This window comes from Oncorhynchus masou, chromosome 19, assembly GCF_036934945.1.
Source record: "Oncorhynchus masou masou isolate Uvic2021 chromosome 19, UVic_Omas_1.1, whole genome shotgun sequence".
NCBI classification, from domain to species: Eukaryota; Metazoa; Chordata; class Actinopteri; order Salmoniformes; family Salmonidae; genus Oncorhynchus; species Oncorhynchus masou.
In genome coordinates this window covers 7875136-8019314 of record NC_088230.1, presented here as the reverse complement: position 1 = coordinate 8019314, position 144179 = coordinate 7875136, and the positions used below count along the sequence as shown (strand labels likewise).

The window sequence follows — 144179 nt, the reverse complement described above, 5'->3', positions numbered from 1 at the left end:
GCGTTGCTTGTTTAATAACAAGTGGATTCAGGGATCAAGTGTAGCTGGAGCTGGGCCTGGCTTAAACTGGATGCCACTATGGTGAAAGGAACACCACACACTTTCCCTCTTTCTCACTTCTTCAATACAGTGGATTAAAAGGGGTATGCCAGGTGTACTCTGCCTGAAAGAGATCAAATATGCCAATTAAAGGGTATCATGCTCTGCTGGCACATTGTAGAGCAGATGTTCACAGGCAGAAAGTGTACAATGTAATAATGTGCAGTGTAGCCCAAAGATATTGCTTTTGTTGTGTTCAACTTGACAGTAACACGTGTGTGTGAGTGAGGGGGGATTATTACATTTTTTACTCAGTGAACGTTATTTTTGCACACATGTAGTCTTGTGCACATAATCGATGTCTACTATAGTGGCCACTATAAGAAGTTTAACTTCTACTTTAAGAAGTTTTTTTCCCAAGTGCAATATTTAGATGTGTGTGCTTACAAGTCAAGGCAACAAATAACATTGGATTGCTTTCCTTAAATTGTTTAGCTGTGAGTTAGGTTCATATTAACCACTTTTCATTTTACACACAGAGACTGATCACGTAGATCATATTCTTTGATGTTTAATTAGTTAAAACCTGCATTTCCCCCTATCAGGGATTTTTTTGCAGGTTTCCTTTTTGGGCCCTCACCAGTTTTCATCCCTGCGTCTATTGGTGTCCTTTAGTAGTGATTTCTTTGCAGCAATTCCACCATAAAGGCCTGATACACATAGTTTCCTCTGAACAGTTGATGTTGAGATGTGTCTGCTACTTGAACTCTCTGAAGCATTTATTTGGGCTGCAATTTATGAGGCTGGTAACTCTAATTCACTTATCCTCTGCAGCAGATGGGGGGGATCAACTGGGCCTGGCTTAAGCTGGATGCCACTATGGTGAAAGGAACACCACACACTTTCCCTCTTTCTCACTTTTTCAATACAGTGGATTAAAAGGAGTATGCCAGGTGTACTCTGCCTGAAAGAGATCAAATATGCCAATAAAGGGTATCATGCTCTGCTGGCACATTGGGTATCATGCTCTGCTGGGTCTTCCTTTCCTGTAGCGGTTCTCATGAGAGCCAGTTTCATCATAGCACTTGATGGTTTTTTAGACTGCATTTGAAGAAACTTTCCAAAGTTTTTGAAATTTTCCAGATTGACTGACTTTCAAGTCTTATTAAAAGTTGCTTCATACTGCAGCAAACCTTGCATGCTGCCGTAGCATTCTGTGGCACGTCATTTAATTCTCAGCCATTTTTGCTATTTTGACCACCAGAGGGCATCTTTGAGGAGCATTTGATAGTATTCCCTCTTGGCATTACCTGAGAATTTAAAAAAAAGATTTTTTTGTAATAACATAGTTTATGGGAATGATTTTAAGAAATCTGGCTTAATTAATTTGATTAATAATATGGTGTTTCTAGCCAGAGAAAAACAAAAAAATTAAACCCTCAGGGTTTCTATGGCGCTGTACAATGTGATGTTGGGAGTACGCTACAGGACCAGATTCATAATTGCTTGCCTTCAAGGGACAACTTTGTTCCAATATTTCTGTAAATCAGTGATATTTAATCCCATACTAATTCATTATGGATTCATAACTAAATCAACATCTGCATTTTGAAAGAGTATTTTTTATCGTTATGTATTAAGGAAATGTATTTATTTGTTTATTAGGCTACTGTGCAGTCTACAATACATACTGTGGTAAAGATGGGAAAGTGCCTAATTCCTTACATAAGGGAGAGCAGGCCATGTCTGTACTACAGAATGCGGGGCAAGTGGGAGACCAGGGTTCAAATGGGGGAAGGAGTAAGCTGTCCTTGTAAATACGAATTTGTTCTTAACTGATTCCATATGTGTTATTTCATATTTGTGATGTGTTCACTATTATTCTACAATGTAGCCAGTACAACCAAACTCGAAAGTCCAGGAAAATGAACAGGTACTGTAGGCCTAATAATGCTTAAATATATCAACTGCTGGTCTTTACTGTATGCTGCATATTTTCACATTTTAAAAAAATGACCAGAACATTAACCATGTATGTTCGCTTTTTTGTACTGTTCTATAGTTTTGACCCAATGATTCATCTGGCATGGATCAAAGCTGGCGAGACATTCAATAATGTCATCTTTACAGACAAATCAACCGTGGCCCTTGAGCAATTTGTTCACAGATGAACTGATCAAGGCCATCAAGATGTTTTGGCTAGAGAAATTGACGATTCAACAATGCAACAAATACATTGATCATCTCATCAAGGTTTTACCTGTGGTCGTGGAGATGGGTGGAATTTAGCTTATTTAAACATCTGCATTTGAATGTCTTTTTTCTCGTTATTTAATTTTATTAACAAAAGCATAAATGTGTTGCTGAATAAATACTGTTCTGCTGTTTTGAGTTGGAAATGTAACACTTTAGAGGTTGGAAATGTAACACTTTAGAGTACTTAAGTATCAAATACATTGCAAGTTGGGGTATTTTTCCCAACAGTAGCCAGGTTATAAAAAGTATATTGTCCTGCTAATAGGAAACATTTGCATGATGGGATACACCTGCTACAGTTGTGAAAACAAGTGTTTGAAAACCTGTGTTCAAAATGCCTCCAGTTGTCCATCACTACTGTAAATAAAAACGCAGCATTGTTGTTTACATCTTGTTAACATTCTTTACTGTGTCACACATAATTTGTATCTACCTTTCCAATTACTTTTAGAGTTTGGGATTTACGAATGTGTGCTTTTAATTATTAGTTACATTGGTTAGATCGAATGTGCAGACTTTTTTTTCTTTAAATTATTGTGGTATGTAGGATGCTACATTTTTGAACAGTTGCAATTGCAAGAGGCCTAATAAAGCCTACCGAAGAAATAGACTCCAATTAAGCACACTTGTTGTTTGTAAAGTCAAAATAAAATGAAGATTATTGTTGAAATGAATTTCTCCATCTGTTGATGTGCAACACTTGCATAACAAGCTAGCTATATTTTCAGCACCAGCCTACCCCAGCACCAGCCTACCCTGGCCAATAAAGGCCTACCCGGCCAAACCCGCTGGGCTAATTGAGCGCCGCACCTATGGCACTCCCAATCACAGTCGGATGTGATACAGCTTGAATTCGAACCATAGATATATATATATTTTTTGCAGAACATTAACCGTGTGTAGGTAGATGTGGAGCGATATATACAAATTATTTGTTGCAAGTTGGGGGGGGTTCACACCTAGCTCAAGTTGGGGAGGGTGGGTTCGCACCTACCTCGGCAATAAGACAATTCTTTAGTAAAGGTTGAATAGTCTATTGTTCAGCAAATTGCCCAACCTGCTAGCTTGTGAATAACGAATGATAATACTTTTTCCTCTTTCCACATGTTAAAGATTTCAATTGATAAAGTGTTTTTAGCCACAATCGGCCCCAACCCCAATTAATACATTTGGGCACAGTCGATACCGTGCTGGACTTCGGGCTAGAATGTTGAGTGTTCGAACCCTGCTCCCTGCTTGTTTCATTACATTATTATGCCGGTCTCAGAACAAATAGTCTGAATTGTTACTCCCTTCTCATCCCTCGCTCTCTTCCACCGTCATTCAGCACGCTTGTGGGCATGCTGACAGGATGTACTGTTTTTTATTCTGTATATATGAATTACAAAATCATGTTTCTAGCCTATTGCATAGTTACAATGTGTAATCATTGATGTCCCAGGAGCAGTAGTGGTAAACACTGTTGAAGCGTATAATTGTAATACATACATGCAGACACAGCATCATTCACGAAATGGAGTTTGATACACCTGGTATTGGATATGACAGAAAAAAACTTGCAAAATAGCGATTTTGGTAAATTAACTTTATGCCAAAAAAATATGCAGTCATTTGTCTCTACATTAACTAACATATTCCTCTCAATTGTACATTTTTTGCTTGACTCATTTTGATGTTATAACTACTTACATTTGTTTCCCCGTAATGTTTTGTCAGCCATCTTTGCTGAAGAAAGTCACCAGGGAGGAGTGGCTCGCGTCAAATTCGTCATTGGTACCACTCAATGTGATTGGTCAAAAAAACCTTGGGACCCAAATGCATAATGAGTGCTCTTACTCCCCCTTGTTGTGGTCTGGAGCAATGAAGCCGTGACTCTAGGTACCTCTAAGTCCCACGGTGTAAGCTCATAACTTTTAAAGGAGGAACCACTGTACATGATACCATATGTGTTATTTCATAGATTTGATGTCTTCACAATGTAGAAAACAATACAAATAAAGAAAAACCCTTAAATGAGTAGGTGTTCTAAAACTTTTGACCGGTAGTGTGTGTATATATATATATATATATATATATATATATATATATATATATATATATATATATATATATATATATATATATATATATAACTTTTTCTAAATGACAAAATATGACATCAATGTACCTCAAAATCAGTTGAGACCGATGACATTTTTTGACTAGTAGCATCAAGGGAAAGTGTTGAAAAATGTGTTTGTGAGAATTACAGGAGGAGGGCGTTTAACCCCAAGCTACAATATTAGTGATAATAATTACTTATTTAAGAGTTATAAATAAATAGCTAGACCTACATTGCAACCTTCCGGTTACTAGTCCAACGCTCTAACCACTAGGCTACCCTGCCGCCCCTTATGACAATAAGATAGTTATTTTAAAAGTGCTTAGTTAGGCTAAGCAACATTGTTCTGATGAAAAGTTTTTGAAAAATGAATAAACATTTAGCCTAAGTAAGATTTTTGTGTAAACCAATATAATTTGTTGCAAGGAAATCTAGGAAAGTGGATACAATAATGAACTTAAACAGTTTTAGCAGTAAACTTGGACAAGGTGAGAATATAGGGTTATGCAGAAGTTATTCTTCTTCCTTCGGGCTGTCCCTAATCCGCCAAACCCTCATTCTTTCATTGAAGAACTGTGCCTCTTTTCTTGTTTTTTTGTTCTCTATACAACATAAAGTCAGTGTGCATCAAATGCACAGGAGGTTGGTGGCACCTAAAATTGGGAAGGATGGGCTTGTGGTAATGACTGGAGCTTAAGTGGAATGTTATCAAATACATCAAACACATGGTTTTCTGTGTGTGATGCAATTCCATTTGCGCCATTACAGACATGTTTATGATCTATCCTCCGCTCAGAAGCCTGCACTGATTAATGGTTATGTCAGGATTTGAGAGGGATTTTGCAAATGTGAGGGCCCATTTCATCGAAATATTGCCATCTTCATCGTGTGAGTTTACCAACCCGTCTGAATCGAATCACAAACTAGCCTGATTTACACTACATCGCTGTGAAAAGCAAGGAGTTGATAGAGATTTAGTTTTCATTTTTTACATTTGACTTGGTTATTGTTGCTTTTCTCTTCCCCTGTGATACTCTTAGCAGGGATTAGCCCACTGGCGGCCAAAGTGGCCCAAAACCCGGGATGACAATATATTGCCATTTACTGACTATTTCCAAAATTAGAATAGATAATTTTTTTATTTTTTTACCTTTATTTAAAAAGGCAAGTCAGTTAAGAACAAATTCTTAGACACGATCAATTTGATAAAGAGTGAAGTAGCCAGTATCCAGGGCCATTAGGATGTCCTCAGTAACCATGAGGATGTCCTTCTCAGTAACCATGAGGATGTCCTCCTCAGTAACCATATCAGTATCCAGGGCCATTAGGATGTCCTTCTCAGTAACCATGTCAGTATCCAGGGCCATTAGGATGTCCTCCTCAGTAACCATGAGGATGTCCTCCTCAGTAACCATGTCAGTATCCAGGGCCATTAGGATGTCCTCCTCAGTAACCATGAGGATGTCCTCCTCAGTAACCATGAGGATGTCCTCCTCAGTAACCATGTCAGTATCCAGGGCCATTAGGATGTCCTCCTCAGTAACCATGAGGATGTCCTCCTCAGTAACCATGTCAGAATCCAGGGCCATTAGGATGTCCTCCTCAGTAACCATGTCAGTATCCAGGGCCATTAGGATGTCCTCCTCAGTAACCATGTCAGTATCCAGGGCCATTAGGATGTCCTTCTCAGTAACCATGTCAGTATCCAGGGCCATTAGGATGTCCTCCTCAGTAACCATGAGGATGTCCTCCTCAGTAACCATGTCAGTATCCAGGGCCATTAGGATGTCCTTCTCAGTAACCATGTCAGTATCCAGGGCCATTAGGATGTCCTCCTCAGTAACCATGAGGATGTCCTCCTCAGTAACCATGTCAGTATCCAGGGCCATTAGGATGTCCTCCTCAGTAACCATGTCAGTATCCAGGGCCATTAGGATGTCCTCCTCAGTAACCATGTCAGTATCCAGGGCCATTAGGATGTCCTCCTCAGTAACCATGTCAGTATCCAGGGCCATTAGGATGTCCTTCTCAGTAACCATGTCAGTATCCAGGGTCATTAGGATGTCCTTCTCAGTAACCATGTCAGTATCCAGGGCCATTAGGATGTCCTCCTCAGTAACCATGTCAGTATCCAGGGCAATTAGGATGTCCTTCTCAGTAACCATATCAGTATCCAGGGCCATTAGGATGTCATTCTCAGTAACCATGACGATGTCCTTCTCAGTAACCATGTCAGTATCCAGGGCCATTAGGATGTCCTTCTCAGTAACCATGTCAGTATCCAGGGTCATTAGGATGTCCTTCTCAGTAACCATGTCAGTATTCCTGGCCATTAGGATGTCCTCCTCAGTAACCATGTCAGTATCCAGGGCCATTAGGATGTCCTTCTCAGTAACCATGTCAGTATCCAGGGCCATTAGGATGTCATTCTCAGTAACCATGAGGATGTCCTCCTCAGTAACCATGTCAGTATCCAGGGCCATTAGGATGTCCTCCTCAGTAACCATGTCAGTATCCAGGGCAATTAGGATGTCCTTCTCAGTAACCATGTCAGTATCCAGGGTCATTAGGATGTCCTTCTCAGTAACCATGTCAGTATCCAGGGCCATTAGGATGTCCTCCTCAGTAACCATGTCAGTATCCAGGGCAATTAGGATGTCCTTCTCAGTAACCATGTCAGTATCCAGGGCCATTAGGATGTCCTTCTCAGTAACCATGTCAGTATCCAGGGCAATTAGGATGTCCTTCTCAGTAACCATGTCAGTATCCAGGGCCATTAGGATGTCCTCCTCAGTAACCATGTCAGTATCCAGGGCAATTAGGATGTCCTTCTCAGTAACCATGTCAGTATCCAGGGCCATTAGGATGTCCTTCTCAGTAACCATATCAGTATCCAGGGCCATTAGGATGTCATTCTCAGTAACCATGACGATGTCCTCCTCAGTAACCATGTCAGTATCCAGGGTCATTAGGATGTCCTTCTCAGTAACCATGACAGTATCCAGGGCCATTAGGATATCCTTCTCAGTAACCATGACAGTATCCATGGTTATTAGGATGTCCTACTCAGTAACCATGACAGTATCCAGGGCCATTAGGATGTTCTTCTCAGTAACTATGTCAGTACCCAGGGCCATTAAGATGTCCTTCTCGGTGGCCATCAGCATGAAGGCCTCTAGGTGTTGTTCTGAGAGAGTGCTCCTGAGTCTGCTCTTAATATACTTTAAGGTACAGAAACATCGGTCACAAGCGACTTGGGTAACTGAGAGGGTGAGTAGGAACTTGTATCCAAGGCCAAGGATATGGTATGCATCAGTCAGCAGGTTGTACAGTCTCAGCATCTGGTAACAACACAGTGGACATTCTTTGCAGGGTGAGCAGCATTCATTCTTCATTTCCACCTCATCTTCATTTCCATCAGGGCCATCCTCCACTGTCCGATCATGTATTCCTCCAATCCTGAACTTTTCAGTCTTTTCCACTCTACAGTGAGGCTCCTCAGCTCACGCTGCAAATTGTCAACAGTTGCTTGGCTATCAAATCGAAGCAAACATTTGCTGAGCTCTTGAAAGGCTGTCTCTGGAAGACCATTGGATGTTTTTTGGGAGAAGTTTCTAGGATCCAGAAGGGCTCGGTCAGCATATAGAGTGCCATGAGACAGAAATCGCCCGTGGATACTATCTGTGACTATCCATAATTTGATTGTGGACTTGAACTTTTTAGGTACTCTGTCTCTGTCAAAGCTTCAACTTGAGCCATCTCTCCAGACATGCTTTTATTATTTCTTGACCTTTTCTGTGAGTGCCTTCCACCTCCTTCAGCTATGTGTCCTCATCCTGTTCTTTTATCTTCTTATTTGCAAACTGACCAAATGTGTCTGTAGCTGCCTTAATGCTGTCAAAGTCTCTTGATATGCCTTTTAGGGTTTCCTGTGTAGCCACAACCATTCGATGAGCAGAAAGGATGTCCATCCCACTTCTCTGCAGGTATTTGGACAGTGGTGACGTGTTCTAAAATATCCAAAGAAGTATTTGAGCTGTCAGTATCGTCTCATACCAGAGAAGAGCCTCAGTAAATCCTCTTGCCTTCACCCAAACAGTTGTCTTCATATTGGCCTGTCCTTGTATGACTGATCCTGTGAGGAGTACTTCAACATAGAGACCATGGTTTGGTTTTCCAAAGGATCCAGACCTTCTTCAAAGCACTATCCTTAGCCCACCAGCGTCTTTCTCCGATTGGAGATAGTCATCTGTGTCGCGTGTCCTGGCTTTTCTTCTCCCACACATCCATCCTTTGGTAGAATTCACAGAGTAACAAAGTAATGTCGTTAAGGAAAGCAAACAGTGACCCACTTGCTAAGAACATTTCAGTCGTGTCAGACAAAACCAGATTAAAATTAAGGACATGTGGAACCTAATCAAATGGCTACCCAGGCTATTTTCATTGTGTGCCACCCCCCAAACACTTTTTTTTACGCTGCTGCTACTCACTGTGGATCATATATGCATAGTCACTTTAACTTTACATTCATGTACATACAGTGGGGCAAAAAAGTATTTAGTCAGCCACCAATTGTGCAAGTTCTCCCACTTAAAAAGATGAGAGAGGCCTGTAATTTTCATCATGGGTACACTTCAACTATGACAGAAGATATGAGGAAAATGAAAAAATGAGGAAAAGAGAAAATGAGGGAAAAAAATCCAGAAAATCACATTGTAGGATTTTTAATGAATTTATTTGCAAATTATGGTGGAAAATAAGTATTTGGTCAATAACAAAAGTTTATCTCAATACTTTGTTTTATACCCTTTGTTGGCAATGACAGAGGTCAAACGTTTTCTGTAAGTCTTCACAAGATTTTCACACACTGTTGCTGGTATTTTGGCCCATTCCTCCATGCAGATATCCTTTAGAGCAGTGATGTTTTGGGGCTGTTGCTGAGCAACACGGACTTTCAACTCCCTTCAAAGATTTTCTATGGGGTTGAGATCTGGAGACTGGCTAGGCCACTCCAGGACCTTGAAATGCTTCTTACGAAGCCACTCCTTCGTTGCCCGGACAGTGTGTTTGGGATCATTGTCATGCTGAAAGACCCAGCCACATTTCATCTTCAATGCCCTTGCTGATGGAAGGAGGTTTTCACTCAAAATCTCACGATACATGGCCCCATTCATTCTTTCCTTTACACAGATCAGTCGTTCTGGTCACTTTGCAGAAAAACAGCCCCAAAGCATGATGTTTCCACCCCCATGCTTCACAGTAGGTATGGTGTTCTTTGGATGCAACTCAGCATTCTTTGTCCTCCAAACACGACGAGTTGAGTTTTTACCAAAATGTTATATTTTGGTTTCATCTGACCATATGACATTCTCCCAATCTTCTTCTGGATCATTCAAATGCTCTCTAGCAAACTTCAGACGGGCCTGGACATGTACTGGCTTAAGCAGGGGGACACGTCTGGCACTGCAGGATTTGAGTCCCTGGCGGCGTAGTGTGTTACTGATGGTAGGCTTTGTTACTTTGGTCCCAGCTCTCTGCAGGTCATTCACTTGGTCCCCCCGTGTGGTTCTGGGATTTTTGCTCACCGCTCGTGATCATTTTGACCCAACGGGGTGAGATCTTGCGTGGAGCACCAGATCGAGGGAGATTATCAGTGGTCTTGTATGTCTTATATTTCCTAATAATTGCTCCCACAGTTGATTTCTTCAAACCAAACTGCTTACCTATTGCAGATTCAGTCTTCCAAGCTTGGTGCAGGTCTACAATTTTGTTTCTGGTGTCCTTTGACAGCTCTTTGGTCTTGGCCATAGTGGAGTTTGGAGTGTGACTGTTTGAGGTTGTGGACAGGTGTCTTTTATACTGATAACAAGTTCAAACAGGTGCCATTAATACAGGTAACGAGTGGAGGACAGAGGGGCCTCTTAAAGAAGAAGTTACAGGTCTGTGAGAGCCAGAAATCTGGCTTGTTTGTAGGTGACCAAATACTTATTTTCCACCATAATTTGCAAATAAATTCATTAAAAATCCTACAATGTGATTTTCTGGATTTTTTTTCTCTCATTTTGTCTGTCATAGGTGAAGTGTACCTATGATGAAAATTACAGGCCTCTCTCATCTTTTTAAGTGGGAGAACTTTCACAATTGGCTGATTAAATACTTTTTTGCCCCACTGTACTATCACAACTGGCCCGACCAACCAGTGCTCCCGCACATTGGCTAACCGGGTTATCTGCATTGTGTCCCACCCACCACCCACCCGCCTCTTTTACACTACTGCTACTCTCTGTTCATCATTTATGCATAGTCACTTTAAACATATCTATCTACATCTACATCTACAGTGCCTTGCGAAAGTATTCGGCCCCCTTGAACTTTGCGACCTTTTGCCACATTTCAGGCTTCAAACATAAAGATATAAAACTGTATTGTTTTATGAAGAATCAACAACAAGTGGGACACAATCATGAAGTGGAACAACATTTATTGGATATTTCAAACTTTTTTAACAAATCAAAAGCTGAAAAATTGGGCGTGCAAAATTATTCAGCCCCCTTAAGTTAATACTTTGTAGCGCCACCTTTTGCTGCGATTACAGCTGTAAGTTGCTTGGGGTATGTCTCTATCAGTTTTGCACATCGAGAGACTGACATTTTTTTCCCATTCCTCCTTGCAAAACAGCTCGAGCTCAGTGAGGTTGGATGGAGAGCATTTGTGAACAGCAGTTTTCAGTTCTTTCCACAGATTCTCGATTGGATTCAGGTCTGGACTTTGACTTGGCCATTCTAACACCTGGATATGTTTATTTTTGAACCATTCCATTGTAGATTTTGCTTTATGTTTTGGATCATTGTCTTGTTGGAAGACAAATCTCCGTCCCAGTCTCAGGTCTTTTGCAGACTCCATCAGGTTTTCTTCCAGAATGGTCCTGTATTTGGCTCCATCCATCTTCCCATCAATTTTAACCATCTTCCCTGTCCCTGCTGAAGAAAAGCAGGCCCAAACCATGATGCTGCCACCACCATGTTTGACAGTGGGGATGGTGTGGTCAGGTGATGAGCTGTGTTGCTTTTACGCCAAACATAACGTTTTGCATTCTTGCCAAAAAGTTCAATTTTGGTTTCATCTGACCAGAGCACCTTCTTCCACATGTTTGGTGTGTCTCCCAGGTGGCTTGTGGCAAACTTTAAATGGCACTTTTTATGGATATCTTTAAGAAATGGCTTTCTTCTTGCCACTCTTCCATAAAGGCCAGATTTGTGCAATATACGACTGATTGTTGTCCTATGGACAGAGTCTCCCACCTCAGCTGTAGATCTCTGCAGTTCATCCAGAGTGATCATGGGCCTCTTGGCTGCATCTCTGATCAGTCTTCTCCTTGTATGAGCTGAAAGTTTAGAGGGACGGCCAGGTCTTGGTAGATTTGCAGTGGTCTGATACTCCTTCCATTTCAATATTATCGCTTGCAGTGCTCCTTGGGATGTTTAAAGCTTGGGAAATCTTTTTGTATCCAAATCCGGCTTTAAACTTCTTCACAACAGTATCTCGGACCTGCCTGGTGTGTTCCTTGTTCTTCATGATGCTCTCTGCGCTTTTAACGGACCTCTGAGACTATCACAGTGCAGGTGCATTTATACGGAGACTTGATTACACACAGGTGGATTGTATTTATCATCATTAGTCATTTAGGTCAACATTGGATCATTCAGAGATCCTCACTGAACTTCTGGAGAGAGTTTGCTGCACTGAAAGTAAAGGGGCTGAACAATTTTGCACGCCCAATTTTTCAGTTTTTGATTTGTTAAAAAAGTTTGAAATATCCAATAAATGTCATTCCACTTCATGATTGTGTCCCACTTGTTGTTGATTCTTCACAAAAAACTACAGTTTTATATCTTTATGTTTGAAGCCTGAGATGTGGCATGTTGTATTTGGCGCACATGACAAATAAACGTTGATTTGATTTGCACAGCACCATACATGCACCTGATTGGGGGACTTTGAGGACAACAGAGTAGAGAAGGCCTTATACTTGCCCTATATATTGGATGCTCCATCTGTAACATTGCCACAGCGCTTGATCATGTCTATTTTTTGTTTATCCACAACATCTGTCAACAACTGGACAAAGTACTGTCTAGTGGATGCCTCACACTTCACAACAGCCACAAGCCTCTCTTGTACTACGTCTGTCACATAACTTCTAACCCGTTCTCTGTCATTGTAAGTTTTGTCCTGGGTTGTATCGATCTGGACAGAACATTCAGAACATTCAATTTCACTTGAAATGGTCTCTTGGATAATGCTCTGAATTGTGTGAATGACGGTGATGACAGTATTTTTTTGAGAGGCGTGTAATTAGAGAAACCAAAACAGTTCTGTCTGGTACAGAATACAAAAACAGAAAACAACTACCCACAAACACAGGTGGGAACAGGCTATCTAAGTATGGTTCTCAATCAGAGACAACGATTGACAGCTGCCTCTGATTGGGAACCATACCAGACCAAACACATAGAAATACAACACACAGAACAAAACAGAATGAAAAACATAGAATGCCTACCCCAACTCACACCCTGACCAAACCAAAATAGAGACATAAAAAAGGAACTATGGTCAGGACGTGACAAGAATGTTATGAAGAGTGATCAGATGAATTGCAAATTAATTGCAAAGTCCCTCTTTGCCATGCAAATGAACTGAATCCCCCTAAAATATGTCCACTGCGTTTCAGCCCTGCCACAAAAGGACCAGTTGACATCATGTCAGTGATTCTCTTGTTAACACAGGTGTGAGTGTTGATGAGGACAAGGCTGTTGATGAGGACAAGTGTTGATAACAGACTAAAAGCTTTAAAAGGAGGGTGGTGCTTGGAATCATTGTTCTTCCTCTGTCAATCATGGTTACCTGTAAGGAAACACGTGCTGTCATCATTGCTTTGCACAAAAAGGGCTTCACAGGCAAGGATATTGCTGATATTGCTCCTAAAGTTGATTCAGCTGCGGGTTCGGGGCACCAGCAGTACAGAGCTTGCTCAGGAAAGGCATCAGGCAGGTGTGAGTGCATCTACACGCACAGTGAGGCGAAGACCTTTAAATTAACTGGTGTCAAGAAGGGCAGCAAAGACGCCACTTCTCTCCAGGAAAAACATCAGGGACAGACTGATATTCTGCAAAAGTTACAGGGATTGGACAGCTAAGGACTGAGGTAAATCTGCTTTCCGATTGTTTGGGGCATCCGGAAAAAAGCTTGTGAGCGCTACCTTCAGTCCTGTGTCATGCCAACAGTAAAGAATCCTGAGACCATTCATGTGTGGGTTTGCTTCTCAGCCAAGGGAGTGGGCTCATTCACAATTTTGCCTTAGAACACAACAATGAATAAATAATGGTACCAACACATCCTTCAAAAGCAACTTCTCCCAACCATCGAGGAACAGTTTGGTGATGAACAATGCCTTGCCATAAGGCAAAAGTGATAACTAGGTGGCTAGGGGAACAAAGCATCGATATTTTGGGTCCATGGCCAGGAAACTCCCCAGACCTTAATCCCATTGAGAACTTGTGGTCAATCCTCAAGAGGCGGGTGGACAATCAAAATCCCACAAATTCTGACAAACTCCAAGCATTGATTATGCAAGAATGGGCTGCCATCAGTCAGGATGTGGCACAGAAGTTAATTGACACCCGACTGCCACTGAGCAGATGTTGAATGTCTGCTTTGGAGGACCTTAAAAAGTATGCCTCGGCACTACTTATGTGCATGTTGCTCTTCTCATGCTCTTCTACCCTTTGGTGAACATGTTTCCAATTTGTCATTCGACTCATAAAAATACAGCTGTCCTCTCTTCCACTGAAACTGGACTGGTCCTGTCATCAAACTCAATGCTCTCCTCTGCTAAAACTGGACTGGGCCTGTTATCAACCTCAATGCTGTTATCTACTGAAACTGGACTGGGCCTGTCATCAACCTCAATGCTCTCCTCCACTGAAACTGGACTGGTCCTGTCATCAAACCAAAAGACCCTCTCTTTTACTGAAACTGGACTGGGCCTGTCATCATCCTCAATGCTCTCCTCCACTGAAACTGGGCTGGGCCTGTCATCAACCTCAATGTTCTCCACCGCTGAAATTGGACTGGGCCTGTCATCAAACCAAAAGACCCTCTCTTCTACTGAAACTGAACTGGGCCTGTCATCAACATCAATGCTCTCTTCCACTGAAACTGGACTTGACCTATCATCAACCTGGAAATAATATATAAATTAACTAATAAAAGGCCCAATTTTATAAATTGTCCCACTATTTCATATCACGTGAATGAAGGACAACACAACACATTTTTTGCATGGCTTTTACTTGCCATTCACACCAGATGGTTGAAATGATGATGATTTTCAATGCATTGTCAAGTAAGTGAAGTGGTAGGAATCAAATGAAAATGCTTATTTTAGCTAAGTAAAATTATACGACAGTAAATCCCTGCTACTCGAGTGATTGCCATTTCCCACAAAATCCCTACAGGAAGGCAAAATCTAGGTATTCAGAGCTTTGCTAGGTGTCAGATTTGAGTTTTTCCTCTTGCCGGTTTGAACATCCAGTTACTGTATGTCTTCACCTCAATTATTTATTTCTGGTACATTGACGCAGCAGTAGCTGACCAATTGTACTTGCATTTCACTCATAAATTCTGATATAACATGTTGAATTTGTAATACATGTAGGCACTTTCTATCCAAGATGGCGTAGCAGTCGGACATGCGTCTTTGTCTTGTCCCTTCCTGTCCATTGTATATATAGTTTTCGTATATATTTAGGGACTATATTCTCCTGCAACCTGCCTCACACAATGTGCTACGGATCTGCTATTTTTAAATTGTAATTATTTCACCTTGATGGCCTATTTATTGCCTTATACCTCCCTACTCTTCTACATTTGCACAAACTGTACATAGATATTTTCTATTGTGTTATTGACTGTACGCTTATTTATGTGTTGTTTTTGTCGCATTTTTATTTCGATTTTTTATTTCACCTTTATTTAACCAGGTAGGCTAGTTGAGAACAAGTTCTCATTTGCAACTGCGACCTGGCCAAGACAAAGCATAGCAGTGTGAACAGACAACACAGAGTTACACATGGAGTAAACAATTAACAAGTCAATAACACAGTAGAAAAAAAATGTCTATATACATTGTGTGCAAAAGGCATGAGGAGGTAGGCGAATAATTACAATTTTGCAGATTAACACTGGAGTGATAAATGATCACATGGTCATGTACAGGTAGAGATATTGGTGTGCAAAAAAGCAGAAAAGTAAATAAATATAAACAGAATGGGAATGAGGTAGGTAAAATTGGGTGGGCTATTTACCAATAGACGGCAGGGTAGCCTAGTGGTTAGAGCATTGGACTAGAAACTGGAAGGTTTCAAGTTCAAACCCCGAGCTGTCAAAGTACAATTCTGTCGTTCTGCACCTGAAAGGCAGTTAACCCACTTTTCCTAGGCCGTCATTGAAAATAAGAATTTGTTCTTAACTGACTTGCCTAGTCAAATAAAGGTAAAATAAAAATAAAATAAATGTACAGCTGCAGCGATCAGCTGATCAGATGGCAGATGTTTGAAGTTGGTGAGGGAGATAAAAGTCTCCAACTTCAGTGATTTTTGCAATTCCTTCCAGTCACAGGCAGCAGAGAACTGAAACGAAAGGCGGCCAAATGAGGTGTTGGCTTTAGGGATGATCAGTGACATACACCTGCTGGAGCGCGTGCTACGGATGGGTGTTGCCATCGTGACCAGTGAACTGAGATAAGGCGGAGCTTTACCTAGCATGGACTTGTAGATGACCTGGAGCCAGTGGGTCTGGCGACGAATATGTAGCGGGGGCCAGCCGACTAGAGCATACAGGTCGCAGTGGTGGGTGGTATAAGGTGCTTTAGTAACAAAATGGATGGCACTGTGATAAACTGCATCCAGTTTGCTGAGTAGAGTGTTGGAAGCTATTTTGTAGATGACATCGACGAAGTCGAGGATCGGTAGGATAGTCAGTTTTACTAGGGTAAGTTTGGCGGCGTGAGTGAAGGATGCTTTGTTGCGGAATAGAAAGCTGACTCTAGATTTGATTTTAGATTAGAGATGTTTGATATGAGTCTGGAAGAAGAGTATACAGTCTAGCCAGACACCTAGGTACTTATAGATGTCCACATATTCTAGGTCGGAACCATCCAGGGTGGTGATGAGTCGTGCGTGCGGGTGCAGGCAGCAAACGGTTGAAAAGCATGCATTTGGTTTTACTAGCGTTTAAGAGCAGTTGGAGGCCACGGAAGGAGTGCTGTATGGCATTGACGCTCGTTTGGAGGTTAGATAGCGCAGTGTCCAAGGACGGGCCGGAAGTATACAGAATGGTGTCGTCTGCGTAGAGGTGGATCAGGGAATCGCCCGCAGCAAGAGCAACATCATTGATACAGTGCCTTGCGAAAGTAGAGGTGGATCAGGGAATCGCCCGCAGCAAGAGCAACATCATTGATACAGTGCCTGAAAACTGCTGTTCCCTCTTGAACTTTGCGACCTTTTGCCACATTTGCCACATTTCAGGCTTCAAACATAAAGATATAAAACTGTATTTTTTTGTGAATAATCAACAACAAGTGGGACACAATCATGAAGTGGAATGACATTTATTGGATATTTCAAACTTTTTTAACAAATCAAAAACTGAAAAATTGGGCGTGCAAAATTATTCAGCCCCTTTACTTTCAGTGCAGCAAACTCTCTCCAGAAGTTCAGTGAGGATCTCTGAATGATCCAATGTTGACCTAAATGACTAATGATGATAAATACAATCCACCTGTGTGTAATCAAGTCTCCGTATAAATGCACCTGCACTGTGATAGTCTCAGAGGTCCGTTAAAAGCGCAGAGAGCATCATGAAGAACAAGGAACACACCAGGCAGGTCCGAGATACTGTTGTGAAGAAGTTTAAAGCCGGATTTGGATACAAAAAGATTTCCCAAGCTTTAAACATCCCAAGGAGCACTGTGCAAGCGATAATATTGAAATGGAAGGAGTATCAGACCACTGCAAATCTACCAAGACCTGGCCGTCCCTCTAAACTTTCAGCTCATACAAGGAGAAGACTGATCAGAGATGCAGCCAAGAGGCCCATGATCACTCTGGATGATCTGCAGAGATCTACAGCTGAGGTGGGAGACTCTGTCCATAGGACAACAATCAGTCGTATATTGCACAAATCTGGCCTTTATGGAAGAGTGGCAAGAAGAAAGCCATTTCTTAAAGATATCCATAAAAAGTGCCGTTTAAAGTTTGCCACAAGCCACCTGGGAGACACACCAAACATGTGGAAGAAGGTGCTCTGGTCAGATGAAACCAAAATTGAACTTTTTGGCAAGAATGCAAAACGTTATGTTTGGCGTAAAAGCAACACAGCTCATCACCCTGACCACACCATCCCCACTGTCAAACATGGTGGTGGCAGCATCATGGTTTGGGCCTGCTTTTCTTCAGCAGGGACAGGGAAGATGGTTAAAATTGATGGGAAGATGGATGGAGCCAAATACAGGACCATTCTGGAAGAAAACCTGATGGAGTCTGCAAAAGACCTGAGACTGGGACGGAGATTTGTCTTCCAACAAGACAATGATCCAAAACATAAAGCAAAATCTACAATGGAATGGTTCAAAAATAAACATATTCAGGTGTTAGAATGGCCAAGTCAAAGTCCAGACCTGAATCCAATCGAGAATCTGTGGAAAGAACTGAAAACTGCTGTTCACAAATGCTCTCCATCCAACCTCACTGAGCTCGAGCTGTTTTGCAAGGAGGAATGGGAAAGAATTCAGTCTCTCGATGTGCAAAACTGATAGAGACATACCCTAAGCAACTTACAGCTGCAATCGCAGCAAAAGGTGGCGCTACAAAGTATTAACTTAAGGGGGCTGAATAATTTTGCACGCCCAATTTTTCAGTTTTTGATTTGTTAAAAAAGTTTGAAATATCCAATAAATGTCGTTCCACTTCATGATTGTGTCCCACTTGTTGTTGATTCTTCACAAAAAAATACAGTTTTACATCTTTATGTTTGAAGCCTGAAATGTGGCAAAAGGTCAAGGGGGCCGTATATACAGAGAAAAGAGTCGGCCCGAGAATTGAACCCTGTGGCACCCCCACAGAGACTGCCAGAGGACCGGACAGCACGCCCTCCGATTTGAAACACTGAACTCTATCTGCAAAGTAGTTGGTGAACCAGGCAAGGCAGTCATCAGAAAAACCGAGGCTACTGAGTCTGCCGATAAGAATATGGTGATTGACAGAGTCGAAAGCCTTGGCAAGGTTGATGAAGACGGCTGCACAGTACTGTCTTTTATCGATGGCGGTTATGATATCGTTTAGTAGCTTCAGCGTGGATGAGTTGCACCGTGACCGGCTCGGAAACCAGATTGCACAGCGGAGAAGGTACGGTGGGATTCGAGATGGTCAGTGACCTGTTTGTTGACTTGGCTTTCGAAGACCTTAGATAGGCAGGGCAGGATGGATATAGGTCTGTAACAGTTTGGGTCCAGGGTGTCTCCCCCTTTGAAGAGTTTGATGACTGCGGCAGCTTTCCAAACCTTGGGGATCTCAGACGATATGACAGAGAGGTTGAACTGGCTGGTAATAGGGGTTGCGACAATGGCGGCGGAAAGTTTCAGAAATAGAGGGTCCAGATTGTCAAGCCCAGCTGATTTGTACGGGTCCAGGTTATGCAGCTCTTTCAGAACATCTGCTATCTGGATTTGGGTAAGGGAGAACCTGGAGAGGCTTGGGCGAGTAGCTGCGGGGGGGCGGAGCTGTTGGCCGAGGTTGGAGTAGTCAGGAGGAAGGCATGGACAGCCTTTGAGAAATGCTTGTTGAAGTTTTCGATAATCATGGATTTATCGGTGGTGACCGTGTTACCTAGCCTCAGTGCAGTGGGCAGCTGGGAGGAGGTGCTCTTGTTCTCCATGGACTTCAGAACTTTTTGGAGTTAGAGCTACAGGATGCAAATTTCTGCCTGAAGAAGCTGGCCTTTGCTTTTCTGACTGACTGTGTGTATTGGTTCCTGACTTCCCTGAACAGTTGCATATCGCGGGGACTATTCGATGCTATTGCAGTCCGCCACAGGATGTTTTTGTGCTGGTCGAGGGCAGTCAGATCTGGAGTGAACCAAGGGCTATATCTGTTCTTAGTTCTGCATTTTTTGAACGGAGCATGCTTATCTAAAATGGTGAGGAAGTTACTTTTAAAGAATGACCAGGCATCCTCAACTGATGGGATGAGGTCAATGTCCTTCCAGGATACCCGGGCCAGGTTGATTAGAAAGGCCTGCTCACAGACGTGTTTTAGGGAGCGTTTGACAGTGATGAGGGTTGGTCATTTGACTGCGGGTCCGTAGCGGATACAGGCAATGAGTCAGTGATCGCTGAGATCCTGGTTGAAGACAGCGGAGGTGTATTTAGAGGGCCAGTTGGTCAGGATGACATCTATGAGGGTGCCCTTGTTTACAGATGTAGGGTTGTACCTGGTGGGTTCCTTGATGATTTGTGTGAGATTGAGGGCATCTAGCTTAGATTATAGGACTGCCGGGGTGTTAAGCATATCGCAGTTTAGGTCACCTAACAGAACAAACTCTGAAGCTAGATGGGGGGCAATCAATTCACAAATGGTGTCCAGGGCACAGCTGGGAGCTGAGGGGGGTCGGTAGCAGGCGGCAACAGTGAGAGACTTATTTCTGGAGAGAGTAATTTTTAAAATTAGTAGTTCAAACTGTTTGGGTATGGACCTGGAAAGTATGACATTACTTTGCAGGCTATCTCTGCAGTAGACTGCAATTCCTCCCCCTTTGGCAGTTCTATCTTGAAGGAAAATGTTATAGTTGGGTATGGAAATCTCAGAATTTTTGGTGGCCTTCCTGAGCCAGGATTCAGACACGACAAGGACATCAGGGTTAGCAGAGTGTGCTAAAGCAGTGAGTAAAACAAACTTAGGGAGGAGGCTTCTGATGTTGACATGCATGAAACCAAGGCTTTTTTGATCACAGAAGTCAACAAATGAGGGTGCCTGGGGACATGCAGGGCCTGGGTTTACCTCCACATTACCCGCGGAACAGAGGAGGAGTAGTATAAGGGTGCGGCTAAAGGCTATCAAAACTGGTCGCCTAGAGCGTTGGGGACAAAGAATAAAAGGAGCAGATTTCTGGGCATGGTAGAATATATTCAGGGCATAATACGCAGACAGGGGCATGGTGTGGTGCGGGTACAGCGGAGGTAAGCCCAGGCCCTGGGTGATGATAAGAGAGGTTGTATCTTCTAGACATGCTGGTTGTAATGGGTGAGGTCAAAAAGTTCCGTTTGCGGTGGGAATCCGGAGATAAAAATAATAGGTCCTTTATGCTCTGGTTAGAGTCGCGTTGCTCGAACTGGCGAGAGCTTTCCGAGCTAAAGGTTAGCTGATGACCGCTAGCAATGGTTTGCTGACTGTTAGCTGGCTCGCTTCAGTTGAGGGGTTCCGGATCCGAAGTAAATATAAATACTTTCGAAAAAAACAGATTCACGCTACATTGGGTGAGGCGGGTTGCAGGAGAGTGTTTAGATGTTGAGGTTTAGAAAAATGTTTTAAAAGATATGCGAAGAAAAATGTAAAAAAAATAACGAATATATACAAGGGACAAGGGACACGACACGACGTCTGACTGCTACTGTTACGCCATCTTGGCCAGCTTTATCTTGGCCAGTTCGCAGTTGTAAATGAGAACTTGTTCTCAACTGGCCTACCTGGTTAAATAAAGGTGAAATAAACCATTTTTAAAAACATATCTACAGCTTCGGCTGCACTATCTTTGGCTTCGCTGTCCTCTCCATCTACTCTTTTACCTGCGAACCAGGTTGTGGCATCTTCCTCTTGCCGGTCTAGCACTTCGATGTTAGCTTCTGTGGCACTGTTACTAGTACTACTACTACCGAATAAGTCGGTTAGTTTTTTACATTTACTTGCATTTGAGGGAAGACTCTTTTGTCTCTTAAACATTTCAGCCCCAACCTTACGTTTTTTTACTCTGCTTTTCATTTTCTATTGTAGCTAGTTTTCGTACTGTCACTGTGAGTGTCAATGTGTGAGTGAGTGTGAGCGAGACAAAGGGTGTGGGGCTAAGGGTTGCATAGACATTCATTTGGAATAGACTGGGGGGAGGGGGGGGGGTCGTGGGGGTGGCCCATGTCGCTCAACCTTCTGCCAACTTTTTTATTAGTAGTAAAAAAAAACATTAACCTGTTGAAACTCTAGGGGGCGCTATTTCATTTTTGGATAAAAAGACGTGCCCGTTTTCACAAAAAGATGCTCGACTATGCATATAATTGATAGCTTTGGAAAGAAAACACTCTGACATTTCCTGAACTGCAAAGATATTCTCTGTGCGTGCCCTAGAACGTGAGCTACAGGCAAAACCAAGATGAAACGGCATCCAGGAAATCAGCAGGATTTTTGAGGCTCCGTTTTCCATTGTCTCCTTATATGGCTGTGAATGCGAGAGGAATGAGCCTGCCCTTTCTGTCGTTTCCCCAAGGTGTCTGCAGCATTGTGACGTATTTGTAGGCATATCATTGGAAGTGCTTATGGAAGACCATAAGAGACCACATTTACCAGGTGTCCGCCCGGTGTCCTGCGCCGAAATTGGTGCGCAAACCTCAGCTGCAAGTATTTTTCCATGGAATTCAGAGAAGAAAGCAGGCTTCCACGAACGATATATCAATGAAGAGATATGTCAAAAAACACCTTGAGGATTGATTCAAAACAACGTTTGCCATGTTTCGGTCGATATTATGGAGTTAATTCGGAAAAAGTTTGACGTTGTTGGTGACTGAATTTTCGGTTCGTTTCGGTAGCCAAATGTGATGTACAAAACGGAGCAATTTCTCCTACACAAAGATTCTTTCAGGAAAAACTGAACATTTGCTATGTAACTGAGAGTCTCCTCATTGAAAACATCCGAAGCTCTTCAAAGGTAAATGATTTTATTTATTTGGTTATCTGGTTTTTGTGTAAATGTTGCGTGCTAAATGCTACTCAAAATGCTAAGCTAGCTTAGCATACTCTTACACAAATTAGTGAATTGCTATGGTTCAAAAGCATATTTTGAAAATCTGAGATGACAGTGTTGTTAAGAAAAGGCTAAGCTTGAGATCAGGCGCATTATTTTCATTTTATTTGCGATTTTCAGAAATCGTTAACGTTGCGTTATGCTAATGAGCCTGAGGCTTTATTCACGATCCCGGATACGGGATGGGGAGTATCAACAGGTTAAGGCAGGTGGCAGGTTGACCAGCGCACCAGTACTCCCGGTGGCCAGTTTGCTACTGCCTCTAAGGATGGGTCTGGTGCTGAGAGCGAGAACAATTCTCATCGCTCCCGCAAGCTGGGAGGCAGAGACCAGTGTTGCCAACTTAGCAACTTTGTCGCTATATTTAGCGAGTATTCAGACCCCTCTAGCGATTCAGTTTAAAAAATCGACTAGCGACAAATCTAGCGAATTTTTCTGCTGTTATTAGAAACTTTTGGAGACTCTGATATGAAAGCATGTATCGTTCTTACTCTTCTCAACGAGCAGCGGGTGCTGCCTGTGGGCTCCACCAACGTCCCAAAGCACTCACGTGTGGCTCAGTCCTCACGCAGCAGTCCCTCCCAGCTGCAGTCAGAGCAGGAGATGTTCACCCCTCCGCATCCTGACTGCAAATTAATCGTGCATGCGGGAAGCCGCCGCTGGCTGATCCCGCCCTGGCTTACATTCAAAATGTTCTTTGTCTAAAATAAATAACTGCACAAAAATAAATCACCGCATTTGACTCACACAGCCTTAGTCACTTACTCACCTTGTTCATTGTGTGTGTGCCTCTCTGTTACATAAGCTAAACATCTAGCTGTAAACATCTAGCTGGGTAGCTCATCATGTCTCAGTCTAACCTGTACACTTAAAAATACAGAAAGGAGTGGGAATCAAACCCTGAATTCAAAGGCTGGTTGATGAGATGATACACGGGCATACTGCCTGTATTTTAAAGTTGATCTACGCCAAACTTAGTGATGTAAAAAAAACACATGACAACTCAAAAACATACTCAAAAGGCAAAGCCTTATAACAGTTATTCCCAAAACAAGCTGCCATTTATGGTTAAAAAATAATTACTGCAAAAAAGGCTGAGGCCACCATGGCATTAGCTATCGCTGAACACTGTTCCATGCTGGCATGTGATCACATTGGAGAAGCATGTAGAGCTGCTTTCTCAGACTCCATAGAGCTGCTACCCACTTCGAAATGCACAGGACAAAGTGTACGGAAATGATTAATGGTGTTCTATCACCATACTTTCTGAAAACGTTGGTCGCAGATGTGGGTGACCAGCGTTTCAGCCTCCTCCTCGATGAGTCCACGGATGTAAGTGTTTTTAAGTACCTGGGGGTTGTGATAAGGTACTTTAGTGATAACAAGCAGACAATTGCATCAACATTTCTGGGGCTTGTTGAGTTGGAGGGAGGAGATGCCAAATGTATAGCCCGTGCTGTTGTGGCTTTCCTCGAGAAGTGTTGTCTTAAAAAAGAGATACTCCTGGGGATAGGGACTGACAATGCCTCTTTTATGAGTGGGATTAACAATGGGGTCCATAAAGTGCTGAAGGAGAAGTATTGCCTCAAATATCTGGTTCTTATTCGCTGTGTGTGCCACTCTCTGCAGCTTGCTGTAAGTCATGCTTCCAATGACACCATCCCCCGTAGTGTGGAGTACTTGGTACGAGAGACTTATAACTGGTTCTCAGTGTCTCCAAAGCGCAGGGAGGCCATATATGAGACCATCAACTGTGGGGAGAAACCTTTACAGATGACCAAGGTGTGTGCCACACGTTGGCTCTCCATTGAACCTGCGGTTTCACACATTTTGGACCAGTGAGAGGAGCTTAGGCTGCATTTCGCAGTCACCAAGTCCAGTGAACACTGCTACATGGCTGAGGTTTTATACTCCATGTACAGTGATCCTCAAAACATATGGTATCTGGCATTCTAGAAGTCAGTGCTGGGTGAGGTACAGTTGGCCATCAAGGCTTTTGAGGGAGAGCAAGTAGATCCTCTTAATCTACTTGATAATTACCTATTTGAGTCAAAGGCAGCTGAGCTCCACCTTGCGCCTGAGGATGAAAACAATGTCCAAAAGCGGTGTGTAGCCTCTTCACCATCTCCCTCACGAATGAGTTGAAGGTGAGACTGCAGGACAACATTGAAGCATTGCAGTACATATCAGTTTTCAATGTGGAGGAAACTCTAAAGCACAATAAGAGCACTGGAGAAATAGAAAAAATAGCCAAGCTCCTTGGCTACTCCCCTGCAGAGATAGACAAGATTGTCCAGCAATGGCGTGCCATCCATCTTAGTAAATGGGAATGAGACATAAAATACACTGGGTTTCTGGAGTGAGATTTGGAAGTTCAGGGATGCAGCTTATATCAACCCGTTTCAAGAACTTGCCATGGCTTCTGTGTCTGTGTTGTCCTTGCCACACTCGAATGCTGAAGTCGAGAGAGTATTCAGCCAGATGAGTGTGGTAAAAAGCAAACTTAGAAAATAATGTCCTTGCAGACCCTTAACTCCATCATGCACATTCGATATGGACTGAAGCTGTCTGATGAGGCTTGCTATGAGCACCAGCTGCCTGATAACGTTTTGCAGCTTTTTGGGACATCAGCTGCTTTACTCATTTAAGTCAGCTCCCTCAGTTGCTGAACCTGCCATAGAGAGCCTTGACCAAAATGACGATGACCCACTCTTTCTGTGAGCCAGCACAGCCTGTGTGTGTGTGGAGGGGGGTCTGGGAAAAACACCATTAACCATTAACCTGAATTAGGGCCAGACTAGTTACCATAATTTTCTCACATTGCCATTGACAGTTTTTTCTATTGTATCTTTTTGGTCCATTTAGATTGCTAATGTAGATTGTATACAAAAATAAATAAAAAATGTCATGTTTTACTGTGACTTGTTGTAGGTTCCTAAGTGGACATAAGGTTAAAAACCAAACCAAATTAAGAAAACTAAACTAAAAAACTTTTTTTTTAAATAAAAAAAATAAGTAACTCCACCAGAGTGTCTCTTTTAGGTCACGTTTGCCGGTCCCGAGCCCGGATAAAGGAGGAGGGTTGGAATTGTGACATAAAAAAATAAAAAAATAAAAATAAAAAAATTGACAGAAGAAAGTTAATTTGTATTTCTAAACACATTTAGGGTGTGTTTTACTCACTTTTTGTCTCTCCCATGACGTTATTTCTCTCTCCTACAGAGTCCATCACGATTACATGCACATGGCCAATTATGCAAATTAGGTGATGACGTCATTTAGCGACTTCTAGCGACTTTTAGGACAGCCAATAGCTGCTTTCATTACTGAGGAGTTGGCAACACTGGCAGAGACGTCTTGTTTCATAACAAGACACAAAGCAGACTTCTTTCAACTCCAGTGAACTGGACATAAACCCCAGCTGACAACCTCCAGTGCCGAAACAGAACGAGGGGGCGGGCAAGTAAGAGAGAGGGAGAGAGAGTTGTTGGAGGGTGGAGAAGAGGAATAAAGTTGTTATGCACTGGAACGATTCCTCCTTGGCACAGACGTCAATTCAACATCTATTCCACGTTAGTTCAACATCATATCATTGAAATTACGTGCTCAGTGACGTGTCATTTTATACTAGGCTACAGGTGGACATTTCGTTCCATTATAAAGAAACAATTATGCCACAACGAACCATTAAAACTAGTGATAGAAAGTTCATTGTAAATTCCCCCATTGTGTTTAAAGGCCACAGCTTATTTTCTCATAGGTTGTTAACACACGACCTGTTGAATGACAACATTTAGGGCCAAACACTGCAGTTAAGGGTTCTTGCTGTTGGCCGGAGTAGTGTAACTTGGTATCCCTTAAAGAGAGGCCCTCTATACTGTTTTGTATGGTGTTTATTCTATACAAGAGCAAGGTAATATTGATTAGAAAGTATTTACTTCAGCATCACTGTGTAGCATGCATACAGCTCCATTTAGTGCATAGTAAGTAATGCCTAACTTGGCCCACTCGTACTGGTCTTTGTGGACCGCCTGCCCCGCCTCTCAGCGCCCAGTGCGTAACACCAATTAAAGCACAACGTGCTGTAAATGTAATGGCCTGAGGAGTGATTGTTTTTGACAAGCAACAAAACACAAAGATCCTCCCCTCCGATTAGTCCAGGGCAGGGGGTGGGGTGGGAGTCAGGGGTGTGTGGGAGTGAGGAGGAACTATCCTCATCATGATTAAATGGCATCCCTGGCCACGTCCTCAGAGCATGCGCAGAGCAGCTGGCTGGTGTGTTTATGGGCATACAGTGCCTTGCAAAAGTATTCACCCCCTTGGCCGTTTTTCTATTTTGTTGTATTACAACCTTTAATTTAAATTGATTTTGATGTTGATTTCATGTAATGGACATTCACAAAATAGTCCAAATTGGTGAAGTTAAATGAAAAAAAAATAATTACAATGGAAAAGTGGCACTTGTATTCACCCCCTTTGCTATGAAGCCCCTTGTAACGCGGTTCTTCCTGGGAAGGAGAGGCGGACCAAAATGCAGCATGGTTATTTTTATACATCTTTAATAAAGATGATAACTTGGACAATGTATAATACAAAATAAGAAATGTGAAAAACCAAAACAGCCCTATTTAAAAAAAACATTTTTTATAAAAAACTACGGCAAAGGCACAGTCCCAAAAGACATGACGCACAGTCTCCTCCCTGCCACAAGAGGATCTTGGACAGGTGGGGGATTGCACCAAACTATACCGGTACATGATGGAACGTACCGCCAAGCACTTATGGAGGCTCAACCAATTCAGGTCCTTGAGCCTGTTGTCCAGACCCCACGCCTGCACCCCCTCCCAGACCACTTCCGAGATGCCCACTACAGGCGCCGGACTCCCTGCCTTTCTGACCTGCTCGTACAGGTGCCTGTGATCTAAACCTACTCGGGCAACTTCAACCTCAGGGTGCGCACGCAGCCACTTGGCCGCATGACCAAAGTGCCACGGCAGCTGTTCCGCCCGAGGACCCGTGTTAGACCACACCATTACGCTTCTCGCCTGATACGAGAAGAACACCCGCAGGAGGTAACCGGACGGGTGTATCACTGGATGAGCAAGCTCCGTTAACAAGAAAGAAACAAAAATTGCGTCCAGCTTGAGGGGGAAATGTGGTACCCCCCTACCTCCCTCCCCGATGGGACAGAGCATGCGTGCCCTGGCGACCCACTCGCACCTGCCACTCCACATGAACTGAAACACAAGCCTCACTAGAGGCCTCCTCAGACAAGCCGGCAATGGGTAGATGTACGCCAAAAACAAAAGAGACGGCAACACATCCACCTTTAGGACCAGGACTTTGTCCATAAATGACAAATACCTAGCCTTCCACATTGCTAGCTTCCTCTCTACCACTGCAATACGCATGTTCCAGTTTAGCGTCGCTGAGCCGGAGGTCTCAAAATGGACCCCGAGAATCCTCAGGGCCCCCTCACAGAGAGCTAACCCCCCAGGCACATCCATTCTACCGCGCCATCTTCCGAAAAACTTGACGGAAGACTTTGCATGGTTCAGAACCGCTCCCGACGCTCGGGTGAAATCCCCAAAGATGGCAAGGGACCTTGTCAGGCACGAGTCCTTACACAGCAGCAAGGAAGTGTCGTCGGCGTACTGCGTCATCTTAACACGCAGCCCACCACTTCCAGGGATCAACAAGCCTTCCACCCCTGTGTCTGCCCTAATGGCAGCCCCCAGAGGCTCCATGTACAGAACGAAGAGGAGAGCCGAGAGTGGGCACCCCTGCCTGACCCCAGACGAGAGGTCAAAAAAGTCACCCAAGTGACTATTTACACTAACTCGGCACCCCGCTCCGACATATAATGTATGAATCCATCCTATGAACTTCTCCCCAAATCCTAATCGACCTAACACTCTGAATAAAAAGGATCTATTCACGCAATCAAAGGCTTTCGCTTGATCTAGCGCTGCTACCATTAAAGGCAGTCCTCTATCTTCAACCCAAGCGATGGAGTCCCTGATTAACTGTAGGTTCCATCTAATAGAGCGGCCTCTACCCCGCACGTCTGATCCTCATGGACGATGTAGGGAAGGGCTGTGCGCAACCGGTCTGCTAAAACCTTTGCAAGTAGCTTGTAATCTACACACAGCATGGTCAAAGGCCGCCAGTTGCCAAGGTCTGTTACTTCCCCCTTCTTATATAAAAGTGACAGCACACCAACAGCCATTGATCCCCCGGGACCCCCGTCTCAAGGATGGCCTTCAAGACTTCGAGGACCACTGGTCCAAGTATACCCCAAAACTTGAGATAAAACTCAGCCGGCAGCCCATCCATCCCAGGCACCTTCCCTTTTCCCATCCTCCTGAGAGCGCTCTCAACCTCTTCTAGTGAAATCTGGGCCTCCATCACTTCTCTAATGTCCTCCGGCAACCGCCTGGACAAGTGTTCTAAAAATACATTTCCCTGCTCTACATCTATTTCCCTTTCCTTAAATAAACCTTGGAAATGATCAGTTGTCACCCTGACCATATCCTCTGGTTCTCTAACTATACTACCATTTTCTTCCCTAACGCCATGCATTACCTTCCTACTCTGTTTGGCCCTAACCGACTTAAAGAACATAGCAGAACAAGTCTCATTATGTTCTAGAAAGCCACTCTGCGCACGCTCCAGGAAAGCTCGAGCCATCCGCTCCTGCAACTCCCTGAGCTGCGCCTTTAGGGTTGCAGATCTCTCCCAGTCAAACGACCCGCCGAGGTTGCCTGCCTCGTATTCGAGTTCAATTAACCTTTGGATACGATCCACCTCCCTCCTCTCCTCCCTTTTTTCCTCTTGCAATACCCTATTATAAAAGCCCTAATCCTCACCTTAACTAATTCCCACCACTCTAACACCCCCTCGCACATGGACCGGAGGCCTTCAAGCCTCCAAAAGAAACCATAAAACCCGTCAACAAAAGCCTGCTCCTCCAGCACATCCCGATCTAACTTCCAGTACCCCCTACCAAAGAGGCAGGCTGGCGACCCCACCTGCAGGAGCACCCCGTCGTGATCCGAAAAGAAAACAGGCAACAGCCGCCCAGACAACTTACCCAAAGACCTGGGTACAAAAATATAGTCGAGCCTCCGCTCAACCCCCCTGGAGTTGCGCGATGTAGGACCGGCCATTTTTGGAGTAGTGTGCAGACCACCATCTACCAGACCATGGCAAGCCATTAGCCCGGCAATGGCGCCTGCACTGCTATCCCCCCTATTCCTAAATCTGTATTAAAATCCCCCCTATCACTAATTTCCTATTTGTGACACACAGGGGCGTCAGACAGTCCACCATCTCCCTCCTGTCTGCCACCACCTGTGGCCCATACACCACCACTAATCTAAATTTACAATCCCTTATCGTGACATCCACCCCTATAACCCTCCCCTGCATTACCACAAAAGAATCCTCCACTTTTACCTCCCTGTGCCCACACAAAATCCCTACCCCCGATGAGTGCAACCCCCCAATACCCCAAACCGACTCCCCCTTGTCCCACTCCCTCTTAAACCTACTTACATCCCCTCCATCCCTCAGGTGAACCTCCTGTAAAAAAACAAAAATCAAACCACACCCTCCAAATAACTAAAAACCGCCCTCCTCTTAACAAAATCCCTTAAACCTCTTACATTTAAACTAACAAAAGTAAAACTAGACCCCATGAAAGAATAAAATAAAAACATGTAATACACTCAAATTCTAAACCCAGACAGAAAAAAACAAAAACAGGAGAATCACCCGATGCTCCCCTGCTCCATCTCTACCGGTGAGAACACCATCCGTCCTCCCGACATCCCCCCCTCTTCCTCCATCTCACCAACCCAGGATGCAGGAATAGTGTTTGGCTCCGGGGTGCCCTGCACCCTGGGTCTACCCCCACAAGCCTCCCCCTCCCCAGTACTGCAGCTGGATTGGAAAAAAATCCCCAAACAAAGTCCCCAAACAAAAAACTCCCCACCTCCTCCTGTACCCAGTCCTGAGACTTGTTAGGTGTGTCCCCACCCAACAGAAGTTGAGGGCCTGGGGAAACCAACAGCAACCCAGAGGTTTCTCCCACCCCCATCACTCTCTTGGCCATCCCCTCCCTCTCACTGTCGGCCAATCGCACCCTCCTCTTCATTCTCTTCTTTGGTGATGGCGGCAGTGGAGAGATACCACCCTCCCCCCCGCCCGCTCCTCCACCATACCCCTCATCTCTTCCACCAATGCACTTTCCCCCCAGTCCACTTGCTCTTCCACAGTCTCCTTCTCCAACACTCCTCCCTCGCTTTCTTCTCTCTCATGCTCCTCCACTCGGTTGCCTTCTTCCGCCACTTTTCCTGTTTCTCCTACTCCCGTGCCTTCCGTTTCCTTCTCTCTTCCAGCCGCCGCTTCTTGCTCCTCCTCCTTCCTTGCGGCCTTCTCCTCTGGACCTGTACTCTGGTCATGAGGCGTGCTTCCTTTCCCTCCTCTTCTTCCCCCATCCCCCGCTCCTGCTCCCCCCCCAGCCGCAGACGCATATGACCACTGACGAGCCGGGCACCCCCGCCACAGGTGTGCTGACGAGCCACACCCGTGGCACGCCTTAGGCTTGTCACAATCCCTCGCCTCGTGTTCCTCAGATCCACAAAATCTGCATTTTCTTGTGCTGCACGAAGCGAATATGTGGCCGTAGGCCATACAGCGCCTGCAAAATGGGGGCTGGAGTGCATAAAACAACGTCCCCCTGTCAGCCCCTACGGAGAACATAGCAGGAGGATGGAGGTAGCCACCATGTCCCTTTGGGTCCTCCCTGAGGAGTGCCTGGAAGCCTCTCCTCCCATTCCAAAACCCAAGGGAGTCTTTGAGGTGCCTTGCTGAGGAGACGTTATCCATGTATCTCCCCAGAAAGGCCCTCACCTCTTCGTCCTTAATGTATGGGTTGTAAATGTTGACAGTTACAATCCTAAAGTTGTTCTTCGCCAGGCTTGTTATTTCATAGTGGCTCATCGGCCTCTCACCTCCCACTGCTCTTGCCCTTCTCAGGATATTGCCCTTCTCAGGATATCATCGTGTTTCTCCTCTGTATATAGTGCCACGTCGTATGCTCCCTCCAACGAGTTGCCTTGGAAACAAAACACGTCCTTCACCGTCAGCTTTAGAATCCCCATCAATATTATCCTTCCAAAAGTTTCCCGTCCTAAAGGCTCCAACTCCTTTTCCTTCCAAGCAAACCGAATCGTGTTGGCCAGCCCAATCCCAGGGACCGACCGTGTTGATGTATTTTGCACCATCTCCGCAAGGAGAATGGCGCTCGTTCTCTTCTCTTCCAAAACAAGGAAAAAAAGAAAAAACCAAAGTGACCGAGCCTATTCTGGTGCAACAAACACAGAGACAGGAACAATCACCCACAAAACCCAACACCAAACAGGCTACCTAAATATGGTTCCCAATCAGAGACAATGACTAACACCTGCCTCTGATTGAGAACCATATCAGGCCAAACACAGAAACAGACAAACTAGACACACAACATAGAATGCCCACTCATATCACACCCTGACCAACCAAAACATAGAAACATACATAGCAAACTATGGTCAGGGTGTGACACCCCTAAATAAGATCTGTTGTATGGGGCACCACCAAGCACCATCCATCATTCCTGACCAGTTTCCCAGTCCCCAAAGTATGGGGCACCACCAAGCCAGCGGCACTATGAAGACCAAGGAGCTCGCCAAACAGGTCAGCGACAAAGTTGTGGAGAAGTACTGATCAGGGTTGAGTTATAAAAAAATATCCAAAACTTTGAACATCCAACAGAGCACCATTAAATCCATTATTAAAAAATGGAAAGTATATGGCACCACAACAAACCTGCCACGGGAAGGCTGCCCACCAAAACTCACAGACCAGGCAAGGAGGGCATTAATCAGAGAGACAACAAGAGACCAAAGATAACCCTGAAGGAGCTGCAAAGCTCCATAGCGGAGATTGGAGTATCTGTCCATAGGACCACTTTAAGCCATACACTCCTCAGAGCTGGGCTTTATGGAAGAGAGGCCAGAAAAATCCATTGCTTAAAACCTCATCCTGTCTGACGTGCCCAAAGTAAACTACCTGTTACTCAGGCCCAGAAGCTAGGATATGCATATAATTGGTAGAATTAGATAGAAAACACTCTGAAGTCTCTAAAACTGTTTTTTAAAATTCTGAGTATTAGAGAACTGATATAGCAGAAGAAAACCAGAGGAAAATCCATCCGGAAATTGTGTTTTTTGGAGCTCCGAATGACTTCCAATGCAATGCTACAGAAAGATCTAATTTCCGCCTCCCAGATTGCAGTTCCTATGGCTTCCACTAGATGTCAACAGTCTTTATACAGGTTATAGGATAGTTTTTTTCAAATGTTAAGAATTTGTAGTTTTTTCAAGGTGAGCGCCAGGGCAAATGTAGTCTCTTTGCGGGCGTGAACGTGGGCGCGCTCTTCGTTCGTTTCCTTTCCTAATGAACATTGTAATCTCCGTCTGTAATATTATCGTTTATTTAGATATTAGACAACCTTAGGATTAATAAAAAACATTGTTTGACTCGTTTGGACGAACTTTGCTGGTAACTTTTTGGAATCCTTTGTATTCATGTTGAAGGAGTGGATTATTGAATTCAATGGTGCCAACTAAATGGTATTTTTGGGATGTAAAGAACTTTATCAAACAAAATGAGCATTGTGTAGCTGGGACCCTTGTGATTGCAAACAGAGGAAGATCTTAAAGTAAGTGATTCATTTTATCGCTATTTGTTATTTTGTGACGCCTGTGCTGGTTTGGAAAATATGCTAATGTGAGGCTATGTCCTCAGACAATCGAATGCTATGCTTTTGCCGTAAAGCCTTTTTGAAAACTGACAATGCAGTTCGATTACCAAGATTCTAAGTTTTTGGACCATCTAAGACACTTGTATAGTCATGAATGTTTAATATTACAAAAGGCATGTGGGAGACTCCTAAAACATATGCAAGAACGTACTCTGGTCAGATGAGACTAAAAGTTAGCTTTTTGGCCTTCAAGGAAACACTATGCCTGGCGCAAACCCAACACCTCTCATCACCTGAGAACACCATCATGTTTTTCATAGACAGGTACTGGGAAACTGGTCAGGAATGATGGATGGTGCTAAATACAGGGAAATTCTTGAGGGAAGCCTGTTTCAGTTTTCTAGAGATTTCAGACTGGGACGGAGGTTCACCTTCCAGCAGGACAATGACCCAAAATATACTGCGAAAGCAACACTCGAGCGAGTGGTTTAAGGGGAAACATTTAAATGTTTTGGAATGGCCTAGTCAAAGCCCAGACCTCAATCCAATTGAAAATCTGTGGTATGACTTAAATTGCTGTACACCAGCGGAACCCATCCAACTTCAAGGAGCTGGAGCAGTTTTGCCTGGAAGAATGGGCAAAAATCCCAGTGGCTAGATGTGCCAAGCTTATAGCGACATACCCCAAGAGACTTGCATCTGCAACTGCTGCAAAATATGGTTCTACAAAGTATTGACTTTGGAGGGGTATAACGACTCTCCTCTTCGTCTGATGAGGAATAGGAATTGTCGGACCAACAAGCAGCGTGATAAGTGTTAATCGTAAATTTAATGAAATTAACTGAACACTGAATGACAAAAACAACAAGAGATTGAACGAGACCGAAACATTTCTGTCTGGTACAGAATACAAAGACCGAAAACAACTACCCACAAACCCAGGTGGGAACAGGCTACCTAAGTATGGTTCTCAATCAGAGACAACGATTGACAGCTGCCTCTGATTGGGAACCATACCAGGCCAAACACATAGAAATACAACACACAGAGCAAAACATAGAATGCCCACCCCAACTCATGCCCTGACCAAACCAAAATAGAGACATAAAAAAGGAACTACGGTCAGGACGAGACAGGGGATGAATAGTTATGCACTTAAGCTTTCTGTTTTTTTCTTGTTTGTTTCACAATAAAAAAAAATTCATCTTCAAAGTGGTAAGCATGTTGGGTAAATCAAATGATATAAATCCCCCCCCCCAAAAAAAAAAAAATCTATTTTAATTCCAGGTTGTAAGGCAACAGAATAGGAAAAATGCCAAGGGGGTGAATACTTTCACAAGCCACTGTATTCAATCTCACAGCAGAGGGTGCACCCTCCTATCTACATCGACGGGAACGCAGTGGAGAAGGTGGAAATCTTCATGTTCCTTGACGTACACGTCACTAAGAAACTGAAATGGACCACCCTCACAGACAGTGTGGTGAAGGCACAACACAGCCTCTTCAACCTCAGGAGGTGGAAGAAATTTGGCTTGTCACCTAAAGCCCTCACAAACTTTTACAGATGCACAATTGAAAGTTTCCTGTCGGACTGTACCACCGCCCGCAACGGAAGGCTCTCCAGAGGGTGGTGCTGTCTGCCCAACGCATTACCAGGGGCAAACTACCTGCCCTCCAGGACACCTACAGCACTTGATGTCACAGGAAGGCCAAAAAAGATAATCAAAGACATCAACCACCCGAGCCACTGCCTGTTCACCCCGCTATCATCCAGAAGGTGAGGCCAGTACAGGTGCATCAAAGCTAGGATCTAGAGACTGAAAAACATCTTCTATCTCAAGGCCATGAGACTGTTAAACAGCCATCACTAGCACATTAGAGGCTGCTGCCTGTAAGCATAGACTAGAAATCACTAGACCACTTTAAGGAATGGAACACTAGTCACTTTAATCATGTTTACATGTCTGGCATTACTCATCTCATATGTATATACTGTATTCTGTGGTATATTAGTCACAGAGTGACGGGGTGGCAGGGTAGCCTAGTGGTTAGAGTGTTGGACTAGTAACCAGAAGGTTGCAAGTTCAAATCCCCGAACTGACAAGGTACAAATCTGTCATTCTGCCCCTGAACAGGCAGTTAACCCACTGTTCCTAGGCCATCATTGAAAATAAGAATTTGTTCTTAACTGACTTGCCTAGTTAAATAAAGGTAAAATAAATAAAAACTTAATCTTTACATATCTTACTTACTCATCTCATATGTATACTCACCTCATTTGTATATACTGTACTTTATACTATTCTACTGTATCTTAGTCCGTTGCGCTCTGACATAGTTTGTCCATATGAATATAGTCTTAATTCATTCCTACTTAGGTGTGTGTGTGTGTGTGTATTGGGTATATGTTGTGTAATTTGTTGGATATTACTTGATAGAGATTACTGCACTGTCGGAGCTAGAAGCACAAGCATTTCGCTACACCCGCAAAAACATCTGCTAATCACGTGTATGTGACCAATAAAATGGGATTTGAATTGATTACGTTGTGGTATAAAACAGTTGCTGAGGTTGCTAAGGTTCATGAGCTGATAAAACCATATCATAAATATCATCCTCCTCTTCCTTCTACTAATGATCATCATCATTGCATGAGTCAGACTAATCCTGTCTGTCCTGAATGTCTGTATGTAAATTTCACTTGTTGCTCCAGATAAGATGCAAAACTGCAATGTAACCCAACTAGTTCAAATTTCATGGAATACGCAATTTTGCAATCCGATCTGGTCACTTCTTATGGTATTGGTGGACGGTTGCGTCCCACTTGGGCAAAAAACAGGGAAGATGCAGCACGGCAAATTTTTTTTAAATTATATAAAAATCAAACTTTCAATAAATCGCACATGTAAGATACTCAATTAAAGCTACACTCGTTGTGAATCCAGCCAACATGGCAGATTTTAAAAAGACTTTTTGGCGAAAGCATAAGAAGGTATTATCTGATGATAGCACAACAGTCAACAAAGAGGGTAGCATATTTCAACCCTGCAGGAGCTACACAAAACGCAGAAATAAAATATAAAACATGCCTTACCTTTGACGAGCTTCTTTTTTTGGCACTCCAATATGTCCCATAAACATCACAATTGGTCATTTTGTTCGATTAATTCCGTCCATATACAGTGCCTTGCGAAAGTATTCGGCCCCCTTGAACTTTGCGACCTTTTGCCACATTTCAGGCTTCAAACATAAAGATATAAAACTGTATTTGTTTTGTGAAGAATCAACAAGTGGGACACAATCATGAAGTGGGACGACATTTATTGGATATTTCAAAAAGATTTAACAAATCCAAAACTGAAAAATTGGGTGTGCAAAATTATTCAGCCCCTTTACTTTCAGTGCAGCAAACTCTCTCCAGAAGTTCAGTGAGGATCTCTGAATGATCCAATGTTGACCTAAATGACTAATGATGATAAATACAATCCACCTGTGTGTAATCAAGTCTCCGTATAAATGCACCTGCACTGTGATAGTTTCAGAGGTCCGTTAAAAGCGCAGAGAGCATCATGAAGAACAAGGAACACACCAGGCAGGTCCGAGATACTGTTGTGAAGAAGTTTAAAGCCGGATTTGGATACAAAAAGATTTCCCAAGCTTTAAACAACCCAAGGAGCACTGTGCAAGCGATAATATTGAAATGGAAGGAGTATCAGACCACTGCAAATCTACCAAGACCTGGCCGTCCCTCTAAACTTTCAGCTCATACAATGAGAAGACTGATCAGAGATGCAGCCAAGAGGCCCATGATCACTCTGGATGAACTGCAGAGATCTACAGCTGAGGTGGGAGACTCTGTCCATAGGACAACAATCAGTCGTATATTGCACAAATCTGGCCTTTATGGAAGAGTGGCAAGAAGAAAGCCATTTCTTAAAGATATCCATAAAAAGTGTCGTTTAAAGTTTGCCACAAGCCACCTGGGAGACACACCAAACATGTGGAAGAAGGTGCTCTGGTCAGATGAAAACAAATTTGAACTTTTAGGCAAAAATGCAAAACGTTACGTTTGGCGTAAAAGCAACACAGCTCATCACCCTGAACACACTATCCCCACTGTCAAACATGGTGGTGGCAGCATCATTGTTTGGGCCTGCTTTTCTTCAGCAGGGACAGGGAAGATGGTTAAAATTGATGGGAAGATGGATGGAGCCAAATACAGGACCATTCTGGAAGAAAACCTGATGGAGTCTGCAAAAGACCTGAGACTGGGACGGAGATTTGTCTTCCAACAAGACAATGATCCAAAACATAAAGCAAAATCTACAATGGAATGGTTCAAAAATAAACATATCCAGGTGTTAGAATGGCCAAGTCAAAGTCCAGACCTGAATCCAATCAAGAATCTGTGGAAAGAATTGAAAACTGCTGTTCAACAATGCTCTCCATCCAACCTCACTGAGCTCGAGCTGTTTTTGCAAGGAGGAATGGGAAAAAAATGTCAGTCTCTCGATGTGCAAAACTGATAGAGACATACCCCAAGCGACTTACAGCTGTAATCGCAGCAAAAGGTGGCGCTACAAAGTATTAACTTAAGGGGGCTGAATAATTTTGCACGCCCAATTTTTCAGTTTTTGATTTGTTAAAAAAGTTTGAAATGTCCAATAAATGTCGTTCCACTTTATGATTGTGTCCCACTTGTTGTTGATTCTTCACAAAAAAATACAGTTTTATATCGTTATGTTTGAAGCCTGAAATGTTGCAAAAGGTCGCAAAGTTCAAGAGGGCCGACTACTTTCGCAAGGTACTGTATATCCAAATGTCAAATTATTTGGCGCGTTTGATTCAGAAAAAAAACAGCTTCCAAAAATCGCAACGTCACCACAAAATATTTCAGAAGTTGCCTATGAACTTTGCCAAAATATTTCAAACAAATTTTTTAATACAACTTTAGGTATTTTTAAACGTTAATAATCAATCAAATTGAAGACGGGTCTATCTGTATTCAATACAGGAAGACAACAAACCATGCTAATTTTCATGTCTTGCGCACTCTCAACAGTGTTACCTAGTTCCTAGATTGCCGTACTTCTTCATTGCACAAATGAATAACCTCAACCAAATTCCAAAGACTGGTGACATCCAGTGGAAGCGGTAGGAACTGAAAACCAGTTCCTAAAAAATATTGTTTGCCTACGAGAAACACTGAACATACAGAGACCTAAAAGAAAATCTGAGTGGTTTGTCCTCGTGGTTTTGCCTGCTACATAAGTTCTGTTATACTCACAGACAAGATTCAAACAGTTTTAGAAATGTCAGTGTTTTCCATCCAAATCTACTACTAATATGCATATCTTATATTCTTGGCATGAGTAGCAGGAAGTTGAAATTGGGCACGCTATTTATCCAAAAGTGAAAATGCTGCCCCTTATCCCAAAAAGGTTAAATGGTCAAATTATGTGGAAATGTTCCACATTCAGGTTGCTCTGAATAACAGAAAAGCTAAAAAAAAAATTGATAGCATTCAATAAACAGGATAGTGCTCTTGCACAATAACTGTAACAGGTGCAGGGGGTGTGAAATAGTATCACAAGAGAACTATTCATGTTCTATTTCAAATACTGATTTAGATATCTCACTATGGGATATGACTGAGCGTGTCCACAAGCTCAAAGTAATCAATCACACAGCATCTTTTGTAGACAGCCAGGTCGAGGGGCGAATGAGGTGAGCCCCTCTCCTCCATAAAGGGAGCTACTCACCCACCAATTTTCACCTCTCTTCCTTGCGGAATTGATTGCATTCACAATAGGTTCTCCTCAGCTTGACTGTTCTGTTCTCAGGTGAACTGTGAGGTTAACACTGCCGAACTTCAGCTCCTGTCGATAGTTGAGTACCAATCGAAAGGTTTTTGCTTTGAGAAACCTTAATTTCTACTTGTCAGTCCGCCTCTGTCTAGCTAATGCCATATGGCTAGCTATCCTGTCTATTGAATGCTATCAAAATATTTGAGCTTTTCTGTTATTTAGAGCAACCTAAATGTGGAACATTTCCACACAATTTGACCATTTAACAGATCAGTTAGCCCTCGCCGCAAGGTTTTGGGTGACTAGGGTAGCACCTGCCGTAAGGTTTTAGCTAACTTGGCTAACTATCTGCAAAGCAAGCTAACCACCCTAACAAAAGGCTAGCTCTCGCTGCAAGGATTAATCTAAAATAGCTAGCTAGCTACAAGCATGCTAACCACACCAGCATTTTTGCCTGCAACAAGGTACTATTGCTTGATCTCTTCTCTCATCTAGTTCAAACCTTCATTTACTTGTTCGTATAAACTAGATCTAGTGTTGGCCTCACGGCTCTACAGTCGTGGGAAGACATTTAATCAAAGTCAAACTGCCACACACGGTCCCCTTCGGCCAACACGGTGCTAGCTACAAAATGACATAGCAGGGGTAGCTGCTATTTAGGTAATGCATCACTAGCCTTGCAGCTGTAGCTTTCCCAAACATTCCAGCTAGCTTGAACTGCAAGGCTTCTACTAGTTATCCTATGCCTAACTGAAGCCCAGAGCTTACACATTGTTTTCGCAACAAGTGTTTTCAGCATATCTCTGTTCTACGCAATGGCTACTGCTGCCTCATCCCTAGACAAGTCTAGCACAGCACTCGAACCATCACGTTCTTGTGTTTGTGGCTCCATGATTGCTGGGAAGGCTTTCACCTTCTGTGCATCAATTGTCTGGGAAGAGAACATGCTCGATAACCCTGAGTCCTGTAAGCATCGTAAATTGCTCTCTAGAGCCGGTTTGAAATGGAGGCTAAAACACTCCACTGTTTCTATACTGTCCCTTCCCTTTCAGCCACCGGTTGAGACAGGCTCAACCCCCCACAACCGAGCTCAGCTGGGGCGTGTCTGGGAAGAGAACATGCTCGATAACCCTGAGTCCTGTAAGCATCGTAAATTGCTCTCTAGAGCCGGTTTGAAATGGAGGCTAAAACACTCCACTGTTTCTATACTGTCCCTTCCCTTTCAGCCACCGGTTGAGACAGGCTCAACCCCCCACAACCGAGCTCAGCTGGGGCGTGTCTGGGAAGAGAACATGCTCGATAACCCTGAGTCCTGTAAGCATCGTAAATTGCTCTCTAGAGCCGGTTTGAAATGGAGGCTAAAACGCTCCACTGTTTCTATACTGTCCCTTCCCTTTCAGCCACCGGTTGAGACAGGCTCAACCCCCCACAACCGAGCTTAGCTGGGGCGAGGTTATGGATAGCCTCGATTCCCTCTCCTCATTGTCTGAGGTAGCTATGGGATGACAAGGACAGGATTCATCTTGTGGGTCTCCTAGACTTTGGACCCCAAAAGGGACCTGGGAAAAGACTCCCATCCTGCATAGTCCCTGCTAAGCAACTGCTCTGCTTACTGTAGTCCCAGCCTGCCTCAGAGAGGCTAGGAGCTCATAGGATAAGCCCCTTACGAGCAATATTCTGATAGGGGCTTCCCGAGCATAAACATGCACAATATGGAACCCTCCCATGGTGGAGCCATCACTGGCGGACCACCTCCACCCCACACGCTAAACATAAGCTAACAAAATGGCGCCGGAAGCAATGGCGGCAATTTTTCGGGCACCCAACCAATTTTGCTATTATGTGTTTGTTTTTTGCGTTGTTAGTAACTTATTTTGTACATAATGTTTCTGCAACTATCTTACGAAGAAAAAAAGAGCTTCTAAATGTCAGGACAGCGATTATTTGCAAGAGGAAGTGACGCAGGTACAGAGGACAAAGAGCCAGATGCCTGGTCAGGACCCGGAAAAGGCAAGTGGGAAAGCTGCCTTTACCATCAATACTACCAGCCATCGTGCAATAATTGGACAATAAACTAGATGAGGTACACCATGAAGGTACACCATGAATATCATACCAACAGGACAGGGGGGAGGGATAAATTGCAGGCCACACTACTTGCCAAGAGTTTTCAGCTATACTTTTCGTGGCTGTTTATTTACCACCACAGACAGATGCTGGCACTAAGACCGCACTCAGCTGTATAAGGAAATTCGGAAACAAGTAACCACTTACCCAGAGGCGGTGCTCCTAGTGGCCGGAGACTTTAATGCAGGGTTCTACCAAATTTCCATCAACATGTTAAATGTGCAACTAGAGGGAAAGAAATTCTAGATCACCTGTACTCCACACACAGCGATGGGTAGAAAGCTCTCCCTCGCCCTCATTTGGTAAATCTGACCACAACTCTATCCTCCTGATTCCTGCTTACAAGCGAAAATTAAAGCAGGAAGCACCAGTGACTTGATCTATAAAAAAGTGGTCAGATGAAGCAGATGCTAAACTACAGGACTGTTTTGCTATCACAGACTGGAGTATGTTCCGGGATTCTTCCGATGGCATTGAGGAGGACACCACTGGCTTTATCAATAAGTGCATTGAAGACGTCGTCCCCACAGTGACTGTACGTACATACCCGAACCAGAAGCCATGGATTACAGGCAACATTCGCAATGAGCTAAAGGGTAGAGCTGCCACCTTCAAGGTGCGGGACTCTAACCCGGAAGCTTACAAGAAATCCTGCTATGCCCTGCGATGAACCATCAAACAGGCAAAGCGTCAATACAGGGCTAAGACTGAATCATACTACACCGGCTCCAACGGCAGCAAAAAGCTGGCTTTGGGGGCTCAAGACCCCCGGCTACTCAGCAGACTTCCAATACCCAGGCCAAGCCCCTGAACCAAGGCAGACCTGGAGTTAAACAGTCCTTTGCTGCGGCCGCAGCAAAGTTCTGCCCTACTTATCCCCCGAAAGGAAGCAGGTAGTGTCGGCCAACCTAAGGCTTAGCCCTATGCGGCAGAGGAGGATAGTGGGCAAAGCCTCCAGCTTCCTTGCCCGATCCTCTCTCTCTCGCGCCCTCTCTCGCTCTCTTTCTCAGGTTTAAAATAAGCCGTCCCTCCCCCTTTACGCCTCACGTGACCGTGTGGAGGCATGTCTACATTGGGAGAAGAACCCTATTCCCTGTGTAGCTGTCACGAATATCACCGAAGGTGGCGCCCCTTCCTGTTCGGGTGGCGCTCGGCGGTCGTCGTCGCCGGTCTACTAGCTGCCACCGATCTCTTTTTCCTTTTCGTTTTTTTTGTCTAATTGTTTTCACCGGTTCCTTGTTGGGGTTTTGGGGTGGGTATTATTTAAGTTAGTTTAGCCCGCTTGTGTTTGTGCGGGCTTGTTGTCGTTGTACGTAAGTGGTGTATTGTTTATTTGGGTTTTTGCTGTCCGGTTTATTTACCAGTGGTCCTTGGGTTGTGTTTGCGCCTGTTTTGGCTTCACCCCTTTTTGTACCTATTCCTGGTTACTTTGGACATTAAAGCATTTTTCCCTTGAATCTTCTCTTCTCTGCGCCTGACTCCACACCCATCACTCTTCAGACGTTACAGTAGCAGTGTTCTTTCACATGGGAAAATGGGGGATGTGCACTCTTACCCCCAGGAGCCAGGATCAGGTATATTATACCCACATGCCTCAGACGCATTATGAGGATATCCCAGCAATGGGACACACTCTATGCCCTCCCCGGTGATGTTATAACGCCCTGGGGTGTGCATGAGGCACTCGCAAGCATTTCAACCAGTTTCTGAGAGCCCGCCCTACACATCTATCCAGACTGACTCGAAAGACAGACTGGTAGTAGCAACAACCCTATTAGGGTTTTGGAGACCCTGTCCCTATTTTGTGTTACGCACCACTAGGGGTGGAAGCACCGGCACACCCTCTCAAGGGGAATTCCCTAGGTATTTTCTCTCTCTTAGGCCTGACACCCTCCACTATAACTGAGCGAGGTTACAGGCTTATCCTCATCTTCAAGCTCCTCGATGACAAGGGTCCTGAAAATACATTTCATTTGCAGTAAATGTTTTAGCTGGCTAGATTCTTTTCATCCACAGTTTCACAAAACGATAGCTTGTGTGAAAAACAGTGAACAGCACAAATTACAAATTCATTCCCATGTCATAACACTAACTGGCTAATGTTAGCTAGTCATAACTTGCTAAAGAGCAATTTTTGTAAATTAAAAATATGCACAAACATTTAACTAACATTCCTCTCAATTGTACATTTTTTGCTTGACTCGTTATGATGTTATAACTACTTACATGTGGTTCCACTGTAATGTTTCGTCAGCCATCTTCACCCAGGGACAGGTGGCTCACGTCAAATTCGTAATTGGATCCATTCAATATGACTGGTCATGTAAAAACATTGGGACACAAATGCATAATGAGTGCTCTATCTCCCCCTTGTGGTGGTCAGGAGCAATGAAGCCATGTCGCTGGGTACCTCCTAAGTCCTGCAGTGTAAGCTCACAACTTTTAAAGGAGGAACCATTGTACTCATTAAAGGGTTTTTCTTTATTTGTACTATTTTCTACATTGTAGAAAAAAATAGTGACAACATCAAATCTATGAATTTCACATATGGAATCATGTAGTAACCAAAAAAGTGTTAAACAAATCCAAATATATTTGAGATTCTTAAAATAGCCAAGCTTTGCTTTGATGACAGCTTTGCAAACTCTTGGCACTAAATGAATAGATGTTCTAAAACTTTTGAGCGGTAGTGTATGTTATCCAAAAGTGTCTGGTATGGTAATTCCTCATCAAGAATTCCATATTTGAAATGTATAACTATGTCAAATCAATCGGGGGATTGAGTTATTTGTGCCAGAAGGTCTTGCGCCAGAATTGAACCCAAGCCCATACGGTTGTTCTATTTGTTTGGGCTGAGTTCATTCATAACCTTAGGATACACTAGACACTTGTATATCATAGCCTAGTGGAGACCAATATCTATTTTGTGTTATTAAGCTATTTAAAACGATGACTGTTGATGTGTACAGCTGCATATCAGAAGACAAAAATGTACATTTGAATGTTGCAGTAATAGGGCCTATCGTTTGAGCGAGCGAGCAAGAAATAACATAATTTTGATAGCAAGCCCTGATCCCATTTTCGGCCACTCACGAGTCTCATTTGAAATTCTCTGCAATCAAAAGAGTGATCAAGTTAAGATCCGACATCTGTACAGTAGGGTTGTCATTTTGACGGTGCGTGTTGCTTACACAAATCCAGTCTCAAAGAATCTAACCTGAAGCTTACAAGAAATCCCGCTATGCCCTGCAACGAACCATCAAACAGGCAATGCGTCAATACAGGGCTAAGATTGAATCATACTACACCGGCTCCGACGATCGTCAGCTGTGGCAGGGCTTGCAAACTATTACAGATTACAAAGGGAAGCACAGCCGCGAGCTGCCCAGTGACACAAGCCTACCAGACGAACTAAATCACTTCTATGCTCGCTTCAAGGCAAGCAACACTGAGGCATGCATGAGAGCATCAGCTGTTCCGGATGACTGTGTGATCACGCTCTCCTGTGGGGCCAGACGTATTACCATGAAGTGTGCTCCGGGCATGTGCTGACCAACTGGCAGGTGTCTTCACTGACATTTTCAACATGTCCCTGATTGAGTCTGTAATACCAACATGTTTCAAGCAGACCACCATAGTCCCTATGCCCAAGAACACAAAGGCAACCTGCCTAAATGACTACAGACCTGAAGCACTCACGTCCGTAGCCATCAAGTTCTTGAAAGGCTGGTAATGGCTCTAATCAACACCATTATCCCAGAAACCCTAGACCCACTACAATTTGCATACCGCCCAAACAGATTCACAGATGATGCAAACTCTATTGCACTCCACACTTCCCTTTCCCACCTGGACAAAAGGAACACCTATGTGAGAATGCTATTCATTGACTACAGCTCAGCGTTCAACACCATAGTACCCTCAAAGCTCATCACTAAGCTAAGGAACCTGGGACTAAACACCTCCCTCTGCAACTGGATCCTGGACTTCCTGACGGGCCGCCCCCAGGTGGTGAGGGTAGGTAGCAACACATCTGCCACGCTGATCCTCAACACTGGAGATCCCCAGGGGTGCGTGCTCAGTCCCCTCCTGTACTCCCTGTTCACCCACGACTGCATGGCCAGGCACAACTCCAACACCATCAATACGTTTGCATACAACACAACAGTGGTAGGCCTGATCACCAACAATGATGAGACAGCCTAAAGGGACAGCCTATAGGCCAAGTGGTGTCAGAATAACAACCTATTCCTCAACGTAACCAGGACTAAGGAAATGATTGTGGACTACAGGAAAAGGAGCACCGAGCATGCCCCCATTCTCATCGACAGGGCTGTAGTGGAGCAGGTTGAGAGCTTCAAGTTCTTTGGTGTCCACATCACCAACAAACTAGAATGGTCCAAACACGTGAAGAGGGCACGACAAAGCCTATTCCCCCTCAGGAAACTAAAAAGATTGGGCATGGTTCCTGAGATCCTCAAAAGGTTCTACAGCTGCAACATTGAGAGCATCCTGACCGGTTGCATCACTGCCTGGTACAGCAATTGCTCGGCTTCCGACCGCAAGGCACTTCAGAGGGTAGTGCGTACGGCCCAGTACATCACTGGGGAAAAGCTGCCTGCCATCCAGAACCTCTACACCAGGCGGTGTCAGAGGAAGGCCCTAAAAATTGTCAAGACCCCAGCCACTCCAGTCATAGACTGTTCTCTCTACTACTACATGGAAAGCGGTACCGGAGTGCCAAGTCTAGGACAACAAGGCTTCTCAACAGTTTTTACCCCCAAGCCATAAGACTCTTGAACATAGTTTTCATTGTGTACCCCTCCCGTTTCCCAACCCCTCTTTTACGCTGCTGCTGCTTTCTGTTTATCATATATACATACTACATCAATTGGCCCAACTAACGAGTGCTCCCGCACATTGGCTAACCGGGTTATCTGCATTGTGTCCCACCCCTGCCAACCCCTCTTTTTACGCTACTGCTACTCTCTGTTCATTGTATATGCATAGTCACTTTAAAACCATACCTACAAGTACATACTACCTTGATCAGTCTGACTAACTGGTGTCTGTATATAGCCTTGCTATGTTTATTTTAAAATGTCTTTTTACTGTTGTTTTTTTTCTTTACTTTCCTACACACACACACACACACACACACCTTTTATTGTTTTTATTTTTATTTTTTGCACTATTGGTTAGAGCCTGTAAGTAAGCATTTCACCGTAAGGTGCACTGTTGTATTCGGCGCCCGTGACAAATACACTTTGATTTGATTTAGCCCGTCACAGACACCAAGTCAATTTTCACGTAATAATTAAGAATTCTGTCACGCCTTGGTCTTAGTATTTTGTGTTTTAGTTAATTAGTTGGTCAGGCCAGGGTGTGACATGGGTTTATGTTATTGTGTTGTGGTATTGGGTTTTTGTAGGCATTGGGATTGTGGTTGATTAGGGGTGTGTTTAGTTTAGGTTTGGCTGCTTGAGGCGGTTCTCAATCAGAGTCAGGTGATTCTTGTTGTCTCTGATAGGGAACCGTATTTAGGTATCCTGGTTTCACTGTGTTTTCGTGGGTGATTGTTCCTGTCTCTGTGGAGTTTCACCAGATAGGCTGTAATTAGGTTTCACGTTCCGTTTTGTTGTTTTGTATTTGTCTCAGTTATTTTCATGTATTCGTCATTTGTTTCATAAAAAAACATGAGTAACCAACACGCTGCATTTCGGTCCGACTCTCTTTCGACAAACAAAGAACGTTGTTACAGAATCACCCACCACACACGGACCGAGCAGCGTGTTAACAGGCAGGAGCCACAGAAGAGGCAACAGAAGCAGCTTCAGTGGGAGAGGCTGCACCACTTGGAGAATTGGACATGGGAGGAAGAACTGGACGGAAAAGGACCCTGTGCTCAGCCTGGTGAATATCGCCGCCCCAAGGAGGACCTAGAGGCGGATAAAGCGGAGAGGCGCTGGTATGAGGAGGCAGCACGGCGACGTGGATGGAAGCCTGGGAATCAGCACCAAAAATTTCTTGGGGGGGCTTTCAGGGAGTATGGCTACGCCAGGTAGGAGACCTGCGCAAACTCCCTGCGCTTACCGGGGGGCTAGAGAGATCGGGCAGGCACCGTGTTATGCAGTGGTGCGCACGGTGTCCACAGTGCGGGTGCATAGCCCGGTGCGGTATATTTCAGCTCCGCGTATCGGCCGGGCTAGATTGAGCGTCGAGCCAAATGCCATGAAGCCGGCTCTACGCATCTGGTCCCCAGTGCGTCTCCTTGGGCCGGTTTACATGGCACCAGCCTTGCGCTCGGTGTCTCCGGTTCGCCTAAATAGCCCAGTGCGGGCTATTCCACCTCGCAGCACTGGCAGGGTGACCGAGAGTATTCAACCGGGTAAGGTTGGGCAGGCTCGGTGCTCAAGAGCTCCAGTGCGCCTGCACGGTCCGGTCTATCCAGTACCACCTCCACACCCCAGCCCTCCGGTAGCAGCTCCCCACACCAGGCTTCCTGTGCGTGTCTTCGGCCCAACACCACCAGTGCCAGCACCACGCATCAGGCCTACAGTGCGCCTCGCCTCTCCTGCGCTGTCGGAGCCTTTCTCCTCTCCTGCGCTACCGGAGTCTCCCGCCTGTTCAGCACTTCTAGAGCCTTCCTCCTCTACAGCGCTGCCGGAGCCTCCTGCCTGTTCGGAGCAGCCAGAGCTGCCAGTCTGCATGGAGCTGCCAGTCTGCATGGAGCTGCCAGTCTGCAAGGAGCTGCCAGTCTGCAAGGAGCTGCCAGTCTGCAAGGAGCTGCCAGTCTGCATGGAGCAGCTAGAGCTGCCAGTCTGCATGGAGCAGCTAGAGCTGCCAGTCTCCATGGAGCAGCTAGAGCTGTCAATCTGCATGGAGCAGCCAGAGCTGCCAGTCTGCATGGAGCTGCCAGTCTGCATGGAGCTGCCAATCTGCAAGGAGCTGCCAGTCTGCAAGGAGCTGCCAGTCTGCATGGAGCAGCTAGAGATGCCAGTCTGCATGGAGCAGCTAGAGCTGTCAGTCTGCATGTAGCAGCCAGAGCTGTCAGTCTGCATGGAGCTGCCAGTCTGCATGGAGCTGCCAGTCTGCAAGGAGCTGCCAGTCTGCAAGGAGCTGCCAAAGCTGTTAGTCTGCATTGAACAGTCAGAGCCGTCAGTCAGCATGAAGTAGCCAGAGCTGTCAGTCTGCCAGGATCCGCCAGTCAGCCAGACTCTTCCAGATCCGCCAGTCAGCCAGACTCTTCCAGATCCGCCAGTCAGCCAGACTCTTCCAGATCTGCCAGTCAGCCAGACTCTTCCAGATCTGCCAGACTCTTCCAGATGTGCCAGTCAGCCAGACTCTTCCAGATCCGCCAATCAGCCAGGATCTTCCAGGTCTGCTAGTCAACCAGACTCTTCCAGATCTGCTAGTCAACCAGACTCTTCCAGATCTGCTAGTCAGCCAGACTCTTCCAGATCCGCCAGTCAGCCAGGATCTGCCAGAACTGCCAGCCAGCCAGGATCTGCCGGATTCAACTGCCTGGCTGGGCTTCCTCTCAGTGCTGGGCTTCCCCTCAGTCCCGAGCTGCCCCTCAGTCCCGAGCTTCCCCTCAGTCCCGAGCTTCCCCTCAGTCCCGAGCTGCTTCAGTCCCGAGCTGCCCCTCAGTCCCGAGCTGCCCCTCAGTCACGAGCTACTCCTCAGTTCAGTGGGGTTCTGTGTGAGGACTATTAGGCCATGGTCGGCGGCGAGGGTGGATTATCCCAGGACGCGAAGGGGAGGAACTATGACATTTATGGAGTGGGGTCCACGTCCCGAGCCAGAACCGCCACCATGGACAGACGCCCACCCGGACCCTCCCTATGGTTTTGAGGTGCGTCCGGGAGTCCGCACCTTAGGGGGGGGATTCTGTCACGCCTTGGTCTTAGTATTTTGTGTTTTAGTTAATTAGTTGGTCAGGCCAGGGTGTGACATGGGTTTATGTTATTGTGTTGTGGTATTGGGGTTTTTGTAGGCATTGGGATTGTGGTTGATTAGGGGTGTGTTTGGTTTAGGTTTGGCTGCCTGAGGCGGTTCTCAATCAGAGTCAAGTGATTCTTGTTGTCTCTGATAGGGAACCGTATTTAGGTAGCCTGGGTTTCACTGTGTATTTCGTGGGTGATTGTTCCTGTCTCTGTGTAGTTTCACCAGATAGGCTGTAAGTAGGTTTCACGTTCCGTTTTGTTGTTTTGTATTTGTCTCAGTTATTTTCATGTATTCATTAAAAATCATGAGTAACCAAACGCTGCTTTTCGGCCCGACTCACTTTCAACAAACGAAGAACGTCATTACAAATTCCCCTCAACCACGCCCACAAATTGGGGAAACATTCTTTCCTATTGACCCCCATTGTAAAAGAGCCAGCTTCTTTGTCGATTTAATATTTTTTTAAAGTATTTATTAAAAACAAAAAAATTGTTATACAGAAAAAACAACATGTCGAAAAGCTGCTGTGTAAATGTTATCAGATCAAATATAGTATAGAAATAGAGCCTGCAAGAAGAGCAGGCTAATCGGCATGGTAGAGTGGGAAATGTGGGGACCCGGTGTCCAAGTAGGCTACACCCAGCTATGTGTGTAGAAAACATTTAATCAAAGGTAAGCTTGTTTAGTATAGTCTATTTGTAACTTCACTCATTACTTGTAGCTGTATTGTCCATTTTGTTTGTGTTGTTTGCCTTAGCTAGTTTAGTGTTCTGGGCGGTAGCTAGCGAGCACTCACTCATGTGTCTGCTAGCACTGCCATGAAAAGAGGCATAAGGGAAACCCTACAATATTATGTTTTTCTAAGTAGTGAGAACACTTGGGAGCAGGCAATGTTGAAACATAATCTTTGGAAATATTGTACTTTTCTTAAATATGAAACAAGTAGACAACAAGAAAATAGCGTTTGAAAAAGATTATGTTTTTGCTGTGAGACAATGGGGTTACGTAGGTAACCACAGGTTGTTTTCCCCACAGGTGAGGAGGGTCACGACCTTCTATCTAATACCAGCTGGGACTATGGGACCTTGTATAGAGGGCTTGCAGTTGACGTACGACGCCTCCTGGCGGCCATGTTGGAAGACCACCGCATTCGTTCTTCTGACCACAACACCCGAGTGGCTACCCCAAACTGCATGATAACAGTACCTAAAACTAGTTGATTCATCACCACGGTCATTTTCTGTAGAGTATTTGGCTGCTCTAACAAAGCTGTCAGGACCCGGTTTCGAACCTGGGTCTCCGGAGTGAGAAACAGTCACTTAACCTACTGAGCCACGAATAGACAGCAGAACCCAGAAGATGAGGCAGACACAGCAGTACTTAAGACGGTGTATTTAATGAAGAAAAAATCCTAAAAATAAAAAATGGCAAATCCAAAAGGTGGAAGGAAAAACACAAAAAGATCTAAAAAGAAACTCACCAAAACTAAACTAAAACAAAAAAAAAAAACAGAATACCACAAGAACGTTACCCGGAATCGACAAGAGCACACAGAACACTAGGGCAGGGTGCTAACATACAAACACAGAGCACAGAACTGAGGGAAACAAAGGGTTTAAATACAATCAGGGGAAACGAGACACAGGTGCAAACAATAATGGGGGTCAAGGGAAAAACACAGGGACAAAAAGCACAATGGGGACATCTACTGACAAACAACTGGAACAACCCTGGCCAAATCCTGACAGAATCCCCCCGGAACGGCTCCTGACGTTCCTACCAGCTCTCTCAGGGTGGAGGACCCTGAACTGACGAATGAGGTCAGGGTCCAGGATGTCTTTGGCAGGAACCCAGGAGCGCTCCTCAGGACCGTAGCCTTCCCAGTCCACCAGATACTGCCAGGACCGCTGCACCCGGCGGGAATCCAGTATCCGGTGGACGGTATAAGCCGGCTGGCCTCCAATGACACGAGGCGGAGGGGAGGTCTGTCTGCCGGGACAAGGGGAGAAAAAACAACAGGTTTTAACAAAGACACATGAAATGTGGGATTAATCTTAAGGGATCTGGGTAAGTGTAGGCGATAAGAAACTGGGTTAACTCTCCTGGCAACCTTGAAGGGACCGATGTATTTTTAGGGACAGCTTGCGAGACTCCACCCGTAGAGGTAAGTCTCTTGTGGAGAGCCAGACTCTCTGGCCGGGGCGCAGGGTAGGCCCGGGACGGCGACGTCTGTTGGCTTGTTGTTGATACCTCTGTGAGGAACGCATCAGATTAAGACGGGTCTTCCTCCACATAAGCCGACAGCGTCTGATCGAATCTCAAGGCTGAAGGCACACTGACTTCTGCCTCCTGGTCCGGGAACAATGGAGGAGCATAGCCAAACTGACACTCGTGCGGGGACATACCAGTGGAGGAGGAGCGCAAGGTGTTGTGCGCGTATTCGGCCCAAACAATAAAGGATGACCATGTGGACGGGTTGTCACGAGTCATACATCGGAGGGTGGTTTCCAGCTCTTGATTCATCCTCTCTGTTTGGCCGTTGGACTCCGGATGGTACCCTGAAGATAGACTGGCAGAAGCCCCCATGAGTTGGCAGAAGGCCTTCCAAAACCTTGAGGCGAACTGGGGACCTCTGTCAGAAACCACATCTTGAGGAATGCCGAAGACTCGGAACACATGATTAATTACCAACTCAGCCGTTTCCTTGGCAGAAGGTAACTTAGTCAGAGGGACGAACCTGGCCGCCTTTGAAAACCTGTCGATTATGACTAGGATAGTAGTATTGCCATGGGATGGAGGAAGTCCAGTAATAAAGTCCAATGAGATATGGGACCAGGGCTCTGTGGGGAACAGGTAAAGGGTGAAGGAGTCCTTGAGGGCGGAGGTGAGAAGATTTGCCCTGGCAGCACACGGGGCAGGCATTGACGAAAGTGGCAACGTCTTCTCTTATGGTAGGCCACCAGAACTTACGCTGGATGAACTCCAAGGTGCGACCTACGCCCGGATGACAGGTGAGGCGAGAGGAGTGCCCCCACAGAAGGACCTGAGTCCTCACTGCCTTGGGGACAAACAACCGATTGGCAGGGCCTCCTTTAGGGTCCGGTTCGCTAGCTTGAGCACGTCTCACGGTATCCTCAACTTGCCACGAGATCGGAGCCACAATCTTAGCAGCAGGAAGGACAGGCATGTCCGTGTCATCTCGAATGGCAGGAGCGTAGACTCGGGACAGGGCATCCGGTTTGAGATTCTTCGACCCGGGCCGATAGGTGAGGATAAACTGGAATCGATTGAAGAAAAGAGACCATCTAGCTTGTCTAGAGTTCAATCGCTTCGCCTGCTGGATATACTCCAGATTTTTGTGGTCCGTAAGCACTTGAAACGGGTGAGAAGCCCCCTCGAGCCAGTGTCTCCATTCCTTCAATGCCATCTTAACCGCTAGGAGTTCACGATCCCCCACATCGTAGTTCCTCTCAGTCGGGGTAAGCCGGTGTGAGAAGAAAGCGCACGGATGAAGCTTCTTGTCTTCACCCCTCTGAGACAGGACAGCTCCGACACCAACCTCTGATGCGTCTACCTCCACCACAAATGGTTCATCCGTAGTCGGTAGTATCAGGATGGGAGCAGAGAGGATGCGCTGCTTGAGTCCTTGGAAGGCCGTCTCAGCTTCTCTTCCCCAAAAAAACCTTGCATTGCCACCTTTGGTTAAAGCTGAGAGAGGAGCTGCCACCAAACTGAAGTTCTTGATGAACTTGCGGTAAAAGTTTGTGAAGCCCAGGAGCTGAACATCCTTAACGGATTTGGGGGTGGGCCAATCCGCTACCGCCCCTACCTTCCTAGGGTCCATTTGGATTCGACCGGGTTCCACTACAAATCCCAGGAATTGTACTCGGGATGAATGGAATTCACATTTTTCCGGCTTAACGTACAGATGGCTGTCCAGGAGGCGTTTGAGTACTTGTCTGACATGCTTAGTGTGTTCTTGAAGGGAGCTCGAAAAGATGAGGATGTCATCCAAGTAAACGAACACAAATATGTTAAGCATATCCCTAAGCACATCGTTTATGAGCGCTTGGAACACCGCTGGGGCGTTGGTCAGGCCGAAGGGCATCACCAAGTATTCATAGTGACCAGTAGGCGTGTTGAAAGCGGTCTTCCACTCGTCACCAGGTCTGATCCGCACAAGATGGTATGCGTTCCGCAGGTCAAGCTTAGTGAAAACAACTGCTTCCTGGAGCAGCTCGAAGGCTGTGGCCATAAGGGGTAGCGGGTAACGTTACGGACGGTTATGTCATTGAGTCCCCGGTAGTCGATGCAAGGACGTAACCCACCGTCTTTCTTGGCCACAAAGAAAAACCCTGCTCCCGCCGGGGAGGTGGATGGACGCATGAGGCCTGCTTCCAGAGAGTCCTTGATGTAGGTATCCATAGCAGCTCGTTCGGGTGGAGATAGGGAAAAGATCCGACCCCTGGGGGGCAAGTGCCCGGAAACAGGTCGATGGGGCAATCGTAAGATCTATGGGGTGGTAGCATGGTGGCCCTCTGTTTGCTAAACACCAGTTTGAGGTCATGGTAACACTCGGGAACTCGGGTCAGGTCGATGGATTCTAAAGACTCGGGAGTAGAACTCGGGAATTCTGGAAAATACAAGTAGCTTGGCACGTAGGACCCCACTGCTTGATAGTGCCCACAGACCAGTCGATGTGAGGGTTATGGCTGTGAAGCCAGGGGTATCCAAGGACGAGAGGGAACTCGGAACAGGAGATCAAATGAAAGTTCATCAATTCCTGGTGTTGTGAAACTGAAAGTCTCAAGGAGGTAGTGACATGAGTGACAAGTCCAGATCCCAAAGGGCTTCCATCCAATGTAGTAACCCTCATGGGGTCACTTAGAGGTTCAGAGGGAACGCCATTCTCCTTCGCCCAGACACCATCCATGAAGTTACCTGCGGCTCCAGAGTCTACCAAGGCTTGAAGGTGAAGCTTGTGGTTGTCCCAGGAGAGGGTGACTGGAATGAGCAGACGGGAGTTGGACGGATGGGAGGAGGTTATGTTTCCCGTTACAGTTCCCCCGGTCTGTACGGGACAGAGCGTTTCCCTGGAGCCCGGGACACGTGGAACGGAAATGGCCCGGTTTGCCGCAATATAGACAGCGTCGCTCCCTCATCCGGCGGTCTCTCTCAGCCTGGGAGATGCGTCCAATCTGCATGGGTTCCGGTGGAGCCAGTGATGATAAAGGTGGGGACTCGGAGCTGGGACTGATAGGGGCTAGAGGTCTACGGTTGAGTTCTCTCTCTCTCAGACGCTGGTCAATGCGTGAGGCCAACTTGATCAGGGACTGAGATTGTCCGGTGGTTCCCGAGTGGCCAGTTCATCTTGGATAGTGTCGGAAAGGCCTTTCAGAAAGCACACCGTGAGCGCCTCGTTGTTCCAGCCACTCGCTGCTGCTACTGTGCGGAACTGGATGGCATAGTCCGTCACGCTGCGCCAACCTTGATGGAGAGTCAGGAGCTGTTTGGCTGAGTCAGAACCACTGCTTGGGCCTTGAAACACTCGTTTGAATTCCTCAGCAAAGGCAGAGTAGCTGGCACAGCAGGAACTATGGGCATCCCACACAGCAGTAGCCCAGGCCAGGGCTTTTTCCGACAGCAGGGTGATGATATATGCGATCTTAGACCGGTCGGTGGGAAACGACGAGGGTTGCAGCTCAAAGGAGAGAGAACATTGAGTGAGAAACCCTTTACAAGCACTTGGATCACCTGAGAACCGTTGGGGAGGTGGAAGACGAGGTTCAGCCAGGGGGTTAACTGCCATGGGTACGTGAACTTGAGGTACTGGGACGGGAACTGTTGCCGGGGTAAGTCGATCAGACATTTGCTTAATGGAAGTCAGCATCTCCGACAGAAGATGAGAATGTCTAGCCATTAAGGCCTCTTGCTGAACCAGGGCGGCTTCGTGGCGTTGGACAGTCTCCTGGTGGTGGGACAGCGTGGCAAAAAGGTCCTGGGAACTGGCTGCCTCTGGGTTCATTTTTGGCTCTGTGTTTCTGTCAGGACCCGGTTTCGAACCTGGGTCTCCGGAGTGAGAAACAGTCACTTAACCTACTGAGCCACGAATAGACAGCAGAACCCAGAAGATGAGGCAGACACAGCAGTACTTAAGACGGTGTATTTAATGAAGAAAAAATCCTAAAAATAAAAAATGGCAAATCCAAAAGGTGGAAGGAAAAACACAAAAAGATCTAAAAAGAAACTCACCAAAACTAAACTAAAACAAAAAAAAAACAGAATACCACAAGAACGTTACCCGGAATCGACAAGAGCACACAGAACACTAGGGCAGGGTGCTAACATACAAACACAGAGCACAGAACTGAGGGAAACAAAGGGTTTAAATACAATCAGGGGAAACGAGACACAGGTGCAAACAATAATGGGGGTCAAGGGAAAAACACAGGGACAAAAAGCACAATGGGGACATCTACTGACAAACAACTGGAACAACCCTGGCCAAATCCTGACAAAAGCAGGAAAGAAAACTGGAAAAAATATGTTTACAAATTCCCCGCAATCATGAAACACCATTGGTGAAAGCAAGATAAGACTCAAGAACTGTCCAAAAAGCTAATTGAACGTTTTGCCCATCAAAACCTGAACCCAGACCGTAATGGGTCTGCTATGATCATTTCATCACTGGTAAGACGAGTCTGATCGATTTCAAGTTTAGTGTAGCTGTTATGCTAACCAGGTGTTAATAACAACACTAAGTTAGCCACAATTTGCTAGCTACCGTAGATAGCTTGTAGTCTAGCAATTAGCATGTGAGTTTAAAGCTTAAAGGAAGCAATTTTTCACCATTAAAAATGCACCTTTATAGTAAAGAATTGCATGCCTCTGTCATCGCATTTGCAGACAAATGTAAGCCTACTATTTATTCCAAATGTTATGAGTAGATTGGATAGTCATAATTTAGGCTATTAATAAACATGTAGTGGTTTATAGGCTATATCAGAGACATTTCCTTAGAATGGGCCTTTGATAAACATTTCATGCAATTCTACTACACGTTATATGACTGGTGTAAAGTACTCAAGTAAAAATACTTGCAAGTACTATTTAAGTAGGGTATCTGTACTTTTCTTTACTATATATATTTTTGACAACTTTTACTTCACTGCATTCCTATATAAAATGATGTACTTTTTACTCCATACATTTTCCCTGACACCCAAAGTACTCGTTACATTTTGAATGCTTTGCAGGACAAGAAATGGTCTAATTCACACACTTATCAAGAGGATATATCTCTGGTCATCCCTGATACCTCTGATCTGGCGGACTCACTAAACACATGCTTTGTTTGTAAATGATGTCTGAGTGTTGGAGCGTGCGCTTGGTTAACCTGTAAATAAATAAAAAACAAGAAATGTATGCCACCTGGTTTGCTTAACATTACTAATTTGAAATGATTTGTACTTTTACACTTAAGTATATTTTTGCAATTAAATTAACTTTTGACACAAGTATATTTAAAACCAAATACTTTTAAACTTTTACTCAAGTAGTATTTTACTGGGTGACTTTCACTTTTACTTGAGTAATTTTCTATTAAGGTATCTTAACTTTTACTCAAGTATGACAATTGGATACTCTTTCCACCACTGACTGGAAAAATTAGCAGAATATTTTTTAAATAAAAAGGGGAGACGCAAATTGTACAATGGCGTCCATATAGCCTGGAGGACATTCTTGTCCGAAAAAAAACTCCCGTCGTTATTACATATTCATATGAAAACCAAATTATAATTGATTGAGAACTTTTTTTGTTAGAGGGAACATTAATTGGAACTCCCCATCCCGGATCCGGGATCGTGACTAAAGCCTCAGGCTCATTAGCATAACGCAACGTTAACGATTTCTGAAAATCGCAAATAAAATGAAAATAATGCGTCTGCTCTCAAGCTTAGCCTTTTCTTAAGAACACTGTCATCTCAGATTTTCAAAATATGCTTTTGAACCATAGAAATTGACTAATTTGTGTAAGAGTATGCAAAGCTAGCATAGCATTTTGAGTAGCATTTAGCACGCAACATTTTCACAAAAACCAGATAACCAAATAAATAAAATCATTTACCTTTGAAGAGCTTCTGATGTTTTCAATGAGGAGACTCTCAGTTACATACCAAATGCGCAGTTTTTCCTGAAAGCGTCTGTGTGTAGGAGAAATCGTTCCGTTTTCTACATTGCATCTGGCTACCGAAACGAACCGAAAATTCAGTCACCTACAACGTAAAACTTTTTCCGAATTAACTACATAAAATCGACCGAAACATGGCAAACGTTGTTTGGAATCAATCCTCAAGGTGTTTTTTCACATATCTCTTCATTGATATATCGTTCGTGGAAGCTTGCTTTCCTCTCTGAATCCCATGGAAAAATACTGGCAGCTGACTTTTGCGCACCAATTTCGGCACAGGACACCGGGCGGACACCTGGTAAATGTGGTCTCTTATGGTCAATCTTCCAATGATCTGCCTACAAATACGTCACAATGCTGCAGACACCTTGGGGAAACGACAGAAAGGGTTGACTCACTTCTCTCGCGTTCACAGCCATATAAGGAGACAATGGAAAACAGAGCTTCAAAAATCCTGCTCTTTTCCTGGATGCCGTCTCATCTTGGTTTTGCCTGAAGCTCACGTTCTAGGGCACGCACAGAAAATATCTTGGTAGTTCTGGACACGTCAGAGTGTTTTCTTTCGAAAGCTATCAATTATATGCATAGTGGAGCATCTTTTTGTGAGAAAATATCTTGTTTAAAACGGGAACGTTTTTCATCCAAAAATGAAATAGCGCCCCCAGAGCATCAACAGGTTAATGGACATTGCATCAGATCAAAGGCCTCAATGGGATAGGACAAACTGCGTGGTTGACTATTAGTTGTTCCAGCCCAACAATAGATTGAATCTTTATGACACTAAAACAACTTTTTGAATTAAACAAAACAATTAAGAGCCCTAATAGTATAGGTGACCTGAATAAGTGATATTCTAACATCAGGTGTGCTTTTCATTTGTTTATGTACTACTGTAGGTTCACCAGCTGACCTCTATTGAGACACCCTTTCTGACTGGATTCCCACTGTGAAGATGAGCAATGCTGCAGCAGAATCAGTTTCTACTTCTACTACTTTGTACTTTTCCAGATATGATTATACGAGATGGTTGTTACAAGCCGTGCTTTGGTAATTCTGAACGTTTCTGTTGTGCCATTTGAGTATGGGTGTAAAAGTATTTTGTCATCTCTGCTTTCCCTAGCCCCATTGAATAAAACATATATTTCTTACAGCCCAATTATTTTCTTTCTTTACAATTTTATTTACATTTAGCATAGACAATGTAATTGTTGTAGTAGTCTTAGGCAAACCATCTTCATTATCACAGTGGCACCTCCAAGTGCCACTCAGACCTTCTACAATAAAATAATCTGGTATTGAACTTGGTAGTAGTAGTTGTGTATGTGTCACGTTTACTCCCGCTCCCCTTCTCTGGCGCTTGACATCGCCAGTTGTCTCATCATTACGCACACCTGCCACCATCGTTACGCGCACCACCACCTCATGACACTCACCTGGGCTCAATCACCTCCCTGATGACCTCCTCTATATCTGTCCTGTGTTTTATGTCTGTACCGACTTGTGTTTCTTGTTTTCGTCCATGTGCCATTATTTATTAAATTCACTCCTTGTACTTGCTTCCCAATTCTTAGCATACACGTTACAGTATATTTTAAGCTAAGGATCCCATCTCCTGCTTTCAGACATTCATTTTCACCACCTAGATTACAAGGGTTGGATTTTCACGCACAAATGTCAGCACAATGATTAGCTTCATATACATTGTCTACAGGTAATTGTTTTTAAATTGAGAACATATAGCTGAATAATATGAACAAATGCCCATAAGGCTTAAAGGCGCTGCGTAGTCAATCCTTTGTCTGCATTGGCTGTCCCAGCATTTACGGTGATATGGCCTCTGCAGAAGTCAGGGCATTGATACTTCTTGCGCTTTGAAGAGGAAGTTGTCAAGGAAGTGAGTTTGTGATTATACAGGACCTCCCGCCCCCACCTACAGTCAACCAAGCATGTCAATGCAGAGCTATATGGAGCCCTCCGTGGTACGGAGCTCAATTTGGCCTCTGCGTGCCTCCAGAGACTCCACAATTGTGTCACACCAACCATACAATGCCTCCGAACACATTTTCGGATCATGTATAATTTGTCTCTAATGCCATCATTCTGTAAGCCAGTGGTTCCCAAATCCGGTCCTCGAATACCCCCCAACAGTACAGTTGTATTCGCAGACAAACACACCTGATTTAACTTGTCAACTAATCATCAGGCCCTCAATGAGTTTAATCAAGTATGTTTGTCCGGGTGTGCTGTTGGGGGTACTCAAGGACTGGTGTTGGGAACCACTGCTGTAGCCTAAGGTTGCATTGGTGTTGCATGCCATTATCATCTGCAAAATGGGTTCACATGGCTGATATCCTGAAAGAATTGTGACGATATAATAAAACAAATTGGAGAGATTAGGACTGAACAAAAAGGTCATGTTCATTTGAGAATACAACACAGAAACAGATTATCTTCCCATCTTTATTGATCTGTGATTAATCAACATCAACACTAGTTCATCTTGAATAATTAGTTAAGTTCACAATTAAAACACATCTTCAAATAATCAACACTTTCATATCTTTATTTTACTAGGGAAGTCAGTTAGGAACAAATTCTTACTTTCAATGACGACCAAGGAACAGTGGGTTAACTGCCTTGTTCAGGGGTAGAACAACGGATTTTTACCTTGTCAGATTGGGGATTCTCTTGGGAATAAGGGATGTACCCTTATTCTCTTGGGACATTCATTGGGATCTCTTCATCTGCAGACAAGGTTTGACGGTATTATACTTTCTCGCTAGGGACTAGAACTGGAGAATAGTTTCATAACCTCCTCCCACAAAGTTACTTGCCCTATCCAGAGTAGCCTACTCTTCCTTCTCTGATAGCTGGAGGTGCTAGCTAATCCTTTCAACTTCTTCCATGGTTGTTTGCTATCTATCTACCTAGCTACAAATGCATTTGGAGTTAGAATGATAAATACATATAGATAGCTAACTAGCTAATATGAGGTTAGCAAATTTGTGATATTTAATTCATGTGGCTAGCTATACAGTATGTATAATTAGCTAACTAGCGAACATTATGTTAGCAGCTCTTTTGAGTCAGTCTGCACACTAGCTAAGTTTATGAACAAGCTAACAAATAATACTTTGAATTTTTATCACTTTCAACATATATTTGGTTAGTTGAATAGGCTCTTCCATTGCTTCTGTTTTCTGGGTCCTTAGAAAAACAAAATAATGGGCAATCTTCCCAAAGTTTCCATTGGTAGCAAAATGTAGCTAGTTTGGTCTTCCAACATGGCACTTGGTGCGTTGCTAGGTGATTTGTGATACAACTTCAAGCCCTCTATTGTGCTTGAAACTTTTCCATGGCGACCTTTGTGCCGTTGAAAAGCAGGGAGGTAATATTTCTCTAACTCGCTTTTCCCTATACCTGCAAAGTGAGTGAGTGGGCTGCATGTGCTGTCAGCCCACCGCTTGTGCCTTCAGTTTTCCCCGGTGTCCTCCTGGAAACCTTGGTACACAAACCCCACCTTTATGCCTAGGGTCAGCGGCCTCTGTGTTGTTCCGCCCTGGAGTTTGTGGTTACACTCCACTGTTTGTGTCCAGCATGTGCCTTGCACATTTTCTTAGATGAAAGCGTGAGTATTGCGCTTCAGCGGCAACAACCCCTGCATTTTTTGGGGAGGCCCCCTACCTTGTTAATGGCTATCTTTGAAATGGGAGGCCCCCTACCTCGTCAATGGCTATTTTTGGATAGTGGAGGCTATTGTATTGGAAAATATAATAGCAAGGGGTTACAGCCCTGAACGGCTCGTTCCACCAGAGATATGGCTACCTCTTGGGCATTGTTCTAAGGCATCTGCTGATGGGGGATTTGCATTTTGGCTTATGGGGCCACCCCTCATACTTTTATGAGGTCTTTACCGACTGGTTGTCACTGCAACCTTTTTTTTGGGGGGGGGGGGGATATTCAATTAGTGTCAGAGCCTCTGTTGGGTGATGCTGTTGGAAGCTTCAGAGAGCATGTCTGCATTATGGGACTTGGTTATATCCCATAGTGAGACATTGAAACAAGTATTTGAAATAGAACCGGTTCTATGAGAATATGAGTGAGAGCACAAGAAAGAGAGGCATGCTCAAGAATGACCAGTTGGTGGGCGAGTGGATCCCTTTATGGAGGAGAGGGGGCTCACCTCATTCACTACTCAACCTCTGTGATTGTTTACTTTGAGCTTGTGGACAGGCCCAGGCGTATCATATTGTGAGACATTTCACTCATATTCTCATAAAAGTCAACAAAAATGATTACTTTGCAAAATCAAAAATACTTCACTACATGTTAATTCAAACATGCTTTATTGTTGCGGGAGGAATGTTAACTTTGACTTAATTATGCATTACCCGGTTATGGGTGTATTTAAGTAAATAAGACTGAATTGAAAGTAAGCATACCTGATGTGTGTGTATTTACTCACTAATTTGTTAACTTACATGATTATTTTACCCCCCCTGAATTTCAGCAGTTAGTTAACTAGGAGATATTTGTAAAGAAGGCGCTGCTCTGATTTGCAAAAGGAGGGTGGCGGTGCAGGGTGTGTGCTGAGGAAAGCCTCTCCCAGATCTGCAAATGAAAAGGACTTGGCCCAGATGCAGACAGCAATGTTAACTTTGAGTGGCCCCTGTGGCTTGAGCATGCTGAGCCCTCCTACGACCCTCATATACCCATGCTGCCTCCTTCTCCCTCTCCCTCTTCCCAAGCCCCCAGGTTGTCTTTGCATGACATCATCCTAGAAGTATGCCCCCCATACCCATGTGAATCTGAGCTGTACCCTCATTAAACTGTACTGCACTGGAAACCCATACATTTACTATTTTTCTTCTCCCTTTCTTTCCTTCTCTTTTTCACGCTCTCTCACTCTCTCCTCCAACCCTATCAATCTCCTCCCTTTTTCTTCTTCTTGTTCTTCTTCTTGTTCTTGTTCTTCTTTTTTAACCCCCAGAAAAAGCATTGTTTGGGGGAAGGCTTGATCAAAAAACTGTTGCCCTCCAACTGCCGGGCTTTCGGTAAATTCAATAAGGCCACCTTAAAGATTTTCCTAATTAATGGATGACATCTTTGGCTGGAGGAGAGGGGAGGCATTCTGCTCTGGCTCGCTCTTTGTTAACCTCCTAATTAACTTTCGTAGGTCACTCAGGTCTCAGAAACCTGAGAGTGAAGAGCCCCCATTGAGGAGGGAGTTGTAAACTTACTTTTTTCCCTCTCCGCACTTAAAAGGGGAAAGCAACTATAGGGAACAGAAAATATCCTATTTAAGTCCTTTGTGATTGAACTGCCTGCACATGTTCCAATAAAGGAAGTCTTCTAAATAAGCTTCTCTCTCTCGCTCTCTCGCGCCACAGAAAGGTTATGAATCATAGTTCTTGGTTGAGGCAGGGGCATAAGGGCTAAAGGACAGCATCTGTGTGTTTGTTTGCATCTGAAACTTTAGTGGGGGAATTAAAGGATGGGAAAGACACTGCACTGACTTGAAAAAATAGGTGAACGTTAGAAACAGACATACCTCTTTGCCAACATTATTGTTAAGAATTTTTATAAGAACGAAGCCCCCCCCTCCAATCGTTTACCCCCTGCCCCATTCCTCCTTCCTAGAAAAAATATGAAGTAGTCAAATCATCATGGGTTGTTTGGGTTACTTTAATTTAACTGTCAATTGAGTTTTTATTCACTTTCAAGGGTTGACCCAGCAGCTGTGCCTTTTTTTCTAAGTAATACATAGTTTATTTTTAGGAGGCGTAGCCTATTAGGTGTGTAGCTTTCAGATAGTTATTTTTGGTCACCCGTGAAGGTAAATGTCATTCCTGTTCATGATGTTAAATTTGTACACTGCAAATTTAAATTTTCCTTCAATATTTTTGCACATTACATATTTTATTATAAAATGAATAATGTTATTTTATTGCAACAAAGTAACTATACAAACATTTAGATATGCATAGGCTCTTGATGAACTCATTCACTTGTGTAAGCCTCATTAAAACTACAAGATTTTCAGTGTTCAACCTTAACTTGTGATAAAAATACAACAGAACAGATAAACCGGAATTACTTTTACTATCACGGGTGACCAAAAAGATCTAGCTAAAAGCCACACCCCTACTAAGCTATGCCTCCACTCATATCTCAACAACCCAGCATCAATAACCAGAATCAAAAACCCAACCTTGCTCTTTTTAAATAAAACAACCCAACTAAGTGACCCAATACCTGCATCCCAGCAGTTGGGTCATTGGAGGTTGCATTGGCCTAACAACATACCCGGTCAAAGAGAGGACAGTCCTGAGTCCCCACAACAACACAACCAGTGTGTTTTTTCTCTGAAAGACAATAGCATTAACCTCACTATCCCTACGACCCTGTGCCCCCCTCGTCAGACACAAGCCTCCCTCACATAATGACCGGGGTGTGATCTTTCCACAGTAGCCTGCACACATCACAATGGTAATGTTCATCTTTCAGTTTTGAAAAGATTTGAATTCAATATGCTTTTTACCTCCTCATATGCTTTTTATCCTTTATTGTTTTAAAAGTATCTAGAAGATACATTTTTAGTTTAAACTTGTGTGGTTTATGAGTTATTTTTTCTTTCTTTGTTTGTTATATAATAATGATTTGCATAATTGCACATGTGTTGTGGAAATTGTAATTGAGTGTTGAGTAAAGGGATGGGGTGGGGTTAAAATAACAACACAACAAAATTACTTTACTGTATACCGATGAATTTGTAGGTCACGTAAACGTGTGACTAAGGTGCTTTTGAAATGATGTCCCATTTTCTATTTCCTCAGATTTAGACCAGCAATCACTGAACATTCAGCAGTGAGAATCTAGTCAAGGTAAGGATTGATTGATGCTGTAGTGTTTAAAAAAGAATAGTTCACACCTATAGCATAGTTCCATGCATGGTGGAAAACAAATATTTGAAAAAGATTCTCCAGCACACTGGTATTTCTAGACTTCTCCACAATCGATGGAATGGATCTTGTTTGTGAGTATTCACAGAGCTTCTTCTTTTTCAGAAACTTTCACATAACCAGCAATAGAAAGAGTAGGAACAGCAATATCAGTGACTGTGTGCAGAACCCAGACCCCAGTATCACCCAGCCACCTGGTCTGCTCTGTATTAAGACACACTAAGTGACTGTGAGGGTCTTGATGACAACTCCAATGCTGTAAGGTTAAATGGGGTCAATGACAGGCGGGATCATGACCCCAAGCTATGACAGTTTAACCTGGGCAGCGTCTGAAATGGCAGACTATTTACTATACTGTATAGTGCACTACCTATGGGACCTGGTCAAAAGTAGTGTACTATAAGGTAAAGGGATTAGGATGCCATTTTGTACACAGGCCTGGTCAGCCAACTTGGGCATGGAGCTCTGTTGCACCTGAGGGTCGACCGTGACTTTAAACTGATTGTCTGAGGACTGCAACCACAACAAAATGAGTGGTTTGAGTATAATGATTCTCACTCTACCATGGTGACCGCAGTTGAACCCAACGATGACCGCGACCATTGTTGTGGTCAAACCTAATGACGACCATTGTTTAACTAATCCATTTGACGACCACGACCAGTCTTTGTCGCGGTAGTGTTCACAGACATGATAGAATGTTAGTACTGGCATTTAGACTGTGTGTGTTTGTTTCATTATACACTTTTCTTTAATGCTATTTTGTCTTGAGCCTGAAATTAATTTTCAGTTATTAGTTATTAGTTAGTTATTAGGTATAGTTATTGTACTTCCTTAGAATATAGTATTTCACCCTGTTTTATTCAAGTCTTTGAACTCAGAACATTAAGGAATCCAAAATGTCTAACATAAGCCTCTGCTTAGTGTCAATTCTACTTTTCATAATCATAACCAAATGCCTCATTGTATAGTGTGTGTATACAGTAGACAGTTTGTTCTGTACACAGCAGATGTTTGGATGGATGCATAGATAGATCAACGAAGTCATGCAGCAGCTATAAACAGCCAGCCCAACAGTGCTCCCTACTCTGCTATACTGCAGCCTGCTCTCCGGCCTCCTGGGCTCTAACATGTTTGTCTTTGCAGTGTGAACAGCCTAAGCCTCTCTACTCAGCTGTCATAATTTGTTAATGAGCCTTTTCATAGAAAAAAAGAAAAAGCGAAGACGGGAAAAAATAAAGAAAAGAAGGGGCTCTTCACGAGTGACTGAAAGCAGAGGTCGGTCCAGAAGGAACCCAGGGGCGACATCAGACCGATTTCAGAGCGGCCCGTGATGGCATCTCTGTAGCTATATATTAATATTAATGGACCACGGGCCGCAAAGCTGCAGGCTGCAGGCCTAAGCCTCCAACAGGTGCCTTACAGCTCCACTTCACTCGGAAAACACCAGCTGAGAGTCCTTCAGATCAAGGAGGGGTATAGAACCTTCCCACTACCCACCATGGACTCTCAGATAGAAACCCTAAAAAAGGAAGGAGAGGGAGAAGAAGAAGAGGGGAAAATTAGAAAAGTTGAAGAAGTTAGCAGCGTTAGTCATCCCTGGCAAATAATGTTTTGAGTCACTTTCCGGAGTGGAGAGGGTAATATGGCCCGGGTCGATATTTTTTTCCCCCTTGAGAAAGAGATTGACTTTTGTTTGGAGTTTGTGAGAAGTGGGAATCAGGAGGTGGACAATGGGACTCCCCACAGTGAGGGCCCGAGAGGAGCCATCTCAAATCAGTGAGCCAGGGGACGGACTAATCCGCCCATTGTCCCTCCCCAGCCACCGGCCGCACATCAACACATTCAATCCCATTGTCCCCACCCTCATGCAGCAGGATTTGCTCTCACCAACAGCCAGTTTTGTCCGAGGCAGTTCGAGCGGAAGTTTCTCACTGACAATTTGCCCCAAATAGATTTATCAAATGAGAATCCTACCACACTGACCACACCGTACGGCACCGACTTGTGGCAGTTTTGGGTTCTGGCATGATGAGCTGTTGGAAGGTTCCTATTAGGTGAATTTGGTTAACTGTAGCCAGGTGTGTTGTACAGGTAGATGGGTGTAGATGTGTCTGGGGGATAGGAGATGTGCCTGTTAGTGTGTGCTGTGTGCATGTGTGTTCGACCAGGGAGTCAAAGTCTATGAGAGGCTGGGTGTTTCTTCCTCTTTGTATCAATCCCAAAGACCCAGACAGAGAGAGGGATGCCCTGGGTTGACCCCCTGACAGGTTTGGTGGAGGGAGGTGGGTGGGTGGAGTAGTGGTTCAGGAATGGTTGGGTGGAGAGGGGTAGGAGGGAGGAATGGAGGGTAGTGGGCCAGGGATGGTTGTCTGGCCACCCATCATTCAACAGGTCAAGGGGGTGTGCCATCCCTCTGGCTGTCTGGGATCAGTAGTGGTAAGGAAACTGGGACACTGGCATGGTAGTGATAGCGGAATAGAAACAGAGCCAGTGGTAAGCCCAGATCAATGCCCCAAGGGCCACTAATATGTAACCATTGCACCCATCCATAGGGGCATGTTAATGTCGGGCCACAAATATGAGTGGGAATAAAATGTGGGATTATAGTGGATGGTAATTGCATGATGACTTTTTGAGGTTGGAGTTTATTTAATTTTTTAAAATCATTCCAACTTTGTTTTCCAGAGAAGCCCTTCAAGACAATGAACACAGTCCCCCACACTTCACTAAACCCGAAATTGTGAACACAGGGCAAGGTCTGGGTGACTGCTTCTACCCTCACCCCTCATCCCAACCCACGGTCAGTCCTCAACGCCAGGTATCTGTCTCTCATGTTTTGTCGACTCTTCATCGGTGCAGTCCATGGTGATGAAATTTGACTTGTTTACTATTGTAGTCTAGCCATCCGTTATTTAGCCATCCGTTATTGACTCTAATTTGTGATGCTGATTGTACAATTTGAGATTAGCATATTTCAAAACTAGAAAATTTGAATTTATTCACCTTATTTTGTTATTTAATAGCCCCTTTCATTTTCACAGACTTATGTTTCCGGCAACAATGATGTTGGTTATATTTGTGTAAAGGCTATCAGTGAATGACGAATAAGTTACTCAAATTTTCAAAGATTAGGTATAGAGATTATCTCGCATATTCAGTCCCCCCACGATTCCTGGCATAGCCTAGCATAGAAACAATTGTGTGAAATAAAGCTAATTGTACTAAATATGGAATATCATAAAAATTGGGAAAGTAATTATTTCCTTCATATGTAAAAAAAAAAAAAAAAAAAAAAACACAAAAAAAAGTTTACTAAAATATATATTTGTTTTTAGACAGTATCTGAGGCACTTGCACTTGTAGCCTGTGTATATCAACTTGTGTAGTTTGCACATTAAAGCTAGAATCCTTAGTTGCTACATCCATTTTTGAATTTATTCATGACATACCCAGTGATTGTTGAAGAATATTAAATATGGCCTAAATGCCTCCTGAGATTAGTTCACCCATTGTACCCCATCACAACCCAAAATATAAGCTTGTTTTATTCCAATGTAAATGTAGACAAACAATGTATAGACTCAAAACATGGTTATGGTTAGCCTTTGCAAACTTTGTGTACTTGTGTGACCTTTCCCCACAGAGGGGTAGGGGGGAGTGGTTGGTTGGTTATGAAATGTGTAAATGAGAGGGGTAGGAGGGAAGAAAAGACACTGATTCACCAAAGAAAAGACCAACACTATAACTTTGTAGTTATAATAGACGGTCAGTCCTTGCATCTATAGCTATGTCAATGAATTTGAGAGTGGTTACATTTCTCCAGGCACATCTTTCAGGTTTTTACCAAAAACCAAAATAGAGGCGGATGCCCGCGTTGCTATTGTTTCCGTTAAGGATTATAGCTTTAACATATTCGTTTTATTTATTTATAACATACTTTGAGAATTTAATACTTGGACCAGCTCGAGCATACTCAAAACTGACTCAACCAAGCAAGCCATGATTAAGGCATTTTTGTGAAAGACATGACAACGACTAATTGCAATTAACTACGCCATTGTACCCCGCCCTTGTCTGTTTAAATCGACACTTTAAACGTTCATATGACCTCTGGGCTACCGTGGGAATGTTCATACTTAGAAACAGAATTATCGATTTCTGGAGTTACCGGTCGAAAGCTGTCAAGGTCAGTGAGTCAATGATGGGTCCACGGGCGCGGATCCCTCGCCCCTGCTCCCCTGCACTCCCTGCTCCTCAGACGAAGAGGAGAGGCTGCATCTTTCCGCCCCGGCAAGCGGGCAAAGGTGGCTCTAGTTTAGGCTACATTAGCGTGTGAGTCCCCGACCCAGAACCCCTGCTTCGTTGCCGACTACAAAAGGTCTGTGGGAACCGCTGTCTTTCACACATTGCCCTGGAGGGATGCCCAAACGGTCTACCGTTGACAAAATCCATAACTCACACTCTCTCGATGATAATCGATCGACATTCGTTTTAGACAATACTAGTAACAACTCACGTTCAAGTGAATGCACCACGCACATAAGCGCAACACGTGCACTTTCAATTGTGTTCAAATATGTTAACTAGCCGTTGAAGAGGTTGCACCTATTTAAAAATTTGCACTAAAACATTATAGACGCAGCAGTCAGAAAGAATGGTAAGAAATAGAGAGAAGAGTTCAATAGCGATGTACAACAACCCGTAATATGAATTCACCGATAGTCGCATCTAAACAGCCCAGTGTTTTCTTTCCCACTTCACTTGCCTCCAAGCGAGTCCTGTGAGCCGGGTGACGTCATGCTGGCACACAGAAGTTGGGAGTAGAAAGCATGGAAAAGCTAAGTGGGTGAAGCAAGCGGAATTCTCCACCCTCCGCCTTTTCTGACACTTCTCGTAAATATTACAGTTAAGAAGAGACTTGTTTTTTTGTTGGTTTAGACTGGACTCGCTGGGTAGTCCGTCTGTTCAGGAGCGCGGATCCGGCAGTTTTCTAAACAACTTTGTGCGCGGTGTTGAGCTCCGAGCAACGGTGGAGCTGTTGCCACTCGCCGCTTGTAGACGGATCTCTATCCGGTTTTCGCGCTACTGTCCACACTGCCTGGACCTTGTGTGACTCAACGTCCAAGATTTGCAAATACTCCATAATCCATCTTGGTAACTAGAATTTGGTGATCCTCGGAAAATATCAAATTGGGCGACATTACAGAAATCTAATTGTTTTAAGGAAAACTGTAGGCTATATTTCATTTTTTGATATTCTTCAGCTGTTACTTTTGCACCGACAGTGGATTTTGATTGTTAAAATATAAAACAGTGTAGAACGACCCTGTCCACGATGAGCAAAGCCACCTGTTCAACAAGTGGGTGTTTGGATATTCTGAATGTTAAATCAAGTAAGTAGGCTACAGATCCTATTTGTCCTTCACATATAATTAGTTATTCATGTATTTATAATTATTACTTCAAACATGTATTATTTCGAAAAGTAATAGGATATTATGTGAAAAGCGTTGAAACATTCCGAAATAAAGTCAGCGATAATTTGCGTTTACCTTGGAGTTGCTGTAGGCTATATCTGCTAACCCGTTTTATAACTTAAATGTTGAAGTCAATTTTGTTATTACATAAAATTGTTTATTTTTTTAAATGTTCCAATGTGAGAATGGTAGCCTAGGCATACTCCCCACAAATGACTCATTGAGCACTGTACAAGATAATGCGCTGATTAATTACCTGTTTAATTCTAGTTATTTGTTGTTGAGTATTATTGCATTAATATCTCATGGAAAATTACACTGCAAGTACAGTGAGTTACAAGACTGAGGAGGTGAGTGAAGCAATAGAGGTTAGTTAGGGTTAGAATGTTCCTGAAATAGTGTGCGAAAGACACATACTATCTAGGCCTACATGACGCTGAATAAGAACACAAACTATAGGCTACAGTTTCTTGCTGTTTCCAATTTAAAGTCCTGCACTTCGAAAGTCTATAGTGAGGGTTATCGAGGTAGGACAATGGGCCAATGTGCCACCATTGCATGATAGCCCAGTCAGCTAATTTATTGATTAACAACTTAGTCTTGATGATGATGATGATGGTGTGTGTGTGTGTGTGTGTGTGTGTGTGTGTGTGTGTGTGTGTGTGTGTGTGAAGGTTGAAATACAGAATGTGTGTGCAAATAACTGGATTAATGAGACAACAATTAGCCATATATTATATATTCTGTACTAGCTTGCATGTATTTGTATTCTTACATAAAGTGTTGCTAAACTGAAAGCACGTCCAAACGAAATATGCCTAAAACCCATAGGTTATTATTCGTTTCACCAATGCCTGGTTGGTTGCTATTTAGGCCTTGGAAAATCTCAGGCAGTAGCCTAATCTATAATTATTCACTTTCATATAACTTTTAATTAGAATAATTTACATCAACATCACAATCATTATTATAGCCTATTGCTTTCCTCCAAGTTCATTGCACACAAAACTTACTTCTTTCAGCAGGTTTTGGGACTGATGGTAATCAGTAATGGTATATGCCATATGTTTTTAAGCAATTATGGCACACAATGGCGACGACTGGAACCCCCACGGAGAGAAGTTAAGACGTGTTCCCACTCACACCAAAATCAAGCTCATTTTATTTTCCTCCAACAGCATCATATTAATTCTGCCTTTTATTAGTGCGTAGGCCTAATTATAATTTTCAGTGAGGAAAACATTTTGTTATATTGGATTCATTCGTTTTATAGGCCTACTTCTATGCCCATAATAGTTTCAGATGCGCAATTAGGCTATTGTCAACTTGTATTAATTGTTTAAGGTTATACAGTCATTATTTTTTAACGAATAGTTTGAGTCACTTCGTTTACGCCTATTTTATTTGTTTTTGTAGCCATGGCATCAAATATTTTTTCTAAATAATTTAGATGTATGCTGGATTTTTTTAAATGCTTAACCACGTGATATAGAAATGTAGCCTTAATAGACAACCACTCTTGAGACACTTTGTGTAATTGGTGTGTTGAACTCCTCGCCGAAGTCGATTGTTTTTGCTGCTCTGTCGTTATGGAGTTGTATTCGAATTCCCATGCTACCCTTTTTTGATGGGTCACTGGTGAATCAATGAGCAGGTGGCAAAACGTCAGTTTAATTACATAGCCGACGTATCCCGCCATAAAAATACTCCCTCATATACATACAAATATAATTCTTTCAAATGGATTTGAATACAAATCTTTATAGAAATCAATGTTGTTTCATTTACTCCCGTGTCAATTTACATACACTTCATTTGAGTTGGTGAAACGAGTTGGTGCGCATTATTCTCTGTGCGGTGTCACTCCCTAATCCGCAGGCCTATAGACCTGCGGGATAAAGCAGCTGTCGATTCCCATTATGAGGGGGAGTTGGCAGCTTGTCGAGATCGGGGCAGTCAGACGAGGTTCAATGGGAAAATCATTAAGTTAACACTTTCCCTAATGTCTCCATTGTGTGCCCCCGGGCATTGTCTTTAGAGACCTCAGATATGACTCTTCCCACGAACTCACAAGATACGCGCGTGTACATGCCCATGGCCGGGCGACCTATTAAGGCACGGGACGCTGCCCATTGTCACGTTGTGTATTTTGTTTTGTCGTCCCTCGTTAAAAGGGTGGGGGTGATGAGGTGGAGGGGGTACAGTGCATGAGTTTGAATACAGAATTTATTCTGATGGGTGCTCTTCCAAGCCTTTGATGACGCAAAACACCTTTCTGATTCTTGATTTTGAGGCACAAAGTACATTAACTATCAAAAGTAATAAAGATGAATTAATTAATGTGTATTTATTTTTATCCAGGTCGTATCTTGGATATCCCGTGTAAAGTGTGTGGGGACCGGAGCTCTGGGAAACACTATGGCGTGTATGCGTGTGACGGCTGCTCTGGCTTCTTCAAGAGGAGCATCCGCAGAAACAGAACATACGTCTGTAAATCAGGCTGTCAGGTAGTAGGCAGTGTTTCTGAATTTCATGGTAATCTATTTTCAAGTCAGGGGGTCCTAAATGTATGCAAATATGACCTGTAGTTTTGGCGCACACACTGCACATTTTTACACGTCTTACGTTATTGGTCAGCCTTGAGTCTGCAGGGTTGAGTCTCCCCTGAGATGCGTCTCTGAGAGGGCCCAGCGATGCAGGGCACGGCAAGGCCGAATTGCATCACCTACCAGGGTCATTGACTGGCGTTAAACACAGTCCTGCATTAATTTATCAGGTGTAATCCAATCTAATGTAATGACACTAACCCGAGGATTTAGCCAGCAGTGGGCGGGATAGCCCTACTTATCCTCGGGGATAAGACTGCTGCTGAGCCGCGGGGGATCGAGTCAATAGCTATGATAATAACACATCCTTCACCTGTAGATTTTCTCTTCCCTCAAACGTGTTAATTTTCTTGTGATTTTCTCTCTCTCTCTCTCTCTCTCTCTCTCTCTCCATCTCGCTCTCTGTCTCTCTCTCTCTCTCTCTCTTTGCTTCCTTCCCCCCTCTCGCTCTCTGTCTCTCTCTCCCCCTCGCTCTTTTCCATCATAGGGAGGATGCCCCGTGGACAAAACGCACAGAAACCAATGCCGAGCGTGCCGCTTGAAAAAGTGTCTCGAAGTGAACATGAATAAAGATGGTAACGGGCTTAATTAAGTTATTATTTTGGCTATACGCCCGCTATGACATTTCGGTTTAAGGTGGCCAAATTGGATGGAAAACCCGTATTTAACGGAATCAGCTGAGAGCTGGGTAAACAGTGGACGTATTCATAAAGTTATCATGAGAGGCTAAGCCTTTTACCTTACCAATCTTCGAACAAAATAAAACCATTTTTAAATAAGGCATTCACAGACCATTATTTTACTGGGTGGGTGGGTCCTGTGTGGCTCAGTCGGTAGAGCATGGTAGAGCATGGCGCTTGCAACGCCAAGCGTCGTGGGTTCGATTCCCGCTGGGACCACCCATATGTAAAAGTAGTGGCCCCAGCCGACTTGCTTTGGACAAAAACGTCTGCTAAATGGGATATATATATATATTACTAAAGAGTATTGTCCCTGTTCTCCATTTCTCAGCCGTTCAGCACGAGAGGGGTCCCAGGACGTCCACCATACGCAAGCAGGTTGCCCTATATTTCCGGGGGAACAAAGAGGTGAACGGTTCATCGACCCACTTCCCGGGCTCGAGCCTACCGGGGCCGCCTTTGTTCACTACGGTCACACAACTGGAGCCACATAACTTGGAGATGAGCACAGTAGCCTGCACGCCGGAGAGGCAGGCCATCGTGGGACTGGCCCAGCCCACCCCGAAGGTAAGCCTCTGTCCTCCGCTCGCACTTCACTCACGGAGCAGCGCTATGTGGGCAATGAGTCAACGAGGCCTGCACGTTGTAAAGTTATTTATTTTCTCCACTTTTAAGCGGTTTAGAAGTTGATATTCCCGTCCTGATTCAACAGCTTCGAGGGACACAATATGTCATTCATGTGTTCACCTAAATCCAACGCAGGCAACATGAGTTTCTAGCCTATATCTTAGTTTTTTTTTATGAGATATACACACAGGCCTATTTGTCACCAACGTGCAGCATGTTATTTATTAGTCCTATAACACAATATTTATGTTTTATTCAAATAGTACCCACAGGCGCCATTTGTTTATTGACCTCTTGCATTTCAGTACCCTCACGAGGTCGGCGGCACGCCCATGTATCTCTATGAGGTTGCTACTGAGTCAGTGTGTGAGTCAGCCGCGCGCCTGCTGTTCATGAGCATCAAGTGGGCCAAGAGCGTGCCCGCCTTCTCCACGCTCCCCTTACCTGACCAGGTAAGCCACTATATTCAGTATATGGATATTATAGGCTAGATATCAGCCAATTAGCGACTTTATTAAGCTATCCCTTTCCAAAAAGAAAAGTTGCAATTCCATAGGCCAAAATCCATTAATCGAATAATTTGACAAATGTGTGCAAAGCATACATCCCCATCTATATTTTCTCAAAAGTATATTAGCCATGCTCATGGGGGCTGACTGAGGTTTGTAAATCCGTTTTGCAGCTGATCCTCCTGGAGGAAGCCTGGAGAGAACTGTTTGTTCTGGGCATAGCGCAGTGGGCCATTCCGGTGGACTCCAACACCCTGCTCGCTGTTTCCGGTATGTAACCTATATGATCAACAGGTTAACTCTACTTACTGTACTTAGGCTACTTACTATCGTTAGGTTTTGTTTAGATTATTTTCGTTTCAATTTTCAGAACGAAAGTGGAGACATATTTTGCATTCCTTTTCTGTTTTTTGAAATATTCACATTATCCTCAATACAATGCAATAAAACTTTGTAAATGTTTCTGCATATGTTTCGTAGCTAATATCGTTATAACCCCCCTCCCCCCAATGAAGGTATGAATGCAGACAACACAGAGTCCCAGCGGATGAATAAAATAATCTCCGAAATACAAACCCTGCAAGAGGTCGTTACCTGGTTCAGACAGCTGCGCCTGGACGCAACTGAGTTCGCCTGTTTGAAGTGCATCGTCACGTTTAAAGCTGGTGAGTTGAAGAGGGGGTACTCAACATTTATTTTAAATGAAATTATCCTCACTAAAGTAATAAGAAGGCAGCGTTGGGGTCAATGTAATTCAATTTCAGTAAAATAGTCAGACATTCGTTAGTGGGGGGGGGGGGACAGCAATTCTACACATTTAGCCATGGGGGAAATATAAAAATGTGCAGCTTTTACAGCTAATCTCATGCTATTGCACACATTTTGCCTTTAGGCTGAGATACATTTTTGCATCTTTACAGCTAAAATATAGTTGTGTTGACTGTGATAAAGAAACTGGATTATGAACTGTCTTGTTGTACATAGTCCCACTATTTTATGGGACCAAAAGTATTGGAACAAATTCACATATGTGTTTTAAAGTAGTAAAAAGTTAAGTATTTGATCCCATATTCATAGCACACAATGACTACATCAAGCTTGTAACTCTACCAATTTGTTGGATGCATTTGCTGTTTGTTTTGGTTGCTTTTCAGATTATTTTGAGCCAATATAAATGAATGGTGAATAATATGTTGTGTCATTTTGGAGTCACATTTATTGTAAATAAGAAAATAATGTTCCTAAACACGTCTACATTAATGCGTGATTACGAATAAACCTGCCCGAATCGTGAATAATGATGATAAGAATTATATTTGATGATGTTTGCATGTTTAGGTAAAAAGGTAAATATAATGTCCCGTTTGGAACTCTGGCAAGTAGAGAGCATTTAAAAAACTTTATTTTATTTTATTCTGATTCGGTGGGCCTGGCTCCCCACTGGGTTGGCCCGCCCGTGCGTGCCTACACGACTTTTTGAATTCCAATCAATTCAGGAAGTACACTGAAATTCCAATTCAAATTCTCTTCAATGCTTTTCAATTATGAACATTTGGAATTGGAATTTGGTGTACATTCTGAATTGATTGGAATTTAAATGGAATTGACCCCAACCCTGCGAGGTCACCAATCGTTCAGGAAAAAAGGTGAAAAAGGTAGAATAGTCAAGGACATAAAAGCCAAATAACATGTTTTTTTAACATTACAATTGCACATTTTTGAAGACTTTTTTCGTGTATGAACATGTCCATTGAAAATGCGTTGGACTAGTAACCGGAAGGTTGCAAGTTCAAACCCCCGAGCTGACAAGGTACAAATCTGTCGTTCTGCCCCTGAACAGGCAGTTAACCCACTGTTCCTAGGCCGTCATTGTAAATAAGAATTTGTTCTTAACTGACTTGCCTAGTAAAATAAAAACATTTGTCAGGTGCAGCGTGAACATAATGGCAGTCAGTAACCATGCTCTTTATTCATTTTCCCTTCAAGCAGTGCCAACGCTTGACGGATCGGAGTTGAGGAGTTTCCGCAACGCCAGTGCCATTGCTGCACTCCAGGATGAGGCACAGCTCACCCTAAACAGTTACATACACACCAGGTGAGACATTTGATAAAAACAAACAGTTATTTTTGTCTAAACAGATATGCTCAATATAGCCATATTTACTGTATCTACAATAGGCTATTATGCAGCAAGATAGGTTACCCTGTAAACAAAATTAGTCGTTGGTTGCCTAAAGTCATCTGGACGTTGTGTCATTGTGCTGTAGAGGTTTGTGGATATATATGCTATTTTGGGGGGGTTGTAAAACCACTATTTGGTCAACAGTAATGTGCATTATTCAAATCTATGCAATGAAAGTATATGCCCTGTCCCTGTTTCGCTGCCAGCTTTCACTTCCTTTTCCACCTGTGCGCACAAAGTAGAGGGAAAGATTAATTCTGATAAACGCAAGCGTACGATGATTGCGCAACATTTCAACATTGCAATTGTGGGGAAAACACAGTTTGTAAAGCAACTTTGATAAAGAGAGGAGAGCCTAAGCTTTATGTGAGTATTATTTCTCAACTCTCAATATTGAACAAATGGCAGCACGTTACATCCCAGTATGTAGGCTAATATGGTTTCGAAATGATGCGCCCGCAGAGAGTAGCGCACCTTTTGCATTGAACACATCAAGTAGCCTAGTACCCCCTGTATATAGCGTTGTTATTGTTATGTAATTTTCTTGTGTAACGTTAAGATATATATATATATTCTTTTTTTTTTCACTTTAGTTTATTTAGTAAATATTTTCTTCTATTTCTTGAACTGCATTGTTGGTTAAAGGGTTTGTAAGTAAGCATTTCACGGTAAGGGCTACACATGTTGAATCACGTGACAAACAACATATTCTATTTGATTAAAGAGTTATATATATAACTTTTAGAGGTTCCTTATGTGAAGAAAGCGATAGAACACTTTTTGGTCCTTTAAGGAACCCTTTTTTAGTGTGTGCAAGATTGCTACCTCTAAATATGATTTTGTTCCTAGACAGCCATCTCTGTTTTCGCATATTGGCCTAATCTATAGGCCTATGCGACACCCCCAGAGGATGTGGGACCTCACAACAAATTAGCTGGATTGCTATCTCTAAATATGATATAGTCGCTAAATAGCCATGTAGTTGATGAATCTATCAGTACATTTAATGTCCGACACAATTGTTTCGTCTGCAGCCCTAAGGTACAGAGTCAATGTGTGTGGGTACATGTTAGTCGAGGTGATTTGAAAAGTGACCATGCATAGATAATAAACAGCGAGTAGCAGCAGTGTAAAAACGAAGTGGGAGGGGGGGTCAATGTAAATACTACGGGTGGCCATTTGAGAACAGTCTATGACGTGGTGACTGGAGTTTGCTATGCAGACATATAATTATTATGAAGTAGAAGGACAACTTACTTACATGAAGCAGCCGGAAGGGAGATCATCTGCCTCTTATAGTTGGGTTACTGCCATACTTTGCAAATAATAAATATTGTGATAAAGTCCCAGTGCAGTCAAAAACGTGATTTACCTCTGTTTAATATATATTTCCACACTATGAGGTTGGAATAATACTGTGAAATTGTAACATTATGATGATGCCCTTTAAGTGTAAGAATGGTTTGAAAAGAACGTCTGACATTTCAGCCTGTTTTGGTGGAATGGAGTTTAGGCCTGCTTGGCGACATAAATGTAGTTAATAAACCAATAACAGCTAGTATTCAGTTTTCCCCTCCCCACTCAGACCACTCCCAGACAGTCCTAGCAAAGTTATTGATTGAGTCATTTCTCTTTGCAAAGAAGCTATTTTGTTTCTTTTTGACAATTTTAATTGAAAACAATCCCAGTCAGTACTTAATTGTTACCCAGAAATGATTTGATTTTGAGATAGAAACGCCTGCATTAGACCTTAGGCTTGTGTTAGGCTGCTCGAACATGGGAACCATTTCATGAAGCTCCCAACAAACAGTTATTGTGCTGACGTTGCTAAAACAGGCAGTTTGGAACTTAGTAGTGAGTGCTACAAGTGATGACAGATGTTTTTTTTTCACACGTATCACTCAGTGGTCCCGTTCTGTGAGCTTCTGTCCTACCACTTCGCGGCTGAGCCACTGTTGCTCCTAGATGTTTCCACTTCACAATAACAGCACTTACAGTTGACCGGGGCAGCTCTAGCAGGGCAGAAAGGTGGCATCCTATGACAGCACCACATTGAAAGTCACTGACCTCTTCAGTAAAGCCATTCTACTGCCAATGTTTGTCTTTGGAGATTGCGTGGCTGTGTGCTCAATTTTTTCTTTTTTACACCTGTCAGCAACAGGTGTAGCTGAAATAGCCAAATCCACTAATTTGTAGGGGTGTCCACATAGTTTTGTTTACCTAATGTGTTACTTTTTGTCCATATCGCCAGCTCTATGAGAACATCTTAAAAACTTCCTTGATGACATTCCCGGAACGTACTGGGAACTAGATAGAGCCCTCTTGGACCATGACAACGTCCTAACGTGAGAAAACAAGGACCTGTATAAAACATCCCTTTGTGGTCGTCATAAGGAGAACGTCCTGTCAGAGCCAAAAGGGACATTCCCTAATGGTCATGAAAATACTTTATCATAACATTCTGTTGGTAGCAAACCAGGACCTGTCTGAAACGTCCCATTGCAGTCATTACATGTCCCGAGCATAACGTAATGTCATAATTTAATAGGAACCTACTTGTAATGGTCGCTAGTGGACATCAAAATACCTTATTATAACGTTATACTGTGACAAAACCGGGACATGGAATGAATATCCTTTTATGGTCCCAATCATGTCTTAATGTTCCCGAATGATCTAAAAACGTCAGTGGGATAACGTTTTGCCGAAACCCTAAAAGGGAGCTAATGGGAATGTTGCCTAATGTCCTTAGGACGTCCCCTATTTGCTGGGTACTTGTTCAATTCATATAAACAGTTACAAGTACAAAATGTTGAGGGAGTCACTGTGCAATTACTCAAAAGTCTCAAATGAAATTTAAAGGTGATGAAAGAATTCAGTGTCTAATCAAAAAGCATATTTTGTCCAACGGGTAAAATAATGTGTTAATTGTGTAGATAATCTTCTAAGAAAACCCATGGTCCACTTGTAGGAAGGCCAGAATTAGGGTGACTAAATCAATGGCTAGAGGAAAACATTTGTAAAAAAAACAGGAAAATTGCATCATGTCACCGAGGCTTGATTCTGTGTTCTCGTCATCTTTCTTCTCGAATCCGCAGGACATAAAACAATATAGAGAGGTAAGACAGATATCGATTTTGAGACATGACATATAGTATTTTAATATTTTAGGATGCACTTTTCATATTTGTTTTCGAAATTCATGTTCTTATTCGAAGATTTCTCAAGGAGCACTATACCAAGCTTTTTATTTTAATTCAGCTTGTGTCATACTAATTTAGCTTTTTGTAACCTGTGGAAACAACTTTGAAGATGACCACCACAAAATATAAATCCTCAAAAGCATTTAGAGAAATCTGCAGCTCTGTCAACATAGCTTGGTGCTTATTATCAGATGTATTACGTTACCAAATCTGACCTTTTGGATAAAATGTTAATGTTATGTTAGAGAAAGAACACACTGAACAATTCAGAACAAGAATAATCATAGTTTGATTGCATTTTGAAACATAGGGATGTGAAATTTTATCACCAAAGCACGTTTTTGGCCACTCTGGGCAGAGTGGGTTGACAACCTAAATCTCTGAATCTTTCTTGTTATTTGCAGATATCCAACTCAGCCCTGCCGCTTTGGGAAGCTGCTCCTACTTCTACCAGCTCTGTGGTCAGTCAGCCCATCCACCATAGAGGAAGTATTTTTCAAGAAGACCATCGGGAACGTGCCCATCACAAGGCTCCTTTCTGACATGTACAAATCAAGCGATATATGACTTTATTTCCGCCATATCAACATTACGCTCACTAGCCAAGAGTGTCTGTTAAGGCTCATAGACACAAACATTCTAATGAGCACGTGACAAATTGAACTTGAAGAACATAAAAACCTTGATTTTACAAATCTTTGGGTGAGGCTTACTTTTTGAGGATGTATACTGAACAGAAATATAAACAGAACATGTAAAGCATTGGTCCCATGTTTCATGAGCTGAAATAAAAGACCCCAGATTTTTTTCCTTACGCTCAAAAAGCTTATTTCTCTCAAATTTGGTGCACAAATTTGTTTACATCCCTGTCTGAGCATTTCTCCTTTGCCAAATTAATCCACCCACATGAATGGTGTGGCATATCAAGAAGCTGATTAAACAGCATGTTCATTACACAGCTGCACCTTGAGTTGGGGACAACAACAAAAAAACACTCTAAAATGTGCAGTTTTGTCACATAACACAATGCCACAGATGTCTCAAGTGTTGATGGAGCCTGCAATTGGCATGCTGACTGCAGGAATGTCCACCAGAGCTGTTGCCAGACAATTTAGTGTTCATTTCTCTACCATACCAACCTCGTTTTAGAGAATTTGGCAGTACATCCAAACGGCTTCACAACTCCACATCCGGCTTCATTACCTGCGGGATCGTCTAAGACCAGCCACTCAGACAGCTGATGAAACTGAGGAGTATTTCTGTCTGTAATAAAGCCCTTTTGTGGGGAAAAACTCATTCTGATTGGCTGTGGTCCTGCACAGTCATGTGAAATTTATTTAAATTGACTGATTTCTGTATATGAGCTCTAACGCAGTAATATCATTGAATTATTGCATGTTGCATTTATTTTTTTGTTCAGTATAATAATAGAATTGTCTAGCCAATTTAAGATTGCTACAATTTCGCGAAATACTGCAAACTCTGGTTTACACAAAATAAGGAAAATCTTTAGTTGAAATGAGCCATCTGTGCGCAATTGGTGAACCTTTAAAACGTAGAGATGTTTTTGAGTGTCTCTAAGACCAATAAGCTTTACGACCAATGCCCTTTCAATCTTTTATTGCCATGTTCAATCTGATCGACTGGAAGAAACCAAAAAAGATGATTCACAGCATGATCCACGGTCAGATGTGCTATAGGGTCGTTGCCCCCTTGCCCAATACCGAAACCAAAGCGTGTGAAGCGTCACAACTGCCTGCATGAAGTGGAGGGGCCACCTCCTCAAGATAGAATGCTGATTGTCCTCTAGGAGCTTGTGTGATGATCCCATACAAGCGATGAATGACAGGCAGAAGGAATTGAGAAATAAAATGACTTTTGGTATGTGCAGTTTTCAGTGTTCAAGGCTGAGTGAAAGAAATGACGCCTGTTTGCGTTTGTGTGTCAGTATGTGTGGGGAAGTATTAAGTAGGAAGTTAGACACTAACACTGGAAAAAAATATTCAGCACAATTTGTGGATTTTGTTGGCTGTAAATATTTTTCTCTTTTGTACAAAGTGGGAGTTTTATTCTTGTGAGAGTTGTACTGAAATATATTAGAAGAATAAATGATATTGAAATATGTGTGTCCCAAATTGTAATTTATTTACCTTATACCACATTGTTCGGGAAGTTGATTTACATTTCCTTTTTGACTAAATATGCTATCCAGCTCTCTCAGGTACAGGGCCTTCAGAAAGTATTCATAACCCTAGACTTATTCCACATTTTGTTGTGCTACAAAAAAAATCCCTAGTCCTTTGCTGGTGACAAGCATACCCATGATGCAGCCTCCTCTATGCTGAAAAATATTAAGAGTGGTACTCTGTGATTGAATTTGCCAACGGCAATAATGCTATGTATTCAAGGACAAATTTCTTTGCCATATCTTTTGCAGTATTTCTTAAGCGCCTTGCTGTAAACAGGATGCATGTTTTGGATTAAAAAAATATGCACAGGTTTCCTTCTTTTCACTCTGTCATTGAGGTTAGTAATTGTGGAGTAACTACAATGTTGATCCATTCTTATATCACAGCCATTAAATTCTTAACTATTTAAAATCACCATTGGCCACATTGTGAAATCCCTGAGTAGTTTCCTTCCTCTCCGGCAACCGAGTTAGTAAGGATGCCTGTATCTTTGTAGTGGCTGGGTGCATTACATCATCCAAAGCCTAAATAATAACTTCACCAAAGACAAATTCAGATGCTGAATATCCATTAATTATTATTATTATTTGACATATCTACCAATCGGTGTCCTTTTCGAGGCATTGAAAAACCTCTGATCTTTGTGGTTGAATCTGTGCTTGAAATTCACTACTCGATTGAGGGACCTTACAGATAGTTGTATGTGTGGGGTACAGAGATGGTGTAGTAATAAAAAAAAAAAAAAAAAATCAGGTTAACCACTATTGAACACAGAATGAATCCATGCAACTTATGCTCTTTGTTACACACATTTTTACTCCAGAACTTTAGGCTTGCCATAACATGGTTGGATACTTATTGACTCGACATTTCAGCTTTTAATTTTGTATTAAATTCTCACATTTTCTACCAACAAAATTTCACTTTGACATTATGGAGTATTGTGTAGATCAGTGACACAATCTCAATTTAAAATTCATGTCGTCAAAATAAATGTGGAACAAGTAGAAGCACTGTACAAGGCAGTTTTTTAATCTAAAATCACTTGAGCGTGACCCAGAGTGAAGGGTACGTTACCCTGAAATTGCAGTGAGAACAAATGCCATGGGTTTTAAAGCTAGGCTGCAGTAAAGTACACATTGAGCCATGGCCAATGCAATACATTTTCACATGGGTTTCAAGTATTTTCTGATGAATCAAGGGCTTTACCTTTAATTGCGTTTCATATTTAGTATAATGATTTAAAAAACCTCATGCACAATTAACATTAATGTGGTTGCCATTGACAGGTGGTTCTAACTGCTGTATATCAGAAGCAGCATGGACCAAAGTGTGTGTCTATTCACTGAAATCTTTACTCGGGAAAAACATGACATCACCTTATGCATATGAGTGCGTTTGACCTATTTTATTGGAAAATGTTCAAAATAACAAAATGGCACAGCAGTATACACATTTCATAAACACATGGTCAGTTGGTAGAAATGCTGTGGGGTTCCCCTCTGGTGCATTTTTTCTCATTATAAAATAATTTACAGGCTAACGAACAGTGGAAGCGCTGGCTGGTAGTACACAGACACACACATGCTTCAGCTCATGGTAGTGATGGACCGTCCACAAAGGGTGATTTTCAGAGTCAGGGACAAAGTGTGCCAAGGACAATCATTCCAATTGGACATTGAGTAAAAACAACACTGTGTAATGTATGGGGTTATAACATGAGGTTTGCATACATGGAAAGGTATTTTTTATATTTCTTTAAAAATGAATATCCAAGACATACCTCACTGATAAATATAGATAACATACTGTAAAATACTCAAGGTAGTGGCATTGAGACAGCAAAAACAATGATATATTATTTTCAACCACAGTTTTTACATGTAGACCATTTCCTAGTTTGATCCAATCGAGAGTTGAAAACGAGCACTACATGAGATCACTAATCAACACAGAGATAAAAGACAAAGAAAGAAAGTGATTGCAAACAAAAGAAGAATGACGATTATACAAATGTTTTTGATCAGAGCAGAGCAGAGAGCTTTGGGTTGTGGAGCGGGGCCTGGCCGTGTATAGACCGGGGCTGGGCCGCGTGGTGGCCCGCTTCTCTTAGGCTTGTCGTATTTTGGAGGGGGTATAGGTCTTGTCCACAGACTCGTCCTGCAGAAACATGTGCAGACAGCGCTCGTTCTGGGCCAAGGGGTGACCAGCCACTCTGAAACACAAAACAGGGAGAGACAAAGGTTACAAGTGGTTATGAATATATGTTGTTACAGTCTGTCTGACATGGCCACAAAATACATGGTACATATTTTTCTTCCTGGAAAGAAATCTCAAAATACATTTTTTACTATAACGACACCCTTACTTAATCCTATTCGTTCCTATCAAATCAAATGTATTTATAAAGCCCTTATTACATCAGCTGATATCTCAAAGTGCTGTACAGAATCCCAGCCTAAAACCCCAAACAGCAAGCAATGCACAGTGACTAGGAAAAACTCCCTAGAAAGGCCAGAACCTAGAAAAAACCTAGAGAGGAACCAGGCTAAGAGGGGTGGCCCGTTCTCTTCTGGCTGTGCCGGGTGGAGATTATAACAGAACATGGCCAAGATGTTCAAATGTTCATAAATGACCAGCATGGTCGAATAATAATAATCACAGTGGATGTCGAGGGTGCAACAGGTCAGCACCTCAAGAGTAAATGTCAGTTAGCTTTTCATAGCCGATCATTGAGTATCTCCACGGCTCCTGCTGTCTCTAGAGAGTTGAAAACAACAGGTCTGGGACAGGTAGCATGTCCGGTGAACAGGTCAGGGTTCCATAGCCGTAGGCAGAACAGTTGAAACTGGAGCAACCAGCACGGCCAGGCCCGCTATGTGGAACATAAGGCTTCCATGAGAGTGCCACGAGAGAGATTGACCATAATTGGACAGCATTAAAGTACTGTGAAAAGTGTTGGCAAAAGTTAGGCAAAAAATGCCGACATTTTCATCAGGTTTGTTTTCAATTTTTTCAGTGTCCAAATGATCAGGTCAGATGCAATTTAGAAGACCACTGACCTGTCTTTAAATTCATAAAGTCCCCATGTTACATCTGAAGCAGGAGGCAGAGAATTTGATGAAGAGGAAAGGATTCTGGAAACCTGCTCATAATTACCATCAAGGTCAGGGAGAGGGGAGATTGAAGCAAAAGAGAAGAAAGAAATAGAAGAGAAAGATGGAGGGGGAAAGAAGAGGAGAAAGAGAGCAAAAAAGTGAAAGGGCACCTGAGACCAAAAATAATATACTTCCTCTGAACAGACCAATTTCCAATGACAGACGTACTCTCATCATCCTATGTACTAAGCTACATTCTTAAAAGGGAAATATTTCTGAAGGGCAAGCATGACCCCAAGGGTTCATGTACAACAGAAACATTGTGGAGGATTTGAGGAGGCTTCCATTTGCCATTAGATGAGCAAGTTGAGCCCCCCTCCTGACACTCCATGACTCAATCAAAACGGACATTTATATTTTTTTATGGAGTTGAATTAAAACCGTAAATAAGCTGGCCCCTGACAGCATCTAACCCTGTACCCACTCCTCCATCCTAACTCCGACTATATTCTCGCCTTTTGTTTTTCAACAATATCGCCTGCAAACTTCCCTTTAAACTTCACTGTGCTGTTCTCTCCTCCTCTGCTGGGTTGTTTAGAAATGATAACCATGTTTACCTCTAGGTAAATGGTTTTCCTCTCCACAATACACTCAATCACAGTTCATAACAGCAGAGCGAACAAACTCCACTCCGCTGTGCAGCTATTAAGTGTGAACAATGCCATGATCAACAGTAGCGTTTAATTAGAAAGAAAAAAAAATCTTAATTACCAACACATTCTTCGCTCTTTCGAAAAAAACTATTTTTTTCTCTTCTCGCTAGTCTTTAGGCATACTTAATATTCTAACAGGTATAATTTGCACATGAAACAAAGATAATAGCCAAGTCTGCAATCAAAGCAAATAATAACAGGCCCACTGTAACTTTTATTGTTCTCCACGTGGAAGTGAGAACACCTTGGGTAAAAAAATAAGCAGGGTGCACACACCACCCATCGAGGAACCGTTCGCTGTAACTTGAGACTCAATTATCATAAATTACACATATAGAAAAAAACAAGTACTAAGGGACGCACTTGCGGCCTCTTTGGCTGTTCTTGTTCCTTTACTAGGCAATTATGAAAGAGAATGAAGGAGTAGACGTCCTGCTGTATGTGTTCAGTCTGTTAACGACACCAAGAAAGACGAGAGAAAATCTGATTTATGTAAAGTGTTTCATAGGCTCCTAAGGTTAAGATGGAGCTAAGAGTGGCTGCAAATTAAATGTTTAACAAACACACACGCCTGACATCAAAATGTAGTAATATCGCAACCAAACACAACATCCTGGCTCTAGGAAGCAGAGGATCTTGTCTGTGTCGACTCACTTGTTGAGGAACTGCTCCAGCCCAGCTCTACGCTCCTCGATGAAAGAATCGTCAAATATCCCATCGTCCCCTCGGAACGGCAGCTGTCTGGAAAGAGCCTTCCCTGGGAGAGGGGGTACCACCACCTGAGAGGGACACACATGTTAACAAGTTAACATCTAGTTAGTTATATTGTTGTCTTTATCTCAGGTTTGATTCAATTATTCTTGTGTAATGTGTATTGAGACTTGTAAAGCCCCAGAGGGCTCACCTTGCTGTCTCTCTCTAGCTCCCCTCTGAGCCACTGAAAGTCGCTGTACCGTCTCCGCACACGAGATTCCTTCAACTTGAAGATGGGCAAGTTGGTCTGAAACACAGAGAGAAATCAGACTTAGGGGAACCAGAGCTAACATACTGTATAAGGGTAGTATAAATTGTAGGTTAAAATAAAGACAGAGTTAGAGTATAAAGAACACTTGAACAAAACCCTGATCTTATCGAGTGGAAAGTTGGCTACATTGTAGATTGAGTCAAGTATAAGTCAGTGACAAATTATATTGATACTAAACATTTAAAGCTTTTTCACTAGGTCTCACAGTACACTGTATGGTACCATCTATCAATCCACAACCAATGAGTAGTTCAGTCAGAAAAACACCACGTATTACTTTCAACCATTTATTAGAAAGAAAATTACAATACATTAGGTCTTGGCGGTTGGCTCCGCTGCTTCAGGCTCGCTCACAGCCACAGCAAAGCTCATTACCATAATAACAAACTACAGGCAGTGAGCGCGGTATAGCTATACCAATCGCCCCGACTGAAACAAAAGCAGGCAGGTGGAGGCTTGGGGTGGCGGGAGGCGAGCAGAAAACAGACATGCATAGTGAGTAACACGTTACAGCAACAGTATGTCACAAAGAAACACAAGCACATAGCTTACACGTGGCAAACATCAGAGGATGTGTGTGCAGAAACTGGCCAACTAAATACACCGCCTTATTAAAGTAGAGTAAGGAATCGAATTGTTGCAATATCAGCTAATTCAAACACTCAGGTTTCCTGTCAAATGGCTTAGCTTTATTAACCTGAGTGAATCACAGCCGCCATTTTGTGCCAGAGACACTCACCATTCACTAGCTATGAGAGTGGAGAGTAGATGCAGAGTGAATGACCCATGCTTGCCATTGTGGCGTTTGGGCCTAGCCTTGTGTGAATTCCTCTGTGGAAAATTACTGTTAAAACCTCTTAAGCAATAGGTCTACTTTTTTCAACATTCTGTTAAAAATCGCGCAACATTTCAACGTCCTGCTACTCATGCCAGGAATATAGTATATGCATATGATTAGTATGTGTGGATAGAAAACACTGAAGTTTAAACCACGGCTGTGACTATAACAGAACGTGTGTTGCGGGAAAAACCCCAACTGATCACCCCCCCAAAAAAATATCAATGCGCCAGTTGCCTGTATTGTCTATGGCAAGGGAAAATAGATAGCTCCCATTTGACAATTCCTACAGCTTCCACACGATGTCGTCAGTCTTGGCAATTGGTGTGATGTTATTCCTTGGTTCAATGAAGAAAAGGCACTTCCTGTCATCAGTGCATCACAAAGGAAGTTTTGGTAGAGAGAATATCGACCATCATTTCAAGACCTGCTGCTATTGAATACAGATCACCCCGTGATGAATTCGATCGCTTATTAACGTTTACTAATACCTAAAGTTGGATTACAAAAGTAGTTTGAAGTGTTTTGCCAACGTTTCTAGGCAACTTTTTTAATTAAAAAAAATGACCTTGCGTTTAGAAAGTGTTTTTTCCTGGATCACACAGTCTTCATAAATGGACATTTTGGGTATACATGGATCGATTTAATAAAAAAAAAAGACCCAATTGTAATGTTTATGGGACATATAGGAGTGCCAACAAAGAAGCTCATCAAAGGTAATGAATGTTTTATTTTATTTCTGCGTTTTGTGTAGTGCCGGCTACGCTAATTATTTTGTTTACGTCCCCTTCAGGTATTTCGGGGTGTTGCATGCTATCAGATAATAGCTTCTCATGCTTTCGCCGAAAAGCATTTAAAAAATCTGACTTGTTGGCTAGATTCACAATGAGTGTTGCTTTAATTGAGTACCCTGCATGTGTGTTTTAATGAACGTTTGAGTTTTAACAAGTGCTATTAGCATTTGGCGTGGCGCATTTGCATTTATTGTTGGCAAGGTGAGACGCTAGCGTGTCGGGTGGCACTAAGAGGTTTTAAGAGCCATACAAATAGAAATTAAATTGGAAATACTGTATTTAAAAAAAATATATATATATATAATCTTTACTTATCTTGCGACTATCAAACCCGGATCCGGGAGCGTAATCATAGCCTCAAATTTATTAGCATAACGCAGCGGACATAAATCTTCCTATTCATGAAAATCACAAATGAAATATATTGAGACACAGCTTAGCCTTTTGTTAATCACACTGTCATCTTAGATTTTCAAAATATGCTTTACAGCCAACGCTAGACAAGCATTTGTGTAAGTTTATCATGGCATAATGCTATGCTAGGCTCTGCTAGCAGCAGGCAACATTTTCACGAAAATAAGAAAAGCAATCAAATTAAATAATTTACCTTTGAAGAACTTCGGATGTTTTCACTCAGGAGACTCCCAGTTAGATAGCAAATGTTCCTTTTTTCCCCAAAATATTATTTTTGTAGGCAAAATAGCTCCCGTTTGTTCGTCACGTTTGGCTAAGAAATCAACCGGAAAATGCGGTCACTACAAAGCCAAACTTTTTTTCAAAATTAGCTTCATAATATCGGCAGAAACATGGCAAACGTTGTTTAGAATCAATCCTCAAGGTATTTTTCACATAACAATTCGATAATATATCTATCGGGACAATTGGTTTCTCATAAGAAGCGATTGGAAAAATGGTTACTTGTGTACTTTATGCAAGATTTTCTGTGGGAGCCATCAAGTGACCACTTCCTAAATGTGGTCCCTTACGGCTATTCTTCAACATAAATGCATAAAAAGACGTTACAATGCTGTAGACACCTTGGGGAATACGTAGAAAACATAAGCTCATTCGTAGCTCATTCACAGCCATATAAAGGAGTCATTGGCATGAGCCGATTTCAAAAAATGCGGCACTTCCTGATTGGATTTTTATCTGGGTTTCGCCTGTAACATCAGTTCTGTTGCACTCACAGACAATATCTTTGCAGTTTTGGAAACGTCAGTGTTTTCTATCCAAAGCTGTCAATTATATGCATAGTCGAGCATTTTTTCGTGACAAAATATCTTGTTTAAAACGGGAACGTTTTTTATCCAAAAATGAAAATACTGCCCCCTAACTAACAAAAGGGGCAAGTCAGTTAAGAACAAATTTACAATGACTGCCTACCAAAAGGCAAAAGACCTGTGGGGACAGGGCTGGGATTTAAAAAAAACAAATATAGGACAACACACACATCACGACAAGCGAGACAACACAATACTACATAAAGAGAGACCTAAGACAACACAGCATGGTAGCAACACAACATGGTCGCAGCACAAAACATGGTACACACATTATTGGGCACAGCACAACAGCAAAGTGCAAGAAGGTGGAGACAACAATACATCACACAAAGCAGCCACAACTGTCAGTAAGAGTGTCCATGAGTGTCTTTGAATGAAGAGATTGAGATAAAACTGTCCAGTTTGAGTGTTTGTTGCAGCTTGTTCCAGTCGCTAGCTGCAGCGAACTGAAAAGACGAGCGACTTAGGGATGTTTATGCTTTGGGGACCTTTAACAGAATGTGACTGGCAGAACAGGTGTTGTATGTGGAGAATGAGGGCTGCAGTAGATATCTCAGATAGGGGGAGTGAGGTCTAAGAGGGTTTTATAAATAAGCATCAACCAGTGGGTCTTGCAATGGGTATACAGAGATGACCAGTTTTTTAGGGTCAAGTTTCAGGAGCTCCTCAGACTCAGTGACTGCATGTAGGGAGACACTTTGTAACAGGGCAGGGGAAAAAGAGGGAGAAGCATTGGAGATAGTCACATTAAAAGGGGTGGGAGAGGAGGAAATATTGGACGGGCAAGGAGGCATGGCTGAGTCAAATAGGAATCCTGACTTAAGGAAGTGGTGATTAAAGAGCTCAGCCAGGTGCTTCTTGTCAGTAACCACCACATCATCAACTTTAAGGGACATGGGCAGCTGTGAAGGAGGGTTTATTCTTCAGGTCTTTAACCGTTTTCCAGAACTTCTTGGGGTTAGACCCACAGAGAGAGGGAACTGCTCCTTAAAGTAACTAACTGTCCTTCCGGATAGTTCGAGTGCACTTATTTCTCATTTGCCTGAACGAGTATGCGTGTGCCGAGTCATTACAGAAAACACCAGACGGATCCCTATCAGGATTATTTGTGAGGATAACATCAAGAAGAGTAGCCTTTTCTGGGTATTTGGAGTCATACCTTGCAGGATTAGTAATAATCTGGGAAAGATTTAGGGAGTCCCATTGACTTAGAAATTGGGATAGGGGGCAGTATTTTGACATCCGGATGAAAAGCGTGCCCAAAGTAAACTGCCTGTTCCTCAGGCGAAGTCCTCCCAGATTGCAGTTCCTAGGGCTTCCACTGGATATGAAGTTTTTAGAAAGAGTTTCAGGCTGTTTTTAAAAAAATGAACCAGAAATTGTAGTTTTTCTAGGTGGCTTCCATTTTGGCTGTAGTTTTTCCAAGCGAGTGAATGTGTGCATTCTTTGGTATTTTTCTCCGGTAAAGACAATAACGATTCTCCATCTTAAATTGTATCGTTTATTTACATATTAGGGTATCTAAGGTTTGATTATAAACGTTGTTTGACTTGTTTGGAAAAGTGTATTAGTAACGTTTGGGATTCATTTTGTATGCATTTTGATGGAGGGAAACTGGGTGGATTATTGACTGAAGTGCGCCAGCTAAACTGAGTTTTAGGAGGACATTCATCGAGAAAAAAAATACCATTTGTGATGTAACTGGAACTTTTTGGAGTGCCAACAGAAGATCAAAGGTAAGGCATTTATTATTTCGCTATTTCTGTCTTTCGTGTCGCACCTGCCTGGTTGAAATATGTTTTTCAAGCTTTTGTATGCGGGGCGCTGTACTCCGATAATCTCATGGTGTGCTTTCGCCGTAAAGCCTTTTTTCGAAATCTGACACAGCGGCTGGATTAACAATAAGTTAATCTTTATTTTTATGTATTACACTTGTGATTGTATGAAAGTTAAATATTTATAATACTGTAGTTTGAGTTTCGCGCGCTCTGCAATTTCACCGGATGTTGTCGAGGTGTCCCGCTAGCGGCACGCATTTCCCAAAGAGGTTTTAAGCATGTCCCAATTTAGGTCACCTAGCAGGACAAATTCAGACTTGGTGTAAGGGGCCAGGAGAGTGCTTTAGGGCAGGTAGGGTACTGGCCGGTGCTGATGGAGGATGGTAGCATCCAGCAACAATCAACAAAGAGCTATTTGAAAGTTTAATACTTAAAACAAGCAAATTAAATTGTTTGGGGACAGACTTGGTGGAGACAACTGAGCACTGAAGTTGATCCTTGGTAAAGATTGCAACTCCCCCACCTTTTCTTGCCAAAAAAGGTTATAACCAGAAAGGTTAACATCAGCATTCAAAACACTCTTCCTTAATGACGTCTCAGTAATGACCAACACATCGGGATTTGTCACGACTTCTCCCGAAGTCGTTGCCTCTCCTTGTTCGGGCGGTGCTCGGCATTCGACGTCACCGGTCTTCTAGCCATCATTGATCCATTTTTCATTGGTTTTGTCTTGTCTTCCCACACACCTGTTTTCAATCCCATTCATTACCTGTTGTGTATTTAACCCTCTGTTTCCCCTCATGTCTTTGTCAGAGATTGTTTATTGTCAGTGTAGTGTTTTTTGTATAGGTGCGCGACGGGTCTTCGTACCCATATTTGTTTATATTCATTTGTCTATTTAGTGTTATGGAGCATGTTACTTGGACATTATTAAAAGACTCCATTTTACACTCCGTTTGACTCTCCTGCGCCTGACTTCCCTGCCACCTATACACATATCTCTGACAGGATTGGAGCTCTGAACCCACACTTTCAATTGATCCATTTGAGGTAATAAGCTTCTCGTGCAGAAAACCCAGGCTTCTACGGGAGCAAAAATCAGTGACGCAGATATCAGAGCACAAGTCAGAATTGGGGCTAGCAACAAAAGATGGGCCAGGGTGTACATGAAGATTCCCAGATATCACCAGCAGAAATACAATGAAGGCACGGCATAGTACGGGGAGAGCTCTGAAGTGCTGACTTATGACATCTGAATGTGCATCAGATGGCAACAAGATCATAATGTAGAGAAATTTAATCAGATAACATAAATGCAAAGCCGGCAAGAGGTGTTTAGAATGAAATGGAAGGTCAAAAGTCTGTGTAACCAATAGAGTCCTGAGTGTGGCAACAAACAGTCTGTCCCACGGTTGGGTAAAGAAAGTTCATAGACAACAAAGCATGCAGGAGTCATGAGGCAAATAGCAAAATGCACAAGACATTTTTAAAATATATAGACGACTTGGGGCTAGCCATTGGAAGTTCAGAGTCACTCGCCCCAACAGTGCATGTGTGCTGGAGGCGAGCGAAAGCTTGGGAGAGAGGGGGAGGGGGGGGTCATGTCTACCCCTACCAGACAGGGGGAGACAGGCCAGGGCAGACGGTGAACAGATCGCCAGGTGGAATCCAAGCAGCAGTGCAGCAGGCAATGGGAGTAGGTGTCACCCACTTGGGAGAAGCTTTTATTTCTGGAGGCAGATTTCTTGTAGAAAATGGCAGTGGATAGTCTGAACAGCAGGAGGGGGCTTCAAGGCCTCTGGATCTGGGTGGGGTAGCATGCCATTTGTTGGGCTTAAAAGGCTTTGGCACCTCACAACTTCAATTAGCACTGACGTGTCCCTCTTTGCCATGCAAATGAACTGAATCCCCCCCCCAAAAAATTCTACTGCATTTTCAGCCCTGCCACAAAAGGACCAGCTGACATCATGTCAGTGATTCTCTCATTAACACAGGTGTGAGTGTTGACGAGGACAAGGCTGGAGATCAATTCTGTCATGCTGATTGAGTTTGAATAACAGACTAGAAGCTTCAAAAGGAGGGTGGTGGTTGGAATCATTGTTCTTCCTCTGTCAATCATGGTTACCTGCAAGGAAACACGTGCTGTCATCATTGCTTTGCACAAAAGGGGCTCACAGGCAAGGATATTGCTGCCAGTAAGATTGCACCTAAATCAACTATTTATTGAATCATCAAGAACTTCAAGGAGAGCGGTTCAATTGTTGTGAAGAAAGCTTCAGGGCGCCGAAGAAAGTCCAGCAAGTTTCAGGACCGTCTCCTAAAGTTGATTCAGCTGCGGGATCGGGGCACCACCAGTACAGAGCTTGCTCAGGAATGGCAGCAGGCAGGTAGGAGTGCATCTGCACGCACAGTGAGGCGAAGACTTTTGGAGGATGGCCTGGTGTCAAGAAGGGCAGCAAAGAAGCCACTTCTCTCCAGGAAAAACATCAGGGACAGACTGATATTCTGAAAAAGGTACAGGGACTGGACTGCTAAGGACTGAGGTAAATCTGCTTTCCGATTGTTTGGGGCATCCGGAAAAAAGCTGACTGGGGTAAAGTCATTTTCTCTGATGAAGCCCCTTTCCGATTGTTCGAGGCATCCAGATAAAAGCTAGCCCGGGGAAGACGAGGTGAGCGCTACCATCAGTCCTGTGTCATGCCAACAGTAAAGCACCCTGAGACCATTAATGTGGGGTTGCTTCTCAGCCAAGGGAGTGGGCTCACTCACAATTTTGCCTAAGAACTCCGCCATGAATAAAGAATAGTACCAACAGTTTGGTGATGAACAATGCCTTTTCCAGCATGATGGAGCACCTTGCCATAAGGCAAAAGTGATAACTAAGTGGCTCAGGGAACAAAACATCAATATTTTGGGTCCATGGGAATCAGTGGCTAACTGCAAGCATTGCAAAGCAACCAGTTGCCTGCTATTCAATGGAGTTGCTGTCCCCCCCCCCAAGAGTTTCCACCATAAATGCCAGACTTTGAAGATAAAATTTGCCCACAAAGGACCGCCGTGCCACCTTCATGTTTAAGTGAGCACATCACAAGCCAAGGTGAGTCCAAAAATGTCTTGTATGCTGCTGCATAAATTATGTAATATGCAAGGGAGATATGTACACTGTAGCTAAGAAAGTAATACTAAGTGTATGTTGTGTAGTAAACTGTTAGTAGCCCATGTGCCTCACCCTAATAATTTGGTCTATTATCACCTCTTAATTTCACCTAAAGTTAATGTTCTGACTTGGTGGTGCTGCACATGTAGCCTATAACCTGTTTTTGAGAAATGTAATCTAAAAGATGTTTCATTGTCTGCTTATATGTCCCCTTTATTTATCCTGTACTTGGTGTACAGGGAAAATACAGTAAGAGCAGCCCATGCTCTGCATTCTGTGGCTGTACATTTCAAAAGTGCTGTACACATAGTTATATTGATTACGCCATTGTCTTAATCGAAATGCCTCTTATCCGCTCACTTGTTCCCTTATGCCATAGTTTGTACATCTCAATTGTCAATAGAAACCACATTTGCTAAAGCAAGTCAGCCACACAGCTGTTTTTTTTTAAGGCAGTAAACTAGGCTGAATTAATTGTTTCGCTGCCAAACAAGGCTCTGCTGATGGCCAGGTGTAGCAGTGGTAAGGATTCACTCCATTGTGCTGGAAAGAAAGCTCTGCTGTTGGTACAGCTTTATGTAGGCCCTAACAGTTTGTGGGCACCGCTTGTCGCCGTTATAGTGCAATTAATGTATTGTTAGTGTTGTAGTTGTGTCTTTGCTGGCATGCATTTTTTTGTTGTTGAGTTTGCCCCACCAAGATTTACATGCTAAAATCAGTGATGCAGTCTATCTTGCCTAAACTTTGAGCCAGGAGAGATTGACATGCACATTACTGACACGTGTCCTCTGTGTACATCTAAGTGCTTTGTTCTGGACCAATTGCAACTAACCTGTTCCTCTTTGCCGCACATGACCACACAGCAGGTGCGACAAAACTAGGACCTGTATGTAGGACCTGTCTGGTCAACTGAGCTGTCAAGGCAAAACAACGCCTTATCACGGACAGACCTCTTCCCATTTTAGCAATCATGGAGTCTAAATGTTTTGACCATGACAGCTTGCTATCTAGTTGGATGGATGCAGGTTGACGTGTGTGTGTGTGTGTGTGTGTGTGTGTGTGTGTGTGTGTGTGTGTGTGTGTGTGTGTGTGTGAGAGAGAAGAGGCAAACTGATTGATGAGCAGGAGAATGAAGGTCCTCATGGTCTCCCTCTCGCTTCTGCCTCTTCAAATTTTCCCTCTCCTATAATAAGTCAGTGTTTTGCCCTTGAGACCCCTCTTCAGTCTTTTCACTGTGAAATACACAGGCCATTCTCTCCTCTTCTGTCCTCTCTCCCCCCCATTTTTCCTCCCTCGGTCCTCCCTTCTCTCTTTAAAATTATGGATTTTTCTCCTTCACGGTAACGAGAGAGGTAGAAGAGAGCAATCTTTTGGCAGGCTTTCATAACAACGAATCAAAGTTATTTGACAATAACAATTGCTATTTCTTTTAGATGCACTATGCAGAAATCTCTTCGCCATTTCCTGGTTGCAAAAATTATAATAATTTGCCTAATTTCAGTTTGTGTGACAAAACAAGGAAGTATAATGTATAGAATCATTGTACCAACTAAACCGCTGTGAAACATTTTCCATAATCAAAATTATTACAGTTTCAGTTGTTTGAAGCTGATGTACAAACCTGAAAGTTAGACGCAAAATGAAAAGCATAGAAATAGCGCACAGAACAGATCTACCACTTCTTAGACTTGCTTTTAATGAGCACTACCGTGCTAGCCAGTTTCCCTCGGGGGAATCCCCTTCAAAACAGGACGCAGTTTGAATGCCATCTTAAGTGGAGGTCCAATTCACAAAAATTACCTCCTCGGCCCTCTTTATAGCTTGAGGGAGCGAGTGAACAACTTCGATCACTTGCCGGGTTGATCTAGCCCACAATTCAATGCAATCTGTAGTCACGTGTCAAAGTCCGGTAGCCACAAAGTGTGAAATTTACTCAACACGGCTGGATATATATTTTTTTAAATAACATTGACTTTAGCATTGGCAAACCGGAATGACGCAAAGTGGCTCGGACTCATAGTGAGGAGCCAATAAAAAAACTTTTTAGGGGGAGTTCGGAATAAAGGACCAAACTATACAAAACTGCTAGCCAGCTAAAGGTAACAGTAGCTGAAGATCAACTTCAATATTTCCACCAAAGACGTTGCCACTCCATTCATCATCATCCCTCAATTGGATTTAGGGCCGAAGACTGTCTACTTTGCATTTGGAACACAACACAGTGACTAGGGTCTGGTTTCAATGATTGACTATTTTGGCATAGAGGAACTACGTCACTGCCTACGTTGATAAAAGAAAAAAATATTCTGGGGACACTCCCAACAAATCACAAGGCAGACATGCCAGAACGTTGTGAATTAAAACCCAAGTTTGCTGGCAAAACCTTTGCAGTGGTTTTAGTTGGAGATTCTGCAGTACTTTTGTATACTTTTTAGCCAGTAGTTCTGAAAGTAGCACATGCAAGCAAAAGTGGTCCCTGAAAATTGCATACTACGCCACATACGTGCACCACATCATTGCCCTCTCTCGATCTTTTAATGCTGTGTCCATTGAGCCGTTGGGCCTGCCCTGCATCCTCATTGGATATTGCTGGGCATACCTCTTGCTAGCTGTCACTTAAATGTGAGGGGCTGGAGCTCATGGGCTAGAACTTGAGTTGCTAGGGGGCTGGCCCATGTGGGGGGAAAAATGTAGGAAAATGGCATAGCACAGCTTCAAGAAAACAGTCGCTTTCAAACAAGGGACTTCGTGGCTAATTGAGGTAAAACAGAAATTCTGCTCATAGATTATGTATGCATGTGTGAGCTACACATAAACACATCCATCCCAAAGTGGGAGGTTTAAAAAATACTTTGTTGCCCAAGTACCAGAGCACAGCTTTCCACCATAATTTGCAAATAAATTCATTAAAAATCCTACAATGTGATTTTCTGGAAAAAAAATTCTTCATTTTGTCTGTCATAGTTGAAGTGTACCATTGATAAATTACAGGCCTCTCTCATCATTTTAAGTGGGAGAACTTGCACAATTGGTGGCTGACTAAATACTTTTGTGCCCCACTGTAGTTCCTCTATGCCAAAAGAGTCTATCATTGAAACCAGACCCTAGTCACTGTTTCCTAGGGTCGGGTTTCTGAGACTACATGCAACTCCGCAGCTAAGCAGAACATGAAATCGCTAGAGTGCCTTCGTGTCACACTTATGTTTGCAAAGTTTGTACAAACATGTTGATCATGTCACTTGTGTACAACATAATAGCTACATGTAGCTTAACACCTATTCTGAAAAAGAACACGAAATCGTGCTTGAGACATGGAATGCATAGTTTGAACATGTCAACCACATCTTTAGCATAGAAATTAAGTCTTTAGTGTACTACATGAATTTTATCTTCCATGTCAAGGAAGGGGACGCGGCAGTAAAGGAAGGGGATGCGGAAGCTACGTAGTCAGCAGAGTGGGCAGCAGCTACTTAAAAAAGAATCCTGCAAACACACAGAAATCTATCATTAAACACAGCAAGTCGGGTTCCAGAAAATCCAGAACCGCAGCCACTCCATTTTTAATACCACAAAAAATACAATGAAGTCAATTATTAATATCAGAAAATTAATTACAAGTAACCAGTTGGTAGAGCATGGCACCTGCAATGCCAGGGTTACATGGGGGACCAGTATAGATTTTTTTTAAATGGAAATTTATGACCTCACTACTGTAAGTTGCTCTGGATAAAAGTGTCTGCTAAATGACTAAAATGTAAATGTAAAATGAAAGAGAAGACAGAAAACTGTGCCTAATGTGGAGGTTCTGACAGTTGATAAGAGGAAAAAACCTATAAAGAACAAGGTTGAGAAAAAGTTTTTGTCTGAGGGGCTCTAGAACAAACTTTTTCCCCCCGTCTTGCTCCTCCTTTCTTTCCCCTCATCATTCCTCTCAGTACCCTCTTTCTTGTTATCTCTTTTCTCCCCTTTTCTGAAGTAGTAGGCTTCCGCTCTTGTTCGTCTATCCAGCCATTCGCTCTCCTCTTACTCTTTATTCCCTTCCCCATTTCCCTTTCTCACCAGGTGAGGTTGTCAGCCCCCCCTCCCTTCCTCTCAGGTCACAGGAGAAGGGGATTAGCCTAACTTTAGCACCCGCCAGCTCTTAGCTGCTCTCACCCCTCTCAGTGGGCTGCCCCCCAGTGTTCTGGTACTTCACAGCATGGAGCGCTTCACGGAATGCTGGGAAGTTAATCCCCACGACAACAGATCATGGTTACAGCTAATCTCATCAGGCCCAACACACACAGGAGCATAACTCTGTATGTGGACACTCAGGCGCTAGAGTTGGACAACACATTTAAAAAGGTTACACAACAATACACACACGCACTTGACGATTAGACAATTCAGCATTTGAGCCTGTAAATCTGATGCTACAAATGCTGATGCTCCAGATACTCAACTAGTCTAAAGGCCAGTTTTATTGCTTCTTTAAATCAGCACGACAGTTTTCAGCTGTGCTAAGATCATTAGACAACTATTGCAATGATCAATTAGCCTTTTAAAATGATAAACTTGGATTAGCCAACACAACATGCCATTGGAACACAGGAGTGCTGGTTGCTGATAATGGGCCTCTGTACATGTATGTAGATATTCCATAAAGAAATCTGCTACAACAGCATTTACAACATTAACAATGTCTACAGTGTATTTCTAATCAATTTGATGTTATTTTAAATGGACAGAAAATGCTTTTCTTTAATAAACAAGGACATTTCTAAGTGACCACAAACCTTTGAACGGTAGTGTAAATAAAATCAATGTAGTCTCAAATAAATAATGAAACATGTTCAATTTGGTTTAAGTAATGCAACAAAACAGTGTTGGAGAAGCAAGTAAAAGTGCAATATGTGCCAAGTAAAAAAAGCTGACGTTCAGAACATATGAAAGCTGGTGGTAAAGTTTAACATGAGTCATCAATATTCCCAGTTAAGAAGTTTTAGGTTGTAGAGCAAAAAGCAGAGCTTGTCTGCATGTTCCCCTGTCAGTCTGCTCCTCTGCTTATCATAAATGATCCCCACATCACTGAACTCTCTCGCTTGGGACAGAGAAACGTCTTTGCCAGTGGAGTGAGTGATTGAAGTCTGTCCTCATTCTGCTTCCACCACTCCAAAGGCAAGTCACTTTCTGTTAATGGCTCTATGAGGTAACGCTCCAACTCAATTTCAAAACTGCACTGGACTTCAGCCTTGCCCTCTTGGCTTCCAAGGATTCTAGCGTAGAGGCTGTCCACCAGACTGGGTGGCTGATCTACCGGAACTCTTTGCCAATTTGCACCGGAATCTGCGTCCTCCTCTTCACTAGTCCCTTCTGCTGTGGCTCTGGGATTTAGTTTCCTTAGTATGTCAGATTCAGCCGCCCTTTTGCTTTCTCTAGTGCTGTACCTGAGGTGAGGCGTAGATCCAGGACAGTTGCCAGCACCAGGCACTTTGTCTCCTCGGCCTTGGAGAACTGCCTTGTCAGACTGTCCAACATGGTCTTCTGTAAAGTTGATGCCTTGAGTAAAAGAACCCTCCTGCTGCAGCATCATCTTCAGCACCGACACACTGGGGATGATGCATGCGGCTGTAGAGTTGGAGTGGCTCATCTCCAGTGTCACCTCCTCCATAGGGGCCAGTCTCTTAATTAGGTTAGACACTGTCCCAGCAGACAAACTGCTGATGTGTCCGTATTCACTTGCATACACATTCAGTGCACGCCTCTGTTCAAACATCATCTGCAACATGTGTAGTGTTGCGTTCCAGCGAGTTTGAATGCTTGAATGATGCTGTGTTTGGGAAGGCCAAGCTCTTCCTGAATGGCCCGCAGCCTCTGTTTGGCCAGTACGGAATGGTCAAAGTGAGTTGCACAGCTCTTCAACATGGCAATAATGTCTAGCGCAGCTCTCTGACTGGATAGTCCATCATTGATTACAAGCTGTAGGGTGTGTGCACGGCAGCTGAAGTCTGGAAGCTTATACCTTTCACCATGTTTGCCCCACCTTCCGAGGATCAGCACTACACGTTCTGTGTGGATTTCCCAGTATTCCAACATGGTCAAAAACATCTCTCTGATGTAGTTTGCTGTGTGTGATCCAGTTATAGTCTTGACATTTGGCACAACCTGCTTTCTTGTCCAGTAAGGCAGTTTACCCACTGTTCCTAGGCTGTCATTGTAAATAAGAATTTGTTCTTAACTGACGTTGCCTAGTTAAATAAAGGTTAAATAAAAACATTTAAATCAGGGACTCTAGTGCCTGACCAGCAGTCAGTTGTGATTGCCATGTGTGGAGCATTCACCAGTGCCACCAGATTCTTCACAACTCTTTCATATGTTTTATCTAGTATTTCTGTGCAGTATAATTTTTAATCTTTGATCCTGTACTGGGATTCAGCAAGAGTAATCAGCCACTGAAAACCAACATCAAGACACCACTGTGAAAGGCTGGTTGTCAGTGGCAATCATCTCAATAATTGCTTCATCCATCTTCTTGGCCCTTGGGTCTTTGTCCTGCCATTTTACTTGTTTATTAAAAATGTTGTAAGATTGCAGGTTACAATGTCTGTGACGTGTCTGTATAACTTTTTCCTTCTGAAGAATTTGCGTTTGCTATTTTCATCATTGCTTCCTTATGGGCTTTTGGATGAGTGTTCTTAAGGTGATTCCACAGGTTGGTGGTATTTTTTGATTTAGCAATTGCTGACCACATACTTACACCTTTATCACAAATAAGACACCTTGCTTTCCCTGGTGCCAATTCAATGGATTGTATTTATTATGGATCCCATTTGCTGCTGCCAAAGCAGCAGCTACTCTTCCTGGATTCCAGCAAAATTAAGGCAGTTTATACAATTTAAAAAACTTTACAATACATTCACAACACACTGTGTGCCCTCAGGCCCCTACTCCACCACTACCACATATCTACAGTACTAAATCCATGTGTATGTATAGTGCCTATGTTATTGTGTGTGTGTGTGTCTGTGCCAATGTTTGTGTTGCTTCACAGTCCCCGCTGTATGATAAGGTGTATTTTTATCCGTTTTTTTTAAATAAAATATTACTGCTTGCATGAGTTACTTGATGTGGAATAGAGTTCCATGTAGTCATGGCTCTATGTAGTACTGTGTGCCTCCCATAGTCTGTTTTGGACTTGCGGACTGTGAAGAGAACTCTTGTGGCATGTCTTGTGAGGTATGCATGGGGGTCCAAGCTGTGTGCCAGTAATTCAAACAGACAGCTCAGTGCATTCAACATGTCAATACCTCTCACAAATACAAGTAGTGATGAAGTCAATCTCTCCTCCACATTGAGCCAGGAGAGATTGACATGCATATTATCAATGTTAGCTCTGTGTACATTTAAGGGCCAGCCGTGCTACCCTGTCCTGAGCCAATTGCAATTTGTGGCACCTGACCAAACTAGGGCCTGTAGGACCTGCCTGGTTAATAGTGCTGTTACGGCAGAGCAACACTTTATTATGGACAGACTTCTCCCCATCTTAGCTATTGTTGTTTCAATATGTTTTGACAGTGAGTTGCTCAATTTCCATATTATTCATTACAATATTTAGTTGAGGTTTAGGATTTGGTAAATGACTTGTCCCAAATACAATGATTTTATTTTTATTATTTAGGACTAACTTATCCCTTGCCACCCATTCTGAAACTTAACTGCGGTTCTTAGTTAAGTGTTGGAGTCAATTCAGTCGCTGTAGTAGCTGACGTGTTAAGTCATTAAATATATCCAAATATATTTTGTATTCAAGATTCTTCAAAGTAGCCACCCTTTACCTTGATGACAGCTTTGCACGCGCTTGGCATTCTCTTAACCAGCTTCATGAGGTAGTCAACTGGAATGCATTTCAATTAACAAGTGTGCCTTATTAATTTGTGGAATTTCTTTCCTTCTTAATGTGTTTGAGCCAATCAGTTGTGTTGTCACAAAATAGGATTGGCATACAGAAGAAAGCCCTATTTGGTAAAAAAACAATGCCATACAACACTCCTTCCGTGGCTCCCAACTGCTCTTAAACGCTATTAAAACCAAATGCATGCTTTTCAACCATTCGCTGCCTGCACCCGCACGCCTGACTAGCATCACCACCCTGGATGGTTCCGACCTAGAATATGTGGACATCTATAAGTACCTAGCTGTCTGGCAAGACTGTAAACTCTCCTTCCAGACTCATATCAAACATCTCCAATCTAAAATCAAATCTAGAGTCAGCTTTCTATTCCGCAACAAAGCCTCCTTTACTCACGCCGCCAAACTTACCCTAGTAAAACTGACTATCCTACCGATCCTCGACTTCAGCGATCTCGTCTACAAAATAGCTTCCAATACTCTACTCAGCAAACTGGATGCAGTTTATCACCGTGCCATCCGTTTTGTTACTAAAGCACCTTATACCACCCACCACTGCGACCTGTATGCTCTAGTCCGGCTGGACCTCGCTACATATTCATCGCCAGACCCACTGGCTCCAGGTCATCTACAAGTCCATGCTCGGTAAAGCTCCGCCTTATCTCAGTTCACTGGTCACGATGGCAACACCCACCCGTAGCACGCGCTCCAGCAGGTGTATCTCACTGATCATCCCTAAAGCCAACACCTAATTTGGCCGCCTTTCCTTCCAGTTCTCTGCTGCCTGCGACTGGAACGAATTGCAAAAATCTCTGAAGTTGGAGACTTATCTCCCTCACCAACTTTAAACATCTGCTATCTGAGCAGCTAACCGATCGCTGCAGCTGTACATAGTCCATCGGTAAATAGCCCACCCAATTTACCTACCTCATCCCCATACTGTTTTTATTTATTTACCTTTCTGCTCTTTTGCACACCAGTATCTCTACCTGCACTTGACCATCTGATCATTTCACTCCAGTGTTAATCTGCAAAATTGTAATTATTCGCCTGCCTCCTCATGTCTTTTGCACACAATGTATATAGACTCTTTTTTCCCCTTTTTTCTACTAAGTTATTGACTTGTTTATTGTTTACTCCATGTGCAACTCTGTGTTGTTGTCTGTTCACACTGCTATGCTTTATTTTGGCCAGGTCTCAGTTGTAAATGAGAACTTGTTCTCAACTAGCCTACCTGGTTAAATAAAGGTGAAATAAAAAATACAAAAATTAAATCATCCGATCCGACTATCAATTGTCAATTTACGGATACGATTACGGCCATGTTGGCATAACCTCTAAGAAGATGGTATATTCTAAATCAGTGGAGGATAGAGACAAATAGAAATATGTAATAAAAATCAATCATGTGTATCTTCCAGCTTTCAATCTTCAATAGCTACACAAAGTGTGCCATGACTACAGAACAAGCCCAAAACATACTTTGATTTATTGATTGATTATATAACGGAAATCTTAAAAATAAAAGTTTGTCTTGCCTAATTAATGGAATTAAAAGTAATTGAACCGACATCACTCAATTAGTTGTTTAATAAAATCGCTCCGCACGAATAGCAGCTAATCTCTGTAATGCACCGTCCCTAGTACACTCACCTCTCAAGCAAAATAATGGTGGCGTTCACTCTCGCAAAAATGATCAATCATTAATAAATATTAAAAGGGATGGTTCAGCCTGTTTCCATGTTAAGGTAAAATATAATCTTACAGAGTTATCCTCATAGGCCAGTAGTGACATCTTCTCTCATTGTTTGCATGGAGAGTTGCATGTCCAGACTGTCTTACAGGTGTGATATCACGCATTGATACTGACCCAAATAGGTTTGATTTTAGAGACTAGAGTATGTTTTAGATAACAATTTAGAATTAATTGATAGATATTTTTGATTATTTTCATTTAAATTATATAAACTATTCAAGAATGAAAGCAAAAAAAACCTGGACATTTCAACAACGAAAAAAATCTGTGGACTTTTGTCCATCCTCCCCTAACTCAGAATATATCATTTTCATAGTAAGTACCGTTTAAGATTAGGGAGGACTAATGTATATATCTTTTAATGGGCCTTACTTCTATTACAGCATATTAAATTACTGTCACTCATATTTCATTTAACCAGCTCAATGTACAGCACATTCGGAAAGTAATTCAGACCCCTTGACCTTTTCCACATTTTGTTACATTACAACCTTATTCTAAAATTGATTAAATAATTTTTCCCTCATCAATACACACACACAATACCTCAATGACAGTGCATTTTTGCAAATGTATTAAAAAAAACACAGAAATACCTTAATTACATAAGTATTCAGTACCTTTGCTATGAGACAGAAAATTGAGCTCAGGTGTATCCTGTTTCCCTTGATCATCCTTTCTACAACTTGGAGTCCACCTTTGTTAAATTCAATTGACTGGACTTGACTTGGAAAGGCAACACCTGTCTATATAAAAGGTCCCACAGTTGACTGCATGTCAGAGCAAAAACTAAGCCAAGGAATTGCCCATAGAGCTCCGAGACAGAATTGTGTCGAGGCGCAGATCTGGGGAAGGGTACCAAAATAAATATGCAGAATTGAAGGTCCCCAAGAACACAGCGGCCTCCATCATTCTTAAATGGAAGAAGTTTGGAACCACCAAGAATCTTCCTGGTGCTGGCCGCCTGGCCAAACTGAGCAAATCGGGAGAGAAGAGCCTTGGTCAAGGAGGTGATCAAGAACCTGATGGTCACTGAGAATTTTTTACAATTTTTAATCCAATTTAGAACAATTCAAGGGGGCCTGAATACACTATACAAACAGCATAATCACTTTGCTTGTTGTATAATTCCTTCTCGCATCTAAGCACGCCCCTCACCTTTTCAGTGCACAACACAACAGCTGTCTGATCAGGCAAAAAAAATGAAAAACCTTTCCCGGCCAAACCTTTATACCATAACCGCTAACCACTACATACAGCCTACATCATTGTCAATGTCACCATATTAGCTAAAGTCATAGTGAACATAGCTATGGGAACTAACAAATGTTAGTAAACCCGCTACAATGACGAGGTAGTGTACAGAAAGTAGTTTAGCAGTTACACCGGCAGGCCCCCGTGATAATGCATTAATAAAACCGAAAGCTTACCTTGACTTGGAAGAGTTCCAGTGCCTTAGCCAGCTAGCCAACATAAATAGCATTCATCAGTTTGAACTGGGTGTTTGAGTATGCTTAATTAGCTAGCTGTGTAAGTGAAAAAACACCAATGTAGCAATTACATGATTAGTAACATGCCTGGCATTTGAAAATACTATGCATTTTGTTTCACCCAAATTCAGAACCCGCTTCAAATCATGCAGATTATGTTCTATGGTGTTAAATGCTCTTTGGGCATTTGAAAAGCTAAAGAAACTGCTACCATGTGAATAAAGAACGGTATCATCTGCATAAAAATGAACATCCGCTGTTTCAATATGATTCCCAATGTTGTTGATATACAAAACAAACATTGGGCCCAAAATAGCACATTGCGGAACACCTGAGCACAACTCTATGGAGTACTCTACTCTCTATCAGATTTACAACCATCTGCCATTACATTGTGTACGAGTTGATAGGTAATTTATAAACCAATGTAGAGGATGACCAGTAATTTCACAACATTTTAATCTTTGCACCAACACAGTATGGTCCACCGTGTCAAATGCCGCTGACAAAACAATACAGACAGACACATAAATGTAACTTCTTGTCAAGAACACAGTGTACGTCAATTATAACCTTAAATTTTTCTGAAACAGTGCTGTGGCCAAACCAAACTTGACTGCATTCCATTTAAGATGTTGTTTTCTTGGATGTAGGCCTTCAACTGCCTACTAACTAAAGACTAAAGTATCTTAGACAGTACAGACAATTTTGATGTGGGTCGATAGTTGTCAGGTAGCGAAAGATTACACAATAGCAGATTTCCATAACCTTGGGATTTTCATCAAGCGTAAGTTTAAAAATACATGTTAAGGGGGAGCAATGATGTCTGCAGCTAGGTGTAGGGGGCGGGGGTCTAGATCTTCAGGGCCAGGGTATTTCTTTCTATAAATTTCCTTCAGGGCTTTACGCACTTCTGAAACCGAGAAGGATAAGAGAACATGGCGAAGGAGTGCATAAGGGCATCTGGTAAATTCACAAAGGGCTCATTTAGACATTTTCAAATAAACTACCTATATCTATAAAATGATTTAAGGGTTTCATAATATAGGTTCTCTCAGTTATAAGCTGTGGGTTTATCAACAATTGCTTGGGAAGCTGTGCATCTTTTTTGCTCTCCAAGCCTTGCCTTTCACTACTTGAAAAAATGTAGAAGGATTATTTAAATTATCTGAAGTAGATTTAAGGTAGTAGTCTGCTTTCAGTTTTCGGGTCATAGCCACACCCATATTTCAAAGACTTTTAAAAGCCATCCTATCGCCCACCGAACCAGAGCCTCTTGCTATAACCCACATAGCATTTAGATCCCTTATGATTTTAGCAAGTTCATCAGTAAACCAAGGGTTCTCTACATTTAATCCTGTATTTTTTGAAAGGGACTATTGCATACCTCTTGGAATGCGTTGTGGAAGTAAGAAAATACTAATTCAAAATCAGGGATTAATTCAATTCTATTCCATTCAATGCTAAATACAGTTGAAGTCGGAAGTTTACATAAACTAGTTAATGACTCCAACCTAAGTGTTTCAACCACTCCACAAATAGTTTACAGACAGATTATTTCACTTATAATTCACAACTCCAGTGGGTCAGCAGTGGGGCAGAAGTCCACTAAATTGACTGTGCCTTAAACTGCTTGGAAAATTCCAGAAAATGTCATGGCTTTATTAGCTTCTGATAGGCTAATTGACATAATTTGAGTCAATTGAAGGTGTACCCGTGGACGTATTTCAAGGCCTACCTTCAAACTCAGTGTCTCTTTGCTTGACATCATGGGGAAAAATGATGTCAGAAGGTGAATTCACCAATTTGTAAGTCGCTCTGGATAAGAGCGTCTGCTAAATGACTTAAATGTAAATGTAAAAAAAACTTCAATTTCAAACTGCTTCCACTTTCTTTTCGTAATGACACGTGGAGATCGCTTAGGAATTTGACCATCTCTCACATAAGTGATCATTGTGCTCTTGCCTATGTCATTTGAAACAACTAAAAAAAGATCAAAGAGGATTTCAGAGGATACATTATATTCAACCTAGTTACACTGTTGACAATCTGAGTGAGATTATAGTTAATATATATATATATATTTTTTTAGTTGATCAGAGCTAATGATAACCAGACTTGATTCAGATCACACAACACAAACTCAGAGTTGAAATGCTGTGATAATTCGAAAACATAATCTAGAGAGCCAGCAGTAGCAGATGGGAGGTCTATAACAACAAGATACAACAATATTTCAAGATGAGCTGAGGTTTAGGTTCAAAGACAGATTCAAATTGCTTAGGTTAATGAACAGAAATCAGAACGGCCACGAGAACTTGTATTTTACGTACACAGTACAGCAAGATCACCACCCGTAGATTTACGATCTGCACGAAAAAAACTAACCATTTACACCAATATTTTTGTCTAATAGATTTTCTGAACCAGGTTTCAGAAAGCATAAATACAGTAGTGTTGGCAGGACCTGGGTTAGATTGCACATTTCCAGACAGTAGAAGCAGCAAGATAATGGCACATCTCGATCAGGGGTTACAACATTTGGATTTACAGACAGGACTTGAATGACAATCCAGTCTCCGGCCTTTAACACCACATATTTCAGGAGATGTGTAGTCCAGAGACATGGTTAAGTACCAAGAGAATAGTCCTGACATGTAAGCGGAAGAGTCCGATTTCCCCATTGTTGTTTGGGAGAAATGTGCAAAGTTCACGCGTGCATTTATAGAGCAAGCTTGTGATTTCTCCCAAGGATGAGGGAGAAAGTCATATTTCCCCATTCACAGAGCAAAGGGCTATAAAAAGTATCGGCAACATTGTAAAAGCCAAGGGTAGACTTCATATGAAAGCGTTCCTAAATAATAATAGCAAGAATCCCTAATCAACTAGTCCAACAGCAGGTCAGTAAAAAGTATGCGGTGTATGATCCCTCCCCCTCTCTCCCTCCCCGGGGCACCTGTACCAGACTGGAGGAGACAGACCAGGGCAGGCGGGGAGCAATGCCATGACGGTGATACAATCGCTAACCAAAACAGTAATAAAATCACTAAAATCCAGACCAAAAACCAGTCAGTACCTGGTGGGACCACGATTTGCTTCATGCGAAATCTCCTCTGGATTGAGTTGATCAGGCTATTGATTGTGGCCTGTTGTCCTAATTCTCTTTAATGGCTGTGCGAAGTTGCTAGATACTGGCGGGAACTGGAGCATGCGGTCATACACGTCAATCCAAAGCATCCCAAACGTGCTCAACGGATGACATTGATGACAACCCCCCCCTCTTGGGTTGTGCTGTGGTTGAGATCTTTGTGGGCTATACTCAGCCTTGTCTCAGGATGGTAAGTTGGTAGTTGAAGATATCCCTCTAGTGGTGTGGGGGCTGTGCTTTGGCAAAGTGGGTGGGGTTATATCCTTCCTGTTTGGCCCTGTCCGGGGGTGTCCTCGGATGGGGCCACAGTGTCTGACCCCTCCGGTCTCAGCCTCCAGTATTTATGCTGCAGTAGTTTATGTGTCGGGGGGATAGGGTCAGTTTGTTATATCTGGAGTACTTCTCCTGTCCTATTCGGTGTCCTGTGTGAATTTAAGTGTGCTCTCTCTAATTCTCTCTCTCGCTATTTCTTTCTTTCTCTCTCGGAGGACCTGAGCCCTACGACCATGCCTCAGGACTACCTGACATGATGACTCCTTGCTGTCCCCAGTCCACCTGGCCGTGCTGCTGCTGCTCCAGTTTCAACTGTTCTGCCTTATTATTATTGGACCATGCTGGTCATTTATGAACATTTGAACATCTTGGCCATGTTCTGTTATAATCTCCACCCGGCACAGCCAGAAGAGGACTGGCCACCCCACATAGCCTGGTTCCTCGCTAGGTTTCTTCCTAGGTTTTGGCCCTTCTAGGGAGTTTTTCCTAGCCACCGTGCTTCTACACCTGCATTGCTTGCTGTTTGGGGTTTTAGGCTGGGTTTCTGTACAGCACTTTGAGATATCAGCTGATGTACGAACATTATTTGTCACATGCGCCGAATACAACAAGTGTAGACCTTACTGTGAAATGCTTACTTACAAGTCCTGAACCAACAGTGCAGTTCAAGAAGAGTTAAGAAAATATTTACCAAATAAAGCTTAAAAAAATACAAGTAACATTAAAATAACCATAATGAGTGCAATCTTGGTGGTACCGGTACAGAGTCAATGTGTGTGTGTGGGGGGGGGGGGGGGTTTACAGGTTAGTCGAGTTAATTTGTACATGTAGGTAGGGGTGAAGTGCCTATGCATAGATAATCCACAGCGAGTAGCAGCAGTGTACAAAACAAATAGAGGGGAGGGGCAATGTATTTAGTCCGGTGGCCAGTTGATTAATTGTTCAGCAGTCTTATGGCTTTGGGGGGTAAAAGCTGTTAAGGAGCCTTTTGGTCCTAGACTTGGCGCTCCAGTACTGCTTGCTGTGTGGTAGCAGAGAACAGTCCATGACAATTTTTGGGGCTTTTCTCTGACACCGTCAGAGGTCGACCAATTATGATTTTTCAACACCGATACCGATTAATCAGCCAATTTTTTTTTGTAATAATGACAATACAACAATACTGAATGAACACTTATTTTTAATTTAATATAATACATCAATAAAATAAATTTAGCCTCAAATAAATAATGAAACATGTTCACTTTGGTTTAAATAATGCAAAAACAAAGTGTTGAAGAAGAAAGTAAAAGTGCAATATGTGCCATGTAAGAAAGCTAATGTTTAAGTTCCTTGCACAGAACATGAGAACATATGAAAGCTAGTGGTTCCTTTTAACATGAGTCTTCAATATTCCCAGGTAAGAAGTTTTAGGTTGTAGTTATTATAGGAATTATAGGACTATTTCTCTCTATATGATTTGTATTTCATATACCTTTGACTATTGGATGTTCTTATAGGCACTTTAGTATTGCCAGTGTAACAGTATAGCTACCGTCCCTCTCCTCGCTCCTACCTGGGCTCGAACCAGGAACACATTGACAACAGCCACCCTCGAAGCAGCATTACCCATGAAGACCAAGGGGAGCAACTACTCCAAGTCTCAGAGCGAGTGAAGTTTGAAACGCTATTAGCACGCACCCCGCTAACTAGCTAGCCATTTCACATCGGTTACATCAGCCTAATCTCAGGAGTTTATAGGCTTGAAGTCATAAACAGCGCAATGCTTGAAGCACAGCGAAGAGCTGCTGACAAAGTGCACGAAAGTGCTGTTTGAATGAATGCTTACGAGCCTGCTGGTGCCTATCATCGCTCAGTCAGACTGCTCTATCAAATCATAGACTTAATAGCACACAGAAATACGAGCAATAGGTCATTAATATGGTCGAATCTGGAAACCATCATCTCGAAAACAAAATGTTTATTCTCAGTGAAATACGGCACCGTTCCGTATTTTATCCAACGGATGCATCCCTAAGTCTAAATATTCCTGTTACATCGCACAACCTTCAATGTTATGTCATAATTACGTAAAGTTCTGGCAAATTAGTTCGCAACCAGCCAGGCGGCCCAAACTGTTGCATATACCCTGACTCTGCGTGCAATGAATGCAAGAAGTGACAATTTCACTTGGTTAATATTGCCTGCTAATCTGGATTTCTTTTGGCTAAATATGCAGGTTTAAAAATATATACTTCTATGTATTGATTTTAAGAAAGGCATTGATGTTTATGGTTAGGTACACGTTGGAGCAACAACAGTCCTTTTTCGCAAATGCGCACCGCATCGATTATATGCAATGCAGGACATGCAAGATAAACTATTAATATCATCAACCATGTGTAGTTATAACTAGTGATTATGATTGATTGATTGTTTTTTATAAGATAAGTTTAATGCTAGCTAGCAACTTACCTTGGCTTCTTACTGCATTCGCGTAACAGGCAGGCTCCTCGTGAGGCAGGTGGTTAGAGCGTTGGACTAGTTAACCGTAAGATTGTATGATTGAATCCCTGAGCTGACAAGGTAAAAATGTGTCTTTCTGCTCCTGAACAACGCAGTTAACCCACCATTCCTAGGCAGTCATTGAAAATAAGAATGTGTTCTTAACTGACCTGCCTAGTTAAATAAAAGGTGTTAAACAATATATATATAAAAAAATTAACAATCAGCAAAATCGGCATCCAAAAATACAGATTTTCGATTGTTATGAAAACTTGAAAATCGGCAATTCCGATTAATCGGTCGACCTCTACCGCCTACTATATAGGACCTGGATGGCAAGAAGCTTGGCCCCAGTGATGTACTGTGCCGTACGCACTACCCTCTGTAGCGCTTTGCGGTCAGATGTCGAGCAGTTGCCATACCAGGAGGTGATGCAACCGGTCAGGATGCTCTCGACAGCGCAGCTGTAGAACTTTTTGAGGATCTGTATATACATATAAAGTGGGTAAAACAGTATGTAAACATTATTAAAGTGACCCCAAGCAATCTCATGTTTGACTTCTGTCGTGGCAGCCAGCATTTCTTGAGGAGCAAGCCAAAACGTAAGGCCAAATCAGCAGGTGCAGTTCCCCTTTAAACATTGTTCCCTCCAAAAGGTGAAGTGACAACCTTCACAAGAATTTTACTAATGGGAAACAAACTTTACTTTGAATGAAAAAAGAAAGTCATTAAATTAAAAGAATTCCACACACACTCAGATGTTTTCCTTTAAATGGATGTCAAACAAAAAGCAATTATTGCAAAGTTAAACAAACCATACAACTCTATGCACAAGGACTACTTTTGACAATTTCTACAGAAAACGTTACATATTTCACCCTATTAATGTGGAATTGCCCTAGTGTGGTTAAATTAAGGTTAGTAAGTGATTAGCAGTAATGGGCTTTTATTAATTGTTTTATTTTGTATTACAGCATTAAACCAACATTATGCATTTATTGTAAAAAAATATATATTTTTTTTTGCCCAATTAAAAATGTCCTTGATTTTTTAAGGAAAAGTTCATTTTTTGCCTCTTCACGGTCGAGACTGGTGTTTTGCGGGTACTATTTAATGAAGCTGCCTTTTTAATCAATTAGCCTTTTTAAAATGATAAACTTGGATTAGCTAACACAACATGCCATAGGTAATTATAAACTGGAGGGGGGGGGGGTCCCCCCTCTCATGTGAGAATTGTTGAAGGCCGCCTACGCATTAGATTTTAGTAGGATGGATTAAGTAAACTTCGAGAGTGCCACATCCCTATCCCCCCGCCACCACCCACCCCTGCACCCTTCTCGCCTAGCTGTCCCTTTAAAAAAATCCAAAGTATGAAAAATGGCAGAACAATACCATCTCATCATATCTTATTCCAAAAGGGTCCGTCGGTCTCACTATCGTTTTCTCTGTGCACTCTCACTTACTCTCTCTCGCACCTACAGCTCGACAGCCTTCCCTCTCTCCTCCCCGACTCGCCTAGCTGGCAGAAAGCTGCTTTGTTGCCATAGTATCAACTCCCACTTTTGATACTGTCATTTCAAGTCGGACATGGTAGCCTTGATACAATATGTTCCCCATTTCCATTCAAATATTTGTCAGATATGATCCTGTAGATTTTGGATTACACTTGACTGTGCCTGACAAGACACCCACACCCCTCCCCATTTTATTAATGGCCAAAAAGACCCCCCCCCCCCAATAAAAAGATAGATAGATAAAAAGAAAGAGGGGGAGGCTATGGGAGTTGAGAGGATATGAGAGAGCTGTAGTAAGAGGCCTTTTTATATGCTCCCGTCTGTCCATAAATAAAGTGAGATCCCAAAGTCCATTCTCTCTAGTGTGTGCTGTTCTCTGAAGGGGGAGATGGAGGCTACCAAAGGCAAGGTCTAATGTTGGTGGCGAAGCTTCCACCCCCCTCCCCTGTTTGTTGAGATAAAAATCAAATACACTACTCTGCTGAGAGAGAGAGAAAAGGTCCTTTCACCCAACTGAAAACCATTTGAGAGACATCAGGATTATGTAGCATCCCCTCAGCATTCAAGACATGAACAAAATAATAATAATAAAACAACTAAATCCTGAGGATGAACTAACTGGAAAGCAAACTAAAATTAGGCTATCCAACATGTTGTCCACAAAATGTAGGTCTATAAGCAATAGCCTTCTATTATCTGGGGGATTATTTAAACTACATATGATAGGCAGAAGGCACACTTCAAATATAATAAAATGACAAATGTAATGACCAAAGATGAAATTCCATTGTTTTTTGCGAGACCATATTTCTCAGGTTTACGAGTCTGGACATGCGAATTGTAGGTTAACTTCAGAAACTGGCCTAAACAAACACACACGCTCTCACCGTGATTTTGTGTCACGTGACCATAATAAGTCACCTATCATCATGAAATGCACCACGTGAGTGACCATAAAATGACCACTGCACTGATTATGAAAGAAATGTCATATGACCATATCAGTGAAAACCGTAATGACAAAAAATGTATACTACCAAACAAAGACATTGAATGATTGTTACTTAGGCTAGAGTAGGCCTACTACTTGTCTAAAAGAGTTGTGCAACAGTTACCACAGATACTGAAGTTGGGACAGAGACCTAGAATGAGTAGTATGAACCAAAGAAACATGAACTCAAAGTATAGAAGCTAGCCTATAGGCATTGCAGTGAAGAGGTGGCCTGCCAGACCCCTGACTCTGCTGGTGCAGTTACAGCACACATTTCACCTGTCACACGAGACTTTAAAGAGTCTCGATGTTGAAGATGGAGGGATATGGTAGATGAAGAGCGAGGGAGTGCCTTTGTGGCCTCCCAGGGGGGGCCTTCCCCAACCCACCGGCCTGATCCATTCTTCTCCCCTCTCAATGAGGGGATTAAGAAGGCTCTCTCAGTATGGCCATATTGGGGGGGGGGTTGTACTGGGAGAGTGGAGACAGGGGGGAGGCATCCAAATAATATTACAGCTAAGTGGTGAGGGAACCTGAAACACTAACTCTGCAAAGCATTCCAGGCTCACCAAGGTACCAGACAGGCCTTTCGCTATAGCTGAAACACCTTTAGAATCGGGAGTAAAGTTTCTAAAGAAAGGGAAAAGAAAGGAATGAGGAGGGAAGCAAAGAAAAGTTGAGACCACGTTTGTTGAGAAGTGAGGGATGCTCCTCTTATTCCATCCTCTTATGCAAAGCAGGTTCAAGGAGGGCTACGAAGCACACAATTAATGCTGATTACACGCATATGCTAATTATTACACCCTAATCAAGTACAGTGGCCTTATATTCAGACCTAATGCCTACAGATAGGCTTCTCTCGTTCTGTCTTCTTTAGGAAGGAAAGCTATAAATACTACAGGACTGCTAGGGGCTAAACCACTACACCTCTAATAACCATGGGGGCCGTCAGTCAAGGCTTCAGACAGACACAGAGGCAAACAACAACAGAGAGACAGCCCAGACAATCAGACACGCTTGATGGTCATACGGTGATAACATGCATAGCTCTTGATGTACTGCCTCAAATGCAACAAATCTGGTCATTTGACATTTGTTTTCTATTCTGCACATTGTGTAGGTGGCGGAAAGAGTGGTGTGAAACATATAGGATAAAAGCAGAGGATGAAAAACAGAGTATATTCTATAAAAAAGTATTGTTGCGTTGGTAACCGTATTCAGTTGGTTTGCTTAGGTTTTCATAAAAACATGAGAACAAGCACCAGACATGTTCAAAAATATATTTGCTTAAAATTGTGTTATACCCCATGCATTGTCTGTCCTCATCTTAATTGTCATGATGATACTTTGAGTAACTTTGTTTTCTTTACAAGCACTTAAGGGCACCTTCAGCCTATTTGAGAGTTCAACAGTTGTTGAAGAGTGACTTTAATAGTGCAGTTTATAAAACATGGATCAAACCAAATAATGAATGTCAAAAATCATTATTTGATTCCAATCCAACTGTCCTCTCCCCACCAGTGGGAAGCAGGAAGAGAATTGGAGGACCTGAGGTCTGGCTTTGTGACGACATACATTTTGTCCTGTTTAACCTCCCCATCCTTTACTCAGCAGAGCAGGAAGGAAATGCTTGGGGTGAATGAGAGGTCCGTGGGGCTTGCTGATGCTGAGCCTGCTCAACATCAGGTCTTCATTCCAGAGAAGCTGACCAGTACAATTTCAACACACTGAACTTTACACAGAGACCCTTCACTGGAATAGTATTACTCTGACTAACAGAGGGGAAGGGAAAACACTGGGGTAATCTGTATTGCTCAATATCTGAGTAGGGGCATAAGAGAAGAGACATTTCTTCACTGAGTGAGGGAGCTGGACTCTGAGCTCTAGCTCTGTTTCTAGGTAGAGACTTGAAATTAACGTCTCATTAAACTCTTTAAACTGACTGTTTAAATACGCCCTTGTCAAGCGCTTTACTTCTGCGTGTGACAAATACCATTATCTACCCTTAACACCCGATGACAGGGGTGTGGCTGGCGCACAACAAAGATTTGTTAACGGTTCGTTACTAAAGTAAATATAGCCTAGCATAGCCTAAATATATATAAATATAACCTAGATCATACAAATGCGCTTCTGTAGCTAACTACATGGCTCCCTGACGGTTTGACATGGAGCTCTTGCAAACAAGACACAAACAAGTCCCCCACCTTAAACAACACATTTCTAACTTGCCATTGGCGTCACATTCCTTAAGATAACATCTAGTTAGCTAGCTAACAATTAGCAAGAAAGTTAGCTAGGCTATCGACAATAACTGGAGGCCCATGCAATGATACAATGTATCCATACTTTGACAACCTCACCAGAATGGGTTGAATTGTTTTAATATACAGCGGCATTGGTAAAATGTCCCTATAACTATGCGTTATTTTAATTAAACCACCTGTTCGTTGGCTAACTATTATGCTAACGTTAGCTAGTTACCCCGTGTTTAAAAGCTGGTTGGCTAACTAACGTTAGCTACTGTAACTGATTTGACAGTGTCTGACTGGTACAAATCCCTTAGTGTGACCCTAGCTAAACTCAATCCCCTTTATAAAGATGACCAGGTTCATTGCCCTAAAGAGCAAGATAATGGTATGCTCACCTTTAGTCTGATTTCATACGTGGTAAACCTGGTCCTGCCGACACCGACCGTCTCCGGGTTGCTCACGTCTATCTCTAGAAAGTTACTAGGTGGTCCATACGCGTCATTCAAGTTCTGAGGCTTGGAGAATAGCCTCCTTGTATCAGCTATGGTATCAGCCATTTCTCCCTCACTCGCTAGCTAAGTTAGCCTCAATGGTTTGGGGTTGCGCGCTCCACTTCCGATCAGCTGAGATGCAGCTGACGCTTGGCCCCTTCCTTGTGTTTTGTTTACTACCTCTGTCTCAGCACATTTGCATTTTCTTGGCTGATAAGTGCACTATCTGAAATATTGACCAATCAGAGTTAAATGCGCTGTGTAAAGTATTACATTTGATTCCCCACAAACTAAACAAAATCGCCACAAACGTATACCAAAATACACTTTACGGAACACATATTACATGTAAAACCTTTTTATTGGCTTTATAACTCGCCCATAATGTAGTTAATTACAAAGGAAATTACGTTTGTTATTTCTTCTTCTTTGGTATAATGGCGTTCGCAACATTTATATGTGCATTCGCGCCACCTACTGTACGGGTGGATAATAAGGATCCTAAAAGGAAAACAATGTGCAGTAAAAAATACATGTACACAAATGTCATACAAATTACGAAATGTTAATTAAACTAAATCAGCCTGCTTTTCTGTTTTAATCAGGTCCCTACCCAGGCTCAGAAGGATCCTGTGATGGCGGGACATTTCCAGGCGACAGTAGGCCTTGCAGTGCTATAAGTATTGGAGGCACAAAAACTTCTCAGCTGCAGATATAATGATGTCCATCTTCTTGGACTTTTTGGACACTTGTTAATAACTGTGGCTATAAATACTACAACATCCACCTTTTTCACAATAAGTGTATCCAGATCACTTGATTGAAGTATAACCTTTGCAACTGGTTGTGGTGCATCCACCACCATATCTTCTATAGAACTGTGGCCTCTTACCCCTTCAACACTCTTCACCGCCTCCACATAGGAGATTTGCTGTACAACCCTGATCCTTGACACCTCAACCTCTTTCGTCCTAACAGGGCACTCGGGGAATTACGAAATATGATCCCCACCACAGTTGCAACATTTTACATTCAAAGACTCTTCAATAACATATTCCTTCTGTCTGCAAACACAACACATGGCCAAACTTTTTACACTTCTTGCATTGCATTGGGTTTTGCACGAACGCTCTTATATATCTTATATATCCCAACTTAACATAATACAGATACACTTTGCTCCTTTTTCCCATTCTCCATGCGGGTCATGCGACATGCATTAACTACTCCTGGAATTTTTTGCCTAAGATATCGATTATCAATGTCCAACCGGGCGCCAGAAATTACACCTTTTACTGGTGCCCTGCTCCGAAAATCAAAGCTGTTCACTTCATGTGTCGATATTTTCGCAAGCCACAATGCACGCTCCTTTTGCTATTTAGATACACACGATATCAACATCATACCATTCCTGGTTACTTCGATTGCATCCACTTTTCCCAATGCCTTCTTCACCATCCTCGTGACTTCAAAAGGGTTTCCCAAATAAACATCTTTATCCAAAAAATGTACTCCAACAAGGAACGATTCATCAGACTCATTTTACCACAAGAATTTGTCCACTCATCTTGTCATGCCCTGACCTTAGTTATCTCTGTTTTATTGATATTTTGGTGAGGTCAGGGTGTGACTAGGGTGGGTACGCTAGTTTTTGTACTGTCTAGGGTTGTTGTAGGTCTAGGGGTTTTTGTATTTCGATGTTGACCTGATATGGTTCTCAATCAGAGACAGCTGTTTATCGTTGTCTCTGATTGGGGATCATATTTAGGTAGCTATTTCCCTTTTGTGTTTTGTGGGATCTTGTCTATGTGCAGTTTCCTGTCAACACTTATTTGTATAGCTTCACGTGTTGTTTTTTTTGGTTAGTTTGGTCAGTGTTCATTCTTATAATAATAATAATAATAATAATAATAATAATAATGCACATATACCATTCTGCGCGTTGGTCTGATTCATACGGCGAACGTGACACATCTTTCTCGCTAACAGTACTCAACGCGCTTTCAGCTTCAAAAACTTCTGATTTCCCCATCTCACGGTCCTAAGGTGCAAGGTAACTCCTACATAAACAATCCCCCACTTCTCTCTGTGCGTGAGCTGCACTTTAAGAACTTGTCCAGGTTGACTTGTGTCATTGCTGTTCAGGTTCCAAAAACTATTAGGGCCAAATTAACATAGAAAAAAATATCAGCCATGGGTTGTGGTACTTGGAAAACATTTTTTTTGCAAGTGCCAATATTTAGAGAATAAAGTCAAAATAACATTTCTTGAATAAAGATAAAAACGTTTGAGATTTTCTGTACATTAGGCGACCATTTTTCACAGCCATAATCACATGCGACTGCTGGTCATACTGTCGTTACACCACACACCGATGGCAACCAAATTTGTTATCCAGATTACAGGTTCATAATTTATCAACAGATCATGGATCAGGTAAAAGTGGAAGTAAGCTAACACTTCCGCCCTACATGTCCGTGGTTAGGTGCTACATTGGTGTAGTATTTTTGCATGTACATGGAGTACTCTGTCAACAATAATTCCAGCAAATTGGTTATTAGAGTGTGCATGCAGTTGTTCTTCACCACCACTAGCATATACTCCCGGTGCTATTTACCATCAGCATTTATGCTATTCTATGCTTCAAATGTAACCCATATTTATTCAAATTTTACATTGGAACATTTAGTTGGTCTCTGTAAGTTAAACAGTCAGACACTGCCATCACTGCTTCTCAAACATGATCTTTCATATTTGAAGGGACATTATCTTCAGTTGTGAACAAAATAATCTTGTTCGGGCCTCCCGGTTGGCGCTGTGGTCTAGAGCACTGCACTGCAGCACTAGCTGTGCCACCAGAGACTCTGGATTTGCACCCAGGCTCTGTCGCAGCCAGTCACGACTGGGAGGTCCCTGGAGCGACGCACAATTGGCCTAGCGTCGTCCGGGTTAGGGAGGGTTTGGCCGGTCGGGATATCCTTGTCTCATCGCACACCAGCGACTCCTGTGGCGGGCCGGGTGCAGTGCACACTAACCAAGGTCAACAGGTGCACGGTGTTTCCTCCGACACATTGGTACGGCTAGCTTCCGGGTTGGATGCGCGCTGTGTTAAGAAGCAGTGCGGCTTGGTTGGGATGTGTTTCGGAGAACACATGACTTTCAACCATCGTCTCTCCCGAGCCCGTACGGGAGTTGTAGCGATGAGACAAGATAGTAACTACTAACAATTGGATACCACGAAATTGGGGAGAACAAAAGGGGCTAAAATAAAATACAAATAATAATAATATTAATCTTGTACGCACAATATGTGTCTGCTAAATAGGCACCATGTGGATAAGTGCCAGTCCACTGATTGGGCTGGACAAGCACTGATATACATTAAATCATCCAAGTGTGCTTGTGTAAGGATTGAAATTGACTACGTAAATACAGTACTAGTCAAAAGTTTGGACACACCTACTCATTGCAGAGTTTCTTTATTTGTACTATTTTCTACATTGTAGAACAATAGGGAAGACATCAAAACTATGAAATAACACACATAATGTAATAACCAAAAGAGTGTTAAACAAATCAAAATATATTTTAGATTCTTCACAGTATCCACCCTTGAAAAGTAGCCAAGCACTCCGTAGCCGATGTAAGACCTTTTAAACAGGTCAACATTCACAAGGCCGCAGGGCCAGACGGATTACCAGGACGTGTACTCTGAGCATGTGCTGACCAGCTGACAAGTGTCTTCACTGACATTTTCAACCTGTCCGTAATAGCAACATGTCTCAAGCAGACCACCATAGTCGTGTTGACCAAGAACAATAAGGTAACCTGCCTAAATGACTACCGACCCGTAGCACTCATGTCTGTAGCCCTGAAGTGCTTTGAAAGGCTGGTCATGGCTCACATCAACACCCTTATCCCAGAAACCCTAGACCCACTCCAATTTGCATACTGCCCCAACAGATCCACAGATGACGCAATCTCTATTGCACTCCACACTGCCCAATCCCACCTGGACAAACGGAACACCTACGTGAGAATGCTATTCATTGACTACAGCTCAGCGTTAAACACCATAGTGCCCTCAAAGCTAATCATTAAGCCAAGGACCCTGGGATTAAACACCTCCCTCTGCAACTGGATCCTGGACTTCCTGACGGGCCGCCCCCAGCTGGTGATAGTAGGTAACAACATATCTGCCACGCTGATCCTCAACATGGGGGCCCCTCAGGGGTGCATGCTCAGTCCTCTCCTGTACTCCCTGTTCACCCATGACTGCATGGCCAGGTACGACTCCAACACCGTCATTAAGTTTGCCGATGACACAACAGTGTCACCGACAACAATGGGAGGAGGTCAGAGTCCTGGCCGTGTGGTGCCAGGATAACAACCTCTCCCTCAAAGTGATCAAGACAAAGGAGATGATTGTGGACTACAGGAAAAGGCGGATCGACCACGCCCCCATTCTCATCGACAGGGCTGTAGTGGAGCAGGTTGAGAGCTTCAAGTTCCTTGGTGTCCACATCACCAACAAACTATCATGATCCAAACACACCAAGACAGTTGTGAAGAGGGCACGAAAAAACATATTCCCCCTCAGGAGACTGAAGAGATATGGCATGGGTCCTCAGATCCTCAAAAAGTTATTCAGCTGCACCATCGAGAGCACCCTGACTGGTTACATCACTGTCTGGTATGGCAATTGCTCGGTCTCCGACCGCAAGGCATTACAGTGGGTAGTGCATACAGTAAATATATATATTTTTGTGTTTATACAACGGGTGTGTAATTTTATTTTATTTGTATTTCACCTTTATTTCACCAGGTAGGCTAGTTGAGAACAAGTTCTCATTTACAATTGCGACCTGGCCAACATAAAGCAAAGCAGTTCGACACATACAACAACACAGAGTTACACATGGAGTAAAACAAACATACAGGTACAGTCAATAATACAGTAGAAAAACAAGTCTATATACAATGTGAGCAAATGAGATAAGGGAGGTAAAGGCAACAAAAAAGGCCATGTTGGCGAAGTAAATACAATATAGCAAGTAAAGCACTGGAATTGGAGATTTGCGGTGGAATAATGTGCAAAGTAGAGATAGAAATAATGGTGTGCAAAGGAGCAAAATAAATAAATAATTACAGTAGAGGGAGAGGGTAGTTGGGCTAAATTATAGATGGGCTATGTACAGATGCAGTAATATGTGAGCTGCTCTGACAGCTGGTGCTTAAAGCTAGTGTTTCCAGTTTCAGAGATTTTTGTAGTTCGTTCCAGTCATTGGCAGCAGAGAACTGTAAAGAGAGGCGGCCAAAGGAAGAATTGTTTTGGGGGTGACCAGAGAGATATACCTGCTGGAGCGCGCGCTACAGGTGGGTGTTGCTATGGTGACCAGCGAGCTAAGATAAGGGGGGACTTTACCTAGCAGGGTCTTGTAGACGACCTGGAGCCAGTGGGTTTGTCGACGAGCAATCATTTGAGAAACCAAGGCTATAGAGTCTGCCGATGAGGATGTGGTGATTGACAGAGTCGAAAGCCTTGGCCAGGTCAATGAATACGGCTGCACAATATTGTTTCTTATCGATGGCGGTTAAGATATCGTTTAGGACCTTGAGCGTGGCTGAGGTGCACCCATGACCAGCTCTGAAACCAGTTTGCACAGTGGAGAAGGTATGGTGAGATTCGAAATGGTCGGTAATCTGTGTGTTGACTTGGCTTTCGAGGACCTTAGAAAGGCAGGATAGGATAGATATAGGTCTGTAGCAGTTTGGGTCAAGAGTGTCCCCCCCCTTTAAAGAGTGGGATGACCGCAGCTGCTTTCCAATCTTTGGGAATCTCATATGACACGAAAGAGAGGTTGAACAGACTAGTAATAATTTCACCAGATAATCTTAGAAAGAAAGGGTCCAGATTGTCTAGCCCGGCTGATTTGTAGGGGTCCAGATTTTGCAGCTCTTTAGAACATCAGCTGACTCAATTTGGGAGAAGGAGAAATGGGGAAGGCTTGGGCAAGTTGCTGTGGGGGGTACAGTGCTGTTGACCGGGGTAGGGGTAGCCAGGTGGAAAGCATGGCCAGCCAAAGAAAAATGCTTATTGAAATTCTCAATTATAGTGGATTTATCAGTGATGACAGTGTTTCCTATCCTCAGTGCAGTGGGCAGCTGGGAGGAGATGTTCTTATTCTCCATGGACTTTACAGTGTCCCAGAACTTTTTTGAGTTTGTGTTGCAGGAAGCACAATTCTGCTTTAAAAAGCTAGTCCGACTTTTCTAACTGCCTGTGTATTTTGGTTTTTAGCTTCCCTGAAAAGTTGCATATTATGGGGGCTTAATGCAGAATGCCATAGGATGTTTTTGTGTTGGTTAAGGGCAGTCAGGTCTAGAGAGAACCAAGGGCTATATCTGTTCTTGAATGGGGCATGATTATTTAAGATGGTGAAGAAGGCATGTTTTAAAAATAACCAGGCATCCTCTACTGACGGGATGAGATCAATATCCTTCCAGGATACCCCGGCCAGGTCGATTAGAAAGGTTTGATCGCTGAAGTGTTTCAGGGAGCGTTTAACAGTGATGAGGGGAGGTTGTTTGACCCCTGACCCATTAGGGATGCAGGCAATGAGGCAGTGATCGCTGAGATCTTGGTTGAAAACAGCAGAGGTGTATTTAGAGTGCAAGTTGGTTAGGATAATATCTATGAGGGTGCCCGTGTTTACGGTTTTGGGGTGATACCTGGTAGGTTCATTGATAATTTGTGTGAGATTGAGGGCATCAAACTTAGATTGTAGGATGGCTGGGGTGTTAAGCATGTTCCAGTTTAGATCGCCTAGCAGCACGAGCTCTGAATATAGATGGGGGCAATCAGTTCACAAATGGTGTCCAGAGCACAGCTGGGGGCAGAGGGTGGTCTATAGCAGGCGGCAACGGTGAGAGACTTGTTTTTAGAGAGGTGGATTTTTAAAAATTCAAATTGTTTGGGTACAGACCTGGATAGTAGGACAGAACTCTGCAGGCTATCTTTGCAGTAGATTGCAACACTGCCCCCTTTGGCCATTCTACCTTGTCTGAAAATGTTGCAGTAAGGGATGGAGATTTCAGAATTTTTGGTGGTCTTCCTAAGCCAGGATTCAGATACGGCTAGAACATCCGGGTTGGCAGAGTGTGCTAAAGCAGTGAATAAAACAAACTTAGGGAGGAGGCTTCTAATGTTAACATGCATGAAACCAAGGCTATTACGGTTACAGTTGTCATCAAAAGAGAGCGACTGGGGAATAGGAGTGGAGCTAGACACTGCAGGGCCTGGATTCACCTCTACATCACCAGAGGAACAGAGGAGGAGTAGGATAAGGGTACGGCTAAAAGCTATGAGAATTGGTCGTCTAGAACGTCCGGAACAGAGAGTGAAAGGAAGTTTCTGGTGGCGATAAAATAGCTTCAAGGCATAATGTACAGACAAAGGTATTGTAGGATGTGAATATAGTGGTGGTAAACCTAGGTATTTAGTGATGATGAGAGATATTGTCTCGAGAAACACAGTGTATGTGTGGGTGGTGGAACTGGGTGGTGGAACTGAAAGGTTGGATAAGATATTAATGAGAAGGCTAGAGGCTTTACAGTGAAATAATCCAATAAACACTAACCAGAACAGCAATGCACAAGGCATATTGACATTAAGAAGAGTTATGCTTAGTCGAGTGATCATAAGGGTCCAGTGAGTAGTGAGGTGGTTGGCGTAACGGTGATTCAGACAGCTAGCCGGGCCATCGGTTGCAAGCTAGCATAGGATGGAGGTCTGTTTTTAGCCACCTCGTGGGTTTCCATCGATAGATTAGTGGTGTTTCGTGTGGTACAGTGGATCAATCCAATTGGCAAAATAGATATAGTTAAAGTGACCCCAAAACAATTGTCAGAAGATGCTGGGAGTCAAGAAGCAGGTGGTCAGTTTAACAAAACAATGAACGATACAAAACAGTAGTAGCATCTTGACATGAAACGCATAATCAATACTGCCTGGGGACTGAACTTAAGGGAGTGACAGATACAATCGGATGTAATCAGTGAATTGACGGAGTCCAGGTAAATCTCATAATGAGGCAGAGGTGCGCGTTATGATGGTTGTCAGGGCCAGTGATTAGTAAACCAGCGACATCGAGGGGGAGTAGTAGAAGACATGACAGGGTTGGTCTAATCCGGGAATGCTTATTTGTTATTTTTATTTCTTATTCCTATTAATTTTAGGTATTTTTTTAACTGCTTTGTTGGCTAAAGCTTGTAAGTAAGCATTTCATCGTAAGGTATTACATTTCGGCGCTGTTACGGATACCAGCATCCTGTGTGTGTATCCTGTGTGTGTGTGTGTATGTGTATCCTGTGTTCTTATCTCTCCTTCTCCCCTCACAGGTGAAAATCATCACTCCCCAATCAGTCACCAATCCAATCATCAATCAGAAGACACACCTCCTCCTGTTTCCTACCCTATCACAGTTCCTTTCCCTTGGTTTAAAAACCCTGTCAGTTGTTTGCTCTAGCGCTCAATCTCTCTGTAAATGCCATGTCTGTAGGGCTCTCTGGTTCACTCTCTGTGTATTAACCTCTCCTTTGTTTGAGCACCTCCATAGCACTTTGTCCTCACCTGTGAGTATTGTTTTGGTTATGGTGTTTGTTTGTTTGCTGGTGGGAAAAGGGGGAACCTACCCGTAGGTAAACTTTGTTAAATACACTAGTTAGAACTGGGCGGACCACCCGCTGTATTTTGGTTAGTTAGTTAGCTGTTGTTAAAGTAGGCTAGTCTAGCTCAGGGGTGTTTTGGATGCTTATTGTTTCTTTCCTTGGGTCCAGCTCAGCCCCTTTTCCTGCCCCCCCCCATTACCGTGTGTTTTACAATAAACCCTGAGTTTGACGGTAGAGTTCAGTTGTCGTGGTTATTTCGTTCACACTTTTACTTTGTCACTATTATAAATTGCATGAGTCATGTTATGGGTCTCGTTACCATCCCCCCCTAGACTGTCGGGCCAAAAGGGATTCATAACAGGTGCATATGACAAATCAAATTTGATATATTGGTTAGAACCGCATTCCAGCCAATGTCTATTCCATAAGTTACCACCGGCTAAATCTGACATTAAAATGCTTATTTACTCTGTTCCATCTGACTGCGCAATCCACTGTCTCAACAGCCCAGCCAAGTAATTTATTAACTTCATCTCCACTATAAAAATAATCAAAATATTATCTCACATTTCTTTTAGACTAACATTTATTTTACAACAGCGGAGATTTGAGTAAACCTTGCAGTTTGTCTCCAACATTTGGATTCAAAATCGATCTCCAGCTGTCCTATACTAATGAATGTGTCGAAACAAACCACCGCATTTAACCATGGTAAGGTGACTGGGAATATGGCTGAATACAAACAGTGCCGTTATTCCCACCGTAAGGCAATCAAACAGGCAAAACGTCAGTACAGAGACAAAGTGGAGTCGCAATTCAACGGCTCAGACACGTGATGTATGTGGCAGGGTCTACCGACAATCACGGGTTACAAAGGGAAAACCAGTCATGTCGCGGACACCGACTTCTTGCTCCCGGACAAGCTAAACAGCTTCTTCGCCCGCATTGGGTCAGAAAGTTTACATATACTACGTTGACTGTGCCTTTAAACAGCTTGGAAAATTCCAGAAAATAATATCATGGCTTTAGAAGTTTCAGATAGGCAAATTTACATAATTTGAGTCAATTGGAGGTGTACCTGTGGATGCATTTCAAGGTCTACCTTCAAACTCAGTGCCTCTTTGCTTGACATCATGGGAAAATCAAAGGAAATTAGCCAAGACCTCGGAAAAATAATTGTAGACCTCCACAAGTCTGGTCCATCCTTGGGAGCAATTTCCAAATGCCTGAAGGTACCACGTTCATCTGTACAAACAATAGTACGCAAGTACAAACACCATGGGAACACACAGCCGACATACCGCTCAGGAAGGGGATGCGTTCTGTCTCCTAGAGATGAACGTACCTTGGTGCGAAAAGTGAAAATCAATCCCAGAACAACAGCAAAGGACCTTGTGAAGATTCTGGAGGAAACGGGTACAAACGTGTCTATATCCACAGTGAAACAAGTCCTTTTTCGACATAACCTGAAAGGTTGCTCAGCAAGGAAGAAGCAACTGCTCCAAAACAGCCACAGCCAAAACAGCCAAACTACGGTTTGCAACTGCTTATGGGGACAACGATTGTACTTTTTGGAGAAATTTACTCTGGTCAAATGAAACAAAAATGTAACTGTTTGGCCATAATAACCATTGTTATGTTTGGAGGAAAAAGGGGGAGGCTTGCAAGCCAAAGAACACCATCCAAACACCCTTTCCCTTAAATGTTTTATTTATCCTTTATTTTACTAGGCAAGTCAGTTAATAACAAATTCTTATTACAATGACACCCTAGAAACAGTGGGTTAACTGCCTTGTTCAGGGCATAAGCACCATATTTTTACCTTGTCAGCTCAGGGATTTGATTTTGCAACCTTTCGGTTACTGGCAGAACGCTCTAACCACTAGGCTAACTTCCGCCTTGATGACAGCTTTGCACACTCTTGGCATTCTCTCAACCAGCTTCACCTGGAATATTTTTCCAACAGTCTAGGAGTTCCCACATTGGCTGATTTTCCTTCACTCTGCGGTCCAACTCATCCCAAACCATCTCAATTTGGTTAAGGTTGGGGGATTGTGGAGGCCAGCTCATCTGATGCAGCACTCCATCACTCTCCTTCTTGGTCAAATAGCCCTTACACAGCCTGGAGGTGTGTTGGGTCATTGTCCTGCTGAAAATCAAATGACAGTCCCACTAAGCCCAAACCAGATAGGAAGGTGTATTGCTGCAAAATGCTGTGGTAGGTGTGCTTGAAATCTAAATAAATCACAGACAGTGGCACCAGCAAAGCACCCACATACCATAACACCTCCTCCATGATTTACGGTGGGAAATACACATGCTGAGATCATCCCTTCAACCACGCTGTGTCTTTGTGAGACGCAGCGTGGTTGAAGGAGGGGGATGATATCCGCATGTGTATTTTTGGAACCAAAAATCTCCAATTTGCACTCCAGACCAAATAACACATTTCCACTGGTCTAATGTCCATTGCTCGTGTTTATTGACCCAAACAAGTTTCTTCTTATTATTGGTGTACTTTAGTAGTGGTTTATTTGCACAATTCGACCACGAACGCCTGATTCACACAGTCTCCCCTGAACAGTTTATGTTGAGTTGTATCTGTTACTTGAACTCTGAGAAGCATTTATTTGGGCTGGTAACTCTAATGAACTTATCCTCTGCAAAGAGGAAACTTGTCGCGGCCGTCATGAGAGCTAGTTTTATCATAGCACTTTAGGGTTTTTGCAACTGCACTTGATGAAACTTTAAAAGTTCCATTTTTTTGTGTTGACTGACAATAATGAAAAGCAATTATGGACTGTCATTTCTCTTTGCTTATTTGAGCTGCTCTTGCAATAATATGGACTTGGTCTTTTACCAAATAGGGCTATCTTCTGTATACCCCCTCCCACCACCACCTTGTCACAACACAACTGATTGGCTCAAACGCATTAAGAAAGAAAGAAATTCCACAAATTAACTTTTAAGGCGGCACACCTGTAAATTGAAATGCATTCCAGGTGAGTACCTCATGAAGCTGGTTGGGAGAATGCCAAGAGTGTACAAAGCTGTCATCAAGGCAAAGGGTGGCTATTTGAAGAATCTCAAATAGAAAATATATAGTTTTGTTTAACACTTTTTTGGTTACTACACGATTCCATATGTGTTATTTCATAGTTTTGATGACTTCACAATTATTGTACAATGTATAAAATAGTTTAAAAAAAACTTGAATGAGTAGGTGTTCTAATACTTTTACCGGTTGTGTATTTTTATAAATATTTACAAAAACATATATGAGGATTTAGAAGTGATTCAGACAATTACATTGATATAATCTACAATCTACAATATTAAAGTCGATCTACCCTCCCGCAAAAAAAAGAGCCCTAGGTCTGGACACCACCCTATATAACGGGATCCTCGACTACCAGACCACAGGCTGTAAGGATTGGCGTCAACACCTCCTCCACACTGACTCTTAACAAAGGGGCACCCGAGTGGTGTGTCTATACTCCCTGTTCATCCACGATTGCGTGGCTTTACACAACACCAACTGTGTGGCTTTGCTCGACCAACAATGACGATTCAGCCTATAGGGAGGAGGTAAGTGAACTGGCGTTGTGGTGTCATGACAACAACCTCTCCCTCAACATAAGCAAAACAAAGGAGTTGATTGTTGACTTCAGGAAGCAGAGGAGGGAACATGCACCGATCCACAGCAATGGGACTACAGTAGAGAAAGTCACGAGTTTTAAGTGCCTTGGCGTCCACGTCACTGAGGACTTGACCAACAACACCACCACTCTTGTTAAGAGGGCGCAACAGTGTCTCTACTTCCTAAAGCAGCTGAAGAAATTCTCAAAATACTACCGCTGCACCATTGAGAGCGTCCTGACCGGTTGCATCATGGCCTGTTCCTTGGATTTCTTTGTTCATGACCGCAAGGCCCTCCAGCGGGTGGTGAAAACATCCCAGTGCATCCCACCCATCTAGGACATTTACTCGAAACAGTGCCTGATGAAGGCACGCAGCATCATCGAGGACTCCACACACCCCAGCCACAAGCTGCTCTCTCCTTTACCATCAAGTAGACTGTATCAGAGCATGAGGTCTGATACCAACAGGTATATCTACAAGCCATCAGACTGCTGAAATCTTTAACTGGACTGTCCACCTGTATTTTTTATTCACCTTTATTTAACCATGTAGGCTAGTTGAGAACAGGTTCTCATTTACAACTACGACCTGGCCAAGACAAAGCAAAGCAGTGCGACACAAACAATAACATAAAGTTTCACATGCAATAAACAAATGTACAGTCAACTATATTTATGCAAAAAAAATTATTCAATTCCACTGAGCCATTTACTTTTACCATGCTCGTATTTACTATGCTCGTAATCTTATAATTTCTTGTTTCTTATGGTGGTTGCATTGTCGAGAAGGAACTTCCAAGTAAGCATTTCGTTGGACGATGTATACTATTATTATCCCTTGAAACTTGAAATTGGCTACTCAACAAGCGTCACCATTGACCCCCTTGAACCAAGCCAGCACTATGATAGTCTCATCCACTGTGGCTCGCTAAAAGAGGAGGACACTCAGCAAAGAGATGCTCTACATCAGTTGGGGCAACTGCAGAAAACCCTTCAAAGCTATTCCATTATCTACCTGACCCCACCCTGACAAAAATGGAGGCAAAATATAGTAACGCAAAGCGACAGAAAGTAAAAGACCCCAAACGGAGGAAATTGGAAGGGGAAGATGATCACACAGGGGCGGTATGGATCACTTGACTGATGTACTAATGCAACACATAATTGTGTGTTGAATGGTTGTCCTTATTGTATTGCAAGGCCATAAGATCTTATGTAGCGCTATTTTGCATATCAAAATTAAAAACATTGACGTCCTACACCAGCCAAACCCTCCCCTAACCTGGATGATTCCGTGCCAATTGTGGCAACCCTATGGGACTATCGATCATGATACAGCCTGGGATTGAACCAGGGTCTGTAGAGACACCTCTAGCACTGAGATGCAGTGCCTTAGACCACTGCTCCACTCAGAAGCCCTTGAAACAATTAGTGACTTGATTATAATGTTCCTGACATTTGCCTTGACCTCAAAACATGATGGCCCTATGTGGTTTGGAAAGAATGTTGATGAAACCATAGAAATATACTTAATATATATAAACGCAACATGTAACGTGTTGGTCCCATGTTTCATGAGCTGAAATAAAAGATCCCAGAAATCTTCCAAACGGACAAAGGCTTATTTCTCTAAAATGTTTGTTTTGGTCCCTGTTCTCCCCTGCAAAGATAATCCATCCACCTGACAGGTGTGGCATATCGAGAAGCTGATCAAACAGCATGATCATTACACAGGTGCACCTTGTGCTGGGAACAATAAAAGGCCACTCTAAAATGTGCAGTTTTGACACACAACACAATGCCACAGCGTACAATTTGCATACCGACTGCAGGAATGTTCACCAGGGCTGTTGCCAGAGAATTGAATGTTCATTTCTCAACCATATGCCGCCTCCAACGCCATTTTAGAGAATTCGGCAGTATGTCCTCACAACCACACACCATGTGTAACCAAGCCAGCCCAGGACCTCTACATCCAACTTTTTCATCTGTGGTATCGTCTGAGACCTGCCACACAGACAGCTGATGAAACTGAGGGATTGCACAACTGAAGAATTTCTGCACAAACTGTCAGAAACCGTCTCAAGGAAGCTCATCTACGTGATCGTCGTCTTCACCAGGGTCAAATCAAATCAAATCAAATTATATTTGTCACATACACATGGTTAGCAGATGTTAATGCGAGTGTAGCGAAATGCTTGTGCTTCTAGTTCCGACAATGCAGTAATAAGCAACAAGTAATCTAACTAACAATTCCAAAACTACTGTCTTAAACACAAGTGTAAGGGGATAAAGATTATGTACATAAAGATATATGAATGAGTGATGGTACAGAGCAGCATAGGCAAGATACAATAGATGGTATCAAGTACAGTATATATATATGAGATGAGTATGTAAACAAAGTGGCATAGTTAAAGTGGCTAGTGATACATGTATTACATAAAGATGCAGTAGATGATATAGAGTACAGTATATACGTATACATATGAGATTAATAATGTAGGGTATGTAAACATTATATTAGGTAGCATTGTTTAAAGTGGCTAGTGATATATTTTACATAATTTCCCATCAATTCCCATTATTAAAGTGGCTGGAGTTGAGTCAGTGTGTTGGCAGCAGCCACTCAATGTTAGTGGTTGCTGTTTAACAGTCTGATGGCCTTGAGATAGAAGCTGTTTTTCAGTCTCTCAGTCCCAGCTTTGATGCACCTGTACTGACCTCGCCTTCTGCATGATAGCGGGGTGAACAGGCAGTGGCTCGGGTGGTTGTTGTCCTTGATGATCTTTATGGCCTTCCTGTAACATCGGGTGGTGTAGGTGTCTTGGAGGGCAGGTAGTTTGCCCCCGGTGATGCGTTGTGCAGACCTCTGGAGACTACCCTCTGGAGAGCCGAGCCTTACGGTTGTGGGCGGAGCAGTTGCCGTACCAGGCGGTGATACAGCCCGCCAGGATGCTCTCGATTGTGCATCTGTAGAAGTTTGTGAGTGCTTTTGGTGACAAGCCGAATTTCTTCAGTCTCCTGAGGTTGAAGAGGCGCTGCTGCGCCTTCTTCACGATGCTGTCTGTGTGGGTGGACCAATTCAGTTTGTCTGTGATGTGTATGCTGAGGAACTTAAAACTTACCACCCTCTCCAATACTGTTCCATTGATGAGGATAGGGGGGTGTTCCCTCTGCTGTTTCCTGAAGTCCACCATGATCTCCTTAGTTTTGTTGACGTTGAGTGTGAGGTTATTTTCCTGACACCACACTCCGAGGGCCCTCACCTCCTCCCTGTAGGCCGTCTCGTCGTTGTTGGTAATCAAGCCTACCACTGAAGTATCGTCCGCAAACTTGATGATTGAGTTGGAGGCGTGCGTGGCCACGCAGTCGTGGGTGAACAGGGAGTACAGGAGAGGGCTCCGAACGCACCCTTGTGGGGCCCCAGTGTTGAGGATCAGTGGGGTGGAGATGTTGTTGCCTACCCTCACCACCTGGGGGCGGCCCGTCAGGAAGTCCAGTACCCAGTTGCACAGGGCGGGGTCGAGACCCAGGGTCTCGAGCTTGATGACGAGCTTGGAGGGTACTATGGTGTTGAATGCCGAGCTGTAGTCGATGAACAGCATTCTCACGTAGGTATTCCTCTTGTCCAGATGGGTTAGAGCAGTGTGCAGTGTGGTTGAGATTGCATCGTCTGTGGACCTATTTGGGCGGTAAGCAAATTGGAGTGGGTCTAGGGTGTCAGGTAGGGTGGAGGTGATATGGTCCTTGACTAGTCTCTCAAAGCACTTCATGATGATGGAAGTGAGTGCTACGGGGCAGTAGTCGTTTAGCTCAGTTACCTTAGCTTTCTTGGGAACAGGAACAATGGTGGCCCTCTTGAAGCATGTGGGAACAGCAGACTGGTATAGGGATTGATTAAATATGTCCGTAAACACACCGGCCCGCTGGTCTGCGCATGCTCTGAGGGCGCGGCTGGGGATGCCGTCTGGGCCTGCAGCCTTGCGAGGGTTAACACGTTTAAATGTTTTACTCACCTCGGCTGCAGTCTTGACCTGACTGCAGTTTGACGTCTCAATTGAGGAGTATTTATGTCTGTAATACAGCCCTTTTGTGGGGAAAACGTATTCTGATTGGCTGGGCCTGACTCCCCAGTAGATGGATCTAGCTTCCAAGTGGGTGGGCCTATGCCTTCCCAACACCACCCAGGGCTGTGCCCCTGCCCAGTCATGTGAAATCCATAGATTTGAGCCTAATAAATGTATTTCAATTGACTGATTTTCTTATATGAACTGTAAATACGTAAAATCATTGAAATTGTTACATGTTGCATTTATATTTTTGTTAGAACGGGCTTGGAACCTCTAACCACAGAAATAGGATGAATTAGTATGGACATCCCTATTTAAGTCGATGGTGGCGTAATGGGTGAACTGGCAGCCAATTTGAGTGTCCCCATTGGAGCAAAGCTAGGATGAAGTTGACAAAGGTTAAGTGGATTCTAATATTCCATAACTCTTTCCATAATTGAGGAGGAATTCTAAACAATGGGACTGGCTATGCTAGATAGCAACGGTACAGGTCCAAGCTATAGCACACAATATATATATATATATATATATATTTTTTTTTTAAACTATTTTAAAGGACCAAAAAGTTTGGTATGCTTCATGTTTGCCATGGAAAAAATATTGCGATACTGGTATTGTCCCGGCCCGAGTAAAAAATTGATGTCGCATGGTGAGGTGGGGTATGCAAATTGGGTAAATTTTGAGCACCTATATCTGCTAAATATTTTGACATTCGAGTCATAAAAGAACATTGTCTGACCACTTCTATCATGGGAAAATATATATGGGAAGTTTAGTTCAAATCAAAATGAGTGTGGTGAAAAAGTGATTGAAATCAAATGGAACTACCCTTGGTTCAATGATCCATAAATACTATACACGTGACTGTTAAGGTGCCTCCTAACGGAGGGAGGTGCAGGAATCAGGAGCAGGAGAGCAAAGAAATCCCAGTGACAAAAGTTTAATGAGCAGTCCCAACACAACTACAACATGGGACTTAAACACGCCCAAAACGAGATTGCCACACACACAGGGAATAAAGCGTAACACACATGGAGGAGAAACCTCTACTACTAAACTCCATACCAAAATGGCACAACTGCAGAGAGAAAAGAAACCCTGTGGTGCAGACATGCACCCCTAAATAACGTCACCACAGAAAACAATCCCGCACAAAGACTCGCAGGCAGCGGAGGTAAATACACCATCTAGTTGGTGGTAATTACACCAACTAGAAATGGATCGGTGGCAGCTAGTAGGCTGCCGAGCACCGCCCGTACAGGGAGAGGACCTTAACCCCCCCCCCCCCCCCCCACCCTGATGCGCGGCTCCCCCAGCGCGCCAACGCCGGCCTCGAGGATGGCCCAGAGGACGAGGCGCAGGGCGATCCGGATGGAGGCAGTGAAACTCACTCAGCAGAGATGGGTCCAAGACGTCCTCCACCGGCACCCAGCATCTCTCGTCCGGACCATATCCCTCCCAATCCACAAGGTACTGCATGCCCCTCACCCGATGCCTGGAATCCAGTATGGATCGTACTGTGTACGCCGGAGCCCCCTCAATGTCCAGGGGTGGCGGAGGGACCTCCCGTACCTCAGCTCCTTGGATCATACCAGCTTCCACTGACCTGAGGAGAGAAACGTGAAACGAGGGGTTAATACGGTAATAACTGGGGAGCTGTAACCTATAACACACCTCGTTTATTCTCCTCAGGACTTTAAATGGCCCCGCAAACCCAGCTTCCGGCAGGGCAGGCGGAGGGGCAGGTTTTGGGTCGAGAGCCAGACCAGGTCCCCCGGTGCGAACACCAGGGCCTCACTGCGGTGGCGGTCAGCGCTAGTTTTCTGCCGCCCTTTGGCCCGTTTCAGGTGCTCGTGCACGGCCCCTCAGGTCTCCTTCGAGCGCTTCACCCAGGCCTCCACCACAGGAGCCTCGGTCTGGCTCGGATGCCACGGTACCAGGACTGCCTTATACCCCAACACGCACTGGAAGGGCGAACGGTTAGTTGAGTAGTGGCGGAGTGAGTTCTGGGCCATCCTTGCCCATGGCACATACCTCACCCACTCCCCTGGCCGGTCCTGGCAATAAGACTGCAGAAACCTACTCACATCCTGGTTTACTCTCTCCACCTTCCCATTACTCTTGGGGTGAAAACCGGAGGTCAGGCTGACCGAGACCCCCAGATGCTCCATGAACGCCCTCACACCCGGGATGTGAACTGGGGACCCTAATCAGAAACTATGTCCTCAGGCACCCCGTAGTGCCGGAAGATGTGAGTAAACAGGGCCTCCGCAGTCTGTAGGGCCGTAGGGAGACTGGGCAAAGGGAGGAGACGACAGGACTTAGAAAACCTATCCACAACAACCAGGATCGTGGTGTTACCCTGGAACGGAGGAAGATCAGTCAGGATGTCTACAGACAGGTGTGACTAAGGCCGCTGTGGAACGGGGAAGGGTTGTAACGTCCCTCTAGGCAGGTGTATAGGAGCCTTGCACTGAGCGCACACTGAACAGGAGGAGAAATAAACCCTCACGTCCTTAGCTAAAGTGGGCCACCAGTACTTCCCCCTAAGGCTTCGCACCGTCCTATCAATACACGGATGACCAGAGGAGGGTAATGTGTGCGCCCACCGAATCAACCTATTACGGACACCAAGCGGGACGTACTTCCGTCCAGCTGGGCACTGAGATGGGTAGGCTCTGACCGAGATGCCCGCTCGATGTCTGCGTCCACCTCCCATACCACCGGCGCCACAAGACAAGATGCCGGAAGTATATGGGTGGGATCGATGGACCGCTCCTCTGTATCATACAGACGGAACAGTGCGTCTGCCTTAGCATTCTGGGAACCCAGTCTATACGATATCATAAAATTGAAACTAGTGAAAAACATGGCCCACCTTGCCTGGCGAGGGCTCTGTCTCCTCGCCGCCTGGATATACTCCAGATTACGCTGGTCAGTCCAGATGAGGAAAGGGTGTTGAGCCCCCTCAAGCCAATGACTCCACACCTTAAGGGCTTTTACGACAGCCAGCAACTCCCTGTCCCCCACGTCATAGTTTCGCTCCACCGGGCTGAGCTTCTTCGAAAAGAAATCGAAGGTTCAGTGGCGCTGTAAGAGCACGGCTCCAATTCCAGCCTCGGATGCGTCCACCTCCACCATGACTGCCAAAGAGGGATCCGGATGAGCCAACACGGGAGTCTCGGTGAACAGAGTCTTCAGGTAATGGGAGCAGCCACCTGCCCAAAACCCTGGATAAACCTCCGGTAGTTATTGGCAAACCCTAAAAACCGCTGCACCTCCTTACCGTGGTGGGAGTCGGCCAATTACGACCGGCTGCAATGCGATCACACTCATACAAGGAGACGGCCTTGACGTATACGTCATGCTCCAACAGTCACCCAAGTACTCTGCGCACCAGATACACATGTGCGGCGCATGTGGAGGAATATATCAACATGTACGCCATCGATATACGCCACCACACCCTGCCCGTACAGGTTCTTGAGAATCTCGTCTACAAAGGATTGGAAGACTGCTGGGGCATTCTTCAACCCATACGGTATGACGAGGTACTCATAAAGGCCGGATGTGGTACTAACCACTGTCTTCCACTCATCTCCCTCCAGGATACGCACAAAGTTGAGATCCAGTACTGTGAAGAAGCGTGCTCCGTGAAATGACTCAGTCGCCGTAGCGATGAAAGGTAGGGGGTAACTGTACCCCACCGTAATAGAATTTCGACCTCTATAGTCAATGCATGGACGCAGATCTCCCTCCTTCACAAAAAAGACACTCGAGGAGACGGGTGACGTGGAGGACCGAATGTACCACTGCCTCAGCAATTCAGAGACATATGTTTCCATAGCCACCGCCTCGTCCTGTGACAGGATATACACGTGACTCCTGAGAAGTGCGGTAATTGGGTTGCCCTCTTTTTACAGAAAGCGACTGCCAAATTGGCATATTTGGGGGAATGCACAAGGTGGAGCTTTGGTCTGGACTCTCCCCCGTCGTCGCACCGATGGAAACTCCCACACACCTACTTGAGCTCTCCTCTGACCACCCCTTTAGAGCCCTCTGTTGCCATGTAATAGTGGGGTTGTGAAGGGCCAACCAGGGAATCCCCAGCACCACCGGAAACACAGGTGAATCAATGAGTAAAAGACTAATTCTCTCCTCGTGACCCTCCTGCATAACCATGTCCAGTGGGGCCGTGGACTCCCTGACTACCCCTGACCCTAATGGTCGACAATCTAGGGAGTGCACATGGAATGGTTTGTCCATCTGAACCTTGGGGAATCCATAACCTATGCGCGAAACCGTGGTCCATGAAATTACCCGTTGCTCCTGAATCTACTAATGCCTTATGCTGGATATGGGTGAACAACTCAGGGAAAGAGATTAACACATATATGTGACCAACAGGGGGCTCTGGGTGAGCCTGGTGCTGATTCACCTGGGGTGCCCGAGCAGTACCCGGCCCGTCTCGACTCCCAGATGAGCTCCTCCAGCACCGGTTGGCAGTGTGCCCTCTCCGACCACACAGTGCAGGAGGAGGCTCCTCCTCCGATCGCCCTCGCTGCAGCACCTCCTAAATCCATGGGACCCAAACGGGGCAGCAGGGTAGCCTAGTGGTTAGAGCATCGGACCAGCAACCAGAAGGTTGCATGTTCAAACCTCCAAGCTGACAAGGTTCAAATCTGTCATTCTGCCCCTGAACAGGCAGCTAACCCAGCATTGATAGCTAGCATAGCATTAAGTCTAGCATTCAGCAGGCAACATTTTCACAAAAACAAGAAAAGCATTCAAATAAAAAATAAAATATTTTACCTTTAAAGAACCTCAGATGTTTTCAATGAGGAGACTCTCAGTTAGATAGCAAATATTCAGTTTTTCCAAAAATATTATTTGTGTAGGAGAAAATCGCTCTGTTTTGTTCATCACGTTTGGCTAAGAAAAAAAATGAAAATTCAGTCATTACAACGCCAAACTTTTTACCAAATTGTCTCCATAATATCGACAGAAACATGGCAAATGTTGTTTAGAATCAATCCTCAAGGTGTTTTTCACATATCTATTCGATGATAAATCATTCGTGGCAGTTGACTTTCTCCTCTGAAGCAAATGGTAAAATGCACGCAGCTGGAGATTACTCAATAATTTCGATGGAGGACACCAAGCGGGCACCTGGTAAATGTAGTCTCTTATGGTCAATCTTCCAAAGATATGCCTACAAATACGTCACAATGCTGCAGACACCTTAGGGAAACGACAGAAAGTGTAGGCTCATTCCTGGCGCATTCACAGCCATATAAGGAGACATTGGAACACAGCGCCCTCAAAATCTGGGCCATTTCCTGTTTGAAATTTCATCTTGGTTTTGCCTGTAGCATCAGTTCTGTGGCACTTACAGATAATATCTTTGCAGTTTTGGAAACGTCTGAGTGTTTTCTTTCCAAAGCTGTCAATTATATGCATAGTCGAGCATCTTTTCGTGACAAAATATCTTGTTTAAAACGGGAACGTTTTTTTATCCAAAAATTAAAAGAGCGCCCCTATATCGAAGAAGTTAACTGACTTGCCTAGTTAAATAAAGGTAAAAAACAAAACAAACAAAACACAGGGAGAGGAGCCACCTTTGGTGGAAGTCGTGACAGTGACACAACACCATTATTAGGCGTAGTCATACACCGTTATATATCGCCATTGTCCGATCATGAAATAGCTTGTGTGTGTGTGTGTGTGTGTGTGTGTGTGTGTGTGTGTGTTTGGTCTGTGTGAAATGCAGTTGTGTTTTTTTAGGATGGGATGGTGGAGCAGGATAGGATGAGATGTTTTCGATGGCCCCGGTTCTCCGCTCCCTCTCTCATAATGAAGGAATCTAGTGCATTGTCTAGTACATTTTGTATAGTACATTTCCCCTATTTGCATTTGATTCTGGACTGAGCATTCTAGGGTGTTGGGTTCCCATTACTCCATCTCATCTTCATCCTTTCTCAGTCTGCCTCTCTCTCACACACACACATACACACACTGACTAGACTTCTTATACAATTACACTGGTTTGAATCAGCTCATGCTGGTATTAGTTGAGGTATTATGTATATGTAGGTAGAGTTATTCAAATGACTATGCATAGATGACAACAGAGAGTAGCAGTGGTGTAAAGAGGGGGTGAGGGGAGTGGAACTGCAACTAGTCTGGGTATCCATTTGACTAGATGTTCAGGAGTCTTATGGCTTGGGTTTAGAAGCCATCTTGGACCTAGACTTGACGCTCCGGTACCGCTTGCCGTGCGGTAGCAGAAAGAGCAGTCTATGACTAGGGTGGCTGGAGTCTATGACCATTTTCAAATCAAATCAAATCAAATCAGGGCCTTCCTCTGACACCGCCTGGTATAGAGGTCCTGGATGACATGAAGCTTGGCCCCAGTGATGTACTGTGCCGTTCCCACTACCCTCTGTAGTGCCTTGCAGTCGGAGGCCGAGCAGTTGCCATACCAGGCAGTGATGCAACCAGTCAGGATGCTCTCGATGGTGCAGCTGTATAATATCCTTTTGAGGATCAGAGGAAATCTTTTCAGTCTCCTAAAGGGGGAATAGGTTTTGTCGTGCCTTCTTCATGACTGTCTTGGTGTGCTTGGACCATATTAGTTTGTTGGTGATGTGGACGCCAAGGAAACTGAAGCTCTCAACCTGCTCCACTGCAGCCCCGTCAATGAGAATGGGGGTGTGCACGATCCTCTTTTTCCTGTAGTCCACAATCATCTCCTTTGTCTTGATCACGTTGAAAGAGAGGTTGTTGACATCATTTGAGTCAGGTGGAGGTGACCCTGTGGGTGTATTTCAAGGCATACCTTCAAACTCAGTGCCTCTTTGCTTGACATCATGGGGAAATCCAAAGAAATCAGTTAAAAAAATTGTAGACCTCCACAAGTCTGGTTAATTCTTGGGAGCAATTTCCAAGGTACCACCTTCATCTGTACAAACAATAGTACGCAAGTATAAAAACCAGCCATCATACCACTCAGGAAGGAGACGTATTCTGTCTCCTAGAGATGAACGTACTTTGGTGCGAAAAGTGAAAATAAATACCAGAACAACAGCAAAGGTTATTAAAGCTTGGTCGCAAATGGGTCTTCCAAATGGATAATGACCCCAAGCATACTTCCAAAGTTGTGGCAAAATGGCTTAAGGACAACAAAGTCAAGGTATTGGAGTGGCCATCACAAAGCCCTGACCTCAATCCAATAAAAGAAAAAGCATGTGCGAGCAAGGAGGCCTACAAACCTGACTCAGTTACACGAGCTCTGTCAGGAGGAATGTGCAAAAATTCACCCAACTTATTGTTGGAAGCTTGTGGAAGGCTACCAGAAACATTTGACCAAAGTTAAACAATTTAAAGGCAATGCTACCAAATACTAATTGAGTGTATGTACACTTCTGACCCACTGGGAATGTGATGAAATACGTGATGATAGGCTAATGTGATGAAATACAAGCTGAAATAAATCTCTCTCTACTATTATTCTGACATATTACATTCTTAAAATAAAGTGGTGATCCTAACTGACCTAAAACAGGGAATTTTTACTAGGATTAAATGTCAGGAATTGTGAAAAACTGAGTTGAAATGTATTTGGCTAAGGTGTACGTAAACTTCCGACTTCATCTGTATACCCACTACTGATTTTAACCTTAAACAATATATAATCTAGCAAAATGTTACCAATTATTTAACTGGCATATTGGCTGCTGACCGGTCGAGTAACCTCTTCTACCAGGAAGTCCTTCATGAGGATCAGTGACACCTCCAATAAATACATTTCCATCCAGACAGACTAACAGGAGCCTCTGACTGGATGTAATACAGCCACCATCCACTGGGATTTTGTGCTGTACCGCCATCATCTCTCTTCAACACACATGACGACCCTCTAGCTGAGGTGTTTCAGGCTGCATGTTTGTGTTGTTACTGCTACTAGAACGACCTCTTTGATCTGGGGCAATGATCGGCTCAAACATGAACGGCTTCAGTAGGTTTATTGGCTCCCTAACTAACATTATTTAATTCCCTGTAATAAGCTCATTCTCAGACTCGGAGTTACTCTGTAAATTCAGCCATTTTTAGGAGTTCCAAAATGTTTGTTCCTGCCAGTGACGTAACAATGCCAATCTGGCAAATTACAGTTTGTTAGCTGCTGTTCTAAATCCTAGTATTTCCATTCTCCTTTAGTATTGACCCAATGTGTTTTTGTAGTGGCAATCAATGGCACAGTGTTTTTATGAAGGATCCGCCCCCTTTGAAGTCAGATTGACCCTCGTGGACTGGTTGTCCTTTCTACTAGGCCTTGGTTAGTATTACCAGTTGTTCCAACCATTATAAAATTCCTCATTGATGTAAAAACAGGGTCTACAACAAAGAGCCCAACCTCCGACACTAATGTGTTGACGTGTACTCTTTGCACGTGAGCTAATCTCCACTCCAGGGCCGGTGCCCTGGAAGGGCCGTTGCAGGTGAAAATAGGTGGCTGAACTCAGAGCAGAGGGCTGCTGGCCATCTTTGTCCTTCTCCACTCTGCCTTAACATTACAACATGGCTTTGGCCACCTTTGACAATTACCTACACTGCCCGCAGTGCCAGAGAGCAGCTTGAAGTCAGCGAGAAGTCACACACTGTCTTCCAGCATTTCACCCCAGTGGCGGATTTGACTGGGAGAAAAGGAGGGAGGGAGGGAAAGGGGAGAGAGAGAGGGAGAGCAGAGGACAGGATGAGGAGGGAAGGAGAGGCCCGAAAAGTGAGATGGGAGGGTGGAGGAAACGGAGGGAAGGTTGACACTGACTAATGTAGCTGCTGAATTGCAGACAAAATTCAATCCACTCCAAAAACATTTTCAGGTCAAAAGGAACTTTATTTATCTATGAGGTAGTTTACAGAGGACAACAAAATCAATTTTTTTCATAACAACCTAGTACCAAACAGAGACATCGTGACAAATTAATGGTGGGCTGATGACTATGTGATTGTTAGATAAAATCCTGACAATTCAGGAATGACTGAAAAATGCCACCGTCACACCACTTCAACACAGTATCACAATTAACCAGTTCAACCCAGTGAGTTTGTTGAAGTCCACTAGACCTCATATTAACCTCTCTCTACAGTCCAAACCCTGTTTTGTCTGACACATCCCCCAATTGTTCTGCTGATGCTTTTCTTCATGGGAAACCTGTCTTGTTTTGTTGATTAGATATCCTTTGTCTTGCTCAGCTTCAGTAGGCTAGTTGTCTAGAGAACTGGAATCCATACTTTAGTAGTCAGTGGCTTGATGCCCTGACTCATTATGGATAAAAACAATGATATGTTAATGAATAGTCTGTTACATAGGCCTATAATTATTAATGTAATTTGATTAAACAATAATTCATTCATTCATATATTCAGTGATCCACTTTCTCGATATGACCCTTCTCATTCAAAATATAAAAAAATCACAAGAGGACCCCACACCCTCCCAGAAGGTTCTGTATCCATGGTGATGCTGGTAAGATACATTATTACACATTATCTGCAAGTCATAACACGTTATACAATGGGTGGGTCTAATCTTGAATGCTGATTGGTTAAAGCTGCATTCTAGCCGTCTATTCCACAAATTACCACTGGTTAAATCTATGATGTTAAAATGCCTATTTTCTCTGTTCCATTTGACTGCGCAATCCAGCTGCAGCCAGACAATTTATAAACTTGATCTCCACTATAAAAAGCATCTAGACATTATCTCACATTTCTTTTAGACTAACATTTACTTTTCAACAGCGGAGATTTGTATAAACATTGCTTTCTATCTCCAACATTTGCCACATTGTTTCAATATTCAAATTCTCCAGCTGTCACATAGTAATGAAGGTGTCAGGAGTCGGGATGAGACAGACAGGCAGGCAGCTTTTTCAGCCAGTCGAAATCATGAATCAACATAATGTTTATGGATATATACAAATAAATATCAATACAAAACAGGTCAAACTAAATGAAATGCAACTGACTTACCTGGTTAAATAAAGGTAAAATAAAAAATAAATAAATAAAAAATTTGAAGTCATTGTGTTAGCTGTGTTATTAACTAGCTCCTCTGAACAATAGTGTCCTGACGAGAGAGCACATTTTCTGTGCCAGGCAAAATCGTGCCTCATTAGCTCATGACTGGTCTGCCGACGAAACCGTCTGAGGGGGCTACAACAGACTCTTCTGTTGTGACGTCCCCCTAAGGCCCTTCTGCTAGCCCCAGCCGGTTATCTCTCTGAATCGCTGTGTCTCCAGCTCGCCTAGCTACTCACTCGTCCTTTTGATCACACGGCTACGCATGCCTCTCCCTAATGTCAATATGCCTTGTCCATTGCTGTTTTGGTTCGTGATTATTGTCTTATTTCACCGTAGAGCCTTTAGTCCTGCTCAATATGCCTTAGCTAGCCCTTTTGTTCCAACTCCCACACGTGGTGACCTCAACCGGTTTAAATGATGTTTCCGGAGACAAAACTTCTCTCATCGTCACTCAATGCCTAGGTTTACCTAAACTGTATTCACATCTTACCATACCCTTGTCTGTGTATTATGCCTTGAATATATTCTTCCGCGCACCAGAAACCTGCTCCTTTTACACTCTGTTCCGAACGCACTAGACGACCAGTTCTTACAGACTTTAGCCGTACCCTTATCATACTCCTTCTCTGTTCTTCTGGTGATATAGAGGTTAGTCCAGGCCCTGCAGTGCCTAGCTCCACTCCTATTACCCAGGCACTCTCATTTGTTGACTTCTGTAATCGTAAAAGCCTTGGTTTCATGCATGTTAACATTAGAAGCCTCCTCCCTAAGTTTGTTTTATTCACTGCTTTAGCACACTCTGCCCACTCAGATGTTCTAGCTGTGTCTGAATCCTGGCTTAGGAAGGCCACCAAAAATCCTGAAATATCCAACCCTAACTATAACATTTTCTGACA

The 144179-nt window shown here is 43.3% G+C and overlaps 2 protein-coding genes across 3 annotated transcripts; one reads left to right on the top strand and one right to left on the bottom strand.

The window, feature by feature from the left end:
• Nucleotides 1–69704: 69704 nt before the first annotated feature.
• On the top strand, nucleotides 69705–80297 carry LOC135505532 (nuclear receptor subfamily 2 group E member 1-like). The gene is made up of 9 exons (XM_064924600.1): nucleotides 69705–69762; nucleotides 72208–72353; nucleotides 72940–73027; nucleotides 73464–73699; nucleotides 74065–74211; nucleotides 74442–74538; nucleotides 74784–74933; nucleotides 76258–76363; nucleotides 80058–80297. The coding sequence occupies exons 1-9, from the start codon at nucleotides 69705–69707 to the stop codon at nucleotides 80218–80220; spliced, it is 1191 nt and encodes a 396-aa protein (XP_064780672.1). The 3' UTR covers nucleotides 80221–80297.
• Nucleotides 80298–83235: 2938 nt separating this feature from the next.
• LOC135505753 (sorting nexin-3-like) lies at nucleotides 83236–117202 on the bottom strand. Of its 2 annotated transcripts, XM_064924850.1 has the most exons (5): nucleotides 116721–117202; nucleotides 86558–86653; nucleotides 86308–86432; nucleotides 84905–84987; nucleotides 83970–84057 (listed from the first exon to the last, which is right to left on the bottom strand). In XM_064924850.1, the coding sequence occupies exons 1-4, from the start codon at nucleotides 116880–116882 to the stop codon at nucleotides 84933–84935; spliced, it is 438 nt and encodes a 145-aa protein (XP_064780922.1). In that variant the 5' UTR covers nucleotides 116883–117202; the 3' UTR covers nucleotides 83970–84057; nucleotides 84905–84932. The 2 variants fall into 2 exon arrangements, with proteins under 2 accessions (XP_064780921.1, XP_064780922.1); XM_064924849.1 differs by lacking the exon at nucleotides 84905–84987 and having other exon boundaries at nucleotides 83236–84057; nucleotides 116721–117196.
• Between the last annotated feature and the right edge of the window lie 26977 nt (nucleotides 117203–144179).

Bases quoted from the DNA above. Each gene is read 5' to 3' on its own strand.
- LOC135505532 (XM_064924600.1), top strand. From the start codon at position 69,705: ATGAGCAAAGCCACCTGTTCAACAAGTGGGTGTTTGGATATTCTGAAT. The intron at 69,763-72,207 runs GTAAGTAGGCTA...ATTTTTATCCAG, and splicing joins TATTCTGAATGTTAAATCAA to GTCGTATCTTGGATATCCCG. The intron at 74,934-76,257 runs GTGAGTTGAAGA...CCCTTCAAGCAG, and splicing joins CATCGTCACGTTTAAAGCTG to TGCCAACGCTTGACGGATCG.
- LOC135505753 (XM_064924849.1), bottom strand. From the start codon at position 116,882: ATGGCTGATACCATAGCTGATACAAGGAGGCTATTCTCCAAGCCTCAG. The intron at 86,433-86,557 runs GTGAGCCCTCTG...TGTCCCTCTCAG, and splicing joins AGCTAGAGAGAGACAGCAAG to GTGGTGGTACCCCCTCTCCC. The intron at 84,058-86,307 runs GTGAGTCGACAC...TTTGTGTTTCAG, and splicing joins CTGGAGCAGTTCCTCAACAA to AGTGGCTGGTCACCCCTTGG.